General features: G+C 38.5%; 1 protein-coding gene across 1 annotated transcript; it reads right to left on the reverse strand.

The window, feature by feature from the left end:
* Positions 1–135105: 135105 nt before the first annotated feature.
* On the reverse strand, positions 135106–139317 carry LOC145089460 (uncharacterized). The gene is made up of 11 exons (XM_079027896.1): positions 139048–139317; positions 138522–138755; positions 138325–138434; positions 138168–138261; positions 137912–138053; positions 137627–137791; positions 136736–137177; positions 136488–136631; positions 135431–136412; positions 135292–135319; positions 135106–135215 (listed from the first exon to the last, which is right to left on the reverse strand). The coding sequence occupies exons 1-11, from the start codon at positions 139315–139317 to the stop codon at positions 135106–135108; spliced, it is 2721 nt and encodes a 906-aa protein (XP_078884022.1).
* Between the last annotated feature and the right edge of the window lie 4862 nt (positions 139318–144179).

A 144179-nucleotide genomic window follows, 5' to 3' on the forward strand; every position in this document is an offset into this window, starting at 1 on the left:
TCATAAGCCCTCGACCATCCGTAACGAACTCTGAAACCAACCCAACGACCCGTTCCTTCTTCTGCATCTCAGGTTGCACAGCCTCGACCTGTGCCCCACGAATGGCATCCAGTACCGGAGCTATCACGGTTAATCTCAAACATACATCCCGCAGTGGAGTGCTCTCCGCCCTACGGCTCAACGCATCGGCTACCACATTAGCCTTGCCTGGGTGGTACAGGATCTCACAATCATAATCCTTGACCACATCCAACCACCTCCTCTGCCGCATATTTAGGTTGGGTTGATCCATCAAGTACCTCAAACTCTTATGGTCCGTGTATATCGTACACCGAACCCCATATAAGTAGTGACGCCAAATCTTGAGGGTGAACACTACTGCCCCCAACTCTAGATCATGGGTGGGATATCTCGTCTCGTGAGGCTTCAGCTGCCTCGATGCATATGCTATCACATGCCCCCTCTGCATCAGCATCGCTCCTAGCCCCAAAATCGATGCATCACAATATACTACAAAATCCTCCATCCCTTCTGGGAGAGCTAATATCGGGGCTTCGCACAACCTTTGGCGAAGTGTCTCAAAGGAGGCCTGCTGCTCGGGACCCCATGAAAAAGCAACACCCTTCCGGGTCAATCTGGTGAGTGGCACTGCGATCTTGGAGAAATCCTTGATAAATCTTCGATAATACCCTGCCAACCCAAGGAAACTCCTGATCTTAGAGGGTGACTTTGGCACCTCCCAACTCATCACCGCCTCAACCTTGGCCGGATCGACCAGTATCCCTTCCTGGTTAACAAGATGTACTAAGAACTGGATCTCCCACAACCATATATCACACTTGGAGAACTTTGCATAAAGCTTCTCCGATCTCAGGACCCTAAGGACCTCCCTCAAATGCTCCTCATGCTGCTCTCTAGATCTCGAATATATCAGAATGTCATCGATAAATACAATCACTGACCGATCCAACATCGGCCTACATACTCGGTTCATGAGATCCATGAATACAGCTGGGGCATTGGTGGGCACAAAAGGCATCACCACAAACTCATAATGCCCATAATGCGTCCTGAACGCTGTCTTCTGGACGTCCTCATCCCGCACTCTCACCTGATGATATCCAAACCTCAAATCGATCTTGGAGAACCAAGATGCTCCCTGCAACTGATTGAACAAATCGTCGATCCTCGGTAATGGGTAACGGTTCTTGACCGTCAGTTTGTTCAACTCCCGGTAATCAATGCACATCCGGTGTGAACCATCCTTCTTCTTGACGAACAGGATAGGCGCTCCCCACGGTGAGCTGCTCGGCCGAATAAACCCCTTCCCAAGCAGCTCCTGAAGCTGCAAGGATAACTGTTGCATCTCTGGAGGTGCAAGACGATAAGGCACCTTAGCGATAGGCACGGCCCCCGGAACCAAGTCGATACTGAACTCCACTTGCCTCACAGGAGGCACACCCGACAACTCCTCGGGAAAAACATCTAGAAACTCACGCACCACCGGAACCTCCTCAACTGAACTCGGCCTCTCGGGAGCCACCCGCGTATCCATCACATACGCCACAAAACCCTTACAGCCCTGCTGTAGACACTGCCTCGCCCTAGCGGCCGAACAAAAAGCTGATCCCGAACGTGTACCCTCGCCGTACACCGAAAGAACTCCCCCACTAGGGTCTCGTATGGTCACCAACTGACGCTCACAGTCGATAACTGCACCGAATCTGCTCAACCAGTCCATGCCCACAATGACACAGACATCACCCATCGCAATAGGAACCAGATCAATCAGAAACTCAACCCCGAAAATCTCTAACACACATCCCCGGAGAACCTCCATGGCACAAATCACTCTCTCGTCAGCTATGGAAACTCTCAGAGGCCGACTCAACGCCTCATGACTAACACTGATATGCTGACTAAAGGCCAGAGATACGAAAGACCGACTCGTACCCGAGTCAAATAATACTAAAGCAGGTACAGAATTCACAAGAAAAGTACCTACACATATACATAAAATAAGCATAACATCCCATAAAAGAAGAATAATTACATGGAAGAATACATACCAACCACAGCATCAGGCGCCGCGCGAACCTCCTCCGTGGTCAACTGGAAAGCTCTCCCACAAGCCCTCGGAGCCTCGGCCTTCACTGGTCGAGTCTCAGTAGCCCTGGCAGCAGGTGCAGATCCCTGGTGAAGCTGAGGGCACTCGGCCTTCTGATGGCCGGTCTGGATGCAATGAAAGCAAACCATAAACCCCTTGGGGCAATCCCTAGCAATGTGCCCCTCCTTGCCACACTAGTAGCAAGCACCTGATCGACATGTCCCCTCGTGACCCTTGCCGCACTTTCCGTAAGTGCGGCCCTTCGGACCTCCCGTCCTCGAATCGGCGGATTTAGTCTGCTTGGCTGCCAGCTGAGATTGAGCCGGCCGCCGATCCACCTGTTGAGACTCGGCCTCCTCCCTGGCCTGGGTCTCCAACTCGATCTCGCGCTTCCTGACATTCGCCTGAAGCTCAGCAAAGGTATGATATGTCGAGTTCGATATGAACTCCCGGATATCCCTCCTCAACACACCCAAATACCGGCTCATCCGAGCCTGCTCCGTGGACACCTGCTCGGGGCAGAACATCGCCCTCTCATGAAACTTCCGCATGATCACCGTGACAGAATCATTACCCTGCTTGAGGGTCAAGAACTCCTGAACCAACCGTTCCCTCTCCATCGGGGGAACGTACTCGTCTCTGAACATAGAGGTAAACCTCTCCCATGTCACAGCTGAAACCTCTGCCAAAGTGAAGTTCGCCGTCACGAACTTCCACCAATCCTTTGCTCCCAGACGGAGCTGGTTCAAGGCGAACCGTACCCTCAGATGCTCCGGACATGAACAAGTGTAGAAGCATCCCTCGATATCAGTAATCCATCTCATCGCAGCGATCGGATCTTGCGTCCCGTCAAACTCAGGTGGCTTCGTGTTGCTGAACTCCCGAAATAGCAATGAGTCACCTCCCTGTGGTCTGGCAGCGGCCATAGCTGCGGGAGCTGCAGCGGATGCAGCCTCAGTCAACCTGGCGTACCGCTCGTCAAAGGTCTCCATCAAAGTGGTCTTAATAGACCCAAACATCTCTGGAATCTCAGCCCGGATCGCTGCAACCACCTCCTCATGAATCATCTGACGAATCCCCTCGTCACTCACACTGCTCGTACTAGGTCTGTGGCGTGGTCCAACCATGATGCCTCTGAAATACAACATAGAACTATCAGAGACTCTATCGAGCATATTCGCACTTGATAACGCAATCCTACTCAGTCTCCGATACCCAGGGATTCTTACTTGGGTCGCCCACTGACCCGGTGTCTTCGGTAGTACGGGCCCAATACTACCGACTACACCGCATCAGCATTCATCCCAAGTCCTCCTCCCCAAACCCCGGATCCTGAGTACTCTACTCTTGCCATGCACTAACTACCCGCTCGCTCTCAAAGCATCTCATAGCAACAGATTTCCCTAGACTAAGGCATCAAAAATCAGGCCACTCTAGTCCTATTATGAATACCTAGTCTTCTAGCATGCATATCATATCATATCATATCATATCATATCATATCTCATAACACAACATTGTAAGGGTATTTTGGGGATCTTTACCGTTTGGGCGCTGGCTGATTGTACACACTGCTTCATTCTTGTTTACCACAAAATCCTTTATAAAAATTTTATGCCTTTGTTTTTAAAAGTTTTCCTCAAATCCTCGGTTTGAGTTTAGTTACGCCCGAAGGTGTACCCGAATCCCTCAAACCAAGGCTCTGATACCAACTTGTAACAACGGAAAGTTTAAAACAAATATTTCATTTCTTAAAAATGTATTTCCATCCAAAGTAAGGCATAAAGATCCAATGTATCATGTCATAATACAAATCATATAAAATCCCAAGATCATAAATCCTCCATCAGTGTGTACAGATCACGCCGGCGCCTTCCCACGGTCCTCGCTAGTACCTGAAACACATACATAACAACTGTAAGCATAAATGCTTAGTGAGTTCCCCAAAATACAACCTACGCACATACGCCTTTCTAGGCCCTGACCTTCCGGTCCATGTGTCTCAGGGGACTTCCGTCCCTACTGGGTTAACCTTCCGGTCCTATCCACGCCAACCTTACGGTCCACATTACAACGCCTTCCGACCCATAACATATTCGCCTTCCGGCCCATAACATCATGCCTGCCGGCCCATATCAAGCATATCATACATAGCACATATAACAATTAACTTATCACATATAGCACATATGTCTCATACCATATCCGACCTTCTGGTCACACAGTCGAACCCTTCCGGGTATAGTATAGTGAGAAGACTCACCTCGCGTATCCGGTAACTCACGAATCCTGGAAATCCCTCGTGCTCGATCCTCCGAGCTCTAATCCTCCTATAACATCATATGTCTCTAATTAACACTTTTATCACTAAGGCTGACTATCCTTAAGAAGTCAACACAGGTCAACTCTGGTCAACGGTCAACAGTCAACGGTCAACTGTCAACTTTGACCGGACTCGGCGAGTGTACTAGAGCGACTCGGCGAGTCTCGATGTTTTCACCAACTCTCTAGGATTCCCTTTTTTGACACGTCGAGTACTCCCCTGACTCGACGAGTTCCACCTGGAAGAATCGCGGGGCCACCCAGACTCAACTCGCCGAGTCTCAAGAACAACTCGGCGAGTCCCAGTTCGACTCAGTCCACCTGTCAACCCTCTCTAACTCCCCCTGACTCACTGTGTCAACCTATAACTCGGCAGGACCACTTACTGAGCGATCTAAGGGCAATCTTCAAGCTACTCGCCGAGTCTGTTCGTCGGACTCGGCAAGTCCATGCCATGCAACAACTCAAACTTGCTTCTGAGGTCAGATCCGCTCCAACAATTCATAGATCTGGCCTTCCTAAGCTGATTCATCACATAAAGCCCTTATCTTGGTGTTCATAACACACCCCATGGCTCATAAATGGTGTTTTGACCTTTAGGCATAAGGATTCCAATCCAAAACCCCCATGGATTCACAAAAGCTTGGCAAAAGGGACACTCTGGACCTCCAAGGGTCCAGATCTATAATCTAAATCACTTAAGGGACCAAGGAAGCACTAGATCTAGCCACAAAAGGGCTCAATAAGCCCTAAATCAATATAACATCAACATAGCAGAGAATAGCTCGAAGATAGTACCTCAAATGTGATGTTCTGGACCCCAAACCTTCAGGAAGTGGCTCCTCTTGCTTCCCCTTAGCTGATTCTCCCTTTCCCTTGCAAGATGACACCTCCAAGATCAATAATGGCTTCCTACTTTGCTCCGAACGCTGACACTCGCTAGGGTTTCACTCAAGGGACTGGTGAGCACAAATGACGGCCATAAGGCACTTTAAATAGGTCCCAAACCCGAGAAATTAGGGTTTCATTAAACAGCACGGACTCGCCGAGTCCATACCTTGGACTCGCCGAGTCTAGGCGCAAACCCGCGTCCAGAATCGCGATCCTACTCGGCGAGTCTGAGCTCCAACTCGCCGAGTCCCCTCACAAAACATCAAAATTGAAAGCATAAAAGATACCTGGAAATCCGGGCTATTACACCACTTACCCATAGGCACAGGCAATGGTTCTAAACTCCCGTACGGTTTCTGATGTTGTGTCTTTACTCTCGCGCAAGTCACACACTCAGCCACATACTTTGCAACATCAAGCTTCATCGTCGGCCACCAGTAGTAGGGTTTCATGTCCCTATACATTATAGTGCTACCTGGATGAATCGAGTACATGGTCTTGTGAGCTTCTTCCATTAGAAGATCTATAATTCCTCCGGACATAGGTACCCAAATCCGATCTTGGAACACCTTCAGTCTGTGACTGTTTACACCGAATACCAACGTTTTGCCCAAACGTTCCTCCTTTCGGTCATTCTTCTCAAAAGCTTCCTCTTGAGCTTTCTTTATACTTTCCACAATGGTCGAGACAACTTCAATTCTCAATGCTCTTGGCCTTTTCCTTTCAAGATTGACCTTCCGACTGAGAGCATCAGCAACAACATTAGCTTTACCGGGGTGGTAAAGTATCTCACAGTCGTAGTCTTTAAGTAATTCTAGCTAGCGTCGTTGCCTCATATTCAATTCTTTCTGATTAAAGAGATATTGGAGACTCCTATGATCAGTAAAAAGTTTGCACTTCGTGCCATAGAGGTAATGCCTCCATATTTTCAGAGCGAAAACTACCGCTGCCAACTCCAAATCATGAGTCGGGTAATTCTTTTCGTGCTCTTTCAGTTGTCGAGACGCATATGCTATCACCTTTTCTCTTTGGGTCAAAACACAACCCAATCCAACCACAGACGCATCGCTATAAACAACGAAGTCTTCAACTCCATCGGGTAGAGAGTATCGGTGCCTCGCATAGTTTCTTCTTTAGCTCCTCGAATGGTTCTTTATGCTTCTCACTCCAAGCATAAGTAGCTCCTTTGTGGGTCAAAGCTGTTAAGGGAGTAGCAATCGAAGAAAAGCCCTGGATAAACCTGCGGTAATATCCGGCTAATCCTAAAAAGCTTCGAATCTCCGTGGGAATTTTCGGTTGTTCCCACTTCATTACAGCTTCAATCTTTGCTGGATCAACCATTATCCCTTCTTAGTTGACCACGTGACCCAAGAATTGGACTTCATGAATCCAAAAATCATATCTGGAGAACTTTGCATACAGCTTCTCCTTCTTCAAAACTTCCAACACTTCTCGCAAGTGTCTGCCATGCTCCTCCTGGCTTTTCGAGTAAATCAGAATGTCATCTATGAACACTATCATAGATTTATCTAGGAACGGATTACAAACCCTATTCATTAAATCCATGAATGCTGCCGAAGCATTGGTTAGTCAAAACGACATAACCAAGAACTCGTAGTGTCCATATCTAATTCTGAATGCAGTCTTCTCTATATCCTGCTCTCTTACTTTTAGCTGATGATATCCTGACCTTAGGTCGATCTTTGAAAAATAACTTGAACCTTGTAGTTGATCGAACAGATCATCAATCCTCGGCAACGGATATCTATTCTTTATTGTTGCCTTATTCAGCTCTCGGTAATCAATGCACATTCTCATACTTCCATCTTTCTTCTTCACGAATAACACCGGAGCTCCCCAGGGTGATGAACTATGTCTAATGAAACCTTTGTCCAATAACTCCTGAAGTTGCATCATCAACTCCTTGATCTCCGTCGGTGCTAATCGATAAGGTGCCTTTGCAATTGGCGTTGTTCCTGGTAACAAGTCAATTCTGAACTCCACTTGTCTATCAGGTGGTAATCTAGGAAGATCTTCAGGAAATACTTCCGGGTAATCACACACAACTGGAATACTCTGCATCACTTTCTTTTCCTTCTTAGCATCATTCACGAATGCTAAATATGATGTACATCCCTTGGTCAAACACTTTTTGGCTTTCAATAGGGAAATGATTCCAGAATTCACTCTGCGTTTGTCCCCATACACCATAAACGAATCTTTGCCAGGCGGGTTTACTTTAACTAATTTCTTCTTGCATAAAATTGCGGCATCATTGGCGCTAAGCCAATCCATTCCCAACACGATGTCGAAACCATTTAGTTCGATAGACAATAATTCCTCGAGAAACTTATTCCTGTTAAGGTCAATTAAGATGTTTTTCATACGATGGCTAATAGGTACAAACTTGCCACTAGCAACTTCGACTAATAAGGCATTATCTAGTCTAACAACAGGCAAAGCTAGTTTTCTACCAAATTCATGCGATATAAAGGAGTAGTTGGCTCCAGAATCAAATAAAATTTCGGCAGGCAATGTGTTTACGAGAAAGGTACCTGAAGCGACATCAACTTCATCTTTAGCAGCTTCCAGTGTCATCTGGAATGCTCTCGCCTTTGGCTTTGGCGGAATGTTGGGTCTAGCTGCCTCCTTCTTCTTCGGGCAGTCCCTCGACATGTGTCCCTCCTCACCACAACCATAGCAAACTTTCTTAGAGAGGGTACACTCATTGGCATAGTGCCCTGGCTTTCCACATTTGTAGCATGTGTTCGCTACCTCACATTTTCCATGATGCTTCTTCTTACATTTGTCGCACCATTTCGCTTCGCCTCTACTTCCCCTCGAACCAGACTTCGAGAACTTGTTTTTCTTGTTGGACCCTGAAGTTCCATCGAACTTCCTCTTTTCGCCAACATCTATCCTTTCCAGACCCTTTTCCTTCTGTTGGGCCTCCACATTCTTAGCTCCACGAACAACAGTTTTTAGAGTAGTTTCCATCTTGACTGTCTGACCAAAGTTGGCAGGCAGTCCATTAGCAAACCTCTCAATCTTGGAGAGTTCCATTGGCACTAGGTACGGAAATAACTTCATTTTCTTGGTGAATGCAGTAGCATAGTCATCTATGCTCATCCTCTCCTTCTTCAAGTTTTGGAACTCATTGTTCAGATAAATCAGATCTATCTCTGAACAATACTGCACCCTTAGTTGTTCCAAGAACTTCTCCCATGACATTTTTAGGGCTTCTCCTCGTGGCATAGTATCTGCCAACAACTTCCACCAACTCAAGACTCCGGTCTTCAGTTGTCTAACTGGAAAGACAGTCTTCTGTTTGTTGCTACAGTCGCAACTTTCAAATACCATCTCCATTTCGGAGATCCAATCCATTATCTCAACAGGCTTTGGGCTTCCAGAAAGACTTGGTGGCTTGGCGCCCAAGAAGTTCTTGTACATTCGCCCATCCTTGTTGTTTCTCCTCTCCGGATCGTTCCTTCGTTCTCCTTGAGTCCCAACTTGACTCATAATGCGACTATTGTTCCCTTCCTCCGATTGTTCGGGAATCAATTCGGGTTCCTCAATAGGCATGATAGGTTCATCCCTATTATCATGCAACATCTGTCGCATCTCATCCCTTTGTTCGGCTAACATAGTCCGAATCATGGCTTGCACCCCAGCCATTGTTATTGGTTCTGGTGTTGCTGCTACAACAGGTATTTGCTCAATCACTAGCGGTTGATTCCTGTTTTCATCCGCGTTTCCAACGCCACTCCTTGTTCTCACCATTTTTGATCTACACACCGAATAAGGTGAAATTTAAATCTTCATTCACAATAAATTTCAAATCATCCTTATCACTCCGAAACGATTACATGCTAGTTCTAATATCGTATACATACGCTTAGAATCCTAAACACGTAAACCTTCAGATCCGGTTGGCAACAAACCGTAGATCCGAACAAATAATATGATATATGGCAACATATATCATTTAGCACATAAAAGCATTTTAGGCAACTTTCCTAAAATAAACTAGTGCTCGTGTCTATAATATATCAGACACACATCTTACAATCTCCACTTAGCATTCTAAGTTTAAGTCTAGAAACCCTACAAATTCCTAGTTCGCTTAAACTAATGCTCTGATACCAACTGTGACATCCCCAAAATCACGGCCAGAAAAGACCGATTTCATTTATGCTTTTTAAAATAACTTCAGAGTAAATCCTTTTGATTTAAAAGTGTTGCGGAATTTATTCCCAAAACAAAACATGATAAAATAATATTTATCAAAGCATTTCATCAAGAGATGCATTTTCATTATATAATCAAGACTCGGGATATCATGTTCCGATACAGACCATAAAGCATAAACGATAACATTACAAGTCATTCAACAAATATATACATATACAGACTTGTAAACAAAACAACTCGATGATTCATCCATCTTACGCCCTTGCGCCACTTCCTGTAATACAAATAAAACTGAGTGGGTCAGGCTTGGGAGCCTGGTGAGCATATAGGGTTTTCAACCCACAATAAATAAATTATATTTAATTTCACCAACCAATCACTATCCCGATTACCCATTCCCATTATCGTCACTTTACGTCCCTAAAACAACATCTATCTCAAGGGACCTAATCTAGGATTTTCATCGGGACGGACATTACTGCTAAGGGGTTTCCTCAACAATAGATATCCTAAAGGCAACCATGAGGGGGATAGAGTACACCGGTGAACACATCGTTCACAACACCTACATGTTATGAACTTGCTACCGTTCCACAAGACTGTCTAGAAGGAGTCTGTGGTCGTTATCCATACTCCGCTGAATAACTAGATCAACAACAACAACATCGAGGCCTCTCATCTGTTTATTAGACACCAACTATCTACCCATGTTCTACCCAACATATTAGTAGATAAAAATATATATTTTTATACATAGTTTAAAACCTATATTGCATTTTCATTCAATATATATTCCACATAACAGATGAGGCACACCCACATAACACATATTTCATAGAAAACAAATCAGATCTATGAGATTGAAGAGAGTGAACATACATTCACACACATAACAACAAAATTATACACATAACACGTATTCCGTATAAAATACTTCATAATTATGCATTAGAAGAAAGTAACTACACACTCACACATATAAACCATAATATACTTAATACACTCAAACCATACTTGTATTATTAGTGTGTTTATGAAAGGTAGTATACACTCACTTGATCAGAAGATGATCAGACAGCACTATGACTTGCAGAAGTAGTAATCCTCAGCAGATCTGGAAGATCTGTACAAAAATCGAACTTCTCGCGGGCAGAGCTTCGGCTCGGGAATCGTACTTCTCGGGATCTTCAGGATCTCGGGACTTGCTTCGGGGCTCGAGAATATTACCGGGGCTTCGGGGTATTTCTGGCACACAAATCGATGCAAAACGGGAGAGAGAAGAGAGAAAAATAGCAATTGAGTCGGCTGCCCTCACATCCTATTTATAGGAGGCTGGAGTACGCGGGACGTACTATAGTATGCGGGGCGTACTACTCCGAAATCGTCAATGCGTTCGTCATCCGAAGTCCTCGAGTGCAAGTGTCGACATCCCTCGGTGTACGCGGGGCGTACTTCGGATGAGTCCGATGACTCGTCCTCGGATAATACCGGAATTAAAGATTAAATTCAAATATAAATTATTTAATAAACTTCGGAAATTCATATCTTCTTCATACGAACTCCGTTTTCGACGTTCCTTATATCCACGCGAAGGTGAGACTATGCTCTACAACTTTCGTTTAGACTCCGTCGGCTAATTTTGATTTTATTTTTATTATTTATTTTTAATAGGCCGGGACAGAAAATTTCGTTATAAATTCATAACTTGTTCGTTTGACGTCCGTTATCGCCTAACTTTTTATCGCTTCGATACCAACAACGAGATCTTCGATTCTCGTTTAGCTTACTTTGGCTAAAAACCGCTCGATCTTAAATCGAGTATTTCGAGCTGCATACCGCTAAGTCGAAACTTCGATAAATCGTAACTTCTCATACGAAGTTAGATTTGGGCGTTCTATATATATTCGGAAACCTCGTTTCAACTACTACAACATTAACCAAAGATATTAAGTTTATTTTACACTTAAATTTTGACGCTTATTTTTATTCTTAATTAATCAAACCACATAATTAAGCAATTAAGCATAAAACACATAATACTCAAATAATACACTCTTATTATTTCAAAATGGGTTACAAAGGTTAACCTAGACTATTACATTGCTAAAAACGGCAAGCCTGGAAACACAGGCGTTACATATGCCTTAGAGACTGCCGCCCATATTCTTAATCTAGTACCTACAAAGAAAGTTGCCAAAACTCCTCACGAGATGTGGACTGGTAAAGTACCTAAACTAGACCACATAAAGATTTGGGGTTGTGAGGCTTTTGTGAAGCGCGAGACTCATGAAAAGCTAGAACCCCAAAGCGAGAGGTGTATTTTCATCGGCTACCCACAAAGATCCTTTGGTTACCTCTTCTACAGACCTAGTGATAATGTGGTCTTTGTAGCAAGAAGAGGAGTCTTTTGAGAGAGAGAATTTATAAGCCAAGGAAACAGTGGAAGGCAAATTGACCTTGAAGAACTTCAAGAGTCAAGCGGTGAAGGAACTTCAAACACTAGCCCTCAACTTGAGGAGGAAACTCCTGTTGAGCCAGTTGACGAGTCTGTACCTCTGAGGCGTTCCACGAGAGTTTGGAATGACCTGAGCATTACTATGGTTTCCATATTACTGCGGAAGGTGAGACACTTATTAGTGATGAGACACTAGTAGGTCTGGATGAACCTAACAGCTACACGGAAGCCATGGCAGGCCCTGAGGCTACTAAATGGAAAGAGGCTATGGATAGCGAGATACAATCCATGTATGACAATCAAGTTTGGAACTTGGTTGAGAATGTACCAGGTCGTAAGACTGTAGGGTGCAAATGGATCTTCAAGAAGAAGACCAACATGGATGGTAATGTACACACTTATAAGGCACGACTGGTTGCAAAAGGTTATTCTCAAACTCCGGGAGTTGATTATGATGAAACCTTTTCACCAGTGGCCAAGATAAAATCTATTAGGGTTCTGTTAGCCATTGCTGCATTTCATGACTATGAAATATGGCAAATGGATGTCAAAGCCACTTTGCTTAATGGAAAGTTGATTGAAGATGTTTACATGGTTTAGCCAGAGGGTTTTGTCAGTACAGAGTACCCCAATAGAGTGTGTAAACTCGAGAAATCCATTTATGGATTGAAACAGGCACCTTGCAGATGGAATCTTTGCTTTGAGGAGAAAGTCATGGAATTTGGCTTTTCAAGGAGTGAAGATGAATCTTGTGTCTATATCAAGGCTAGTGGGAGCATAGTCAGTTTTTTGGTACTGTATGTGGATGACATACTACTCATAGGAAATGACATCCCAACCCTGCAGGAAGTAAAGTCCTGTGTAGTGGAGTTGATTATGATGGCATGTGCGGAATTAGAAAGATTTAGTGAATCATCATACAAATTCAAGAACACAAGGAGTAAATAATTCTTTGTAAGCTCATATTAGATCTAGAAAGAATATACACATGGGTTTGTACAAAATTTCTCTCTCTAGTCTAACACTCCAAATGAATCCTTTTCATAATGGGAGTCACTCACTTCCTATTTATAGGAAAGACTCAACCCATTTACACATACAAAGAGGAAAGCCTAAAATATTACATCCAAGCATGACTTTGCACCCTAACATTCTCCACCTCAAAGTTAGGATTGGATGTCCGACTTTAATCTCCAACGAGCTAGCGCGATCAAGACCAAACTCCCCCTCGAAGTAACACCGGTCTTCAAATCCGCAAATGAATATTCGACAAACCCGAGAAGCTTCGAATACCCATCATTCTCCCCCTTTTAATAATCAAAAAATGATTATAAAACCCACTAAGGATGAGAAGCGCCCGAGGAATAGTCTTCACGATACTCCCCCTTGATGTGTACCAAAAATGAATCACCAAAAATCTTCCACGGAAAAACAATCACGAAAAAGCCACAAAAAATTTCCAATTTATGAAAATTTTTGACTTTTCGGGTGAAAGTTGCAAGATTTTTCAAAATCCAGGTAGAAATTGTCACTTCTTGAAACTTGCAGGGACCTGTTGCATCAAAAACAGCCAAATATGCAAAACTCTCCCCCTTTTTCAAATATGGGTAGAAAGTGTCAATTTGCATAAATTGTAGGGACCAGAAATGAACATTCTTCAATTTCTCAGAAAATTTGCCCAATTTCGAAGTTGGGTATTTTCTGTTAGTATTTCAAAACTGCAGGGGCTAATAGAAAAATTCTGTCATTTTTCACAACTTTTGTCACCATTTCGAAATTGGACCATTTGTGCCATGTCTTCGAAACTTCAGGGACTAATTTCGAAAGTTGTGTGGTTTCTTCCCCAATTCTCTTTATACAGGGACGAAGAGACGAACCCTTCATAGCATCATATTTAACAAAAAAATTTCCTTCCCCTTCGTTAGTTTTAATCACCCTTCGAATCTAAATCCAAACACCTTTGTTTTTCAACTCATCCATATACCCTTCGAATTTTTTATCCAAAATTTCCCATTCTTCGTAAATCAACATTACTGAAAATCTATTCCCAAATCTTCTTCAACCCTTGGTTAATTGTGGCCATCGACTTTGAGATATCGACTCCAAAATCAAAAATTTTCTTTCTTGCTGTCTTCGTTTTTCGTTCGTTCCTTACAGCTCTTCCCAAACCCAAATCATGTACCCTTCGAATCTTCATCTCAAATCTTCGAATACAAACCTGATGTCGATTCCCAAAATCTCAGCCTTCGAAATTACCCAGTAAACCAAAATCGACCATTAACGTTCCCATTCAGAGTGCTTAAACCTCATATTCCAAATTGATTCTAAATCTTCAATTTTGAACATACGACCTTCAGTTCCAATAGAACCAGCATCGATTTCTTACTCCATCAAAATTAAAGGTGACCATCGACATTAACGATTGTACACATCGATGAATCTTATGCTTTGAAATCAAAAGCATCAATCATCGTCACAGTTCGTCCTTCAAACTTTATCAATTTCGACTGTGTAAAGTGGAAACCAAATAAACCCAACAATCGACTCCAAATGTTCGAAATTAGACTAACATCGATTTCAAATCTTCGAATCTTAACCCAAATTGATCATTAATCCTTCGCCCTTCGCTTTTCATGACTGAGACGTGACATTTAAACAAAGTTGAGTTTCCGACTCCAACAAACCCATTCCTTCTCTTTTTGTAACCAAAAACTTGCTTGCAACATAGTATTCCAAAATCGAGTTCCAAGCCTTCGTTTTCAACACATAACGTCAACTATAAAAACCGAATGTCTACCCTTTGTTATCGATCTGTTCTTTGACAATGAAATTGAACAATCGTTCACAGTCAAAATCAGATTTTCTTCAATCAAGTGCCCTTTGCCATCATCAAACCAAGAACAACAATATTCATAATCAGATCCAACCATCCCTTTGTTACTTGCCATCGATCATTAGAAACATTGAAAAGAAATCGAAACTCAAGAATAAAACGATGATGATCCCAATGGTACAACTCAGTGAAGCGTGCGTACTAGTTGAATCAAGAACAACAATTTTGACTTTTTGTTTTGACTCTTCAATTCATCAGTCGACAAATACAAATCGATATCACATTCGATTTCCAGTGAAAAACCAAATTACGACTTTATGTGTGAATCGATTTTGACTTCCAATTTCAATCAACGTCAAGAAAAATTAATTGCGACTCGAAACAAAATTGAACAACACGAGACAATTATTAGAGATAATGAGATGAATCGAAGAAATAAAGTCGATTTTCATGAGTCTGTTAAATCAATAAAATCGATACCAACAACGATGCAGAACATATGACTCAAGAATCGAACTATTTTGAATGAGTAGTTCATTGGATCGAACTTATTAGTTTAAATTTGGGCTCAATGATACGATATGAACAGTACCGATCTTTAGTTTGGGTTTCATGAACAGTAATTCTCGAATTTAAATTCATTTGGGCTAATGTAATTTGAATTGGGCTGAATCAAAGACAATATGAGTTTGATCAACAAGAATTAGGCACGAAATGAATACGATTGATCATTAAAAAAAATATTGGATCAACAATGGGGTTTAAACGGATTAGATCCAACGAAACAAATTGATCAAAATTTGAAAAACGCAAAGCACGAATCGAAATCATGGATGTTTTGGAATCCATTTGAGAATTTGAGATACCTTTTTGACGAATCGAGTTCCATTTTCAACGAACGAATCAAATTTGGAAGATCTTGGTTCTTTTGTCGGAATGAGAAAATCTCCAAATCGAACATTGTACTACCCACTATGCGAGATTTACAACTCGTTTTCGTGTTCTTCGTGTTCTTCAATGATCCAAGAACATCTTCAAAAGAGCCACCAACACTTTTGGGTTTTGACTTCAAATTCAATTCAACACTTGGAGATTGTTGCTTTGGAACCCAAATTTGCTTCACGGATTTTGGCTTCACAACATATGACGATTTTTGTGAGTAAACCCGCTTGTTCTTCCGATTCATCTTCTTCTTCTTTTTCTTTCTCATCTTTTTGCATCTTGAAGACTTGACTCCATTAACAAACCCACTTTCAATAACATGAATATTTTGAGTTTGAATCAAATCTTTTGGAGTTTGATATTTGTGAATTTCTTGAACCACCAGCTTCCGATAAGGAATCATTCCTTCAAACGAATCACAAGAACACAAAATATCATCGGTTTGAACTCCAATTGAGCAAAAAACTTTTTCATCTTGAGAATCAACTTGAACTCCTTTTTCTTGAACATCTAGAACATCACATTGAACTCCTTTTTCTTGAACATCATCGTCATCAAGAACACCATCCCGAGCTTCACGACAATCTGCATAATATTCAAGTTTATTGCTTCCATATTTGCATTCGGCACGAGAAATTCCTTTTATGACTTCTCCATCTCTTCTATTTCTTCGTCTCTTTTGATATGTTGTAATCAAACGATTAAACAAATGTTTGGTTTGAAAAATTGGACAACTAATTAATTTTCCTACTTCATTCTTTTCTCCATTTACAACAATATCACATTCACTTATCAATCCAATAGTTAAGCTATAAAGAAGATATTCAAATGAGCATTCACTTTGAAAATCATCCCTATGTATCATCCATTTCTCCATGATTACAAGAACTTGAAATTTTCTAGAGAGAGAAAGTGATTATGAATGGGTTTTCTAGAGAGATAAAGTGATACAAACAAGTATTCTAGAGAGAGAAAGTCGAATTATGGATCAAATCAAAGAAAAATTCGACTTCTAGAACACAACAAGACTCTCTAAAAACGAAGATCAATAAACAAAAAGAATCACCAAATAAAAATAGCCATCAAGGATCAATTCTTGATGAGATTCAAGAACACCCGCTCTGATACCAATTGTAGTGGAGTTGATTATGATGGCATGTGCGAAATTAGAAAGATTTAGTGAATCATCATACAAATTCAAGAACACAAGGAGTAAATAATTCTTTGTAAGCTCATATTAGATCTAGAAAGAATATACAAATGGGTTTGTACAGAATTTCTCTCTCTAGTCTAACACTCCAAATGAATCCTTTTCATAATGGGAGTCACTCACTTCCTATTTATAGGAAAGACTCAACCCATTTACACATACAAAGAGGAAAGCCTAAAATATTACATCCAAGCATGACTTTGCACCCTAACATCCTTGCTTGGGAAGTGTTTCGCTATGAAGGACCTTGGTGAAGCTGCCTATATCCTAGGGATAAGGATTTTGAGAAACAGGAGTAAAAGACTAATTGGACTTAGTCAAAGCACCTATGTGGACAAAGTGTTGAAAAGATTCAACATGCATAACTCCAAGAAAGGTGAGTTACCCATTCAGAGTAATGCCAGATTGAGTAAGACACAAAGCCCTAGTACTAAGGCTGAGATAGCAGAAATGAGTCGACTACCTTATGCTTCCGCTGTAGGATCGATCATGTATGCTATGACGTGTACTCGACCTGATGTAGCCTTTGCTTTGAGCATGGTTAGCAGGTATCCGGGGAACCCTGGCAAGGAACACTGGACTGCGGTAAAGAATATCCTCAAGTACCTGCGAAGGACTAAGGACTGGGTCCTTACCTTCGGTGGGAGTGATGACTTGAGAGTTGTAGGGTATAGTGATGCTAGCTTCTAGACTGATAGGGATAATTTCCGCTCTCAGTCGGGCTGGGTCTTTACCTTAAACGGAGGAGCAATCACTTGGAAGAGTTCCAAGCAGGAGACAGTGGCTGATTCCACTTGTGAATCAGAGTATATAGCAGCAAGCGAGGCAGCAAAGGAGGCTATATGGCTAAAGAACTTCATCGGAGACCTTAGAGTTGTACCAGATATAAAAGAGCCAATGGATATTTTCTGTGACAGCAATAGTGCGGTTGCCTTATCCAAGGAACCAAGAGATCATGGGAGATCCAGACACATTGACAGAAAATATCACTTCATCAGACATCGAATAGAAGAAGGAATCCTCATGGCAAAGAGGGTATCATCGGATGAGAACCCAGCAGATCCCCTCACGAAGGGACTGAGTAGGGTTAAGCATCTCCAGCATGCTAGGAGCAGAGGGTTGAAGGATGATATAAGTTTTAGTAGTTAGATAAATTATGAAATTTGTAAAGTGTAATTGACATTAGATGATAATTAAAAGGTGTTTTATTTATTAGTAAAGTGTTGCTATCTCTTGTCGATCGTTTACTTATTTTCTTTTGCATGTTTTGATTTCCAGAATAATTATGTTTGGTATATAATATTATTCAAACCTCCACAGTCGGTCATATGTTGGAAGTAGGTATGAATCAAGACTGTCATGATTGGTTGCAGATGTCTAAGGTGTTGGACATGGCTACAACAATCATGAGTGCTCATAAGTTCTGAGCATTGGACTCAACCCACGCTCACTGGAATCACTTCATGGAATTTTATCTCGAGTGATCGTGAGACGGTAATATCATATAAGTCTTCAAACCTAGAGATATGATTTGTTACTTACGAGTTGGTTATGCATTGATTGTACGAAAATGCATTGGTAACTCGATGTTATAAAACGTGCTTTTGTGTGTAATTCAATGAGTGGTAGAACAAACATATGAGTCGAAGTTTATCTGTTCCTTCTAGGATTAGAAGCGATATCTGGGCCCCTCGATGATTTTGTTTTGACCTATGTATCGGGCCCGGTCAGAACTAAATTGATGTGTTCAGTTAAGTTCTATGTCAAACAAATCGGAAATCGGGAAATAAATGTTGGACAATAAGTAAGACCATGTTCCATGTATTTGTCCGGCTGATATCTAGAACAGAGGATTATATGATCACTTATCTAAAATGGCGCGTTCTAGTTCAACAGAGTTTAAAGAGCTACGATTGCTGATCGGTTCCTGAAGTCATACTTGCAACTATAGTTATTAGACTTATCCAAGTGGGAGACTGTTGGATATAGTATCTAAGTCCATAACTATATTTGGTATGTACTTGACTCGACCCGGCATGGTCCATTTGGGTTGCACTTCACCCGAACAATATATGGATAGTATTTGAGAATAGTACAAGTTATGATTTATTAATATATTATAAGTTCTAATATATTAATATAAGATCATATTATTTAATTAGTATTGATCTATAATTAATCTAGGATTAATTTAGATATCAAAGATATTACTAATTAAATATGGGCTTCTATATTTATAATGGGCTAGGCTTGCATGGAAAAGTCCATGGATACTCCATGGAGCTTTAACCCATGGATCTCATGGAAATGAAGAGACATGGGTATTAGGGTTTACATGGATGTAACCCTAATCCACCACACTATATAAAGGAGGTTTTGGTTCTTGAAATCACACTGGTTGACACTTGTTGAGGTGAGGGTCGATTTCAAGATAGTAGTGACTATTCTCTCAAAGTTTCAAGTTTGTGGTGATTTGTGATTTCCATTTGAGGCATCCACACTATTGGTGCTAGGCTCTAAAACTCCAAGCAATCAACTACTACTACAAGGTAAGTGTTTCTACTAGCTTTATTTGATTCATATTCCCCATGCCATGCTAGTTAGGATATGAACCTTGGAAAAATAATTATTTGCATGTATCATAGACAAACATAGATCCAAGGTTTATTAGGGTTGCATGTACACTTAGGAAGTGTTAGAATGCTCAAAACCCATCAGTAACTTGTATTCTCCCCCATAAAACTAGATGAAAACATGAAAAGAAGGGGGTATGAACTCACCTTGAGTGTTTTCCTGAGATGGATGGTTGTAGAAAAGGGGTTTCCACGTCAAGAACACTTGGAGAATGCTTAAAGATTTGAAGGCCCTAAAAACAAATATGACGATATTTGTGTAAGAAATCCATGATTTGAGTGAAGGAATGTAGAATATTATGGTTAATAATGAAGAACTTACCAAGAGTGAAGGAGATCTCGTGACTTACTAGAAGGTTTGAGTTCCAGAGAGAAGGAAAATGAAGAGAGAGAGAGAGAGAGAGAGAGAGAGAGAGAGAGAGTTTGTTTTTTGGATTAAGTAAATGAGACTTTTGGGAAATAGATAGAGTATATAGTTTTATGTTGACTTGATGAATGAAATATGGTGCAGTATTGGGTAGTGCATAAAAGGAAAATGATTTGACTAGGTAAGATGTGAATAGTGACATAAAGTGGATATGGGAATGGCTTGGTGTTATAACTACTTGGAAAAGTCAACAACCCATAGATAATATCTTGTACAAAAGATATGATTCATAATAAGAATTTGCCCCAAAATAGAAATAAAATATGAGCTTATGGGGTCTAATATCTCAAAATATGAATTTGGGTTAAAATTCCCCGTCAAAATCATCAAAAACGGGCTTAAAACGTGAAAGCGGTCAAAAACTAGGATTAAGAAGCGAACCTGCGAGGCTGAGAGGTTTAGACGCAAAGGGAGGGTTCGTGGCCGATAGGTTCATGGCAGGAGGAAAGTTTCAGTCGGATATGATTCGTAGGCGAAGGAGAGGTCTCGTTTTGGGAGGACTCGCAGTCGAAGTTTGTCGAGGCGAAGCGAATCTCGATGTTAGGAGCGAACCTTCTCGGTTTTTTCCAAGCAAAAGCGTCCGGAGAGAGTGGGGGCTTCATTCCGGGACCAGGGAGAAATTTCTCGGCTAGGCACTATGGTCCTCATCAGGAGGATGCGCTTCCTTAGGAGGGTTCGCCTCAGGAGAGTTCGCCTCTTGAGAGGGTCTCACTCCTATTGTGTTGTTTTTTGTATTTTCTTCCCGTTTCAAGGAGTTTTCAAGTAATTTAAGTGTCGGGATGGCACAAATGTTTATGAAAAAGTTGAGAGAGATTTGGGAGAGAGAGAGAGAGATAGAGTGAGAGAGATTAGAGAGACTTTGCTTGTGGCCTTTATTAGTGTTTGGCCCCATAAGGCAAAGTTTGTAAGCCTCATTATGCCTTATTATGAGTGTTTTAAACCTACAAAGGGTATGTAATAGTGTTTTAAAGAGTCGTTACATCACTCACCTTGGTTAGGGTTTAGAATTTCTGAACATGTGAAACTTTCGAGTGATACTTTGTATTATGATAGAGAGTTGTACATAGGAAAACATAGAATATACCTTATCATACAAGCACTAAATGAGTTTATTAGTTTGACCTGCTGAATTTTGTTGACTTTGACTTGACCAGAATTTGATGGTTGTCACAAGATGGGACATCACAGGCTCGTACTTAACTTTCTATCGCAACAACATGTTGTACAGAACGATCCAGTCATTAGGATTCAAACAAGGCAAGTCTGCGAGGGTGAATTTGTAGGCTTGACAAGATAATCTTCTCACAACTTTAAACTTCACATTTAGGAAGCTTTCAGTCTCGATTGGCCTAGTGACCTTCACAACAATGATTTTGTGTGTACTCCAAGTTTCGTATTGGGGCTTCATGTGCTTTAAGTAGAAAGAGAACATTAGTTGATTAACACTACTGTCTGTGATAGGAGCATTCGCAACTTTCACAAAAGCACGGAACCTAAATACTTTTGGTGTGATTGGAAGATCAAGTTGTGAGTCCTGAGAATTTTGACAATCAAAAGACGCAACAGGATCTAAGCAATATTGACTAGGCCGCTCCACACCATCATACCCATACAACTATGTTTTCAAATACTTTATAAATGCTGTTATACACTTTCAAAGGGGGGGGGGGGAATACAAGTAAACACACGGTTACTCTCATGTGGAAAACATTAAGCTTTTACTACACTTATCTTTATATATCAAATCATATGTGATTCATGTTTATCATATGAAAACGTTTGCATACAACACCTATTCAATAACATTTTGTCCTTTAAGAGTAAAAACATGTTGTTATTACAAATGTTATATTTATATACCAAGCTGATACTACACTAGGGTTTATCATACAACGATTCATACATTTGAGAAAATCTATAATAGGTATAGTTTACTAGATATTCAAGAGATTTTACATACTATAAGTACTATATCAAGGAAATACTTTCATGTACAATAACAAATGAACTTTTCATACATAAATCTACTTGATACTAAGTTTTGTGAGACATTCAGCTTCACGTACTTTCAAGTATGCAGTTAAAGTCCTGTATTATATACCTTAATATCTTGTAGGGAGAGCGTAATAATTGTGTATAGATCTATACGGGATTGACAATCCCGCACCTAAATTGTTAGCTACAGTTAGACTGGCAGGTCTGGGATGACAAACGTCATAACATTCCAATGCCTGAAGAACGTTGTTACAGATAGTCTAGGTCAATAGCATGGAAATAAAACTCACGTGGATTATTAAAAACACGATGATTTACGGTTTTATCAAATGTCTTAGTAATTTTATACATACTTAAATATGTTATTCTATACATGAAAAACTACTAATGCATTACTGTGTTGGAACTTTAAACTACCACACACTCATGGAAAAATATTGGATTTTTTAGAAATAAACTCAATGATTTTATACCAAACTTACAAATTTTATACATAAACGCTTATGAACTCACCAATTTAATTGTTGACACTCTTTCAAAACTACTTGTATTTCTCAGGGATTCAGTAATACAGGTAAACTTCAGCTTTTGGAAAAGTGATCCTAAGGCGTTAGTTTTAAACTCATTTTGTCATCATATTGTAATTTATTTTTGAAAAAAGTATCATCCAACAATGTAACTCTTAAATTACATATATGATGGTTGTGTTTACTTTCTTTACTATGTATTCAACTGTTACGATACTACATGAAGTCATCCACCCTCGAACGATTCCGCCGTTCTGGTTTGGGGGTGTGACAGATTGGTATCAGAGCATTGTTTATAGTGAACTAAGTATATCGAACCACATAAGATATACAAACTATAAATGCATAGGGATTTAAAAAAAATTATCTGACAAAACGTTTTTACACCTGAACCACGTTTCATTTAGCTTAAATTATTTGGTCGTGAATGCACAAATACATGCATACAACGAGTCATTTTCATAGTTAGAACTATACAAGAAGTTTGAAGACAAGTTGAACACTACGACTAGGCCTCGGAATATGTAATCAGATTTGGGACGGATATAGCCTGATCAACTATATTCATCCGAGATCGGACTAATGTATGTCGAGGAATGGTCATAGTGGGCAACAAGTCCAAACTTACCAAATTAACACTGGTATCAAACATATAAAACTTAAATACTATAGGAGTGTTTGATAAATACAATAGTTTAACTTATGTGTCTAGATTTACATGTATTAATTTCTAGAGAATTCTCATATCTCTATTCTCGTACAGACACAATAGCTGGATTCCACCCACTAGGGGATCCCTACTACCCGAATCATGGCAATGGAGGATGGGTAGAGGAGGACCACGAAGAGGATGAACAACCTATAGAGTTGGAGGAAGGGGATGACTCTGGGACAGACTCAAAACCAGAAGTAATCAACCTACCAGTCGCTCGATCTCCCGCGGTTAGGAGAAACTTTCAGGGACCAACTCCTATTTGGGGAAGTCACCTTCACCATTAGAGCCAACAACAAGGAGTACGTCCTCCCTACAGTATGTGTCAGGACTTCTATGACGTCAGGGTTGGAGGTTCAGCCGACCGAGCACTCCCAGTCATGGTGGGCAAACTAGCCAATCAGTCCTATCAATCGGGGGTTCAAGCTAACCAGATTCGTGAAGTCAACATTGAGGTACAAGTCCACACTTCCGACATCCGTCGACTGGACAGGGCACATGATAATGCCCAACTCCAAACCAACACATTCCAAGCACAACTGATTGCAGCCTTGTCTGAGATAAGGGAACAGCAAGCCGCCTTCGATAGGCATCTTATGGAAGCAAAGCAATCAGACACGGAGTCAAGCTCCAAGCGCAACCTACGTTGCAAGTACTACTTGCCAAATCCCAAAATTTTGTTATAGAATAGGAACTCGACTAAAAGTATTACTTTTCTTTAACTTCTGTATCGGAGATCCTTAGAAGGGTCGAAATTTTCCTAACTTAAAATGTAACTCAGCATGTGTTTAATATATATGAAGAAATTCCTTTGTGTGTAAATTCTTTGACTACCACTCAGATTCATAAGTTTATCTATCACTATGCAAACTTTTATTATGAGTCAAGCTCTAAACCTTGGGTAGGTCAGTCGGATTTATAAATTGATAAAACTAACAAATTTATTAACACACAACTTCCAATCATTAAAAACTTATGTTCTTCATTCTATTTCCTTAGCAGCACGATGCCACCCCGTAGATCTACACGCCGTGTCAACAACACAACACCTCCACCACCACCACCTCCATCGACGGAAAATGTCGCATTGATAGCTGTTGTAACAGCCGCAGTGATAGCAGCAATGGCACGGATGAGTAATAATGGGTCCGGAAGTGGAGTAAATAGCTCTACGAATGACCAACACCAGGGTCGTTCAGGGGATTGCACTTTCAAGGACTTCACCAACAACTAGCCCATGACTATTAATGGATTCAAAGGGATAATGGCTCTATCACAATGGATAGAGAAAATAGAATCGGTTTTTGAGATCTGTGCATGTTTGGAAGTGAGCAAGGTAAAATTTGCCGCTTGTACATTCTCCGAGAGAGCTCTGACGTGGTGGAATGGACACGTCAAGTCACTAACTCTGGTAGTGGCAAATTCTATGGGCTGGGAGAATCTAAAGCAAATGTTAATGCACGAGTACTATCCAAGGGGTGAAGTACAAAAACTAGAGCAGGAACTTTGGGGCCTTACTTGTTGGATTAGTGTCTAAGTCCATAACTATTTTGGTATGTACTTGACCCGATGGTGCATGGTCCTTTTGGGTTGCCTTCACCAAAGCAACTTGATAGGATGAATTCTGGAGAGATAGGATTAATTATGATTTATATGAGAATAATATATTAAAGGAGAAGTCATACTGTTTAATTAATATTAGTCAAGAATTAATAAGAATTAAGTTTGTGGCTAAAAGAGATTAATTAAACTTAAGGGACTGGAATTGTAATTATAAGATAATTGCAATTGGGCTATGGATTACCTTATAATATAAGGTTGGACGAATTCTATGGGGAAACCCATTAGAAATCGTCCAAGGCTTATTAAAGAAGGGTCCATGGGCTGCTTAGGGCTTAAGCAGTCACTTTAGGGTTTCCTAGTTCAAAACCCTAATAGCCTACATGTATATAAAGGACCCTTAAGCCCCAAAAACGTGATGAAACTATTCCTTAGGGTTTCCACACGTTTTTGGCAGCCTCCTCTCTCCTTACTCTTCATCCTCTTGCTCTTGGTGTTTGTGAACCATTAGAGGAGTGACATTTGTGACTCTAAGCTTTCTAAAGTCATTACAAGGAGGATTTGAGATTGTTATTGCTACATAACAATCAAGGTAATATCTTAAACCCATTCTTCAGTTAATTAGATTAATTGTATGCTAGATCTAGGGTTTAAAGTCTTGGATGAATTGCATGTACAATAGAGAAACCTAGATCCATGCATTAGGGTTTGTATGAGCACATAGGATGTTCTTATGGCTAAAACCCATCAGTGGTATCAGAGCCTTGATTGGTTTCTATTGTATTGATGCCTTGCATGTTCATTCTTGTTGCAAAATCGAAATTTTGGCTTTCTGACTGCTGAACTCGGCGAGTTCCAATGTGGACTCAGCGAGTTGGCTCCTACTCGGCGAGTCCATAGAGGAACTCGGCGAGTTCGAGCGTCAGAAGGAGGCAGTTTCGGGATTTCTTGCTGTTTTACTCATGGATACTTGCGTTATCTGTTTTGGGTCATTAAAATCCGATTTTAAACATATTTTTGAGTATATCCTTGATTAAACAAAAGATAATTACCAATTGATTAGATAATAACTTCCTTATTTGATTAAAGTATGATTATTTGTATTAATTGGGTAACTTATCTTTCAAGAAATTGATTTTAGGCCAAATTAGATAATAATTAGATTAATTGTTTAATTTAAGTTATTTTCTATTTGATCCTTGTGTTTTGAAAAGTTTCAAGACTTGCCCTCATGTTTTGGAATTTAAAAGTTGATTAAAAGTTTAATTTAGGAATGGTAAATTCTAAAACCCTAGTATTGTTTTGAAAAGTTCAAATCACACCCTTATGGTTTTATTGATTAATTAAAGTGTATAATTAAAAGAAATTTAATAAATCCATAAGGTTTTGGTTCACAATTTAATTGAATTAAAAGTATAATTGTTAAAATTGACCACCTAGTATTTTAAAAGTATAAAATACGCCTTATACTATATATAACATTAAAAGTCTAACATTATATATATTTATGAGTAAAAGTTAGTCTTACCGTTAGTAGGCCTCATTCACGAAGCTGGTCTATAAGGGGTGTTTAAGGAAATTGCCTATAAAATGGCGATTGAATGGGTATCCACTCTTACCCATCGCACTCTTGACTAGTACAGGGTCGTTAGCCGAATGAGTAGGATAGGACAGAAGCCTTCCATTATAAGTATAATGAAGTACAAAAGTAACTAAATGCTTTGATAAAATTCCCAATCTTAGTTACTTTAGGCAAAAGTGAATTGATGCGATTCCATGAAATTACACTTTGTGCCCTTGTGAAGACGTTAGTGGAGCGTGTGTGGTTAACTGGCACAGTAAATGGTTATAAGAAAAGGTAGCAAAGGGTGAGTCAATGTTTGTCATAGTTTGGTGGAGTGTGTGTGGTTAACCGACACATCGAATAGGTGACTGTAACATGTGGGGGCACCATGTAAGTTTGCATGGTTATTCACACCCGCTTTGTGATCCTCGGTATCCCAGTCACAAACTAGAGGGGCATATCGAGATTTAGACATGCCATTGAAAAGTTCAATGAATCTCAAAAGATCTAGGAATTTTCAATAGATTTAAAACTTAAATTTCTTTTTCGTTTTTCATGGTGGAAATTGGTAAATCGTCATTTACCTACCTTCAGATATTTTGCAACTAGATTACGACATCCCTTTTCTAAGTTGTAGTGTATTGTGTTGGATCCTAGCCTCGATGTTTCATTTGGGTGTCACATCAAGGATTCTTATAAACTAACTTGAATTTGTTTTCTCCCGTTTTGTAGATGTCAAGGTATGACAACTATGGTATTCCCAAATCCTGTGGAACAAGCTTTCCACATGAAGATGATATTCCACGATTCGATCGAGGAACAAGAGATCATGCTTCACTTCCTCCACCTCCTCCAATTATTCTCCCTAACCCACAAGTTCGAAGGCTTGAAAAGTTCAAGCTCACTAAAGCCCTTTTGGCAAGTAAACATGAAGAAGGAAAGTCGGTGTGTGCACACGTCCTAGAGATGAAGTCACACATTGATAGGTTAAGAATGTTGGGATCTGTTGTCTGTGAGGAGCTGGCTATTAACTGGGTTCTTCAGTCACTTCCTAACTCATATAGTGAGTTCGTAAGAAAGTACTATATGATGAACCACGACATGACCCTTATAGATCTCACCTACATGCTTATTGCTGCTGAATCAGCAATGATTTGGCGCACTGGAAAAGAAAAGTTGATTGGTGAATCTGGCTTCCAGACCTCTATGGATATAGGCAATGGCAACGAAAGACATGTCATGATCGAAAAGTTTGATCATAAGAGAGAGGCAAAGTCAGAAGTAGTTCCGTGTGCTATTCCAAAGAAGTCAATTTGCTTTTATTCCCAAGAGAAGGGGCATTGGAGACAAAGATGCCCTATTTACCTAAGAGATTTAAGAGATGGGAGAGTCAAAACGTATGGCTCTGCTTTAGGTAAAATCCATTAACTAACTCTTTTAAGTTCCTGTTCTGGATTCTTAATACACGATGTGATAAGATTACATTTCGATGTCTTGTAGGATCGAAGAAAAGAGAGGAAGCTTAAGGGAAGAAGTGAGCGGAATCTAATCAGGAAGAAATGGATTTCGATCACATTACCTGAATATTAGGATCTTGAGCTACTACTTAGAGTTGGAATAAGATTGCTAAGAAATATGTATTAGCATAGTTTTTCAATGAATTGCATTGTAAGGACAAATTTTTCCGCAATAAAATAAATTTTGATTTTATATTATTTATTTATCCTTGCAATACCGTGAATGAAAAATTGATGTTTGAATGTTTCTATTATTAGTAATAATGGATTTGATTCTTAATTATGTTTTTTTGTGGAAATGTCGAGAATTTACCAAATAAGGCGAGTTTCTCATCGACCAAATTTCAATTGGACAGAAACTTGGAATCATGCAACTTGGTTGCACGATGAATGAGAAATTTCATATTTGGAAATTAGACTAATTCGTTGACAAAGTGTTGAGTGAAGGACTAGGAGATCAAGTACACAAGGTTGTGTGTTGATCAAGTCCACCACAAGAGTGACAAAGATATTCGTCATGATTTACTAAAGGTTTAGTGGATATGATTATACTTATAAGATTAAGTGTAATTCCGAGTTGATTGAAAGAGTTTAAATCAATAGCAGAACGAATAAGAAGAATCAAGTAGGTAGAAAGATAAAAGTTTCTCTATTCTAAGAAGAAGGGAGAGTACTTTTATCATGTTTTCTGATAGGTCTTAATGATTAAGAACCATATCTCAATTGATCCTCTAAGTGAGTCTTAGTGCAATTGTATGTCTGAGAAGAGGAATCAAGAATTGAAGAAATGGTTAAATCAAGAAGTCAATCATACTTCATTCCAAAACCAAGTCTTAAAGTAAGATTGCGAAAATGAGTGACAAGTCTTAAGAAGGTTTATAACATTCATCAAATGTGGAATTTGAAAAGGTTTTCTTATTCTTGTACATTTGAAATTGGAAAGTTGTGATGTCTTGGATAAGACAAAGACCAATTAGGACCAATTTTGTGAAGTGTTTTTCTCTTGATAAAAGCTACACTAACTCTTGAATATTTGTTTGTCAATAAATGTTTATTGACAAAAGAATCTTATATGTCAAGGAGTCAGTGGGAGTCTTAATGGTCTTGAAAAGTTTCAATAACTAATCAATAATAAACCTTATCGATCATCACTAGCACACGACTTGAGGCTTGCAACCTATTGTGTTGACACTATCTTGCTTCTGTGCGGTTCCAATTGAGTTAATTATGCATGTGAGTCCTATGAGTTCTCATTTGAATACATAAAAGGCAAGGACCTTGATCAATGAAAAGTAAATTGATAGGAAAGGGTGAGCTGCTTAACTACTTGGAAGACATAGTGGGCACTCGTGTTACCATAAGGCAAGAAATCAAGATTGAGAAAGTTCAGTCCATATGAGTTTGGATTTGTCGCAAACATTGGTTTTGACAAATTCGCATGGGTAGGAACACATAAACCATTAAAATCCAAGTGTCATAAGATTCCCTCCTTCATGAAAATGACTGTGAGGAAATACTTTCACTAAGAGAGATTTTAAGAAGATAGTAATTGTGAAAATTGGATTCTCGAATTCAACTATGGTTACGGTATCCCTTTCCATGATTCGAATTGTAAGACTTGTCAATTAGTCTAAATTGTTTAGACACGCATATGAGCTATCTAAGGCAAAGTTGTATAAGCTTAGATAAAGGATTATCAAAGCATTAGGTATTAGAAACATGAACTTAAGAAATTCAATAGGTATTATTTTTCTGGAAGTTAAGTTGTTTCTGAATACATGTCAAAGCTAGTGGGAGCATAAGAGTTACGCTTATGTGATAATAATCATCATAGTGGGAGCATAAATGTTGTGCTTGTTTGATTATTAAGGCAAGTATTGCAAGTTAGCAATATTAATTATAGAAAACAAGAGTTATACTTTGCAAAGTCGTAAGGGTTGAAGAGTTATTTTCTATAATTAAGGGAGAGAATATTATGCTTCATTTCAAATATAAAGGCTTAGGTTGTGGAATGTTAATAAATTTAGTCAAGGATACATAGTGCGCTCTCAATTTTCGATTATGATCATGGCATCCCTCTTCATAGTTCGAATTTGAGAATGTGACACATAAAATATTATGGAAAAAGATTGATAAAGTATCATATCTTTATGTAAGACATTATGCATCGTGTACCATACGCTTCGGGTATAGGATTGATTGCAAATGCTATAATATTTGACCATTCTAAAATTTTCCAAATGTCTAGTGCATTACGAGGGAAAAAGGACAAGAATTGGTTTTGACTAAGATAATTAAACAACTATCAAAGGACAATCCAAAGCTCGCTGAGGATTGGTCGTTTGTGAGTAGTTGGAAGTATGGTACTGGATGGACCATATCAACATTATTATGAATAGATAAGATTCTATTAAGAATGAGTTGTCATATGGCAAATATGGAAATGCTTCCATATTGGGATTTGGATAATGAGAGTCTATGTCCATATTAGAAATTTTATGCAAAAGGATGTTCAAAGGAATGTACTTTGAGTGAGAGACATCACGTCTATGGAATTGTATTGTAACAATCTCAAATAGAGGACTTTGTAATTTCATTGGCAATAGTCATTGTGATTTTTGTTCTATGACATTACGAAAGGATCATTGCATAAAATGTTAGAATCTAGCATATTCTATAAGTGGCAAGAATTTGATATTCTTTCACTTTTGAAAAGGATTGGGAGTTGTGAAATGAGTATGATTGGAAATGTGTTTGTTTGATCTATTTCACAAAGTAAGAACCATAGGTAAACATTGTGTGCATGCTAAGAGCATGGGACAAATGTAGTAATAATTCAAGTAAGAAGTTGATTACCCGAAACAACAAATAATGAGTAATCGATTTGGTGATAAATAAAAGGTGTTTTATTTATACTCAAAGGTTTGAGGCCATATGGGATTATTATTATTCTTGTGTTTCACTTTGCGTGTTTTTACTTCCTGAATAATTTAATTGGTTCAGAACAGTCAAATTATTCGAACGGGCCACAGTCGTTCATATGTTGGAAGTAGGTATGAATGAAGACTGTCGTCAATTGGTGTGTGGATTGTCTAAAGTGTATTAGACATAAGCAATTGTTTTCTGCAACGTTCATGAGTGCTTATGAATAGGATTTGAGCATTGGATTAAACCCACGCTCACTTGGATCACTCCATGTATTGTATCATGAGTGATTGGTGAGATGATAACATCTTGTATTCTTGAAACCGAGATGTGTGAGTTTTATCTTGCAAATCGGTTGGACATTGATAATATGTAAACGCACCAGTAACTTGGTGTCATAAAACATATTGTTGTGTGTGATTCGGTGAGTGAGTGCAAGCGAGCATTGAATCAAGGTTTATCCATTACTTTTATCCAAAGTAGGATAAAAGCGATATCTTTGGGCCCCTCGATGATTTAGTGATGGCACCTAAAGCGCTTGTCCAAGCCGAGACTAATTTGATGTGATCAATTGTGGTCAATTGTCAGTCATCATAAATCGGAAGTCGGGAAATAGTATAGAGAGAATGATTAGAATTCATGTCTCATATCTATACTATATCTAGAATGGAGGAATATATGATCCCTTATCTAAAGGACATGCGTATCTGATAAGATCAGAGTTGACAACAGCTTTGGAAAGCTACGATTGCAGATTGGGATTTGAAGTCATACGCAGAATAGTTATTAGACTTATCCAAGTGGGAGACTGTTGGATTAGTGTCTAAGTACATAACTATTTTGGTATGTACTTGACCCGATGGTGCATGGTCCTTTTGGGTTGCCTTCACCAAAGCAACTTGATGGGATGAATTATGGAGAGAGAGGATTAATTATGATTTATATAAGAATAATATATTAAAGGAGAAATCATATTTGATGAGTTATACAAACTCTTTGATCGATTAGATCTTCGTAACAGGTAAGTAAAGAACGTAAAAACAGTGAAACAAAATACAAGTATGGATATGAATGAGTCGAATGATTAGATTACTCAATCCTCAGCAGAGCTCGACTAAGAACTTCCGCTGTAGAGGATTCTAGGGTTACAAAACAAAACAACGTTGAATATACTTGAAAATACTTCTCTAATCGTTACTAATCATCCCGTTCTAGGATGCATGCAAGCATCTATTTATAATAAACCCTACAAAACTCACGGATGGATAGGCCCATACTGGAGATAAACATGGACTAGCTAACGAGCCCAATAGACGCAACACAATACTGGACCTAACAATCTCCCCTTTTGCATCAATTTGGAGCGAGACTATTATTTCTTCTTGCTTGGACCAGCTGCTGGAACCTTCTTGGTTGTATCAAACAGATGCGAGATAAGCGCAAGGATGGTCTGTCTGAAGCGAATGTACCATTGAATCATATCATCAAAGTACTTTTTATCATCCGATGTGTTCTGCTTGCACCGATGGATAATCCCTAAAACATGTTCCAGACATGCAGTGGTATAGAGATGTTTGTCTGCCAAAGCGAAAAGACATTTCTGGCCTTTGTTTCTGGTAAACATAATGGAGTTTCTCTTTGGGTCTATCTTTCCCATCTGCATCATGTTTAGGTCACTTTCTGAGCCAACAGGAGATATGGTAGGCTTTTTCTTGAATACGCTCGCTACCTCCTGATCCATCTTTGCGACTTCCATTATATAGCATACAAGCATCCTCTTAAAGTGGTCAATGATCGGACCATATTCTGCTTCGTTTGTAAGAAGGACGTTGTGCAAGATGATCCAGTCGTGTGGATTCAAGTTGGGAAGATCTGCAAGCGAGAGGGCATGTTCGGTCTTGGCAGATCCTCTCAGAACCTGAAACCGAACGTTGGTGAAGTTTCCTTCCCTGTACGACTTTAGAACCCGAACATTGATAATCTTCTGTGCGCTCCATGTTTGGTACTATGGTTGAGCGGCCCTCAGATAGAAATCGACCAAGTCCCGATCAACCTTTGGATGAGGATGAGGGAACTCAGCAGTGTTGTCAAAGGCATGGAATACAAACGCCTTTCGGGTTAGTGGCATGTCGAACTGAGAATCGATAGTGTTAGAACGATCTAAAGAGATCACCGGTTCTAGCCACAAGATGTTGGGTGTTTCGATGGCTTCTTTCAGCTGCTTCTCAAGAGTCCAAGGAGGAAAAAGAGTTTTCCTACTCTCGAGAAGGTCGTGAGCTTCTTTTTGTCTTCTTTCGGCTTCTTCAGCCTCTCTAGCTACACGAGCGCTGATGTCTACATCTTTGTCTCGACCCTGTTTCTTCAAAAGGTCGGCAATGGTCTCCTTATCTTCATCTTCGCTCTCCTCAGCAGTTTTCTTGCCCTTGTCTTTTACACCCGAACCTGAGGCTTGGCCTATAGGTGGAGGTTCGGTTGTGTGTGTTGCTGTTGAAGTGGGAGGCGGTTGAGACGCATTCTCTTTTTCTCCCCCTTGTTTCGGAATGGACACGAAATCAAGGAGCCCTTCAATCTTGCTCAGTAGAGAGAGGGCAGGAGCAAGCTTTTCCGCAAGGTCACGCCTCACAGAATAGTTGAGGATCGGGTCATGTGCTTCCAAGATGTTTGAAATAGATGCGTGGACATCCGAAACACACGATAAGATAATCTCTATTTCAGATCGAAGAGACTCAATCTCCTGTTCAGAGTTGGAGAGTTGAATACTCTTGACCTTCAGAGCGGTGGTCCTCCTTGCAAGAGTGTCCATGAGGGAGTTCTCAACAGCTAGATCTTCTTGAAGCTTAGCAAGACGCTCCTCAATGGTCGTTTTGAAAGCTGAGTTGTCGTCAAAGAGAGTTTGACGAAGAGAAGTGAACGACTTCAGCTCTTATGCAACTGATGTGGCCAGGTGGTTGACAATTGGTTCCAGCGTTGTTTTGGTGGCTGCAGCAGTTTCCTGTAAAGATTGTAACAGGGAATAAGCATCAGTAAATAGTTTATCGACTTTTTCGGTCACTGCCTCACAAGCTTTGGTTGAGGCATCAATGGCTGTAGTGGCGGAGTAAAGAGAAACTTGATGAGCTTTGGAAAAAGCATCAACAATTTTCTGAATGGCAGCTTCAGAGATGGAGGACTGGGATGTAGTAGATGAGGCGATGAGCGAATCGATTTTATCTTGAAGCTCCTTGAGATGCCTCTTTGTGACAGGAGCATCGTCATCGTCGGCACTTTGAACCTGAAACGGGCTGTAATAGACCGAATCGAAGGTCATGTCCTCCCCGCCGAGGAATTGTTCTTCACTCTCTGCTGGGTGAACAGGAGAGGAAGGGGGTGGTGGAGCTAGAGGTTCGGTAGTAAAGGTAGGTTCGGGTTGGGTGGTATGTTCGGTAGTTGGTGTGGGTTCGGGTGATGAGGTGGCTTCGAGTGCGTCAGTATGAACCCCCGTATCAGATACGTTGGTTCTTACTTCTGCGGTGGTGGTGGTTGATTCGGTAAAGATGGGAGGTGGTACTGGGATGGAGGTGGCTGGTATTTCAGTGGTGGAAGTTATGGGGGGAATAGAAAAAGGAATAGTAACTAGTGGAGAAGGGATTGGAGAAGTGGAAAAGTGAACTTCTGGTGTAGGCGAGCGTGGTGGAGTGTTACCACGAGGAGATCCGTTAGAATCCGAACCCTCTTCCTCAGATTCGCTTGAGGACGAAGCGATGATCAGCTTTCGCCTTGGTTGGATTTTTCTCTTCTTCATCGGAGGGGATTGGACAACCTTAGTGGTTTTTCTTTTCTTGGGAGATGGTCCTTTCGCGCCCTTTGCAACCTGCTTGCCCTTATCAGTCTTCTTTCCTCTTAGGGCAGGCTTGTCAGCCTTGTGAATAGACTTGAGCATCTCATGAGTAAGCTCTCTCGGACCAGAGCGTCGAAACTCCTTGTAGGTTTTAATGATCCGGCTGTCGGCTGGGACGTCGCCATACATCGATTCAGGGATTGAACCGTTGAAGGGAAATTTTGAGGCGTCGGAGACAATGATCTTCGTGGTATGGAAAGTACCAATCGAAGACATTGGAGAACCAGCAACAATGGGGATGTGGTACTTGTCCATCACCCATTTAGTAATAAGAGTCCAGAAACGGGCGTATGAAATCTCGGAATGCCGAGATGTTGAAGATAGACTCTAAATGAGCTGTTGCGAAAGGACCGACCCGTAATCCATATTGATACCATTATAGATCCCGTACAGAATTGAGATAAACAAACGACTTGCCCCGTCCGATCCAGCACTGCGTTCAGACAGCCCCTTGAACAGTACTATAAATAACCCATTCCACTGAGGAGGCAGGCACGATTTCTTGAATTTTGTGACCGTTGTGAGCACCTCAGTGTAGCCCATGTTGTAGAACATATTGAAAAGATGACCCATTGGAATCGTTTCAGGGTTAACCCTAGATGAATCAGGTTCAAACCCTAACAGTGAGCAGAATCTCTGCTTGGAAATTGACGCCTTGTGATTGACTACGTCAAAGAAAATCCGATCGACGACCTTGTCGTAGTGAGCAGTGGCAAATATCTGAGACAAGAACTCCATGGGAACTGCTTCAACTCTGGTGAGAGCAGGAGCAATCGGCAAGTACATCAGGCATTCGATTATCGGGAACATGAAAGCATCGTATGCATGAGGAGTAAGATCAATGATCAAACAATACTGGGGACGAATCGGCAAGATGTGTGAAGTAGCGTGAACTGATGAAGAATCCGCCATTGTTGTGAAGAAGATGGGAGAGATGATGAACAGTAGAATGCTTGAAGGTTTTCTTGCTCTCTGAAAATTGGGTGCGGTAAAGAGGTAAACAATGGTTTACGTTACCTTTTATACTGTGGGTAGAGGAGAGAGAAGAATCTGTCTAAAAATCTTCGAGTGAAATACGAAGAGTTTTTCGGAGGCGATTGACGCGTGACAGTTGTTATTGCCGATGATTACGCATGAGAGAGAGTGTCAGTCCCAATTTACACGACTTCCCATCAGGTGCCATTTTTAGATGAAACGGTTCCAATTCGCACACCTGTCCTTCTAGCGCCGTTTGAAATCAAATCGATTGGACTCCCGCTTGAGTCAGCATTTTATCATCTTATCCTTTTAACGACATCTATAAAGCAAAATCGCCCATGTGGATCAATATTAACCACAATCCTTTTATAACTGCCAATCCCATTAAAATACCTTGTAACTAATGAAACCAGAATTTTCGAAAATCAAAAAGATTTTCGTGCTTAGTGTGTAAAAGAAAAGAAATAAAGCAATACTTATGAGGGAATTTGTGATGTCATTAAAGACACAAAACAATAGATCCCGGGCACGAATCTCTTCCTTCAAAGTCAAGAGAGACCTTAAAGTGTTTGTGTGGTTTCACGTTGAATAACGATCAGACACATATTAAGAAGTGTTGAAAGGCTTCTTTTAATTAGGCTTATTTGGGTGGCTTTCGCTTCATTCAGAATTCCTGATCTTGATATAAGACAGAAATCGAATGAAGTACTTGTGAGACCAGTGTAGTCTGTTGAACAAGTAGGCTGGAGATAATTTAAGTGGCAAGGTAAAATAATGTATATAAAATCTCAAAAAAAAATTAAAACTGGATTCCAAGTGAAGAAATGTTATGAGATTTAACAATTTCATAGGAATCACTCAAAAGAAAATTAAAGAGTTCACCGTCAATGCACAGTAGGTATTGAATTGTGGGTTTCACTTAGCACGTAGTGACACGAAGCTAAGATCATAAACATAGAAATTGCGTAACCATAAACCTCAGTGGTAATTTCTGAGAGTCTCAAGGGTTACGTTTGTGAAGCGAATGAGATGGAGAAATGTAGTGTAGATGGTGTAAAGAAACCAAAGTACCTCTGCTGTTAAACTAGGGACCAAGCAAAAAACTCTTATCTCATGTGAGAAGAGAGTTAGGTAGCTCATGATTAGAATAAATATGAGAGCCTAATTGGGAAGACAAGGTTTGTTTGTACCAAGTCAGTAAGGCTATTATTCAGAATCAAGTGAGGCTTTGGACACATACAACAACATGCTTCTAGAGACACTTAACTAGTGAAATGATTTCCCCACAAATAGACATACAAAAAGATAAGACACAAAACAAAATAAAATAATAGAAAAATTAGTAAAAAAATAAAAAAAAAAAATATTTTTGGAGTTTTTGAATTTACGAAAAGAAAATAAAAAAAATATTTTTGGAATTTTTGATTTTAAAAAGATAAAAAAAATGAGACGCAAAAAAAAATTTGGATACAAAAAAAAATTTAGAACCGAACCCGAGCGTTCGGTCTATTTCGGGTGCCAAAAAAAATAAGTTTGAAAAAGAAAAGAACTTTGAAAATAAGATAAATGAATTTGAGAAAATAATACAAAAGGTTTACAACCAAAGAAACTACCTTTGAGAGATAAGCGAACTTCAGATAATACGACCGAACCCGAGCGGTTGGTTCATTTCGGTATACCAAAACATGACCCGAACCCGAGCGTTCGGTTCATTTCGGCATACATGAGACCCGAACCCGAACGTTCGGTCTATTTCGCTTCCAACTTTTGATCTTGAGAAGTAGTCTTTGGTACTGACTCCGATTCCATCATTCCTAGCCCTTGTAGAATTTTGTTGAAAGATGCTTCAGGAAGAGCTTTGGTGAAGATGTCAGCTAGTGGATCAGTGGTTCGAACAAAGTGAATTTCGACGTTCCCATCTTCCACATGATCCTTAATGAAGTGATACCTCAGTGCTATATGCTTGGTCTTGGAATGTTGCACTAGGTTATGACGGATCCTAATTGCACTTTCTGAGTCGCAATATAGTGGGATCTTTTTCATATTGAGTCCATAGTCCCGGAGCTGGCTTTGGATCCAAATCACTTGAGATGTACAGGAGGCAGTTGCGATGTATTCAGCTTCAGCTGTAGACAGAGATACACAAGTCTATTTCTTTGATTGCCAGCTAACCAACTTCTCGTCTAGGAATTGGTAGCCTCCAATGGTGCTTTTCCTGTCTAGTCCACAACCTCCAAGGTCTGCATCTGAGTAGGCTTGAACGAAGAAACCTGAGTTTGATGGATACCATAAACCGAGAGAGGTGCTTTGTTTCAGATACCGGAGTATGTTTTTCACTGCAAGCATATGGGGTTCACGAGGATTCGCCTGAAATCTAGCACAGTAACAGACAGAAAACATTACATCAGGCCTGCTAGCAGTAAGGTACATTAAAGAACCAATCATCTGGCGATATAGCATAATATCGACTGCTGGCTTATCCAAGGATGGAGTGAGCTTGGTGCCGAATGCCATTGGAACTTTAACCTTTGAGTCTCCCATCATGCCAATTTTAGCAAGAAGAGTCTTGGTGTAAGCTTCCTGGTTGATAAAGATGCCTTCGGGTCCCTGTCTAATATTTAAACCAAGGAAAAAGTTAATCGGACCCATTGAGCTCATTTCAAATTTAGTCTCCACCAGCTTTCTGAATTCAGCTGTTAAGCTAGGATTCGTTGAGCCAAAGATGATATCATCGACATAGATTTGAACAATCATAAGGTGGTTACCTTCCTTTTTACGAAAGAAGGTTGGGTCAACCAAACCTTGTTTGAATTTTGACATCTTTAAAAATTTGGTTAGCGTTTCATACCATGCCCTAGGTGCTTGTTTCAGACCATAAACCGCCTTGTCTAGAATATAGCAGTGATTGGGGTACCTTTCATTGACAAATCCCGTAGGTTGCTCCACATATACCATTTCTTCAAGTTCTCCATTCAGAAATGCGCACTTCCATTTGGTAGACCTCGAAGTTTTTGTGTGCAGCGTAGGCAAGAAATATTCGAACAGATTCCAGCCTAGCTATCGGAGCAAAAGTTTCTTCATAATCAATTCCTTCCTCCTGGCAGTATCCTTTCACCACGAGACGAGCTTTGTTTCTAATCACATTGCCTTCCTTGTCCATTTTATTTCTGAAGACCCATTTGAGACCAACAACTAAGGCGTATTTAGGAGTGGGAATGAGGCGCCAAACCTTATTTCTTTCGAACTCGTTGAGTTCATCTTGCATAGCTTAAACCCAGTCATAATGATCAAGAGACATATTTACTGTTTTCGGTTCAACTTTTGAGACGAAAGAATTATACATGCAAAACTCAACTTTTGAGAATAGAGATGCTTGCTTTGCCTTCAGTTGAGATCGGGTCAGGACCTTTTCAGAGACATTACCCACAACCTGGGATACAGGATGATCTCTGGTCCACTTAACAAGAGGAGGGAAATTTGGATCATAGGATGGATCCAATTTAACATTCACCATTTCTTCCAATTCAGATTGGCTATCGTCATCATAAAACATATCAACATTCTCCCCCTCGGTTGATGAGCTTTCAGGTGTAGCTGGACTTTCTGGAGCTACAGGACTTTCGGGTGGTGTTGAGCTTTTGGGTAGTGTTAAGCTTTCGGGTGCTACAGTACCTTCGGGTGTAGTAGAGCTTTCGGGTGCAGCTGGAGTAGAGTTCTCCCCCTCAACTTGTGAGCTCGGCTGTTTTGAAGAAGATGGATTCTCCCCCTCAACTGAAGCGCTTTGCTGAAGAGGTTTGTTTGGAACTTGTTCTCCTTCACTGTGACAACCCGATATTTCGAGTCAATGTAATGTAAAACCGATCAAATTTAGGTCTAAATGTAACCTTCCTAAAATCTTATTCGGACTAAATAAAGTAGTAGGAATCATATCAAGGTTTGCGTACATAAAAAGAACATCCAAATCTGACTTCGTATGAGGAAGTTATGAATTTTTGAAGAAATTCCTTAATCACGTCATTTTAATAAATAAATAATAAAAATAATTTCGGAATTTGCCAACGGAATCTAAACGAAAGTTGTAGATCATGGTCTCACCTTCGCGTGGATATAAAGAACGTCAAAAACGGAGTTTGTATGAGGGAGATATGAATTTTTGAAGTTTATTTAAAATAAATATGAATTTAATTATAAATTCCCGGTAATATCCAAAGGGGAGTCATCGGATTGGACCGAAGTACGCCCTACGTACCTTCGTACGCCCCGCGTACGGAGATCGAGGGTCTCGGATCGTCCACGTCGCACTATTCGAAGAATTCTAAACCGTCCGACCCGTCCGAAGCTCCGACCCGTCCGACCCGCTGTCCCGTCCGACCCGCCGTCCCATCCGACCCGCGTACCCAGCAACCCGTCCCATCCGAACCGAGGCAGTCGAGGCTTCGGCCATGCATGACGTACGCGTACGCGCTGCGTACGAGCGTACGCCCCGCGTTCGGAGGCGGTTCAGCCTTCCTATAAATAGGATGCGACGCTTTCCGAAAATGTTGCTCATTTCTCTCCTCTCTCTCACAACCTTGCCTCGTTTTCCGTGCCTGTTATAACCCGAAGCTCTGGTCTTTTTGCTCATGTCCCGAGGGTCGATTTTACTCCCGAGATTCCCGAGAATCCCGAGAGAAATCCGTTTTCCGAGACGAAACTCTGCCCGGTTTTCCATCTCGCTTTCTTCAATCAATCAAGTGAGTTTCATACCCCTTAATCAACCTTTTTAAATATTTTAAATGCTTTTATATGCTTTCAAGGGGGGGAATACAAGTTAAATACTTATAGTTATTGTTTAAATCACATGTGATTGCATTAAGCACATGTGATTAATAACTAGGGAAACCATGATTTTATCACTATTCAAACTACCTATCAAACTGTTTTACTTCTAAATGTTTTCCAAACCCATTTACTTTTCGAATTTACACTGCAACTGTGATTTAAACAAATGTTCCTTATACTTAATCTGTTTTAATCAAATCTACGCCTTCAAATTGTTTTATAGATTGACATCAAGTCAATCTTTCTTTAAAAATAATACTTATGTTTCAAATGTCTTATAAATACTTATTTATGTTTTTATATTATAAATTGCATGCCCATATATGTATAGACGTATAAATAATGTTTAAAGGGCTTAGGAAGGCCATCCACCCTATTTCCTTTTCCTCGATTTGGATGTGGTCTGGTGGGATTTTGGGTGACCATCCGAAGGTCGTTTCCATGTTAATTGCATATCAAATATACATATATAGACATAAAAGTACTTCCATAATCATACGTACTAGACGCACCGTTAACAAGTTACCATCGGGGTAACACAAAACTATACTATTACAACTGCTAGATCAATGAGTCAGTTCATTCATGAGTCTATACTCGGAAGAGAATATATACAACTATACTATGAGAACATATACAACTATACTAGAACAAGAAACATTTCATCACATATGCAAGAATACGATAACAAATGTGATCCACTGTATCGGAGCATGCCTTAAATGTCATGGCCCGAGTTGTAGCCAGAATTCTCTTGGAGGGAGAGCGTTGAGTTTGCGTATAGATCTATACTAGATTGACTATCCTACACCTTGCTGCTAGCTACAGCCGGACCTGCAGGTCTGCGGGTGCCAAACGTCATTCCGTTATTACGACCGTTCTTTATGTCGTTGTTATCAGTCGATAGTATGGTGCAATTATCACATTATACCTTAATATAAATCCGGTTTAAGGTAGTAGTAATTAGTACAACAGTAGTTCTTATTATACAAAGCTACAGTACTACAATGAGTTACCCATTACATATTTTGGTGATAATCTCACTTAAGCATTAATGTACAAACTATATTTTATCAAATGATAGTTATACTTGGGTAATTACACACTTTTACAACAGACGAGTTTACAAAACAGTTAAGCCTTGGTAGAAGGCTACTTTTATACTGGTAGAAAATATAGGATTTTCTGAGAGATTCAAACTTTTACAAACTTATACATTGAGACAGGTTCAAACGTTTTTGACAACGAACATTGACACTAAAATACTCTTGAACTCACCAGCTTAATGCTGATCTACTCTTTCAAAATAACTTGTATTCTCAGGTCATCAGTAGACAGATACCGATGCCAGCTTTTGAGATGATGGAGCATACTCAAGCCTCATCATTTTATTATTTTGATTTACGTTATATTTTTGGTGTCTAAAACTGTACAGAACACGCATGTATTAAAATTATATATTTAATGCAATGGATGATGTTGTTTGCCTATTTACATTTACTGTGTGATGATTACCTTACATGACGTCCTCCGCCCCAGAACGTTTCCGCCGTTCTTGGTTTTGGGGTGTGACATTCACCCATTCGTTTGGCGGCATCTTCGACGATTTGCTTCAGATGGTTGACTTTGTTGTCTGCTGCCTTGGCTTCCGATAGAGTAGCTTTCTCAGGCTCATCGAATAATTCTACAAACTGCTCAAATAAATTAGCAATCGAGGCCGTGACTTGACATGTTTGAGAGAAAATCCCCCCAACTGTTTCTTCAGTGGTCTTCAGCTTCTTGACGTAGATGTCATCGAAAGTCACATAATACGTTTCTTCAATCTTCCTCGAATGCTTATTTAAAACCCGGTATGCTTTTGAAGTCAGTGAGTATCCCAGAAAAATTCCTTCATCAGCTTTAACGTCGAACTTGTTACGATGTTCTTTAGAGTTGAAGATAAAGCATCGTGAGCCGAATACATGGAAGAATTTAACGTTCGGCTTCCTGTTATTGATGATCTCATAAGGAGTAAGAGTGAAAAGCTTATTGAGATAGGACCTGTTCTGCGTAAAACATGCTGCAGCAATAGCATCAGCCCAGAAATATAAAGGTAGAGAAGCGAAACTTAGCATGGTGTGGACCGCCTCACACAAAGATCGGTTTCGTCTTTCGACAATTCCGTTCTGTTGAGGGGTGTAGGGGGCTGAGAAGTTGTGACTGGTTCCTTTTTCTGCCAAAAAGTCTTCAAATTCTTTAGTCTTGAACTCCAGTCCATTGTCGCTCCTGATGTTGCGAATGACTTTTCTCAGTTGCACTTTAACCTGCTTAATAAACATTTTTAGCTTGAGAGTGGCCTCAGATTTGTGCTTTAGAAAGAACACCCATGTAAAACGTGAAAAGTCATCAACAATAACAAGAATATACTTGCTACCGCCAATGCTTTCGATAGATGATGGACCACACAAATCAATGTGAAGTAACTCAAGTGGTTCGACAACTATAGTGTTTATAATGGATGGGTGACTTTGACGACTCTGCTTCCCCATTTCACACGCAACACACAAATGTTCTCTATCAAACTTGAGCAATGGAGACCTTGAACATGACCTCCGGTGACAAGCTTGTTGATGTCTTTGAAGTTGAGATATGAGAGCCTTTGGTGCCACAACCAGCTTTCGTCAGAATGAGCTTTGGATAACAGACAGATAGCTGGATTTCCTTTGATAGATTTGAGATTGAGAGGAAACATTTCGCCTTTACGTTCAGATTTGAGAATCACCCTTTTTGTTTTCTTTTCTATGATTTCTGAACCCTCATCGTTAAATGAAACTTTGAGACCGGTACCTCCTACCAGTTGAGATACACTGATGAGGTTATGTTGTAGCCCTTCAACGTACGCCACCTTTCTTATAGTGAAGTCACCATTGGTTATCATCCCATAACCCTTTATTGTTCCATATGAGTTGTTCCTGAACTTGACATTCCCACCATTTTGAAGAGATCGAAATTCCCTTAGCTCTTCCTATCTTCCTGTCATGTGACGTGAGCAGCCAATGTCAATGTACCATTCTTCGTCAAACTGCTCGTCACTTATTACCTGCAAAAATTAAGCAGATTTAGGAACCTAAAGTTTCTTGGGTCCACGTGAGCCTTTCATAGGAACGGGTATAGTAAGAGAAACATCAACAAGATATGTTCTTTTTATTAAAGTTGTTTCATCTTTCTTCTTAATGGTGTATACTTTGAGTTTGTTAGGATTAGTTACAGTCGTTTTGGTTTTAGGTTTCGGCGTTTGGGCCTTGGACTGCTTTCGATCATCCTTAACTGAGGAAACCTTCGATTTTCCTTTCAAGTTCGTTGATGATGTTGGATTTTGAGCTGGAACAGGATTAGGTTTAGAATGAGAATGAGAAGTATCAGAATAAGAGAATTTGGACTGAGAATTTTTCCTGACGTGAGATTCTAAGTGACCCTTTTGTTTTTGGTCATTAGAGGGACCGAACCTATGCTTTCGGTTGCTAGTGCTCTCTGAACCGAACCTGTCCTTTCGGTTGTTATTGCTCTCAAAACCGAACATGTCCTTTCGGTTGTTATTACTCCCTAAACCGAACCTGTCCTTTCGGTTGTTATTGCTCTCTTGTGGCCTGACAGCACTTTTCTCTGACTTTGAATTTTTGTCATGATAAGAGAAATGGGCGTTTTGAGATCGCCAAAACTGCTTTCGCTCTGAGAGATTCTTTTTGTATCTCAGATTCCTTTGCTGCTTTTGATCCTTCACTTGTTTCGGCTGTTTGTGAATGTTAGCCTTTTGCTTCTGCTTCTTGTCAGCCGGTTCACTTTTCACAGATGATATTTCGCTTGTGGAAGTGACTTCTTCTACAGGAGCTTCTTTTGTACCACTAGTGCTTGGCACATCGAAGTTGTCAGGCTTGTTCAGTGGTTCTGGCACATATCTGCCTTTGGTTTTCCAGGATGTTCGCTCAGATAGACCAACAGTTTCGTCGGCATTATCTATAGGAGCAGACCAGAAAAACTCATCACAGCCATCTGCGTTATCTTCGTTCACTATGGCAGTGAGTTCGGCTGTTTGATGTTCGGTTACTCCTGTGACCTTATATACTTGATTTGGTGTTGTTCTCACCTTTTGGTACACAACAGCCTTTTCTTCTAGAATCGGGGACTTCTTTTGGGACAATTGAGCAAACTCCACAGAATTTTCAGAAATAAGATTTTTGTGGTTTTCGGGTTCGCTCTTGACAAACTCGGAACAGTCAACTTCATCCTCTACAGAAATTACAATCATATCAACATCCTCATTAAGCTCAGACGCGTTTTCAACATCATTTTTATTTTCTGAGCTCAAATTGGCATTCAATGAGTCAAACTTTTGTATGGTTTCGGTCCTTAGTTTCAGTTTATCGTTTTCATCCAAAAGGTTTTTCAGCATGTCCTTATGGTCCTTGGACTTTATAAAAGATTCGATTTTGTCCGGACCATACATATAGGTGGGATTCACATCATCAGATGATACAACGCTTTCGCAGTTATATGCTTCAGCATCGATTTCATCCTCCTTAAACTCTAGGAAGGGTAAAATCATGCGATGAATTTTCTGCCCTATTTCACAGTTTAGATGCAGTTGAGTGATGTTAGCATAAAGACGTTTAGCAATCAAACAAAAAACATTTCTCTGTTTCAAAAGTTTTAAATTGTCTCTTTGTAAATAAATGTTTTCGTCTTTAGATTTAATCAGCTCTGACTCCTTCAGCTCTATCCACATCCTCCGTTCCTCACTCTTGGATGACACCCTGCTTATTTGGTCAGTTAGGTTAGAATTGGTGACCCATGTTTGAGTTAAACAACTATCCAGATTTGAGATTCTTGAATTTAAGCTATTTAATTCTTTTTCATATGATTTATGTGGGACTTTGAATGAAACAAAGAGAGATTGTACCTTCTTGATCAATTCATCAAGCTCATTGATCTGCACACTGAGAGGTTTTGCTGTGAAGCATAAGTCCTCTCGCTCCTTGGTGTCCTCTTTTCCACCATCAGTATTGTATCCCCTTATTTAAGATACATCAGTCACCATCAAATATTTCCCACTGTTTTCGTCACCTCTCGCAAAATATGCCTTTCCATGTGAAGGCTTTCTCACTTCATCATCCTCTGATTCGGTTGACCATACCTGCACTCCACCGAAGTCGTCATCCTCTGCCGAACCCTGTACAATAAGAGCATTCATAGAAGGGTTAGCAGCAGCTTTCTTCCTCTTGATCTCTTCCAGCTTTTTCATCAACACAGCCTCTTCATCTTTTTCCTCATCCTTCTCTACCATTTTCTTCAGAACGCAATCTTTGGCATAATGGTTCTTTCCTCCATAGTAGTAACAGTTGATGCTAGAATCTCCTTCAACCTTCGACTCTTTCTCTGGTTCTTCTGTCTTCGACTCCTCCCTAACTTTTTCAGAACTGTAGCTTCCCTGCCAATTTCGGTTCTTATTGGTAGGGAACCTTTTCTTGATGAACCTCTTTGGATTAGACACCATCATTGCATAATCTTCAGAAGTAAGATCATAGTCTTCTAGGTTCAGATCTTCATCTTCTACCACATTTTTGCTTTTAGACAGGAGGGCCAAGGACCCCAAACTAGAGAACACATTCTTCTCTTGCATGACAATCTTTTCTTGGGATTTCAAAATTCCCACCAGCTTTGCCAGCGAACAAGACTTGAACTGCTCATGAGCTTTGACTGTGGACACGACAGCTCTCCACTCGGATCTTAGGCCATTCAAAAAGGTGACCTTCTGTTCAATCAGCTTCCTTTCTATATCATGTTTGATCATCTTGCTAAGAAGATGATTGAAGCGATGGAACATCTGAGTAACTGTTTCATCAGAATTCTGCTTAAATTCACCAAACTCAGACAAGAGCCATGTCTGAATAGAATGCTCCAAATCTTCATCTGTGGAGTATAGTTCTCGCAACCTATCCCTGATTTCTTTAGCGGTACTACAGGAACTCACCAACCTAAATGTATCAGATTGAAGAGCGAATCGGATCAGTCTCAATGCTTTAATGTTGCACTGAAACATTTCTTTTTCGTCTTGAGCAACGTCTTTTACATCCTTCAACAGATCATTATACCCTTTCTGAGTTTTAATGATTTTAGATGTTCCTGAGTGAGCAAATGGTCCAGATACGATTGCTTCTCAAATAAGATATGCATTATCTTCAGATCCGATGACATAATCTTCAAAATGATACGCCCATACTTTGTAATCCTGGGTGTAAAGAATAGGAATCTTTGTCGTTGATCCAATGATGTTTGAGATGTTGATAGGATTAGATTGTCACTCGTCAATGCTTGATCGTTTAACCTGTTTGAAAGATCAGACTTGTAATATGTAATATTAGGGAAAAACAAATAAATGCTGAGTTACGTCAATTATGGAATGACGGCTCAATAAATATCAGTGAATGTGGAATAACCCTAATTGTAAACTCTTTCACGGAAGAGATGTGTATGAATTACACAGCCTCCTGCTCTGATACCAATTGATGAGTTATACAAACTCTTTGATCGATTAGATCTTCGTAACAGGTAAGTAAAGAACGTAAAAACAGTGAAACAAAATACAAGTATGGATCTGAATGAGTCGAATGATTAAATTACTCAATCCTCAGCAGAGCTCGACTAAGAACTTCCGCTGTAGAGGAATCTAGGGTTACAAAACAAAACAACGATGAATATACTTGAAAATACTTCTCTAATCGTTACTAATCATCCCGTTCTAGGATGCATGCAAGCATCTATTGATAATAAACCCTACAAAACTCACGGATGGACAGGCCCATACCAGAGATAAACATGGACTAGCTAACAAGCCCAATAGACGCAACACAATACTAGACCTAACAATATTGTTTAATTAATATTAGTCAAGAATTAATAAGAATTAAGTTTGTGGCTAAAAGAGATTAATTAAACTTAAGGGACTGGAATTGTAATTATAAGATAATTGCAATTAGGCTGTGGATTACCTTATAATATAAGGTTGGACAAATTCTATGGGGAAACCCATTAGAAATCGTCCAAGGCTTATTAAAGAAGGGTACATGGGCTGCTTAGGGCTTAAGCGGTCAGTTTAGGGTTTCCTAGTTCAAAACCCTAATAGCCTACATGTATATAAAGGACCCTTATGCCCCAAAAACGTGATGAAATTATTCCTTAGGGTTTCCACATGTTTTGGGCAGCCTCCTCTCTCCTTATTATTCATCCTCTTGCTCTTGGTGTTTGTGAACCATTAGAGGAGTGACGTTTGTGACTCTAAGCTTTCTAAAGTCATTACAAGGAGGATTTGAGATAGTTATTGCTACATAACAATCAAGGTAATATCTTAAACCCATTCTTAAGTTAATTAGGTTAATTGTATGCTAGATATAGGGCTTAAAGTCTTGGATGAATTGCATGTACTATAGAGAAACCTAGATCCAAGCATTAGGGTTTGTATGAGCACATAGGATGTTCTTATGGCTAAAACCCATCATTACTATGATAGGCTCGGACATCACAACCTATACCAATAGGTTTAGTGATTTGGAAATTATTTGCCCAGGGATGGTTGCTCTAGAGAGCAAGAAGATCGAAAGATACATCTGGGGACTGTCACCTCAGATTCGAGGAAGTGTACTAGATTCCAAACCAGTCACTTTCGATAGTGCCAAACAGTTGGCACAAGCCCTCGTTGACCATGGAATTTGTCAAGGCTTCGCAACTGCTGTCCCGGAGCAAACCATAGGAAACAACAACAACATCAGTACCAACACCAACAGCAAGAAGAAGTTTTGGAACAAGAGGAAGAGTCAGTTTTCATAGGAACCTTCCAAGAAGCATTAAATAGTGGCAGTCTATGCCACTACTACCCCCACTGCTGCTCCTGTTACCTCTGCACCAGCAAGGCAATATGCTGGGAACCTACTGAAGTGCAACAAATGCAATTTCCATCACAACGGAAATTGTCGGGAGATGCACCGCAACAACTGCAACAAGAAGGGGCACACTGCCCGTTTCTGTAAGGCACTGGCACGACCAATCACTCAAGTCCCTACAGTCGGTGTGGGCCAGGCGTTTTTAGGGTATGGTGAGGCTGGATACTACAAGAGGGACTACCCTAAGACAAGGAATGCTGGTGGCATAGGAAGAGTGCTGGCAATAGGGCAGAACGAAGCAATAGCTGACCCCACAGTGGTTACGGGTATGTTTCTCCTCAATAACGCTTATGCATGCATACTCTTTGATTGTGGTGCGGAGAGGAGTTTCGTGAGTCATAAATTTAAGCACATACTAAAACAGAACCCTGAATCACTCAATAAGATATTTATAATAGAAATGGAAAACGGTAGAGTAAAAAGCACAAACGATATGTACATAAACTGCACACTAACTCTAAACGAACATTCATTTCAAATCGATCTAATGTCGATCACTATAAAGAGCTTTGATGTCATCATCGGTATGGATTGGTTAAGCCTACACCATGCCGATATACTTTGTCATGAAAGGGCCGCTCGCCTAAATTTGCCAAACGGCAAAACTCTTGCCATTTATGGTGACAAGCCCGGTACCAATTTACAGATCATCTCTTGCGTTAAAACCCAAAAATATCTGCGTAAGGAGTACCATGCTTTCTTAGCCTACGTAGTAGATAAGGAAAAGGAACCGAAAGACCTCAAAGACATTCCAGAAGTCTGCAATTTTCCTGATGTCTTCCCTAAAGATCTTCCAGGTGTCCCACGAGAACGACAAGTCGAGTTCGGGATCGATTTAATTCCCGAAGCTACCCCAGTAGCTAAGTCGCTGTATCGTTTAGCGCCCGCTGAGATGCAAAAATTATCCAGCCAGTTAAACGAACTACTCAACAAAGGATTCATCAGACCGAGTTTCTCACCTTGGGGAGCGCCAGTCCAGTTCATAAAGAAGAAGGATGGATCTTTCCGCATGTGCATCGACTACTGGGAACTCAACAAGCTCACTATCAATAACCGATATCCATTACCACGCATTGACGACTTGTTCAACCAACTCCAAGGAGCGAGTTATTTCTTAAAGATCGATTTGAGATCTGGGTATCATCAGCTGCGAGTCTTGGAAGGAGATGTTCCCAAAATAGCCTTTCGAACTCGTTACGGTCACTACGAATTTGTAGTGATGCCCTTTGGATTAACAAATGCACCGGCGGTGTTCATGGACTTAATGAACCAAGTGTGTCCTTCATTCCTGGACAAATTTGTGATCGTGTTCATAGACGATATACTCATTTATTCGAAGAATAAAGAAGAACACGGTCAACACCTCCGACAAATCTTGGAAACTCTAAGAAAAGAAAAGCTATACGCAAAATTCTCAAAGTGCGAATTTTGGATTCGGAAAGTAGATTTCCCGGATGACGTGGTCAGCAAGGATGTGATACATGTGGACCCTTCCAAAATAAAGGCAATCGAGAATTGGCCAGCCCCAAGGACCCCAACGGAAATCCGACAATTCTTGGGCCTTGCTGGCTACTATCGAAGGTTTATGCATAAATTCTCGAAGATTGCTAAACCATTTACCACCTTGACCCAAATGGGAGTAATTTTCAAATGGGAAGAAAGACAAGATGCTGCATACCAAACACTGAAGCAAGCCCTATGCAGCGCACCTATATTGTCCCTACCAGAAGGAACAGAAGACTTCGTGGTCTACTGTGATGCATCTAATCAAGGTCTTCGATGTGTTCTAATGCAACTAGGAAAAGTCATCGCCTATGCCTCGAGACAACTCAAGACACACGAGGACAACTACACTACACACGACCTCGAACAGGGAGCAGTCATTTTTGGCTTCGCCTTAATGATTTGGAGACACTATCTCTATGGGACGAAATGCACAATCTTTACCGATCACAAGATCCTTCAACACATCCTCAATCAAAAGTAACTCAACATGAGGCAAAGATGATGGGTTGAACTGCTAAATGACTACGAATGTAAAATTCGTGATCACCCAGGAAAAGCGAATGTGGTAGCTGATGCCCTTAGTCGAAAGGAATACTCGGGCCGTCGAGTGAAACCCTTAACCATGACGATCCATTCCTACCTAAGAGGCTTAGAGGGAAGCCTTGAAGACAGAGAATGTGACAGGTGAGGCTTTAAGGGGAATGGATAAGAATCTTGAAGTCAAGAGTGACGAAGTTCGTTACTTCGTGGATCAGATCTGGACACCGAAATTTGGTGGATTCAGAGACGAGGTCATGAATGAAGCTCATAAGACATGATACTCCATGCATCCAGGTTCAAACAAGATGTACCTAGACCTCAAGAGATTGTATTGGTGGCCGAACATGAAAGAAGAGATCGCTACCTATGTAGGCAAGTGTCTGACTTGCGCCAAAGTCAAGATAGAGTACCAAAAACCTTCAGGATTACTACAACAACCTGAAATACGTGAGTGGAAGTGGGAGCGGATAACCATGGATTTCATAACCAAATTACCCAAGACAGCAGGTGGGCTAGACACCATCTGGGTGATCATCGATAGGTTAACAAAATCCTCACACTTCGTACCCATAAAGGAAACCGACAAGATAGAGAAGCTAGCTCGAACATACATCAGAGAGATTTTATGACTACATGGTGTACCAATATCCATTATCTATGACAGAGATAGTAGGTTCACCTCATGATTCTGGCAATCGCTACAAAAATCTCTTGGAACGAAACTAGACATGAGTACCGCTTACCATCCACAAACTGACGGTCAAAGTGAGAGGACCATACAAACCTTAGAAGATATGCTAAGAGCTTGGGTAATCGATTTTGGTAAAGCATGGTGTCACACGCCAAAACCAAGAACGACGGAAACGTTTAGGGGGGAGGACGTCATGTGAAGTATAATAACAGTGTAAAGTATTAAACAAGCAACAACATCGTCCATTGCATTAAAAGTAAAGTTTTAATACATGTATGTTCTTTGTTTATAATAAGACACCAAAATATGTAATCAAAATAAAAGACGAGTCTTGTCTGTGCTCCGTCTTCTCAAAACCTGCTCATCGTACCTGTCTACTGGTGACCTGAGAATACAAGTTATTTTGAAAGAGTAGATCAGCATAAAGCTGGTGAATTCATAAGTATTTAAGTGTCATTAGTCTATTTTGGAAAGCTGTTATTAATGTCATGTAAAGTTTTGAATGAAACATTTGATATAAGTGTGAAAACCCTAGAAAATCGCATATTTCCTACTTGTATAAAAGTAGTCTTCTACCAAGACCTGAATGTTTTGAATGTAGTCTTCTACCAAGACCTGAATGTTTTGAATGTAGTCTTCTACCAAGACCTGAATGTTTTGAATGTAACAAAGATGGTTTTTCCCTCGTATGACTACTCTTAACAATATATATAGTCTACCTCATCTTTTATGTGAATGTATCACAAAATAAAAGTAATAGGAAAAATATAGCCATATAAGTATTATCCTTTTGTGTTAGGATAAACCTGACATCGTGACTGCCGAAAAGTATTAACCTTGAACCTCCATAGATGTTCATTTTCCTCTGTAGCTAACAGCAGGTCGTAGGAATGGTTAGTCCTGTAAAGGTACCCCTAATATAAGTATTAACCGTAGGCATCTGTAGATGTTCATCATCCTCTGTATCCAATAGCAGGGTGTAGGAATGGTTAGTCCCGTAAAGGTACTCCTAGTATAAGTATTAACCGTAGGCATCCGTAAATGTTCATTATCCTCTATATCCAACAGCAGGGTGTAGGAATGGTTAGTCCCGTAAAGGTACTCCTAGTATAAGTATTAACCGTAGGCATCCATAGATGTTCATTATCCTTTGCATCCAACAGCAGGGTGTACGAATGGTAAGTCTCGTAAAGGTACTCCTGGTATAAGTATTAACCATAGGCATCCATAGATGTTCATTACCTCTGTTGCTAACAGGTGGGTTCTGGAATGGTTAGTCCCGTTTAGTATCCTTTTGTACTAGGATAGACATAACTAATCTACACGTATAGTATGTAATACTAACTCATCATATAGTTTCTAGGTACAAGTATCCATGTAAGTGTATCCATGTAAGAGGATCCATGTAAGTGTATCTCATCATATAGATGTGACAACCCGAAATTTCCATTTGTACGAACATCATCTATTCAATAGAAGCTAGTTCAGTTTCAGTGATTTTCAAGCTTTTCCGAACAAGTTTGTGTACATTAGGGTTTATGTTTTAGATGATATCAGGAGAGTGGATACTCCTGGTTTTGTGAAACTTGGGCATTTCAAGTTTCATAATGTTACAGTCCAACATCAGGAATAAAAATATTTTCTGCCAAAATATTCCAGGACTATAAATAGTTTTCTGAATTAAATTAATTCATTATTCACAATTCCAAATAGAGAAAAGCCATATTCTGTCTGACGGATCTTCGGGTTTTCATCCCATATTGTGAGTCTACTTTTCTATATGTGATTCAATACTTGTTAGGTGGTTATTAACATCAATTGCATGCTTAGATTACAAGATCCGGGAGTTTACCGCCCAAGAACGTTCTTGGGGAGTAAACTCCAAAATGGAACATTATGGCTTCCTAGTCCCGATTCCTTGTTAGACAACTTGTTTAGGAGTTAGGGTATGACCTTTATGGATCAAAAGGCAACCAAGAAACACAAGTTCTTGGAGTTTACGGCCAAGGAACTCCCTTGGGCCGTAAACCCCTTTTCAAGGGCAATTAGTGCCCTAAACTCCCCCAAATGCTTAAGGACTTTAATCCTCAATTGCTTGTGCTTATTTAGAACATCAAAAACCTTTCAAAACCATAAATTAGTAGGAGTTTACGGCCAAGAACTCCTCTTGGGCCGTAAACCCCTTTTTGTAGGGCAAAAATCATTCCAAGCACACCTAAGGCCTTAAGACAATTTACCTTGAACCCTTGGGACTAGAATGGAGAGTAGAACACAAAATAATCACTCCTTGAAAGGAGTTTACGGCCAAGGAACATGTCTTGGGCCGTAAACTCCAAGTGAAGGCACCAAAGTGTGCCTCTTGTCCCCATTAGCCTTAGATAAATTCATGGAAGCCATCCTTGATGTTTAAGTGCTTCAAAACAATTAAAATCCAAGAGTTTACGGCCGTAAAATCTAGGGTGAATGACTTTAGGCCGTAAACTCCCATATGGAGTGTTCTAGAGCCTTAAACTACTTCATGTGTTATTCCAACAAAGCTAGGAGTGTTCTAGGATCAAGATAGCACCACAAAACACCCAAAACTACCCTTTAAGGAGTTCACGGCCATAAAACTATGAGTTTACGGCCGTAAACTCCAAGGTGTGGGGTTTGTTGGGTGGTGAACTCCTATACAAGGCCCTTTGATGTTTCAAACCCTTTTGCCTTGTCCCGTAGCAACTTAGATGCAACCATTTGAACCCTAAACACTCATAAAAGTGTTTAAATGTTTTCTAAGCGTCTTAACTTATTTATTTAAGTTATTATATGTCTAATTAGTTATATATATGCTTATTATATGATAACTAGGCTCGTGCGTGTAAACCAGTCTCTGTTTGCCACCTAGCACGGTAGCCGACACTGCAATTCAAACGACTCACCACAAGTGAGTTCATACCCCTTGAATCAACCTTTGAAATGATTTTAAGTGTTTTAAATACTTTATGGGGGGGGGGGAATACAAGTCAAATACTCATAGTTATTACTTCAATCACATGTGATTGCATTTAATCACATGTGATTAATAACTAGGAAAACAACGATTTTTACCACTGTTCAAACTGTTTTTCAAACTACTTCACATTGAAATGTTTTACAAACTGTTTTACTATCCAAACTTATTTATAGACTGTGATTCAACAAATGCTTCTTATACTTAAACTGTTTTATCAACTTATGCCTTCAAATTGTTTTATAGATCGACATCAAGTCGATCTCCTCTTGAAATCATATTTATGCTTCAAATGTTTTATGAAAACTTATTTATGCTTTTATATATCCAATTGCATGCCCATATATGTATAGATATATAAATAATGTTTAAAGGGCTTAGGAAGGCCATCCGCCCTATTTCCTTTTCCTCGATTTGGATGTGGTCTGGTGGGATTTCGGGTGACCATCCGAAGGTCGTTTCCATATTACTTATATATCATATATACATGTATAGACATAAAAGTACTTCCATATTCATACTCATCAGTACATCATTAGCTGGTTACCATCGGGGTAACGCAGGATCATACATATACAGATATACTAGAAACAATACATATACAGATATACTAGAAACAATACATATACAGATATACGAGAAACAATACATATACAGATATATGAGAAACAATACATATACAGATATACGAGAAACAATACATATACAGATATACGAGAAACAATACATATACAGATATACGAGAAACAATACATATACATAAATACGTAACAATTGTGATCCACTGTATCGGGCATGCCTTAAATGTCATGGCCCGAGTTGTAGCCAGAATTCACTTGGAGGGAGAGCGTGAGTTTGCGTATAGATCTATACTGGATTGACTATCCTACACCTTGCTGCTAGCTACAGCTGGACCTGCAGGTCTGCGGGTGCCAAACGTCATTTCTTTATTACGACCATTCATTATGTCGTTGATTACCAGTCGATAGCATGGTGCAATTAATCACAATATACCTTAATATAAATCCGGTTTAAGGTAGTAGTATTTAGTACAGCAGTAGTCTTATTATACAAAGCTACAGTACTACAATGATTTACCCATTACATATTTTAGTGATAACCTCACTTAAGCATTAATGTACAAACTATATTTTTAACAAATGATAGTTATATTTGGGTAATCACACACTTTTACAACAGAAAAGTTTACAAAACAGTCTAGCCTTGGTAGAAGGTTACTTTTATAGAAAATATAGGATTTTCTGAGAGATTCAAACTTTTACAAACACTTTCAAACATTTACTTACATTTTTACAACTTATACATTGAGACAGGTTCAAACGTTTTTACAAGAAACATTGACACTAAAATACTTATGAACTCACCAGCTTAATGCTGATAAACTCTTTCAAAATAACTTGTATTCTCAGGTCATCAGTAAACAGGTACCGAGGCCAGCTTTTGAGAAGATGGAGTGCATTCAAGACTCATCTCATATTATTTTGTGTTTCATTATTTTTGGTGTCTATAACTGTACAGAACACACTTGTATTAAAATTATATATTTAATGCAATGGCTGATGTTGTTTGCTTATTTACATTTACTGTGTTCTGATACTATACATGACGTCCTCCGCCCCGGAACGTTTCCACCGTTCTTGGTTTTGAGGTGTGACAGATTGGTATCAGAGCATTGTTTATAGTGAATCAAGTATATCAACCCATAAAAGATATACTAATCTATAAACCCAAAAGGGACTAAAACACTCTGACAACGAGTCTATACTTTAAATAATAAAATATTTAATTAAGTATACTAGTCTGCATTCATACTAAAATCAGTGTCACAATGACAAGAACAAAAGTATTACGATTGTTGAATATCACAGGTGAGCTCGGGGATGTATGGTCAGTCCTGGGAATGGCATAGCCTGATCAACTATGCTGGTCCTAGGAGTGATTAGCATATGCCCTAGAATGGTTGTGATATATTAACAAGTCTAAAAACTTACCAACAATACCACAAGAAGATCAGTAGAACTTAAAACTTACAATACTATAGGAGTATTTTGTGCTACTAGTTACACGTATACTATATTCTTATACCTCTCTTCTCGCGTAGATCTAAATGGTTAGATTCCATCATGGCGACCCGTACTTTCCCAATGAAGACAATGCCGGGTGGATCAATGAAGAGCCCGAAGATGACCATCCAATCCCTTTGGATGATCACCTCGCAGAAGGCTTTTCAGATAGATCTGACTCCGAGCCTGAAGTCAACAACCTACCGTTTGTAGGTCAAGCACCGAACAACAACCCTCGACCAGCGTTTCCAGGTCCTACTCCCATGTGGGCAAACAATCTGAATCGCTGGAGTGATGAGCAGGGTCAGCCCTTACCATACTTTGGGGACCGAACCTTTTACAACATCAGCGATGGTGGCTCTGCTGATAGAGCTCTGCCGATAATCATCCGCAGAATAGCTCGTAATGTCGAGAAACCATCGACCGGGTCATGGAGATTGATGCCAATTCAGGCGTCAATACAGTCCGCATCCGCCGTCTTGAAGAAGACATGGAACAGACCCGGAGAGCCAACAAAACTCTGCAGCAACAGCTGGCTGCCTCACGTGCTGAAGTCTTAGAACTTCGAGCTCGTCAGAGAACTCAGGATCGACACCTTCAAGAGGTGTTTCGCCAAATGACCGACCTCAGGGCTCGCCCGAGGAATTCCCATCGCCATTAGATGATGTCTAGTACATCTCTATCTTTTGATTTAGGGATAGCCTTGAACTTATGTGCTCTAAGTAGCACTTGTCTGTAAAATATTCCTAACTTTCGATACTCTGATTAGGAATCGAGGACTGTCAGTCTTGTCCTCATGGTATGATGTAAGACCTGCTGTTAGGTCGATTTTCCTTGAACTTATTACATCAGTAATACCCGTACTATTGAAATCTATCTAATCTGTGGGAAAAATGTGTACACTTGTGTATTCCTACTAATATTTCTTATATGATTTCAAACACTCATTCGAACTGTTGGGCTATGGTTAGTTAGTCCATGGGTCACTCTCACGTTGCTTACAAATTGATTCTTATCATCCTTCTTGTATTTATAAACTTATAGCTGAAGGATGCCTCCTCGCAAATCTCCCAGGACTAGGAATAATCCTGCATCTCCACCGCCTCCTCCACCTGCGGTCATCGATACTGCAGCTCTGAATGCTGTCGTAGCTGCAGTAGTGGCAACTGCCATGGCTCAGTATCACTCATCCGATGCTAGCAGAGGTGGAACCCCTGTTGAATCTATCCCAGTTGAAATCCCTGTGCGCTCGAGAGAGTGCTCCTACAAGGATTTTACAAACTGCAAGCCGAAGCCTTTCTATGGCACCGGCAGAGTCATTGCTCTCTCTCAATGGTTCGAGAAGACTGAATCAGTCTTCGAAATCTGTTCGTGCCCTGCAGCATTCAAAGTGAAATATGCCGCATGCACCTACGAGGATAAAGCCCTAACGTGGTGGAACGGCCACGTCAAAGCCCTAACTCTTGTTGTGGCTAACAGCATGGGCTGGGAAACGATGAAGGACCTCATGACTGAGGAGTATTGCCCGAGGGGAGAAATCCAGAAGTTAGAGCATGAACTCTGGAATCTGACCATGAAGGGCACCAACGTGATCGCTTACACTACCCGATTTAGCGAACTGGTGGCCCTATGCCCCAATATGGTTCCCACTGAAGGGAAAAAGATCGAACGGTATGTATGGGGGCTAGTGCCTCCGTACCAGGGGAATGTCTTAGCATCCAACCCTGCTACCTTCGACAGTGCCAAGCGATTGGCACAAAGACTCATTGACCATGGAGTCAAGACCCCTACAACCACCCTAGCCATCCCAGAACCCTCTAAACCCGCTGGCAACAAGCGGAAGTTTTGGGATGAGAAGAAGAAGCATCGAGCTTCAAAGAAACAGCACATCGTGGCAGTACATGCTGCGGTATCCCCTACTGCTGTTACTGCTCCGGGGAAGCAGTATTCTGGAAGTTTGCCGAAGTGCAACAAATGCAACTTCCACCACAACGGCGCCTGCCGTGAAATGCAATGTGCTAACTGCCACAGAAAAGGACACATCGTCCGATTCTGTAAGTTCCCGGCACAACCGATCTCCCAAGTTCCTGGCTCAGGCGCGAGCCCAACTTGCTATGGATGTGGCGAAGCAGGCCACTTTAAAAGGGACTGCCCGAAGGCGAGGAATACTGGAGGAGCAGGGAGGGTACTAGCAATAGGCCACGGGGAAGCAGTCGCTGACCCGACAGTGGTGACTGGTATGTTCCTCCTTGATAACTCCTATGCATGCATTCTATTCGATAGTGGAGCGGAGCGAAGCTTCGTAAACCACAAATTTGCTTGCATGCTTAAGCAACAACCACACGCACTTAATGAACAATTCACAGTATAGATGGCCAATGGGAAAACTGAAAGTACTAATAGCATATACTTAGGTTGTCTTCTAACCTTAGATAACCATTCATTCCCAATCGACCTTATGTCGGTCTCAATAAAAAGTTTTGACGTTATTATCGGCATGGATTGGTTAAGTCTTCATCGCGCCGACATCATGTGCTACGAGAAAGCAGTCCGACTAAACCTCCCGTCTAACGAGACTCTTATAGTCTACGGCGACAAACCAGGTGCGAGTCTTCGCATAATATCTAGTATTCAGGAACAGAAATATCTGCGCAAAGAATACCATGCATTCCTTGCTCACATCGTCGACACGAACCTAGAAACGAAAGAACTAAAGAACCTCCCAGTAGTGAGCGACTTCCCCAACATTTTCCCAGAGGAGCTACCCGGATTACCTCCGCAACGACAAGTCGAGTTCAGAATCGACTTAGTCCCAGGAGCTACCCCAGTAGCCAAGTCGCCCTACCGTTTAGCACCAGCCGAGATGCAAGAACTCTCTGGTCAACTTAACGAACTACTCAGTAAGGGTTTTATAAGACCAAGTTTCTCACCTTGGGGAGCACCGGTCTTGTTCGTTAAGAAGAAAGACGGATCATTCCGTATGTGTATTGACTACAGAGAACTCAACAAATTGACGATCAAAAATCGTTACCCTCTGCCGCGCATAGATGATCTATTCAACCAACTGCAAGGGGCGAGCTATTTTTCCAAGATTGATCTGAGATCCGGATATCACCAGTTACGAGTGCTCAAGGAGGATGTGCCAAAGACAGCCTTCCGAACTCGTTACGGACACTACGAGTTCGTGGTCATGCCATTCGGATTGACCAATGCGCCCGCAGTCTTCATGGATCTGATGAATAGAGTATGCCAACCTTAATTAGATCAGTTCGTCATCGTTTTCATTGACGACATCCTGATCTACTCCCGAAGTAAGAAAGAGCATAGTGATCATCTGCGACAAGTTCTAGAGACATTACGAAAGGAGAAACTATATGCGAAGTTCTCGAAATGTGAATTTTGGATCCGAAGAGTCGAATTCTTAGGACACGTGGTAAGCAAAGAGGGAATCCACGTGGACCCATCCAAAATAAAAGCCATTGAGAACTGGTCAGCACCAAAGACGCCTACAGAAATTCGTCAATTTCTAGGTCTCGCTGGCTACTATCGCAGGTTCATTCAGAACTTCTCACGAATAGCAAAACCTCTTACAACCCTGATCCAGAAAGGTGTGGCCTTTGACTGGGAAGAGAAACAAGAAAGAGCGTTCCAAACGCTCAAACGAGCCTTGTGCACCGCACCGATACTATCCCTTCCCGAAGGAATAGAAGAATTTGTAGTCTACTGCGATGCATCCAACCAAGGACTCGGATGTGTTCTGATGCAGCGAGGTAAGGTCATCGCCTACGCCTCGAGGCAGTTAAAGACACATGAGGTTAACTACACGACCCACGATCTTGAACTAGGAGCAGTAGTGTTTGCTCTGAAGATCTGGAGACATTACTTGTATGGAACGAAGAGCACTATCTTTACCGACCACAAGAGTTTACAACACATTTTCGATCAAAAGGAGCTCAACATGAGACAACGACGGTGGGTCGAGCTACTCAGTGACTACGAATGCGATATTCGTTATCATCCGGGTAAAGCCAATGTAGTAGCAGACGCCCTAAGTCGGAAGGAATATTCTGGTCGCAAAGTCAAGTCATTATCGATAACCATCCATTCACACCTGACTAAGCAAATTCAGGCGGCTCAACTTGAGGCCAGGAAACCTGAAAATGTGTCGAGTGAATCCCTTAGTGAATGGACAAGAACTTTGAAGCCAAGGGTGACGAAGTGTTATATTTCATGAACCGGATCTGGACACCTAAACACGGTGGTTTCCGAGACTTGGTCATGACCGAGGCGCACAACACTCGGTATTCCGTCCACCCAGGTTCAGATAAGATGTATCTAGACCTTAAAAAGCTATACTGGTGGCCTAATACGAAAGCAGAGATTGCTACCTTCGTAAGTAAATGCCTTACTTGCGCGAAGGTTAAGGTCGAGTACCAGAAGCCCTCTGGTTTACTGCAACAACCAGAGATCCCGGAATGGAAGTGGGAGCGGATCACTATGGATTTCATAACCAAGTTGCCCAAGACAACGGGTGGACTTGACACCATATGGGTCATCGTTGATAGATTGACCAAGTCTGCACACTTCCTGCCTATCAAAGAAACCGACAAAATGGAGAAACTTACGAGAACATACATCAGGGAAATTGTACGGTTGCATGGTGTACCTATTTCCATTATCTCCGATAGAGATAGTAGGTTCACCTCAAGATTTTGGCAATCCCTACAACATTCCCTAGGAACAAGGCTGGACATGAGCACAGCCTACCATCCACAGACCGACGGACAGAGTGAGAGGACCATCCAAACACTGAAAGATATGTTGCGAGCCTGTATGATTGATTTTGGGAAGGCATGGGATACTCATTTAGCCCTTGTCGAATTTTCCTATAATAACAGTTATCACACAAGCATCAAGGCTGCTCCATTCGAAGCTCTCTACGGCCGCAAGTGCAGATCCCCTCTGTGTTGGGCTTAGGTTGGTGATACCCAATTAGCGAGACGGCAAGCTTCCGACAGTACTCTCACTGGTCCAGAAATCATCAGGGAAACGACAGAGAAAATCGTTCAAATCCGTGAACGATTGAAAGCCTCTAGAGACCGACAGAAGAGCTACGTCGATAAACGAAGAAACCCTTTGGAATTTCAGGTGGGAGACCGAGGCCTTCTCAAAGTCTCACCCTGGAAAGGCTTGATACGCTTCGGAAAGCATGGGAAGCTTAATCCGAGGTACATAGGGCCTTTCGAGATTCTTGCCAGAGTCAGCCCCGTAGCTTACAAACTTGATCTACCCGACACACTGCGTAACATACATTCTACATTCCATGTATCTAACTTGAAAAAGTGTCTGTCCAACGAGACTCTCGTAGTCCCACTCGACGAGATCGAGATCAACGAGAGCCTCAACTTCGTGGAAGAACCTGTAGAGATCATGGACCGTGAGGTCAAGCAGACGAAACAAAGCCGTATCCCTATCGTGAAGGTTCGCTGGAACGCCAAGCGAGGACCAGAATTCACTTGGGAACGCGAGGATCAGATGAAGTTGAAATACCCTCATCTTTTCGCTTAATTGTTTGTAACTTTTATTTGCTTAAATTCTAATTTCGGGACAAAATTCCCTCTAACAGGGGGATGATGTGACAACCCGAAATTTCCATTTGTACGAACATCATCTATTCAATAGAAGCTAGTTCAGTTTCAGTGATTTTCAAGCTTTTCCGAACAAGTTTGTGTACATTAGGGTTTATGTTTTAGATGATATCAGGAGAATGGATACTCCTGGTTTTGTGAAACTTGGGCATTTCAAGTTTCATAATGTTACAGTCCAACATCAGGAATAAAAATATTTTCTGCCAAAATATTCCAGGACTATAAATAGTTTTCTGAATTAAATTAATTCATTATTCACAATTCCAAATAAAGAAAAGCCATATTCTCTCTGACGGATCTTCAGGTTTTCATCCCATATTGTGAGTCTACTTTTCTATATGTGATTCAATACTTGTTAGGTGTTTATTAACATCAATTGCATGCTTAGATTACAAGATCCGGGAGTTTACCGCCCAAGAACGTTCTTGGGGAGTAAACTCCAAAATGGAACATTATGGCTTCCTAGTCCTGATTCCTTGTTAGACAACTTGTTTAGGAGTTAGGGTATGACCTTTATGGATCAAAAGGCAACCAAGAAACACAAGTTCTTGGAGTTTACGGCCAAGGAACTCCCTTGGGCCGTAAACCCCTTTTCAAGGGCAATTAGTGCCCTAAACTCCCCCAAATGCTTAAGGACTTTAATCCTCAATTGCTTGTGCTTATTTAGAACATCAAAAACCCTTCAAAACCATAAATTAGTAGGAGTTTACGGCCAAGAACTCCTCTTGGGCCGTAAACCCCTTTTTGTAGGGCAAAAATCATTCCAAGCACACCTAAGGCCTTAAGACAATTTACCTTGAACCCTTGGGACTAGAATGGAGAGTAGAACACAAAATAATCACTCCTTGAAAGGAGTTTATGGCCAAGGAACATGTCTTGGGCCATAAACTCCAAGTGAAGGCACCAAAGTGTGCCTCTTGTCCCCATTAGCCTTAGATAAATTCATGGAAGCCATCCTTGATGTTTAAGTGCTTCAAAACAATTAAAATCCAAGAGTTTACGGCCATAAACTCTAGGGTGAATGACTTTAGGCCGTAAACTCCCATATGGAGTGTTCTAGAGCCTTAAACTACTTCATGTGTTATTCCAACAAAGCTAGGAGTGTTCTAGGATCAAGATAGCACCACAAAACACCCAAAACTACCCTTTGAGGAGTTCAGGGCCATAAACCTATGAGTTTACGGCCGTAAACTCCAAGGTGTGGGGTTTGTTGGGTGGTGAACTCCTATACAAGGCCCTGTGATGTTTCAAACCCTTTTGCCTTGTCCCGTAGCAACTTAGATGCAACCATTTGAACCCTAAACACTCATAAAAGTGTTTAAATGTTTTCTAAGCATCTTAACTTATTTATTTAAGTTATTATATGTCTAATTAGTTATATATATGCTTATTATATGATAACTAGGCTCGTGCGTGTAAACCAGTCTCCGTTTGCCACCTAGCACGGTAGCCGACACTGCAATTCAAACGACTCACCACAAGTGAGTTCATACCCCTTGAATCAACCTTTGAAATGATTTTAAGTGTTTTAAATACTTTATGGGGGGGAATACAAGTCAAATACTCATAGTTATTACTTCAATCACATGTGATTGCATTTAATCACATGTGATTAATAACTAGGAAAACAACGATTTTTACCACTGTTCAAACTGTTTTTCAAACTACTTCACTTTGAAATGTTTTACAAGCTGTTTTACTATCCAAACTTATTTATAGACTGTGATTCAACAAATGCTTCTTATACTTAAACTGTTTTATCAACTTATGCCTTCAAATTGTTTTATAGATCGACATCAAGTCGATCTCCTCTTGAAATCATATTTATGCTTCAAATGTTTTATGAAAACTTATTTATGCTTTTATATATCCAATTGCATGCCCATATATGTATAGATATATAAATAATGTTTAAAGGGCTTAGGAAGGCCATCCGCCCTATTTCCTTTTCCTCGATTTGGATGTGGTCTGGTGGGATTTCGGGTGACCATCCGAAGGTCGTTTCCATATTACTTATATATCATATATACATGTATAGACATAAAATTACTTCCATATTCATACTCATCAGTACATCATTAGCTGGTTACCATCGGGGTAACGCAGGATCATACATATACAGATATACTAGAAACAATACATATACAGATATACTAGAAACAATACATATACAGATATACTAGAAACAATACATATACAGATATACGAGAAACAATACATATACAGATATATGAGAAACAATACATATACAGATATACGAGAAACAATACATATACAGATATACGAGAAACAATACATATACAGATATACAAGAAACAATACATATACATAAATACGTAACAATTATGATCCAATGTATCGGGCATGCCTTAAATGTCATGGCCCGAGTTGTAGCCAGAATTCTCTTGGAGGGAGAGCGTGAGTTTGCGTATAGATCTATACTGGATTGACTATCCTACACCTTGCTGCTAGCTACAGCCGGACCTGCAGGTCTGCGGGTGCCAAACGCCATTTCTTTATTACGACCATTCATTATGTCGTTGATTACCAGTCGATAGCATGGTGCAATTAATCACAATATACCTTAATATAAATCCGGTTTAAGGTAGTAGTATTTAGTACAGTAGTAGTCTTATTATACAAAGCTACAGTACTACAATGATTTACCCATTACATATTTTAGTGATAACCTCACTTAAGCATTAATGTACAAACTATATTTTTAACAAATGATAGTTATATTTGGGTAATCACACACTTTTACAACATAAAAGTTTACAAAATAGTCTAGCCTTGGTAGAAGGTTACTTTTATAGAAAATATAGGATTTTCTGAGAGATTCAAACTTTTACAAACACTTTCAAACATTTACTTACATTTTTACAACTTATACATTGAGACAGGTTCAAACGTTTTTACAAGAAACATTGACACTAAAATACTTATGAACTCACCAGCTTAATGCTGATAAACTCTTTCAAAATAACTTGTATTCTCAGGTCATCAGTAGACAGGTACCGAGGCCAGCTTTTGAGAAGATGGAGTGCATTCAAGACTCATCTCATATTATTTTGTGTTTCATTATTTTTGGTGTCTATAACTGTACAGAACACACTTGTATTAAAATTATATATTTAATGCAATGGATGATGTTGTTTGCTTATTTACATTTACTGTGTTGTGATACTGTACATGACGTCCTCCGCCCCGGAACGTTTCCGCCGTTCTTGGTTTTGGGGTGTGACAGTATTTAGTATAGACTCATGAATGAACTGACTCTGGTGTGATTCCTTGTAATAGGAATAATGTTTTGTATCCCCTAAATTATCCCTATAATAGTTTACTATAATGTATTTGTGGTCTAAGAAGGTTTATACACCCGTGCTACTCAAGAGTGTGGGAAATTGAAAGAAGAATGAAAGCTGTCATATCAATACACACACACACACACACATATATATATATATATATATATATATATATATATATATATATGAACATAAGTGTATAGATATAGATATGACCAAGGACATGCAAGAGGTTTTGTAAAACATTTAAGAGTTTTGAACAATAAATAACAATGACTAGATGTCATTGTATAAACATTTCAAAAGTAATTCATTTGATAACTAAACATTTTAAGACAGAAAACCATTTCATGTATGACATTTTGAAGCATGTGAAATCAGTTGGATGAAAACACAGTTATGAATCACATATGATTGATTCTATAGCATGCTATTTTGTACTTGTATTCCCCCCCCATTAATGCATTTAAAATCATTTAAAACATTGATTAAGGGGTATGAACTCACCTGTAGATGGTGGTTTGGATGAACTGAACAACGTAGGATTGCTAAGGGTCAAGTTAAGACTTGTACACACTCAAAGATCCTAGTTAACATATAATCACACATATATGTATCCAATTAGTCTTTAAACTACTAATTGAAAATGTTAAGACATCCTAGAACATGCTAAACACCTTATATAAGTGTTATAATCCCTAAGGATTGCATCTAAGTTGTTGTAGGACAAAGCTATTGGGTTTAGGGTTCCAAAGAACCCCTTTCTTGATTTTATTCCCCAAGGACCATAACATAATGAGTTTACGGTCGTAAACCCTTTAGTTTACAGCTGTAATCTCCTAAGCTTTTGTTCCTTTGATGTTTTGAAGCCTTACATGTCCCTTAGAAGTATTTCTACTAGATGGTTTAGTCCTTGGAAGAGATTAGGGCACCTTTTACCTCCATTGAGGAGTTCACGGCCCTAAGTCCAATTCCATTAGGGATTGCGGCCGTAATCTCTCATGGACATGGTATTTTGTGCTTTCAAGTCCTATAGACATTAAGGTATGAGTCTACGCTAGTTTCACAACGAAGGGAAGGGACTAGGGTACTCTTTTAGCCCTTAAAGAAGGGTTTACGGTCCAAGGTGTTCTTGGGCCGTAAACTCTTTGATCTTGATGTTTCCTTTTGATTTCTTGATGTTAAGACACATTACAAGCCCTATAACACTCTTAGATAGAAGGACTTACGATTTGGGATGAAAAGCTGAAGATCCTTGAGAGAGAATCGGGTTTTTCTCTAATTGGAAATGGAACAAATGAATAAATATGGCTAAGGACCATATATATACCCCTTGGGGTTTTGGACCGCAAACTCCATGTTTGGGTCGTAAATTTCCAATTTCTTGAAGTATGAAATGTTATTGTTACAAAGAAAACCCTAGGACATCCCCTCTCCTGGCATCTCCTAAAGTGTTGATCACAGAATATTCAAACTTATCCCAAATAGTCTGAAAATTAACAGTAACTGTTCTGACTTCTATTGACTTGGTATAGGGTACAAAATGGAAATTTTGGGTTGTCACACATGGGATACCCATTTACCACTAGTTGAATTCTCATACAACAATAGCTATCACTCCAGCATTAAAGTTGCTCCATTCGAAGCCCTCTATGGCCGCAAGTGCAGATCACCACTGTGCTGGACTAAAGTGGGTGACACGCAACTAGCCAAGGGACAAGTACCCGACAACGCTCTCATAGGCCCAAAAGTTATAAGAGAAACAACTGAGAAGATAGTACAAATTCGGGAACAACTAAAGGCTTCAAGAGACAGACAAAAGAGTTATGCGGACAAAAGACGGAAGCCCTTAGAATTTTAGGTTAGGGACCAAGTGCTGTTGAAGGTCTCGCCCTGGAAGGGGTTAATATGTTTCGGAAAACGTGGGAAACTAAACCCAATATATATCGGACCATTCGATATCCTTGCAATGATCGTCCCGGTAGCATACAAACTTCGCCTACCGCAGGAACTCAATAACGTACATCCTACCTTTCATGTGTTAAACTTGAAGAAATGTTTGTCCGATGAGACCCTCGTCGTCCCTTTAGACGAAATCGAAATCAATATGATTCTCTAATATATAGAAGAACCAATTGAAGTCATGGATAGGGAAATTAAATGAACAAATCAAACTCGCATACCCATTGTGAAGGTCCCCGGATCAGCCCGGTAGCATACAAACTTCGCCTATCGCAAGAACTCAATAACGTACATCCTACCTTTCATGTGTCAAACTTGAAGAAATGTTTATCCGATGAGACCCTCGTCGTCCCTCTAGACGAAACCGAAATCAATATGAGTCTCCACTTTATAGAAGAATCAATTGAAGTCATGGATAGGGAAATTAAAAGAACAAAACAAAGTCGCATACCCATTGTGAAGGTCCGCTGGAATGTAAAGTGGGGACCTGAATTTACATGGGAACAGGAAGATCAGATGAAACAAATGTACCCGCATCTCTTTCCCTAATCCACAAATGTTAACTTTATTTTTAATTTTGGGACGAAATTCCCTCTAACGGGGGGATGATGTGACAACCCGATATTTTTGAATCAATGTAATGACCTAAAAAGTCAAGAATTGTAATCTCTTTCAATGTAATGAAATTTGCATCAAAATTTGAATGTTCAAAAGTTTCTATTGGGTTACATAAAATGATAAACATCGTATCAAGGGTTTCAAAAATATAAAGAACCCTAAAATCCGAGTTATAACGAAGAAGTTATGACCAATCTAAGAGTCTCAGTAAAAACCAGCAATACTGATAAACGTATAACGCGAAGTTTCAATACAATTATATTTAGCCTTAAGTATCTAAATGAAAGTTGTAGATATCATTAAACCGTATGCGTATATAAAAAGAACGCCCAAATCTGACTTCGTATGAGAAAATTATGATTTTTCCAAGTTCCAAATATAGCAAAGACAGCTAAAATACTCGAAATAGAGATCGAGAGATTTTTAGGCGACACAACCTAAATGAGAATCAAATATCTTAACAATAGTAGCACAACAGTATAAAGTCTGATGAGAACGGACCTCACATGAGGAAGTTATGGATTTTTAACGGACTTTTCGTGTCCCGGCCCGTTAGAAATAAATAAAAATAAAAATAAAGTCAAATTTTGTCATACCCCGGCCGTCAGCGGAAACACCGGGTAGTGTAACGTCATTCTTCATATCACAGTTATATAACATACATTGATCAATACTAAAGAAAATACTTACATTTATTGATGATTGAAAGTTCCATTATTGTTTTCCTAGTATTTATTACATAATATCCGACTATGGCATACTTCTTAATGAACAGAAAGATAATACTAAAACTTCTCCTATTCGAATACATACCAGCTTTTCAAGTTCCTGAAAACACATGCATTTTAAAAATACGTCAACATAAAGTTGGTGAGTCCACAGGTTTTGTCTCCATAAAATAATTCATTTTCACACATTCAAAAGTATAGTTTTGAAAGTATCATTTTGACTCTCCAACATTTAGTATGCATATTAGGTATAATAGTATACTTATCAATTAAGTATTATACCTCAACATTTCTTAATCCTAAGGTATAAGTAGGGGAAAACTTATACATAACATTAATGCTTGTATACGACAAGGTATAATGTTTCTAACAATTTGCTACCATGAGCCTATAACCGCTGCTATGACATAATACCTCTGATAGAGCACACTCATGATTTACCATGAGGAGCAAACACACTCATGATTTACCATGAGAAACAACACCGTATGCTTCATCGATGCTGAAACAATAACAAATAAAAGGATAGTTCATCACTTGCTTTTGGTTGACTATAGCTAACAGTCACAAGTGGGGTGGTCAACCCGTATACTAATTACACATGACTTCCTCGCTCACACGGGATTAACGGTTACAGTTCAGAGGATTTCCGCTAAGATCCCCAATCTTAGTTGATGAATACAATTACTCATGTAGACTTTGACGGCTTCTAATAGCTCTAACAACAAAAGCATCTTCATGTCTAAAACTCTAAGTTACTAGACTATGCTTTTAGACATTACTCCTAACTTCATAATATTTAGGCAGTATAACAGCTATATCTTGAAGTATAACTAGGTTTTATCTTGACCTAAAACCAATAATAGCAACATATAACGTTCCTAGTTTTATCTTGACATAAAACTATCAATAACAATACCAAGTTATATCTTGACATAAAACTAACAATAATAATATATTAGGGCTGGAAATTCTCAACGTGACACGCGACACGACCCGCGACACGACACGGAATAAATGGGTTTGGGTTGAGTTTTTCAACCTGCTAAACCGCCAACCCGCCAACCCGTTTATTAAACGTGTCATATATGGGTTTCTCAAAAAATAAACGGGTTGACCCGCCAACCCGTTTATATTCTTAATAAAAAAATTATTTTATTTTTAAATATATTTATGTATCAAGTATTAATATTTAATAAGTATTATATAATATATACCATTGATTCATAGACCATTTTGACTGTTTTGATATTTTGACTCGTGGTGGATGGTCTAAGGTCGTAAGTCGTGACCTATAAGGCTAAGTCTGTAACATGTTTCTATGAATGTTTTTAATTTTTATTTGGATGTTTAAGACTTAAATGTCTAAAATTTGGACCCACGAACCCAAATCTGACCCACGAACCCGCCAACCTGTAAACCCGTATAAATAAATGGGTTGGCGGGTCATATATGGGTTTATGTTCCAAACCCGCCAACCCGTGACCTGTATATTTAAATGGGTCGTGTTTGGGTTGACATATTTTGACCCACCAACCCGCCAACCCGCGACACGCCAACCCGAACACGACACGATTGTCAGGCCTACAATATATAACATATCCAGTTTTATCTTGACATAAAACTATTAATAGCAACATACTTCATAAGTTAACCTATAGAACTTCCAAATATAACATCGGAACTATATCGCACACAACATATATATAGAATCCTACGTATAACTCAAGATCTACATTAGTAAATTAACATACTAATAAGTTGATATTAGTTGTATATATTTAAAATATTGTATTTAGAACAACCATACCCTGACTATTATAACTATATACTATCATATAGACATAATAATAACATATATATAATATCTAGCATGCGTTTTGCCTCGAAATATTAGAAAGTGGGGCCGTGAAACTCACCCTAGTAGCGTGATTTTATGTTATCTAAGCAGAAACGGTCACCGTACGAGATCGTCGGGGCTCGGGATGCAAAATGGCCTCAGCAAAGGAGAGAAAGGGAAGAAGTTTAGGTGTAAGAATGGATGAAGTCGGACCTGCTATTTATAGTAAGGATTTTAGAAACTCACGTCGTGAGTTTCATAAGGCTCACGTCGTGAGTCTTGCATGTTCATCCCGTAGACTTGCCATTTGCGTCCCTAGCTTCGAAAGGTGGCCATGTGACTCCTCACATCGTGAAAAACTCCTTGTTCATGTCGTGAGTTTGGATCTTATCCCATCGCATCCTCGTTACACCTTCTAGATCCAAAATGTGGCGGTTTGAGTCCTCACCTCGTGAACATTTATTTTCACCTTGTGAGTTCAGTCAAATTAGGGTTTCTGACAGCGATATCTTCGGAAGGCCATAACTTTTGCATACGAACTCCGTTTTTGACATTCTTTATATCCACACGTAGGTATTTACGAGTACTACAACTCTCTTTTAGACTTAAATAGCTAATTATAATTCTATTTTAAGTTCCTCTTATTACAGAGATTTATAGTGTTCGGTTTATACTAACTTCTTCATGCGAAGTCAGATTCAAACATTCTCTATATTTTTGGGATCGTATGGATGTATAGTTTGAGTTGTATTATAAATAAGATTCATATTTGTATTAGAATTTATCATGAACTACATAACATTCTTACCACATTGCTAAGTTAACATAATCACATTACATGATTGGCATAATCACATATGATTGTCTATTGACCTATTTTGACTAGTGTTACAAAATTTGCCTACAGAGTCTAAACGAGAGTTGTAGAGCATAATCTCACCTATGCGTGGATATAAAGAATGTTAAAAACAGATATCGTACGCAAAAGTTACAAATTTTACAAGTTTTCGACACAAAATCTGAAGCTGTCAGGCCTACCATGACGTGGTGAAGAAGCCCACGACATGGTATTGTGACTGATGGGTGCCAGGTTCGTTAGAAAACGACTCATCAACAGAAGAGGATAGAATCCCTCACCACGACGTGGTGAGGTGTACCACGACGTGGCACCCAATATAGGGCTATAAATAGCAGCCGAAGGTGTTGGGTTCCATTTTTCATTTCTTCTCTCTCTCTCTCTCGTGTCGAAGCTCTGCGTTTAAACCCCTTGAAGAAATCCCGAAGCCCTGGTCTTCATACCCAAGTTCCGAAGGAAGGTTTTTCACTCCTGAGACTCTCGAGATTCCTGAGAATCCCAAGAGATTCAAATTTCCCTAGTCGAAGTTCTGCTTAGTTTTCATTTCACTTTCTTCTATCTATCAAGTGAGTTCATACCCCTACAACTACGTTTTCAAATACTTTATAAATGCTTTTATACACTTTCAAAGGGGGGGAGGGGGGGAATACAAGTAAACACACGGTTACTCCCGTGTGGAAAACATTAAGCTTTACTACACTTATCTTTATATAACAAATCATATGTGATTCATATTTATCATATGAAAACGTTCGCATACAACACCTATTCAATAATATTTTGTCCTTTAAGAGTAAAAACATGTTGTTATTACAAATGTTATATTTATATACCAAGCTGATACTGCACTAGGGTGTATCATACAATGATTCATACATTTGAGAAAAACTATAATAGGTATAGTTTACTAGATATTCAAGAGATTTTACATACTATAAGTACTATATCAAGCAAATACTTTCATGTACAAGAACAAATGAACTCTTCATACATAAATCTATTTGATACTAAGTTTTGTGAGACATTCAACTTCACGTACTTTCAAGTATGCAGTTAAAGTCCTGTATTATATACCTTAATCTCTTATAGGGAGAGCATGATAATTGTGTATAGATCTATATGGGATTGACAATCCCGCACCTAAACTGTTAGCTACAGTTAGACCGGCAGGTCTGGGGTGACAAACGTCAATAACATTCCAACGCCTGAAGAACGTTGTTATAGGCAGTCTAGGTCAATAACATGGAAATAAAACTCACATGGAGTATTAAAAACACGATGATTTACGGGTTTGTCAGATGTCTTAGTAATTTTATACATACTTAAATCTGTTATTCAATACATGAAAAACTACTAATGCATTACAGTTTTGGAACTTTTAAACTAGCACACACTCATGGAAAAATATTGGATTTTTTGGAAATAAACTCAGTGATTTTATACCAAACTTACAAAATTTATACATAAAAGCTTATGAAATCACCAACTTAATTGTTGACACTCTTTCAAAACTACTTGTATTTCTCAAGGATTCAGTAATACATGTAAACTTTAGCTTTTGAAGAAGTGATGCTAAGGCATCAGTTTTAAACTCATTTTGCCATTATATTGTAATTTGTTTTTGAAACAAGTATTATCCAACAATGTAACTCTTAAATTATATATATGATGGGTTTGTTTACTTTCTTTACTATGTATTCAACTGTTACGATACTACAAGAAGTCATCCACCCTCAAACGATTCTGCCCTTCTGGTTTGGGGGTGTGACAAGTTTCTCATGAATGGATTTAAGCTGTTGTTTTGAAACTGAGGCATCATCTTTACTGTCAGTCCTAATCTAAAATGGACTATAAGTGAATCCGCCAAGATCGTCATCATCACCAATATCTCCAAAGATCATATCTAGATCATCATGGTGAATAGGAGAGATGGATGAAGAAACATAGGTAGAGAAGAATGAAGTTGCTGCCCCCGTACCAGATATGTTGACCGTGACTTCAGGGTTCATTGTAGTGATGGGTGTTATGGTTAAATCAATCAAGATTGGTGTGGAGGAAGAAATAGTTGTAGGTTGAGATGAAGTAACAAGAGGGGGACATGGAGCAATAGTGATCGGGGTTGAGGTTGTTTTTGGTGAAGGAGGAGGAGAAGGAATAGACTCATTGATAGATGGATTTACCTCTAGGTTTGGAGTAACCTCTTCATTGCGAACTGGAGGGTATGGGTTCACAGTTTCTTCCTGATTATGAACTGGCTGATTTGCTTCAATCCGAACATCCAACTTAGTCTCAGAGTCTGACTCTTCGCTTACCGATGGTGTAGGATTTTTTCATTTGCGAGCTGGATGTTTTCTTCTTTAGGAGTAGAAGCAGAAGAGGTTGCTAGTGGCTTTCGCTTTTTAGGCGAAGATTTTGTAGCACCTGATGGACCTTCTGTTGTAGCAGCCTTTTTTACTCCTTTCTTTGATCCCTTGCCTCCTTTCTTTGGTTTATCAGCAGCAACAAGGACTGTTTGCATTTCCGAAGTAAGTGGCCTAAACCCCAAAGGTGTAAGTTGGCGAAACCCTTCTAGAATTTTGCTTGATGATGGAACGTCCAGAAACATGACCTCGGGAATAGATCCAATGAATGAGAATTTTGTAGCAGCACAAAAATCCGATCTTCGAACCATGCGATCGAAATTCATTTCTTCGTGATCAGACTCTGCTCACTCTTCCTTTTAAGCTTCCCTTCTTTTCTTTGATCCTACAAAACATCAAAATGCAATCTTATCACATCGTGTATTAAGAATCTACATATAGGAACATGATAGAGGTAGATAGTGGATTTACCTGAAGCAGACTCATACATCTTGACTCTCCCATCTTCACGATCCTTCAGGTAGATACGGAAGCTTCGCATCCGATACCCCTTCTGTTGGTAGTAGAAACAAATGGACTCTTTTGGAGCAGCACATGGGACAATCTCAGATTTAGCCTTTCTCTTTACCATCTGGTCAAACGGTTTGACCATGGCCAATCCCTTTCCATTGGAAAGAGAAGACTTTTCTAGACTTCATATGTTGCCATTTTCAATGTCCATGGAAGTTTGGGAGGTTGATCTACCAGTCAAATTTGCTTTACCAGTGCGCCAAATCATTGTTGATTCAACAGCAATAAGCAAATAGTAAGATCAATGAGGGTCACGTCGTGGTCCATCATATAGTAATCTTTAATGAACTCACTATATGATTCAGGAAGTGATGGAAGAACCAAGTCAAAAGCCAACTTCCTCGGGAAAACAACACCCAACATCCCCAGTCTATCAATGTGTAACTTCATCTCCAATATGTGTGCAAACACACACCTTCCATCTTCGTGTTTGCTTCCTAATACGGCTTGAATGATCTTGAACTTTTCAAGTCGACAAACACGTGGGTCAGGGAGAATTATTGGAGGAGGTGGAGGAAGTGAAGCATGATTTCCATTTCCATGATCCAATCACAGAACATCATCTTCATATGGAAAGATTTTTCCAAAGAATTTGGGAAGACAATAATTGTTAGATTTTGACGTCTACAAAACGGGAGAAATTCAAGTTAGTTGATTCAACCCCTAATATAACACCCAAAGAAAATATTAAGGCTATGACCCAACACAATATTCTACAACTCGGAAGAGGGATGCCGTAATCCAGCTGCAAAATATTTTAAGGTTGGTAAATGACGATTTACCAATTTCCTTCATGAAAAACGAAAATTGAAAAATCAGGTTTTAAATAAATTGAAAAATTAGGTTTTAAATGAATTGAAACTAACGGTAAGACTAATTTTTCTTATTCATATATAATATTAAACTTTTAATTATATATATATATATATATATATATATATATATATATATATATATATATATAGTATAAGGGTGTATTTTAAGCTTTTAAAATACTAAGGTTTTTTAATTTTATTAAAATTTTCAAAAATTAAAACCATTTAATTGAAAATCTTAAAATTTAAAAAACTTTTGATTTAATAATTATTCAAAAATGAAAACAATTAATTAAATTATTAAATCAAATAAGGGTTACCAATTTAAATTAAACATATTAACTTAATTTAATCCATTATCCATGGATTTCAAAATTTAGGTAGGGATATCAATAATTATCCAATTAAACAATTAACAAGATAATTACCAAAAATAACAACCTACTTACTAATTCCTTAGATTTCGAAATCTTCTACTTGGAGTGGAAGATAAGGCTTTCAACCTTGCCTAAAATCAAAAACCCTAGGGTTAGGAAACCCTATATTTCGACTCCAAGGTGCCCAAAGGAAAGGGTTTGAAGACCCTTACGGATTTTCGAAAAATAGGGTCCTTAAACCCTAATTTGTGAAAAATTAAAGGCCTTAGAGTTTAATAGCCATAAACCATAATTTTGTCTAGTTCAATCAATTGTACTAAATATAATTGAAAACAAAAATCATACGCTCTGATACCACTGATAGGTTTTATACATAGCAAACAATCCTATGTGTGCATGTAACCCTAATATGAGGATCTATGTTTTCACTATTAGACATACAAGCATTGAACACAAAAACTAGAAACCCTAGGAGGCACATGTAATTTTCGAAATTAACATATAATTAGGGTTAGGATACATACCTTTATTTTTATATTGTAATAACAATCAAATCCTTGAAGATCTTGAACTTTGGTAGTAAGCACCACATGTGTCGCACCTCTAATGACTCACAAACAAACCTAGCAACCAAGGATTACTATGGAAAGAGAGAGAAGGGAAGTGAAATTTTGGCTCTAAGCCTTTCTTCGAGTGCATGGGACGAAATCCAACCCTATAGGGGTTTATATAGGTGATAAGGAGGGTTTAGGATAAGGCAGGTGTGTCTTAGATAACCCTAATCCCATAACTTTCTCCCGAAGGCTTCCAATGCACCATTAGAGCCCGAGGAAACCCTAGGAAACTCTAGATTTCATTCCCCACCTCTAAGGGAGGTTATAGAATGCTCAATGCTCAACTTTTGAACATTGTCACCTTTAGTCCCTGCAGTTTCAATTAATTCATTTAGTCTTAAAATTAGTTCCAAATTAATTTCTGATTAAATATTAATTAAATAATATGATTTCAAATTAAAATGTTATATCCATAATACATTAATAAATCATTTATCTTGATTTCAAATTAATTTATCAACCAAGTAATAAAATAATAAATCTTTCTTCTATCTACAACAATTATCCTATTTAATTGTCAGGCTTGAAGGCAACCCAAAAGGACATTGCTACTATCAATTCAAGTGCATACCAATTATAATTATGGGCTTAGACACCTAATCCAACACTACCCTACAATGGTTGGACTCAGACAAGAGTTGCAAAATAAGGCTAAACCTAACCTTCTGAAATTATTCAGCCCTCGTAATATGTAACTTAGCGTGTTCGTTTACTAGTTAGTTAAATATAACTAGACTCCTAAAAGGACAAAGCAAGAAACCTTCAAGCATTGAGTAAACATAATCAAGCATTTCCTACTCAGGCTATCAAATTATTGGCTAATTAGTACTAGCATACAGTTTAATAAGCTCATATAGATGGCATATAAGGCATCCTTCCTAGATCCTTAGCCCTAAACTAGCACGCAATTCTCATACTGATATATTAGGCACACAAGGCATCATTCCTAGATCCTTAGCCCTAATCTAGCATGCAATTCTCATAATCATAACATTATAACTTGTATAGGTAATTTAAGAGAACATACTTGAGCTCGGATGATTGCATGCACCACACCCTTTTCTCTTTTCAAAATCCTTTTTGTAAAAATGATCTTTCTTTTAAAAAATTTATACTAAGTCCTTATTTTGAGTTCAGACACACCCGAGAGTGAGCCTGAATGCCTCAAACCAAGGCTCTGATACCAACTTGAAACATCCCAAAAATCATGACCAAAAAACTTCATTTTTATTTATTTAAATATCCATATCTATCAAAATCATTCCATCCAAAACATAAGTCAAAGTATCAAATCGGGAGTATCTCATCAAAACTCATATCAATATATCAGAGTAGAAACAACCTAGGCTAAACAAAATGGTGTGAGCACAGCAATCATCCCGAGCTCTTCCCCTTGCAAGTGGAAGTACCTAAAACCAAAATTGAAAAATGTAAACACGAAGCTTAGCGAGTCTCCCCAAAGTACCACATACCATACACATAATCATGCTACTAGGAGATACGGGCCCTACCCACACCTGACTAACTATGAGATACGGGCCCCACCCACACTCAGCTACCAAGCATACATACAAGTATCACATAGATAACAAGTATACTCAAATATATAAATCAATCCTATATTGATACTCAAATAATGTTATGAGATATGGGTCTTGCCCACACTCAACTATCAATGAGATCTGGTCCCCACCCACACTCGACTACTAATCAATACACATAACATATACATGCCAGCTTTGGTGCCTTCGACCAATTCAACCAGGAGGAAACTCACCTCGCAAAACTGACTATCGAATCTCACGGGAAGGAATCTCTAACGGCTGCTCCAACGACTCCTCGACTATCATTATCACAATAACACTTAGTTAAAATCCAATTATCCTTCTTAGGCTAAAATGACCATTTTATGCCTGGTCAAAGACAAAATTCTGGTCAAAGTCAAGATTTTGGGTTGACTCAACTTACCGAGTTGACCCATCAACTCGCCGGGTTCCATAAATCAGAAGAACCCTAAAATCGCGATCCAACTCATCGAGTTCTTCACAAACTCGTCGAGTTTCTCCTATCAATAGAATCGAGACTTTCCAACTCCGGTTGTCGAGTCCATCCTTGAACTCGTCCTGTCTTACCTTCTACAAAGCCGGGGCATTTCGACCCAAATTGTCGAGTCCCTTTATGAACTTGTCGAGTTCTTCATTCTTTTAGGTTGTCTTAATGGATTAAGTCACTAATCTTCAGATTTAAGCTACATACTTCAGATATAGACTGGAAATGTCCTTAGAAGGGTAAAGTTTCTAACTTTACCCGTTAATACCCTTCCTCAAGTTATCTAGCTCAAACCCTAACTCTAAAAGATCTAGATCTTGGTCTAAAAGCCATCAATACTTCAAGATAGGGTGTACAAACAAAGATCTGGACCTTAGAGACTAGATGAAACTTGTAAAGCCTCCAACTATCTATTTATATATGGCCTTTGGAGCTTAAAAGACCAAAATGGTAGTCTAAAGGTTGCATGGCACTTTTATGGCCATAAAGTTTGCACCTTTATGCCATGAAAGCCCTTTAAGACCCTAGATCTGAAGGGTATTAACTTGGGACGTCTGTTTCCCAAGGATCAAGACATTTGGACCAAAAACCCAATAAAAGTGTTAGGAAAATGATCTAAGCAATCATTTGGCAAGTTTGAGATTTTCTTACCAAAAAGTGACGAGGATGGGGTGAAGTTTCTAGATCTTCAAACTTCTTCTTGATTCCTCAAGCTTCTTCTTCTTCCACAAGCTTCAAACATACAAAACTCTCTCAAGGATGGCTCATAAACTCACACAATGCATTAGGGTTTGGGACTTAGAGGCTGGAAATGAAGGCAACATGGAGGGTTTAAGATACATAAATAGGGCGCAAACCTCAAAAATTAGGGTTTCACCTCTGCCAGCCTACTAATTGAATTGAGGCCTCTCAACTCGTCCGGTAGGTTCCTAAAATCATGCGGCCTAAACAGTCTCTACTCCACGAGTTTGGGGCTCCCAACTCATCGAGTTGCTCATATAATATGAATAATTATTAAATGAAATATGTACTAGGAACTAGACATTACAGTCTATAAGATCTAGTGTTATGTATGATTTACATACATGAGTACTGTAGAGTTGGTGTAAGTTTCATGAGTAGGGTGCAGTGCATAGTGGGTCAACACAAGGAATGATTAGCCACTTTGAGAGAGTAAAGGAAGGTCGAAGGTGCATCTGATATCTTAGGAGATGGAGATCGAGAATTTTGTATGGGGATCTGTTCGATTTTATTGTGTCTTAGTGCCAATCGACTCCACGGCTTGAATGTTTCTTGTTTTGTGCTTGGTGGGACTCATATTGATGTGAGCTGACTATCAAATGAATACACCAAGTTACATGCTATGAAGGTTAAATAATCTTAATTTAACCATTATTGTGTAGCTATTGCGTAGCTCTCATTTGAGTGTAACCATTATTGTGTTGCATCCTTTAGCCAAAAGATTATTTAAGTTTTGTTGCATGTAATTGTATTTATGAAGTAGTCGGATGACATTGATTGGAGTTCTTTAGTAGATGATGGCAGGGGAGGTGGGGGAAACCTCGGAGAACCTAGGAAGTATTTTAGTGTGATTCTTTCGCTGTTGAGCGGTTATTCAAATGATTACTGTGAAGAGGTATTGGAGGACGCGAGGGGATCCGTGAGGAAAGTATGGATAATTGTGGAAGGTAGTATTGGGCCTGTAATACTATAAGCACAGGATCCATACTCGAATTGAGGAATGTTTCGGGGATTCTAAGGGCTGGTCGGGAGGGATATCATGGTTTCATACCATGATACGCTATAGTATCCTTGTATTTGTTGATCTTTGGTTATGGTTGCTCAGACATAAGGATGGGTCTGGTAATTGTTCGGCCTAGTGGCGAAATCGAATTAGATTGATTGGTGCAGACCTAGATGAGCTCGTTGGTTTCGATGCCTCGAGGGTGTTGGTTTAAGGTCGTGCATTCAAGTTGCGGGACTCAAGAATGGAACAATTGTTACGACTGGCCTGGGAATTACAGTTGGAGTAGATTGGTTGATTAATGCTTTTGTATATTGCTATCTATGGTGGGGATTTTGTCTTTTCAGTTTTCTAAGTTCGGAGAAGGAGTAAGTAGGCTTGTGACCTTCAAAGATAGGATATGAGAAAAATTGGGGTCTGTTGGTCGTAGGGTTTGGCGACAGTATGACAGTACAGGAGTACGCGGGTGGATTGATGTATTATTGATGCTTTGTAATATTACTAAGGGTCCGTGTTCTTGGGTTTTAGCAGTCAGGTACAGATGGGCAACAAGGATTTCAGGCTAGGAGGTTATTTTTTTGGCTTATGCTCTAGCAAGGAACCCTTAATGACTAAAGTGGTCATGATTGGAAAATTTCAGAGGTTTTAGCTTAAACTCAGGATTCTCTTTGGATTTGTTTGATTCTTATCTATAAGATCATCCTGCATGTGTTATGTATTCTAGGGTCAGGGATGGTTGTACCTGGTTGTACCGGTTTGAGTTATGGTTTGTTTTCAACACAAGTGGGTGGTAGTTCGAAACCTAAGTAGGGGAGAATTGGGTATTCTGCTTGGAGGATCATCGATATGTTTAGATTCGTGGTATTGAGGAATGGTTTTTAGGGATCTGCGGTGCAATTATATGGCATCTCGGTTCAGGGTTTGGCCAAGGAAAGGGGTATATAGTAGGTGGTGATTGTATGCATGTGTTTAGGAGACACATGGGTCATCACTTAGTAAGAAGTGGGTGGTTAAGGAGCTCATTGCAGCTATTGGTTCCTCTTGGGTGTACCAATGATTATATAAGGAGTCGCTGGGTTTACTCAGGTTGATAATTGGTAGCAGAGGGAAATTGTTAGCTAGTGGTATGGATTTATAATTATAATCTAGCTTGGGTAGAGATCAATAAAGGAACCACTTTCAGAATTTGGTATATTCATCCCTGGGAGGGTTTTGATGCATTATATTGAATGACAATGTATCCTCGATTATTGGTCGCACCGTTTGTCATTCAGCAAAGGTTCTCTGAAGGTTTTGAGTTGGGGCAGTTGAAGTTCAATGGATGTGTCAACTTATCATCAAGTTTTGTATGTTTTATGTTCCTTGGGTCTCTAGGTATGCTTACCCTAAATGGTGGTGTGGAATTTTGGTTCAGAGCAGGCTTAGGTTTTGGTAGCATTTAGGATTATCTTGGAAGTCTTCTTGAGCTAGTTGCGTATTGGTAGAATCTGCTAAGTCTCAATCATGATATGGGGTCATGTTCTGCTCGTTCATGAGGATATCTTCTGTTAATGATTGAGGTTTGTCGTCTTGATAGAACTCTAGCATTTCTACTCTTTTTGGATGAGGTTATGGGTTCCCGAAGGATGTGCATTGTGGTAATTCATTGCGTGTATTGCCGAGAGGGGTGTATGTGGGCTGGAAAAGATAACATTAGGGTGCCTATTTCGAATTATTCACATGGTTCTTTTAGGTTATATCCTTTGAATTGGATCAAGGGCGTGACAGTTAATCCTATTATCGGGTCCTGTGCGGTCATGATTTTATGGGGTTTTGCATCGGTAGCAGCTTGTTCTATGAAAGGAATTGGGTGTGGTATAGTTATGGCTTGTTGCTTGGTTAGCGTTGAGAGAGACGCTGATTAGGTCCCTGCAAGGTGGTGGAATGAGGTTAAGAACCTTTAGGCCCGTGGTGGGGGTCGCGAATTCTCAGTGAAAAATGTAATGTCGACAAATCAGCATAATAGCGGGAGCATTCCAGGCATAGGATGTGGGCCCAATGATCATAATTGTTGATTTCTTCTGATTATACTACTTTCAGAATGTTTACATTATAATCTTGTTTGCTCTCAAGCTGTAATGAGGGGTTGCTTAGCAAGGTTGGGAACCGGTTATGAAGCCTCACATCAAAAGTTCTTCATTAGCGTATCAGGAGTTTTGCTAGATGGTGCTATACCTGAGTTGTTAAGGATTGGAGGTAAATGTGGAATTCTTGGAATTCTCGTCTTGGCTTGTAGGAGCAGTGGTTGGAATGGGGTGTCAGGGAGTGACAGGTTATGTGTCTATGTTCTTTTCTCGCATGGTTGGTAGTGATCATTCTCTCAGGAAAAAAGGCAGATTCAATGAATGGGTAAATGTTAGTCATGGATTATGGGTTCCGGTCTCGGGAAGCATATTGATAAAGTTGATTCGGTGTTGTAACCTTGAGGGAGTTCCCATATTTTGTGGATCTCTCTCTAGTATTCGGTCTTAGCAAAGAGGTTATGGTTTGGATGGCATTATTGTGCCTCGTTGCAGAGGTTTTCCAGCTAGGGCTCGAGTTTGGGACCGCCTTGTTTCCGGATGGAGGGTTAAACATCAATCGATGGTTAAGGGTCTAGAATCCCCAATGGATTCAACAAGGGAAGTTAGGATCGGAAGGGTTCTGTGTGGTTCAGATCGTGAGGGATATCCTCTCATCTGCGCTCCAAGATGGTTATTCTGGCTTAAGAATCAGTTGAGGTAGTGGATATCCGAATTGTGTGAAGGAGATGATGGTTTATCCAATAACGAAAGTTAGCAAGTCAAAGTTGGTATGGGTAGGCAACCGCCCAAATGAATCGACTTTTAGTTCTGATCGGTCCTGGGGAAGACCATCTGAGCAATCCAAGCTGGAGATGGGGAAACACTACCTGGGCTAGTTACTGCAGCAGACTCCGAGGACGAAATTATTTCCACACTGTGCATGATTCCTTTTTGGCCATGGTGTGGTGAAGCGACACCACAAAGTGGCGATAAGCCTTTAGGTCGTGGAGTTTAATGGACCACCACGGTGTGGTGGTGTTGTAACATGGCGTGGTGGTGGCCGATAGGGAAAACCTTATAGTTCAAGGAGTTAAGCCCTATTTAAAGATCCTTAACCCCTCATAGTGTCACACCCCGAAACCGATGGCGGAAACGTTCCGGGGTGGAGGACGTCATGTATATCGCAACTAATGTACATAGTAAGTGTAGTAAACACAAAACATTACATTACATAGAATTATTACATTGGTTTGAAATCAAAGTGTTACAAGTGTTATACATATATATCATATGAACAAAAGTTAAGACGAGTCTTTTATACACTCCGTCTTCTCTAAAAGATCGTAGGGTACCTGTCTAATGTGTGATGAGAATTGTTATCGAGAATTTAGAAAAGAAAAGATAGATTTGAACGATTAAAGATGACGAACACAAAGAGTAAACATTAATCAGATCTCATATTGATTAAGACTGATTACAGAATAAGCTGAAGAGAGATTTTGTGTTTCGCTATTGTATCCTCTACTTCTAGCCTCAGTCCCTATTTATAGGGAACATACAAAAAATATACTAAGTCTATACATTTTCACTTCGCATATAAAATGACTTAGTAAAATAACATAAAAATGCAAAACATTACAATACACAATATTCGACTTTTTACAATATACATCTACATTCTCCCCCTTTGTAAACAGTCGATGAAATTCAACTCAAAAGCTTTTGAATTGCAGAGTGAATTGTTCTTCGCACTTCTCCATACCAGGAGATCACCTTCTTCAAATCTTTCTTGTCTCCTTCGTTATTCTTCTTGCAATTGTTCATACGTACAATGAAGTGCGTATATTGCGAAGAATTATATCTTTCAATCTCTGAAGCTTTGAATATAAATTTCTTCGGTTTTCCTTTAGTATCTCTTCCCGAAAACACCATGCCAAAAGGTTTCAGGCATATCTCACCCACAACATACTTCGACAGAGCAGATTGTGTCAAAGTATCCTGCCATGGAACTTTAACTTCTCTTCCTAGCACATTCGCTAATTCTTCATCAGTAAGATCCAGACAATCGAAATAGTTATCGATAAATGTCTTCACATGTGCGAATCCAACTTTAAACACATCTATCTCAGAGCCTTTAAGATTGTTTTCTTCCATATGCTTCAGGATTAGAGCTACTTGAATTAGATCGTTGCAGTTCATCAATGGAAAATCAGCAACTGTGAAGTCATATTGTTTGTTGTTAGCTCTGATGACAAAATATCGAAAATTTTGAAGCATGTCTTCAAACAAAACATCTTTCTTTATTGTAAGCACCTTTTTGATCTTCATCAAGGACCAAACTTCATGTGGATTCTTCCCCAGAACAGCATGAAATCTGATTTTCATATGAGTATAATCATCCGGATTATCAAATTTCTCACTGATCTTGTATTGAGCTCTGATGAACAACATTTCATTAATTGGGAAGTCCAATTGACAATGATCTGAGTTCGCAAAATCGTAACTTCTTTTACGCTTCTTCTCGAACTCATACATCTCCCTACCCACAACTTTCGACTCTATTGTTTGGTAAGAGTAAAGTTTCACAGGATCTCCTTTGTTCATGGAGGGAGGATCACTTGCCCTTTGTCTCATGATGCTCTTAACTTGTCTCATCCTCTCCAATTCAGCATCAGCATCAGCTTTTAACTCCTCCTTCGACTTTTCGTACAAAATTCCTTTTCCTTTTCCTATTACATCTTTCTGAGGTTTAGAGCTTGAACCTCCTTCGTTTTCTCCAATAACAATTCCCTTGGAAACTGTTTTTGTGGTGATTGTAGTCGAAGAAATCGGTTTTGTAGGAATGGGAAGTGTAGCTACAAGTTGAGTCGAACTCACTCTTCCAACTGTTTTAGCCTCTTCTTCTTTACTTCGATTTTTCTCTCCCCCTTGCACCCCTGTGAAAACAGGTGGAGCACTCTTCGGAAGTAAAGAAGTGAAATTTGTAAGTGGAGCAAGAGCTTTTTGAATAGCTTGTTCTAAAGTATTAATCTTTAGAGACAAGAATTCAGGAGTAAGGATTTGCGATGATGAAGAATGCGAAATGGCTGATTTAAGCTCAGTGACTAATTTTATCAGGTGATCAAACTTCTCCATTGTGTCAGCTTTATGATCTTCAATAACAGGAATATTATTGAGCTTTTGGAGTTGAGAAGAAATTTCCACAATTTGCTTTTGAAGATCTGCTTGTCTCGTATGCACATCCTGAAGATCCTTCGCAAGTTCAGACTTTAATTCCTGAATCTTGAAGTTGACATCCTCACGAACTTTCTTGACGTCTTGTCCAAAAAGAATGTGTCGTTCTTTTGTAGCAGCTTTAAGATCTTGAACGGCAGAAGTAAAATTGTTCCCTTGTGCTTTAACTTTGAGCTCATTATTTTTATCGGATTGATCAACCTTCTCCATGATCCTTTTCTCATCACCTTTAATCATGACATCAACCTCCATTGCTGATATCGAAGACATTCTACCAGAATCGGCTTGCGATTGGATAATGGCCTTTAACTTTTGATTCAGGATTTTAAACTGCTTTCCTGTCATCAGCATATGATCAGGAATATCTTCTTCGTCTGAATCAAAAGGAATGTCATCTAGTATTCCTCCAAAAGCACCTCCTTCGACTTCAGTATCAGACATTTGTTGCGAAGGTTGAGGATTTTCGGGTGATTGGGATGGAAAAAGTGTTGTGAATGGGTTTTGAAGGGCATGATCAAAGATGGATGAAGTGGTGGATAAAGTGGTAATAGGGAAAGATGTTTGTATTGTGGATGCAACACTCGGGATAGGTGCCCTCGTATCAGATACGTTGACAACCATAACGGAAATAGGTACCTCCTCATAAACTGATTTGGTAAGAACTATTTCGAGTGGTTTGGTTTGTGAAATGGTAGTAGAAATTTGCGAAGTTTGAGTTATTGGTAAAGAAACATTTAGCATAGAGGTGACAGGTGGAGTTTTTGGAACGAATTCTTCATCTGATGATTCATTGTGAATCACCATCTTTCTTCGTTTTACAAGCGTACGTTGCATGTTTTTCGCAACATCTTCAGCCCGTTGTCGTTTCTTTCCTGGAGACACCGGTGCTGGAATACTGCGAATAGTAACTCCTTTACTACTCACTTCCGCTTTGCGAATTTGCTTCAGAACTCCAGACTTGGAAGGTAAAAGTTCCTTCTTCGATTTGGATAAAGTTTCTTCTGTTGGAATAACTTCATCTTGTACAGTCGGTGAGGATGAACCCTTCGCACTTTTCTTGCTAACCTTCTTCTTCTTCGATGGAGTAGCAACATTTGGTAATATGCCAGTCTGATCAGCTGTATCTATGTTTCGCAAATATCTCACCAAAACTTTGTGAGTGGGAGAAACTTTGCGAAGCATCGCATCCGGAATACGAGCCACACGAGTAAAAATAGCTTCATCATCTTCGACAACTTTTGGAAATTGGTAGAAGGAAAATTCAGCAATTTCTACATCTGTCATTATTGGAATTGCATCTTTCTCGTAGACTTTCTCCAGAATTAAACTCAAGTATCTTGCACAAGAGATCCCCTTCTCCGAATTTGTGTTTTCCAGGCTTTTAACAAATTCTTTCCACAGCTGAGTTGCGTAATCGACATTGATATCATAGTATATGCCCATTACCATAGCATAGACTTCGACTCTTCCTCTATCCAATCCGACTGATCTTCCGATAAGACACCGTAGAAAAATACCAAAAAGAAAATTCCAGATACATGGCAATCCCGACTTCCTGAAGTCACTGATCTTCTCCAACTCCGGTTGATGTCCCATCTCATTGAACATATGAATGATCTGTGAGTTTACAGGTTTGACAAACGGAGGGTTGTTTGGAATCTGCAAGAACTCCACAAACAAGTTCTTTGACAGTTAAACCTTTTGTTGTTGATGAGATTGAAAGTAATCACATCCGCCGTGTGATTGTATGAAGCCGTTGAAGCAGCACGAGATAGCCACACCATTGGAACGGGGAATGATCTGAACATGGCGGTTGATAACGGTGATCGTTTCAAAGCAACGATAAGCATCTTCAAGTCTTCTGGATACGCAGAAACGTTTGGATCAACTTGGTAATTTGTGGCTGCCATTGTTAGGGTTTGAAAGAAATTTGAATTTTGGATCAAGGTGTAATCTTTGAATTTTTGTGAGAGTTCATGTTTGCGTAACCGTACATAGTGTTCTTGATCCCCCTTTTATAGGTTACTCAAAACTGATTTGAAATTAAAGCGGGATACATTTAATGTTATCCGATGTGGCACCTTGAAACTCGGATCATGACTGTACAAGATAACTATGCTTCAAAAAGTAACTGTCACATCTCCTCGAAAACCGGATAGAATACCAACCATTTTGAGTATACAGCCTATCAAGTATCCGTTATAGAATCTGAACCGGTAAAACCCTTCGCATGGAAGCAAGGCTCTTTCACTTTTGGGATTTAAAGTGAAGTCATATGCCAGACTTGCAAAATCATCAGTCTGAGTTGGTTTTACTCAGAACCTCAAGGATTTCGTGTGTGCATTGTGCCAATGGAATAAGATAAGAATCAAGAAAATTTGGAATGTTGTGATGTCAAAAAGTTAATTTGACATGAATGCAGTAAATGTTGGATAAGGTGTCTAAGTCCATAACTATTTCGGGCTTGTACTTGACCCGACCCGGCATGGTCCATTTGGGTTGCATGGCACCATGCAATTGGATAGACTAAATGAGAGAAATAACACTTGGAGATTATTAATATATTATAAGTTCTAATATATTAATAATATTATTTAATTAGTTGATCAAAGAATTAATTTGGAATTAATTAAGTGATCAAAGGATAACTAATTAAATATATGGGTTGATTATGTAAATCATCCATATCTTGTATAGTGGGCTAAGAGGCTCCATGGATTATCAAGTTGGGTTCTACCCATAGGATGCTCCATGGATACTCCATGGGAGTTACAAACCCATGGGTCATGGAAATGAAGAGTCATGACACATTAGGGTTTACATGGTGTAACCCTAGATGTGCCAACACTATATAAAGATCCCATTCTCCACCAAAATCGGCTAGACATAAGAAACTAGAGGGCTTCGCCGATTTTGAGAAGTGTGTGTTATCTCAAGAGTCTTTCCAAGAGCATTTGGTGTTGTGTGAAGCATTTGAGGCATCACACTTCGGGTGCTAGGCTCACAAGGTTTCAAGGAACACAAGCAACAACAAGGTAAGTTATTCTATCTATGATTCAAGTTAAAATTGTTCCCCATGTATGCTACATAGGAATATAACCTTGGAATTCAACTTTGCATGATAATTAGACAAACATAGATCCAAGGTTATTAGGGTTGCATGCACACTTAGGAAGTGTTAGAATGCTCAAAACCCATCAGTGGTATCAGAGCCTAGGCTTGTTTGTTTGTTATTTGTGCTTAAAAGTTGAAGAAAGTCGAAAATCTTGCTGTCTGACTGATGGACTCGATGAGTCCATGGGGAGGACTCGTCGAGTTCATGTGTATCTTCAACCTACTCGGCGAGTAGGTTTATGCACTCGGCAAGTAGGGTCGATAGAGTGCAGAATTTCGACTTGAGTTGCTAGAAATGGATTAGAATCATTACCCTAAAATGTTTTGGTACTTGAAAACTTATTTTAGAAGGTGTAATGTCTTTCTAACTCATTTACAACAACTAGTTATCAAAATTACAAAGATTAAATGTGATTTTGATTCTTGAAAGTGTTCATATTCATATTCTTGTTCTTATGATGTTTAGATGATCATAGGAATTATTTGTAACCTATGTGGTAGATTAATTCATGATCATAATGTGTTTTAATGGAGTCCATAACTTGTCCTCAAGTTATGGAAAACCAAAAGTCTCTTGGGTTAAAAACCATTAAAAGAACACAAGAGTTAGGAAAAATGAAAAGTCCTCATTTTATTACTCTATTAAACTCATAAGTTACAAGAAATGAAAAGTTTTGAAAGTTTACAAAACTTGCCCTCAAGTTTTGGAACAAGTAAAGTTAAGTTAAAACTTTAGTTCCAACCCCTAGAATTTTAAAAGTTAAAATTCAACCCTTATACTTATATTATTATGATTTAATAATTATATATATATGTATAAGAACAAAGTCGTCTTACCGCTAGTACGCCTCATTCACGAAGCCGGTCTATAAGGTGGGTATAAGGTTGTTGCCTATAAAATGGTGACTTAATGGGTGTCCACTCTCACCCACCGCTTGCTTGATCGGTGGAGGGTCGTTAGCCGAACGGGTAAGACAAGGACTTATTAATTCTCATTCAAAGTATGATGAATATTATAAAGTAACTAAATGTTTTATTAAATTCCCAATCTTAGTTACTTTAGGAAAAATGTGATTAAGGTGCTATTCCATGAAATTACACTTTACACTTTGATTAAGTCGTTGGTGGAGCGTGTGTGGTTAACCGGCACACTAACTTGGACTTAACAAGGTAGGTAAAGGGTGACTTAGGGTTTATTATAGTATCGATGGAGCGTGTGTGGTTAACCGGCACATCGATTGAGTGATAAACTTTAAGGGTACCAAGTGATTTGCATGGTTACTTCACACCTCGTTTTGTGATCCTCGGTATCCCAGTCACAAAACTTGGAGGGCACACTCGAGATTGAAACATGCCTTTGAAAAGTTCATTGAATCTCAAAGAATCTAGGAATTTCTAAGAACCATTCAAAAAACCTAATACTAAAATATTGCGGTTTTCGTGGTGGAAATTGGTGAATCGTCATTCACCTACCTTTCAAATATGATATAGCTTAGATTATGGCATACCTCTTCTAAGTTATATTATATTGTGATTGGATCCTAGCCTTAATACTACATTTGGGTGTTTTATTAAGGACTCTCTTATATCTAAACTAATCTTGTCCTCTTTCCTTCAGATGTCTTTCAACAATGCTTCTGGCTCTAATCCTAATGGCTCCTTTACCCTTATGAACTTCTGTGGGAAAGTCACCTTTGATGGATCCAACTTCAATGAGTGGATCAGAAACATCAGGATGATTACCCGCTACGAGGACAAAGAATATGTCCTTGACAAGGAGCTTAACGAGATTGATGAGTCCACTGCAACTCCTCAGGAGATCGCTGAATTTCGGGCACATGAAAGGGATGCTACGAAAGTGGCTTGCATCATGATGGCCACGATGACAGCGGAACTCCAAAAGTCTTATGAGGATTTCTACCCTTATGACATGAACCAAGATTTGATGGAAAGATACCATCAAAGTGCAAGACAAGAGAGGTATGAAATCATCTGCTCCATGATAACAACCATGATGAAGGACGGGGAATCCGTCACGAGCCACATGCAGAAAATGCAAAGGTATGTGGATCGTTTGCTGAAGCTTAATGTGAACTTCCTGGAGGATCTTGCAATAGATATTATTTTGCATTCCTTACCATCGTGCTATGATCAATTCCGCATGACATATCACATGAACAAGGAAGAAGTCACCCTCAGCAAACTTCAGGGACTTCTCAAGACCACAGAATCAGGTCTTAAGGGGAAGTCGGTTGCTATCACTCCTACTCAAAACTCTACTCCGGTTTTGGCAATTGGGAAGAATCGATGGAGGAAGAGAAAGAGATCTTCGAAGGGTACCAAGGCTCGGACCCTTGATGCCTCTTCTTCAAGTGGAACCAAGAAAGGTTTCATTACTCCTTCTTCTGACCCAAAAGAGGCTGAATGCTTCTATTGCCATGAAAAAGCTCATTGGAAGCGGAACTGCTCAAAATACCAGCAAGATGTGAAGGATGGGAAAGTTAAACCCAACCATGCAGGTATTTACACTATCATTTCTAATAACTCACCCCATTCTAATTCTTGGGTCCTTGATACCGGGTGTGGTATTCACATTTGTTGTGACTTGCAGCGACTAAGAAGAAGTGAGGATGTGGAGCAAGGAAGGATAAACTTGATCATGGGGAATAGGAAAGCTTTACCTGTTACCAAGATTGGAGTTTATACTTTATCGCTAAGTAGTGGGTTTAGTTTAGATCTGAATAAGTGTTGTTATTCGCCAGGAATGGCAAGAAATATTATTTCCTTCCATGCTTTGTACAAACAAGGGTTTACCTTTTCATTTAATAATGAAGTTGGTTCTATTGATGCTTTCTTTAATAATATTCTTTATTTTAAAGCATTACCTTGTCATGGTGTGTATGAAGTTGTATCTGTTGTTGATAACTTAAGAAATAATGTTTTGTGTATTGATTCTACTAATAATAACTTGGATAAAGCATCATTATGGCATTGCCGTCTTGGACATATAAGCAAGAAACGCATAGGCCAACTCCAAAAGGATGGAGTCTTGGAGTCGTTTGACCTAAAGTCAGATGATAGTTGCGAATCATGCTTACTTGGAAAAATGACAAAGTCACCCTTCACAGGTTCGTGTGAGAGGGGTGAAGGTTTGTTGGACCTTATACACACGGATGTGTGTGGACCATTCAAACATGCCACAAGGGATGCTAATCGTTATTATTTGACTTTTACTGACGATTATAGTAGATATGGATATGTCTACTTGATCAAGCATAAGTCAGAGACTTTCGAGAGGTTTAAGGAATTTAAACAGGAAGTTGAGAATCAATTGGGCAGGAACATTAAGATGCTTCGATCCGATCGTGGTGGTGAGTATCTTAGTTCAGAGTTCCTCGACTATCTAAGGGAATGTGGGATAGTCTCACAATTGACACCTCCCAGGACACCACAGTTGAATGGTGTGGCTGAGAGGCATAATCGAACCTTGTTAGATATGGTTCGTTCCATGATGAGTCGAGCTACGCTACCAATCTCATTCTGGGGGTATGCCTTAGAGACTGCCGCCCATATTCTTAATCTAGTCCCTACAAAGAAAGTTGCCAAAACTCCTCACGAGATGTGGACTGGTAAAGTACCTAAACTAGACCACATCAAGATTTGGGGTTGCGAGGCTTTCGTGAGACGCAAGACTCATGATAAGCTCGAACCTCGAAGCGAGAGGTGTATTTTCATCGGTTACCCACAGCGATCCTTTGGTTACCTCTTCTACAGACCTAGTGACAATGTGGTCTTTGTAGCAAGAAGAGGAGTCTTTCGAGAAAGAGAGTTTATAAGCCAAGGAGACAGTGGGAGGCAAATTGATCTTGAAGAAATTCAAGAATCAAGCGGTGAAGGAACTTCAAACTCTAGCCCTCAACTTGAGGAGGAAACTCCTGTTGAGCCAATTGACAAATCTGTACCTCTGAGACGTTCCACGAGAGTTAGGAGTGCACCTGAGCATTACTATGGATTCCATATTACTGCAGAAGGTGAGACACTTATTAGTGATGAGACACTAGTAAGTCAAGATGACCCTAACAGCTACGAGGAAGCCATGGTAGGCCCCGAGTCTGCTAAATGGAAAGAGGCTATGGATAGCGAGATACAATCCATGTATGACAATCAAGTTTGGAACTTGGTTGAAAATGTACCAGGTCGTAAGACATTAGGGTGCAAATGGGTCTTCAAGAAGAAGACCGACATGGACGGTAAAGTACACACTTATAAGGCTAGACTGGTTGCAAAGGGCTTCTCTCAAATTCCTGGAGTGGATTATGATGAGACCTTTTCTCCGGTAGCCAAGATTAAGTCTATTCGGGTTCTGTTAGCCATAGCTGCATTTCATGACTATGAAATATGGCGGATGGATGTCAAAACCGCTTTCCTTAATGGAAAGTTGGCTAAAGATGTTTACATGAGTCAGCCAGAGGGTTTTGTCAGCAACGAGTACCCTAATAGAGTGTGTAAGCTTGAGAAATCCATTTATGGGTTGAAGCAAGCACCTCGCAGATGGAATCTTTGCTTTGATGAAAAGGTCAAGGAATTTGGCTTTTCTAGGAGTGAAGATGAATCTTGTGTGTATGTCAAGGCTAGTGGGAGTATAGTTAGCTTTTTGGTATTGTATGTGGATGACATACTACTCATAGGAAACGACATTCCAACCCTGCAGGAAGTAAAGTCCTAGCTTGGTAAGTGTTTCGCTATGAAGGACCTTGGTGAAGCTGCCTATATTCTAGGGATAAGAATCTTGAGAGATCGGAGTAAAAGACTAATTGGACTTAGTCAGAGTACCTACTTGGATAAGGTGCTGAAGAGATTCAGCATGCAGGATTCCAAGAAAGGAGAGTTACCCATCCAGAGTAACACCAGATTGAGTAAGACACAAAGCCCTAGCACTGAGGCTGAGATAGCAGAAATGAGTCGAACACCTTACGCTTCGGCTGTAGGATCGATCATGTATGCTATGACGTGTACTCGACCCGATGTAGCTTTTGCCTTGAGCATGGTTAGCAGGTATCAGGCGAAACCTGGCAAGGCACACTGGACTGCGGTAAAGAATATCCTCAAGTACCTACGGAGGACTAAGGACTGGGTTCTTACCCTCGGTGGGAGTGATGACTTGAGAGTTGTAGGGTATAGTGATGCTAGCTTCCAGACTGATAGGGATAATTTCCGCTCTCAGTCGGGCTAGGTCTTTACCTTAAACGGAGGAGCAATTTCTTGGAAGAGTTCCAAGCAAGAGACAGTGGCAGATTCTACTTGTGAATCAGAGTATATTGCAGCTAGTGAAGCAGCAAAGGAGGCGATATGGCTGAAGAACTTCATTGGAGACCTTGGAGTTGTACCAGCTATTAAACAGCCAATGGAAATTTTCTGTGATAGTGAAAGTGTTGTTGCCTTAGCCAAGGAACCAAGGGATTATGGGCGATCCAGACACATCGACAGAAAATACCATTTCATTAGACATCGGATCGAAGAAGGACACCTCGTGGCAAAGAGGGTATCATCGGATGAGAACCCAGCAGATCCCCTCACGAAGGGACTGAGTAGGGTTAAGCATCTTCAGCATGCTCGGAGCATAGGGCTGAAGGATGATATAAGTTTTAGTAGTTAGATAACCCGGAAATTTGTAAAGTGTAATTGACATTTGATGATGAATAAAAGGTGTTTTATTTATGAGTAAAGTGTTGCTATCTCTTGTCAATCGTTTACTATATTTCTTTTGCATGTTTTGACTTCCAGAATAATTTTGTTTGGTATAACATATTATTCAAATCTCCACAGTCGGTCATATGTTGGAAGTAGATATGAATCAAGACTGTCATGTTTGGTTGTAGAGGTCTTGGACAAGGCTACAACAATCATGAGTGCTCATAAGTTCTGAGCATTGGACACAACCCATGCTCACTAGAATCACTTCATGGAATTTTATCTCGAGTGATCGTGAGACGGTAATATCATATAAGTCTTCAAACCTAGAGATATGATTTGTTACTTACAAGTTGGTTATGCATTGACTGTACGAAACCGCATTGGTAACTCGATGTTATAAAACGTACTTTTGTGTGTAATTCAATGAGTGGTAGAACAAACATATGAGTCGAAGTTTATCTGTTCCTTCTTGGATTAGAAGCTGATATCTGGGCCCCTCGATGATTTTGTTTTGACCCATGTACCGGGCCCGGTCAGAACTAAGTTGATGTGTTCAATTAAGTTCTATGTCAAACAAATCGGAAATCGGGAAACAAATGTTGGACAATAAGCAAGACATGTTCCATGTATTTGTCTGGCTGATATCTAGAACAGAGGATTATATGATCACTTATCTTAAATGGCGTATCATCGTCTTCTCAGTTCCGAGAGACCTTGAAAGAGCTACGATTGTTGGTCGGTTCCTGAAGTACTAGAGATATAGTTATTAGACTTATCCAAGTGGGAGACTGTTGGATAAGGTGTCTAAGTCCATAACTATTTCGGGCTTGTACTTGACCCGACCCGGCATGGTCCATTTGGGTTGCATGGCACCATGCAATTGGATAGACTAAATGAGAGAAATAACACTTGGAGATTATTAATATATTATAAGTTCTAATATATTAATAATATTATTTAATTAGTTGATTAAAGAATTAATTTGGAATTAATTAAGTGATCAAAGGATAACTAATTAAATATATGGGTTGATTATGTAAATCATCCATATCTTGTATAGTGGGCTAAGAGGCTCCATGGATTATCAAGTTGGGTTCTACCCATAGGATGCTCCATGGATGCTCCATGGGAGTTACAAACCCATGGGTCATGGAAATGAAGAGTCATGACACATTAGGGTTTACATGGTGTAACCCTAGATGTGCCAACACTATATAAAGATCCCATTCTCCACCAAAATCGGCTAGACATAAGAAACTAGAGGGCTTCGCCGATTTTGAGAAGTGTGTGTTATCTCAAGAGTCTTTCCAAGAGCATTTGGTGTTGTGTGAAGCATTTGAGGCATCACACTTGGGGTGCTAGGCTCACAAGGTTTCAAGGAACACAAGCAACAACAAGGTAAGTTATTCTATCTATGATTCAAGTTAAAATTGTTCCCCATGTATGCTAGATAGGAATATAACCTTGGAATTCAACTTTGCATGATAATTAGACAAACACAGATCCAAGGTTATTAGGGTTGCATGCACACTTAGGAAGTGTTAGAATGCTCAAAACCCATCAGTAAAACCCCAGGCAAAGGTTGCTTCGTTAATCATCAAGAGAGATAATCAACAGCTTGTGTAGTTTCCCGTGAATTACAATCAAATACTTGTAAAGAAGTATCAAAGGGCTTCTTTTAAAAGTCATTTTAGGTTGGTTTGAAATTTCATTACATATCAGCCTTAACATAAGATGAGAAATTGTAAATGAAATTACTTGTTTGACCAGTGTAGTCAGTGACAAGTTGGCTTGTGAAAATATTTATCATGACAAGAATTTGCAAATGAAACTTACACTGAAATCATATTCAAAAGAAATTTTGTTTTGGATCTTGTTGGGTAACAAACATTCTTGGTTGTCAATATTTGATCAAGACCACACATGCGAATTGAATATGATTTGAAGTTTCGAAATTTTTGATACTGAAACAAAGGTTTCGTAAAAATCTGGAACAAAGTTCCCCGTCAATTCCTTAAGGTGTATGATTTTTGGGTTTCACTTTCATCACGGACTCATGATGTTAGATCTTAAACACAGAGTTGTGATTTGTCTAGGTTTTGATTGGTTTGATCAAAGACCTCAAGGACAAATCTCTTCAAAAAAAATTTTGGATTTTAAGAACTGTTTGGTTTAAAAAGATTGGATAAGAATCGAAGTGTATCTCTGTTATAATGACCAAGACAGAAAACTCTTAACTCATTTGAGAAGAGTAAGGTAGCTCGTTTTGACTTATGCGAATATAAGCCTTTTTGGGAAGAAATTTTCATGAGAGAATTTCATTAAGGCTTTCTTTTCACACATAGAGTCGTGTTGAGGCTTTTGGTCTACATACAGCAGCATGCTTCTAGGGACATCCTAACTAGTTTGTAAAAAAAAAATTAATACCTTCCCACAGAAACACAAATGTATGACCTCTTCGCATTGTAGCCCTGTATTAAATTCTCAACACACACAATATAAAGAATAAAGAAAACAAAAATATTTTTGTGATTTTTGAATTTTTCAAAAAAAATAAAATCTTTTTGTATTTTTGATTTTTCAAAATTAAAGAACAAAAATAAAATCTTTTTGGATTTTTTCTTTTTGTTTTTTGATTTTTCAAAATTAAAGAACAAAAATAAAATCTTTTTGGATTTTTGATTTTTCAAAAATAAAAAAAATTATGCGTAAACCTTACTGTAGTAATTATGAGCTCAGATGCGAAAAAATGTGGTTGCGAAGCCATGCGAAGCCTCTGAATGAACAGTAACCTCTGAATGATGTTGACTCTTAGCTGCTGAACAAAACTTTTATTCTTGTGTTGATGGAATGGAATTCGCATTAATCATCCCCAAACCTACTAAAATTCGAACAAATGATTTTTCATCAAGAGGTTTTGTAAAATTTCAGCAAGTTGTTCAGTTGTTTTGACAAAATGAATTTCAATATTCCCATCTTCCACATGATCTTTAATAAAATGATATCGAAGAGCAATGTGTTTTGTCTTCGAATGTTGCACTAGATTGTCACAAATGCGAATTGCACTTTGTGAATCACAATACAAAGGAATCTTTTTCATGTTTATTGCATAATCACAAAGTTGACTCTGAATCCAAATAATTTGCGAAGTACAAGCAGCCGCAGATATGTATTCTGCCTCAGCGGTTGATATAGCCACACTAGTCTGTTTCTTTGATTGCCAGCTCACTAACTTTCCATCCAATAGTTGACATCCACCAGTCGTACTTTTTCTATCCAAAGTACATCCTCCTAGATCTGAATCTGAAAAAGCTTGAATGAAAAATCTTGTTTTCGCAGGATACCAAAGTCCTAAAGAAACGGTTCCCTTTAGATAGCGAAAAATATTTTTCACTGCAGTCAAATGAGGTTCTCTTGGATTAGCTTGATATCTAGCACAACAACAAACCGAAAACATAATATCAGGTCTACTTGCAGTTAAGTACAATAAAGACCCTATCATGCTACGATACAGTGTTAGATCAACAGCAGGAGCATCTAACGAAGGAGTTAGTCTTGTTCCTACTGCTATAGGTACTCTGAGCTTTGTGCTATTAAGCATTCCAAACTTTTCAAGCAAGTTCTTCGTATATTTTCTTGATTGATTAAGATTCCTTCCCTGTTCTGTCTCATATTTAAACCAAGAAAATTATTAATTTTTCCCATCATGCTCATTTCAAACTGACTTTTCATTAAATTTTCAAATTCAATTGACAATGTTGGATCAGTTGAACCAAAGATAATATCATCAACATAAATTTGAACAAGCATTAGATGACACCCAACTTTCTTGCGAAATAATGTGGGGTCAACTGATCCTTGTTTAAATTTAGATTGTTTCAAGAAATTTGTAAGTGTTGCGTACCAGGCCCTTGGTGCTTGTTTTAACCCATATACAGCTTTGTCTAGGACATACACATGATCAGGATGCTCATTGTTAACAAATCCTGGTGGTTGTTCAACATACAATGTTTCTTCGAGTTTTCCATTTAAGAATGCACATTTAACATCCATTTGATAAACATCAAAGTCTTTGTGGGCTGCATAGGCTAAAAATATGCGAACTGCTTCAAGTCTTGCAACAGGTGCAAATGTTTCTTCATAGTCAATGCCTTCTTGTTGCGAATAACCTTTAACCACTAGTCTTGCTTTATTTCGAATAATATTGCCATCTTTGTCGGTTTTGTTTTTAAAAATCCATTTTAATCCAACAATTGAAACATCAGAAGGTTTAGAAACTAACCTCCAAACCTTGTTTCATTCAAATTCAGCCAATTCAGATTGCATAGCAACAACCCAATCTGAGTGTTCCATAGCATTCTTTACAGTTTTTGGCTCTATTTTCGAAATAAAAACATTAAACATACAAAGTTCTTGGTTTGCATTCAATACCTCATTTTTCGCACGAATTTGAGCTCTAGTCAACACACCTTCTTGTGGATTACCAATTACCTGTTCTTTTGGATGATTTCATGTCCATTTCTCGAGTGGTGGAAAATTTGGATCAAATTCTAATGGTGCATCTTCATACATATCTTCATTTTCAGATCCTGCAACAGAAAAGTTATCATTAACTTCATGAAATTCTTCATTTTTATCAAGATTAATTGTCTCTGTTTCATCATGCTCCCCCTCAACATGATCGTGTTGTTGATTTTGCGAATGCTCCCCCTCAACTTGATGTTCTTGTTGATTTTGCGAATGCTCCCCCTCAACTTGATGTTCTTCCTCCCTACAAACATCTGGTGTGCTTTCACAAGTTATCGTTGATTCATCAGTATGTTTTGAGGATCTGATGTTTGATTATCAGGAGCATTATTTTCTGCATCAATTGCCCTGTCAGGAATTCCAAAAATTAAATCATAATCAAAATCATTGATTTTAGAATTATCAATTGGAGTATTTGAATCCACAAGTATTGGTTTATTATCGAATTTACTATCAATTTGTTTAAGATAGTAATCATCAAATGTTAAATTGAAAGTTTCTTCAATTTTTCTTGTTCGTTTATTTAGCACTCTGTATGCAACTGAATTCTGTGAATATCCTAAGAAGATGCCTTCATCAGCTTTAGCTTGAAACTTGGACAAATTATCTTTGAGATTCATGATAAAGCACCTGCAACCAAAAACATGAAAGAATTTTACATTAGGTTTCCGATTATTGATTATTTCATATGGAGTAACATTGAATCTTCGATGAATGTATGATCGATTCTGAGTAAAACATGCTGTGGACACAGCTTCTGCCCAAAGATATTGAGGTAGATTCGCATATGTTAACATGGTTCTGGCAGCTTCGCATAGAGATCGATTTCTTCTTTCAACTACATCATTTTGTTGTGGCGTATATGGTGATGAAAAATTATGCGAAATGCCTTTGCTTGTGAGAAAAATGTCAAGCGTTTGATTTTTAAACTCAGAACCATTATCACTTTTAATTTTTCGTACATTCTTCTTTAGACTAATTTCAATCTTTTTGATAAAATCAATCATCGTCTGAGCAACTTCAGATTTCAACCGGAGAAAAAACACCCACGTAAATCTAGAGAAATCATCTACAACAACTAAAATATACCGTTTTTTGTTTATTGTTGCAACAGTTGATGGTCCACATAGATCAATGTGAAGTAGTTCCAATGGATCTACTATTTTTGAATCTATCACAATCGGATGACCCTTTCGATGTTGTTTTCCTTGTTCGCAAGCTGCACACAAAGAATCATTGTCAAATTTTAGTATTGGTAACCCTCGAACTAAATCTTCAGTTACAAGTTTATTTATATTTCGAAAGTTCAAATGTGACAATCTTCTATGCCAAAGCCAACTAAGATCATTAGATGCTTTTGATAGTAAACACACAGCTGGTTTTCCCACAATTGGTTTGATGTCCAGTGTAAACATATCACCATATCTTTTGGATTTGAGAAGTATTTCATTTGTTTTTGCATTTGAAATAATACTTCCTCCCTCATTAAATATAACTTGATATCCAGTACCCACAACAAGTTGTGATACACTTATCAAATTATGTTGAAGTCCTTCAACATAGGCCACTCTGTTTACTGTGAAGTTTCCATTTGTGACTTTCCCATATCCTTTCACTTGACACTTGTGATTATTTACAAATTTGACTACTCCATCATTTTCCAAGCTTCTGTAATCTCGCAAATTTTCCTTTCTTCCAGTCATATGACGAGGGCAACCACTATCAATATACCATTTCATATCTTATTGCTCGTCACATATCACCTGCATTTATTGAAAAAATTTAGGAACCCAAGACTTATTGGGTCCATCATTAGTAGAATGAAACAAATTTTTGGAATTTAAAAACCATGTTTTCACTTTGTTTGTAACAGAATCCATTATATCAACATCATCAGTTCTAGATATCGAGATATAATCATTCAATAATTTTGGATTCCCATTGATTGTAATCTTATCCTTCACAACATTCACATTTTTGATAACTGGCTTCCATTTTTGAACTGGAACTTGCGAATTATGAGATGATGCACTAGCAATTGAAAAATTATTTGTGAACTTATCAAATGCACTTTTGATTTGTTCTTCTGAAAACTTCCCACTTTGATATTTTTTTCCTATCCCTTCAAACCAATGATTGATCGTACTTACATCAAATTTTCCTTTTGTGTATGAAACTTTGGTTGATTTTGATATTGAAGGATTTGGAAAATTTGGTTGTTTTGGTGAAAATTTCATTTTGACTTGAGTTGAGTTCTTCAAACTTGATGAAGTATTCGTGAATTTGCCAACATTTTGAAACTTTTGATTATTTGCAAATTTTTGCGAATTCTCAAATTTTCAATTGTTGTCATATTTGCGAATATATGGAACCTTGTCAACAGAGTTTATTTGTTTATGAAAACTTGAATATGTTTTTGTTTTTTTATTTGAAATTTTGATGATGTTTTTGAAATTTGTTCTTTTTCATCTCTTGATTTTTCATTAGACACAACTTGCCAGAATATTGCTTTTCTTGCTTTTCTTTTTGAAACATTATTTTCTGTTGAATAATTTCCAACCATCAATTTGAATTCATGAGAATTTAGTTTCACTTCAACCTTTGGGTTTTCAACTTTTTCAAAAATTTTGTTTGATTTTTCACCTTTAACCACCCATTTTTGTGCTGATTTTTGTTTTTAAAACACATAAGGTTTTTTGGTTAAATTGTTTTCTTCTGTGTTTTGATTTGCAAAAAAACCTTCAATCGTGGACTTTTGATTATCTTTTTCAATCATTTTATTGAACTCAGGATGAACTTTCTCAGCATTTCTAGTAGTGACAAAAACTTGATTTGGAAAAATGGTTTTATCAGTACATACAAAATTTGGATATACGACAGTGTTGGTTTCCAAATAATGTGCGCCTTTATCATTTAAAGTTTTGTCAAATTCTTTTGTATTTTCAAACACTTGATCAACTACAACCCTTTGAGGTGTTTCAGTTGAAACTTCGTTTTCTTCTTTATTTATATCTGTGTCATCAGATTTCCAGCTTTCAACTTCCACATTATCAAACATACAATGTTGCGAAGTTGAAGGTTTATCAATTTCATCCTCTACTATTGAATCAACTATTATTTCTTTACCTTTGATCTTAGATGTGATATTAATGATTGACAATTGAGAACAATCAACCTCTTCTTCCTCTTCTATCTCACTGATTTCACTTACATTATCAGAATTTTCATCAATATCAGCATAATTCAACTGTGAGACAAGAGTTGAATTTTCAGTTTTCTCTATGATTTTCACTTGTTCACTCTTTGTCAAACTTTCATTGACAATGTTAACCAACTCATCAGCATTCAGAAATTCATCAATTTTGACAATACCATATGAATATCTATCATCAGGTATTTTGTCAAATTGAGCAATTGTGCTTTCGCAATCATAAGAAACAACATCAACTTTTTCACGTTCATACTCAAGAAAAGGTAAAAGTTTCCTTTGTTGTTCTTTGCTAATATCAGAAGAATGATGTAAAGCTGTTAATTTTGCATACAATCGTTTTGCAGAATTACGATATATGTTTCTTTGTGCTAGTAATAACCTAACATCGTTAGTAAGATTATTCCTATCACAATCTATATTTTTGACATGAATTTCCAATTTTCAACTCTTCTCTTCTTTATTTCTAAATCTCTTCGTGTCTCACTAAGTTGCACATTTAATTTCTTAGCTTCATTACTAGCAGACACAATAACATAATCAAAATAAGCCACAGTATCATCAAATGAAACAATTTCAGCATCATAAGCAGCTAAAGGAATATTAAAAGATTCAAGAATTGCACGTACCCTGGTTGTCATGGGTGACTTGTCAGTGGATTTAGACACAAAACATCTCCCTGAAATGTTCTCTTCGCAATCCTCAAAACTTGTGAACATTGCTCCATGTGTGGGATGCCTCATTTCCTCATCATCAGATCCTGAAGACCAGATCTGATAAGTTCCACTTTCTTCTTCAGCAGCTTCTCCCTTAGCAACTAATGACACTCCTTTGGTCTTAGCATGTAATTCTTCAATCTTTTCTGAGTAGTAAGCTTCATCTTTAACTTTTTCTTTATTCTCTTCTTCCTTTCGCAACATGCAATCAGCTGCGAAATGATTCGCACCATTGCAATAGTGACAATATATTCCTGAATCACCCTTCAACTTTTTCTCTTCATTCGCATTTTTCTCTTTTTCATCTTTTTTCTCCATTTTCTTCCTCTCCTCCCCTCCAATTCTTGTGACAGCATTTTTCGCATCACTATTCTTTCCTTTTGGATTAAAAGGCTTTTTGAAAAAATTCTTAACTCTGTTGTTTGAATAGAATGCTATGGTTTCATCATCGGAGTTCATCAAAAATCCTTCTTCATCTGAATCATCTTTTGCATCAGTTTCTGATACCTTTGAAACAAGATCCAAAGGACCACCAATAGCTAGTTTTGATTCTTCATACATTTCTGAGACCTCACATTCATGTGTTTTCAGTTGATTATAGAGATCATTCAATTTAGTTGTATCAAAACTTTGTTGATTCTTAATCATCATGCTCACACTTCGCCATTCCTTGCGAAGACCCATAATGAAAGTTAAATTGAATTCCATGAGAGATCTAGTGATACCATACCTGTTGCAGCGAAACATAAGCTCATTCAGATGATCATAGTAATTTTCGAGAGTTTCTGCATCCTTTTGTCTGAATTCCTTCAGTTCAACTAGACATTGCTTCACAGAGTTGATCTTCGTTTTTTCGCTACCTTGATACTTTTCTTTTAAAGTATTCCAGATGTCTTTGGTTGTTTTACAACTACGAATGTAATTGTAAACTACAGGAGGTAGAGCACCTCTTAGTTCCCTCATGCACCTCTTTTCATTATCCTTCAGTCGTTTTCGTTGATCTTCAACATCAGGAGATCCAGTGGATGATCCAATTTGTTGAACATTAGCAGGAGCTTGTACTGTCCCATCGATACAATTCCAAAGTTCTTCATCAATTCCATTTAAGTAATCTTCCATTCTATCAGCCCACTGATCATAGTATTCTGGAATCAACATCGGAATTTTGGTTGAGGAACCAAGCAAGTGAGAGAAAGAAGTCATTGTATTCATGTTGAAGTTCGCCATTGATGAACATAGAAAATATCTGAAAACTTGAAAACTTGATGAAATTCAGAATTTGATCAAATGAATTGATCACAAATCACTAATCGATTACTCGACTTCACAATTCAAATACAGAATCAATTCAAAACTAAAGATCAAAAATGATTTTCAAAACCAAAAATGCGCGGAAAATTTTGAGTAAATTTTGTAACTCAAAAAGCAAATGATTCTTATACGAAAATCAGATCTAAGCAGTTTGAATCCTGCTCTGATACCAATTGATGAGAATTGTTATCGAGAATTTAGAAAAGAAAAGATAGATTTGAACGATTAAAGATGACGAACACAAAGAGTAAATATTAATCAGATCTCATATTGATTAAGACTGATTACAGAATAAGCTGAAGAGAGATTTTGTGTTTCGCTATTGTATTCTCTACTTCTAGCCTCAGTCCCTATTTATAGGGAACATACAAAAAATATACTAAGTCTATACATTTTCACTTCGCATATAAAATGACTTAGTAAAATAACATAAAAATGCGAAACATTACAATACACAATATTCGACTTTTTACAATATACATCTACAATGTGGACCTGAGAATACAGGCAGTTTGAAAATCAGCATAAAGTTGGTGAGTTCATAAGCGGTTTGTTTCTGAAAATAAACAAGTTTCCTCTAATTTTCTATAAAAAGTTATGAATCCAAGAAAATCCCATATTTTCTTAAAAGTAATGTTTAGTTATCCATTTGTTACACAGTTTGGTTAAGAGTAGTTATGTTATCCCAAGAAAAACCCTTATTTTCCTAAAAGTTTGTGGTCGGTTATTGATTCAGAACGCAGAGTACAAGTATCTACCATACTTAAAGTGTTTGTGTAAAGTTTCCTGAAAGTCTGGTTATCCTTAAAAGTACACTAGTTCTAACACGTATATAAAACTAATAAGTAAATAAAAAAGTTTTCATAATCTTGATTGCAAGTTCCATAACCATACTATAGATTAGATAAGGCTCGTAACGGGGCCAGTATCGCTTTATGACTTTTTTCACCCTTGAACCTTTCGGTTCTACAGTAGCTAGCAACCAGGTGCGGGGTAGTCAATCCCGTATAGATCTGTACACTCAAGTCACACTCTCCCTCCAGGAGATTCTGGTTATGGGGATAGTCCTACGCTCTCGTAACTAGGGGGAGTGTTACCAAGGACGTGTCTCCAATCTTAAAATTAATGAATTTCAAAAGTAGTCCTTCACTCTCGAATCTAGGAGGAGTGTTACCAAGGACATTTAAAAAGGTATTTATACGGAAAACTCTATATATTAGTTCTTCACTCTCGTATCTAAAGGGAGTGTTACCAAGGACGGGTCTAAAGTTCTGAAGTCCTTCACTCTCGTAACTAAGGGGAGTATTATTAAGAACGTATCAAAAGTACTAAGCTAATGCTTTTAACAGTAATGGTATGGAAATCATTTGTGAAATATAAAATATAACATTTAATAACGAGTTTCACAAATAGTTTGACAGTTTACTATGCAAGTTGAACGATTTGTTAATACAATTTCCAGTGTTAAAAGCATACGATATATGAAACATTTCAAATGAAATCATAAGTTTGAGTACAATATTTTCTTGTACTTTTTCTTGTAATCCCCCCCCCCCTGAAAACATTGAAAACACGGAAAAAGGTGTAGGGGTATGAACTCACCGGTCGAGAAATGTGTCGGTTTGGATGCTAAACATCAGTTCAGGGCTTTAAAACGCGCGAGGTTCCTATGTAATATGAAGAGATACACATTTGTATCTAATTAGACCCTGAACCACTAATCAAATATGAATAAACACTTCGAGACGCGAAAACACTTCTATTCAAGTGTTTGGAGTGACCCGGGTGGCATCTATGGATGTGTATGGCTTGAATATGGAGTTTTCTCTTCAAGAGTAAACTCCTAATGGATTTTTCGGCCTAATGACCAACTCCCCATGAGTTTATGGCGATAAACTCATGGTGGGGGTGTTTTTGGGTGCTAAATGGTCTTACAACTCTTAAGGGATGGTGATAGGCTTAGTTTTAAGGCATTGGAAGGGGACTAGATCAACTTATGGACCATTTGAGGAGTTTATGGCAGTAAACTAGGAGTTTACGGCCGTAAGCTCCTTCATACCCATTCCTATGGTGTTTTGGTGGTCCTAGGTCAATCACATGTGATTCTAAGTCATCATACAAGCCATGAAATGAATTTAGGGCATCATTTGACTAAGATATAGGAGTTTACGGCCCAGGAACCTATCCTTGGGGGGTTTACGGTCGTGAACTCCAAAGGGAGTGGTTTCTTGCATTTTTAAGGTCCTTAACACATTTATGGTTGCTTCTAGACTTTATTTCAAGGCTTAGGAGGTGTTTAAGCGGCATCTTAACACCTTAAAATGTGTTTACTGCCCATGAAATGGTGTTTACGTTCCAACCATGTGCTTGGGCTATAAACTCATATTTACCTCCTAAATGTTGAGTTTATGGTGTTCCTGGTCCATTCAAATATGTCTTTAAGCCATTTCCAAGCTCCATAAGTGATTTGGGAGGGTTTTGGGGTTCAAAAACCCCTTTTATTTGTGTTTGTGGCCCAACATTGTTCTAGGGCCATAAACACATGATTATGGTCCTATTCCATGATTTGAACACGAAATTGAAGGCTAAGGATGCTAATCTATGAGTTAGGATAGTTACCTTATCGATTTGGAGCTTGAATTGAGTGATTTTGGGACCTAGAACTTGGATTTGAGGAGAGAGAGTAGAGAGAGTGTGGAAAAGGCTTCAAATGAGGTCCTTTCAACCTTAAATATGGTTTGAATTTAAGGCTTGGTGGAATTCTACCCGATACTGGCGTTAAACGGGGCTTTTGGTCGCACCCGATTAAGTTGTCGTAACCCGACATGGTCGAAATTAAAAATTTTCCAATTACTAAATTGGGGCGTTTTCATGTTTTTCTAACGGGTTTGGATACTTACGAGGTCATAATAAAAGTCTTAAATTAATGACCTAATCCAAAAGTCAACGGAAAATCGGAAATACTAACGGTTTTATTAACAGAAACGGAATTTCGTGACGGAATAAATTTCGGGTTGTCACATTATCCCCCCGCTAGAGGCAATTTCGTCCCGAAATTCAAAATTAAGATACAACTCATGGATTCGAAGATAAAAACGGATGCTTCTGCTTCATCGGATTTTTGCGCTCTCAAGTGAATTCGGGTCCTCGCATGGCATTCCAGCGAACCTTCGCTATTGGGATACGGCTTTGTTTTGTATGTTTAATCTCTCGATCTATGATTTCAATTGGTTCCTCCATGAGGTTCATACTTTCGTTGGTTTCGGTCTCATCAAAGGGATTACTAGGGTTTCATTGGATAGTCACTACTTAAGAATGGAGGCGTGGAATACCGAATGGATGTTGCTAAGTTCTGAAGGTAGTCGGAGTTTGTAAGATACGGGATCGATTCTAACGTGGATTTCGAAAGGTCCTACGTTCTTCGGGCTAAGTTTTACGTGCTTTCCAAAACGTATCATGACTTTCCGGAGTAAAACTTTCAACATGACACAATCTCCAACAAAAGGGTACACCTTTCTATGTTGGAGTGATTAGGGGTTTGGCGATCTTGGAAAAGTTTTGAGTGAATCTACGATAGTAGTCGACGAGACCCAATAATTGAAAGATTTCTGTGGGTGTCTTCAGTGTCGACTAATTCTCTATCACCTGGATCTTGGACGGGTCCACATGTATGCCTTCCTCGCTTACCACGTGAACAGGGAAAATGGTTAGACCGAAGGGCATCACTATGATCTCGTAGTGATCATATCGAGTCCTGAATGTCGTCTTGGAAACGTCATTCTCATGAACTCGTGTCTGATGGTACCCTGACCTGAGGTCTATCTTCGCGAAGTATTTGGCTCCCGGAAGTTGATCGAAAAGGTCATCTATTCGAGGAAGAGGATATCGGTTCTTGATGGTCAATTTGTTCAACTCACGGTAGTCGATACACATTTGAAAGAAACAAACAATATTGGGGTCCCTCAAGGTGAGGAACTCGGTCTAATGAACCCTTTACGGAGTAGCTTATTAAGCTGAATGGATAACTCTTGCATTTCTACTGGAGCTAAGTGATATGGGGACTTGGCTACGGGGGTAGCTCCAGGGATTAGGTCAAAAGGCATCGGGAAAATTGCAGACTTCGGGGATGCTCTCGAGGTCTTTAACTTCCTGTTTCTCATTGATCACATGGGCTAGGAATACAATGCACTCCTATCACAGAAGCTTTTGGGCTTTGATGCACGAAATGAGGCGAATGTTGGAATTAAGTTTATCGTCGTAGATTATGAGGGTTTGACCAGGGGAAAGGTTGAGATGGATAGATTTCTCGTAACAAAGGATATCAACACGATCGAGGTTAAACAATTCCATGCCAATGATAACTTCAAAGCTCTTTATGGAATACCGGCATAAGATCGATGGGAAAAGAATGATCGCCAAGGGTAAGGGTACAACCTAAGAATATATCGCTAATGTCCTCTTTCTCATTGTTATTCATCTCGACGGTAGACATTTCGGTTACTAATGGAGGACTAAGATTAAGATGATGTTTGAATGAATAGATAACATATTCTCTTTCAACAATATAATCGAAAAGGATTTCAAGTATAAGGCTTGTCGAGTAGGAATATACTGTTGGATAAGGTGTCTAAGTCCATAACTATTTCTGGTATGTACTTGACCCGACCCGGCATGGTCCATTTGGGTTGCATGGCACCATGCAATTGGATAAACAAAATGAGAGAAATAACACATATGGTTTATTAATGTATTATAAGTTCTAATATATTAATAATATTATTTAATTAGTTTGATCAAGAATTAATTTTAGAATTAATTAAGTGATCAAAAAGATAACTAATTAAATATATGGGTTGATTATGTAAATCATCCATAACTTATATAGTGGGCTAAGAGGCTCCATGGATAATCAAGTTGGGTTCGACCCATTGGATGCTCCATGGAGGCTCCATGGGAGTTACAAACCCATGGGTCATGGAAATGAAGAGTCATGACACATTAGGGTTTACATGGTGTAACCCTAAATGTGTCAACACTATATAAAGACCATGTATCTCCCAAAATCGGCTACACTTGAAAAAGACAAGAAACAAGAGGGCTAGAGCCGACTTTAGTGTGTTATACATTCTCTCCAAGTTTACTCCATAGCATTTGGTGTTGTGTGAAGCATTTGAGGCATCACACTTGGGGTGCTAGGCTCACAAGGTATCAAGGAACACTTACAACAACAAGGTATGTAGTTCTATCTATTACTCAAGTTAAAATTGTTCGCCATGTATGCTAGATAGGATCATAGCCATGGAAATCAACTTTGCATGATAATTAGACAAACATAGATCCAAGGTTATTAGGGTTGCATGTACACTTAGGAAGTGTTAGAATGCTCAAAACCCATCAGTGGTATCAGAGCCTAGGCTTGTTTGTTTGTTATTTGTGCTAGAAAATTGAAAAAAGTCGATATTTTTGCAATCTGCCTGATGAACTCGCCGAGTCCATGGGGGGACTCGCCGAGTTCATGTGTATCTTCATCCTACTCGCCGAGTAGGTTCGTGCACTCGGCGAGTAGAAGCCTCAGAATGCAGATTTTCAACTTTAGTTGCTGGAAATGGACTAGAAACATTACCCTAAACTGTTTTGGTACTTGAAAACTTGTTTTAGATGATGTAATGTCTCTGCTAATCCATTTACAACAACAAGTTATCAAAATTACAAAGTTTTAAATGTAATTTTTGGTTCATGAAAGTGTTCATATTCATGTTCTTGATCTTATGATGTTTAGATGATCATAGGAATTATTTGTAACCTATGTGGTAGATTAATTCATGATTAGTATGTGTTTTAATGGAGTCCATAACTTGTCCTCAAGTTATGGAAAACCAAAAGTCACTTTGCTTTAAAACCATTAAAAGAACACATGGGTTATAAAAATGAAGAGTCTTCATTTTTAATACCCTAATAAACTCGTAAGTTACCAGAAATGAAAATTTTGAAAGTTTACAAAACTTGCCCTCAAGTTTTGGAACAAGTATTATGATTTTATATATATATATATATATATATATATATATATATATATATATATATATGTATATATATATATATATGTATGTATGTATAAGAACAAAGTCGTCTTACCGCTAGTATGCGTCATTCACGAAGCCGGTCTATAAGGTGGGTATAAGGTTGTTGCCTACAAAATGGCAACTTAATGGGTGTCCACTCTCACCCACCGCTTGCTTGACTGGTGGAGGGTCGTTAGCCGAACGGGTAAGACAAGGACTTATAAATTCTCATTAAAAGTATAATGATTATTATAAAGTAACTAAATGTTTTATAAATTCCCAATCTTAGTTACTTTAGGAAAAATGTGAATAAGGTGCTAATCCATGAAATTACACTTTGCACCTTGTTTAAGTCGTTGGTGGAGCGTGTGTGGTTTACCGGCACACTAACTTGGACTTAACAAGGAAGGCAAAGGGTGACTTAAGGTTTTTCATGAGGTTGGAAGGAGCGCGTGTGGTTTACTGGCACAACGATTAAGTGATAAACATTAAGGGTACCAAGTAATTTGCATGGTTACTTCACACCTTGTTTTGTGATCCTCTGTATCCCAGTCACAAAACATGAAGGGCGCACTCGATATTGAAACATGTCATTGAAAAGTTCAATGAATCTCAAAGAATCTAGGAATTTCTAAAAGCCAAATAAAACCTAATTATTCATATTTCATTTTCATGGTGGAAATTGGTGAATCGTCATTAACCTACCTTTCAAATATGTTATAACTTGGATTACGACATCCCTCTTCTAGGTTATAATATATTGTGATTGGATCCTAGCCTTAATATTACATTTGGGTGTTTTATTAAGGACTATCCCTATATCTAAACTAAACTTACTTTCTTCTTTTCAGATGTCTTCCAACAATGTTACTCCTGGCTCAAACCCTACAGGCTCCTTCTCTCTCATGAACCTTTATGGGAGAGTCATCTTTGATGGATCCAACTTTACTGACTGGATCAGAAACATCAGGATGGTCACTCGTTACGAGAACAAGGAATATGTTCTTGACATGGAGCTCAAGGTGCCTGAGCCAACTGCTACTCCTGAGGAGTTTGCTAAATATGAGGCACATGAAAGAGATGCAACCAAAGTGGCATGCATCATGATGGCCACCATGATAGCCGAGCTCCAAAAGTCCTATGAGGACTACTATCCTTTTGAGATGCACCAGGATTTGATGGACCGCTACCATCAGAGTGCTCGTCAAGAGCGATATGAAATCATCTCCTCTATGATCACAACCCGAATGAAAGATGGAGAACCCATTACCAACCACATGCAGAAAATGCAAAGGTATGTGGATAGATTGATGAAGTTGAATGTGAACTTCCCTGAGCAGTTAGCAATAGATATTATTTTGCACTCCTTACCTTCGTGTTATGATCAATTCCGCATGAAATACCACATGAATAAGGAGCAAGTTACACTTAGCAAACTTCAGGGACTCCTAAAGACCGTATAATCAGGTCTTAAAGGTTAGTCGGTTGTGACCACTCCTGCAACTACTCCTAACTCAGCACCTGTCCTGGCAATCGGGAAAGGTAGAGGGAAGAAGAGAAAGAACCCTTCGAAGGGTACCAAGGGTAAGACCCTTGATGGCTCCTCTTCTAGCGGAACCAAGAAAGGTTTCGTTACACCTTCTTCTGATCCCAAAGAGACCGAATGCTTCTATTGCCACGAAAAGGCGCACTGGAAGCGTAACTGCCCAAAGTACCAGCAAGACTTGAAGGATGGGAAGGTTAAACCCAACCATGCAGGTATTTACACTATTTCATCTAATAATTCACTCTATTCTAACTCTTGGGTCCTTGATACCGGTTGCGGTATTCATATTTGTTCTAAATTGCAAGGACTAAGAAGAAGTGAGAATGTGGAGCATGGAAAGATAAACTTGATCATGGCGAATAGGAAAGTTTCACCTGTCACCAAGATTGGAGTTTATACTTTGTTGCTTAGTAGTGGATTTACTTTAGAATTGAATAACTATTTTTATTCGCCAGAAATGGCAAGAAATGTTATTTCCTTTCATGCATTGTATAAACAAGGTTTTACCTTTTCTTTTGATAATGAAACTGGTGGAATAAATGCTTTCTTTAATAATGTGTTTTATTTTAAAGCATTACCTTGTGATGGTGTGTATGAAGCTGTGTCTGTTGTAGATAACTTAGGAAATAATGTATTGCGTATTGATTCTACTAATGATAATAACTTGGATAAAGCATCATTATGGCATTGTCGTCTTGGACATATAAGCAAGAAACGCATAGGCCAACTCCAAAAGGATGGAGTCTTAGAGTCATTTGACCTAAAGTCAGATGATAGTTGTCAATCATGCTTACTTGGAAAAATGACAAAGTTACCCTTCACAGGTTCTTGTGAGAGGGGTGAAGGTTTGTTGGATCTTGTACACACGGATGTGTGTGGACCCTTCAAACATGCCACAACGGATGCTAATCATTATTATGTGACTTTTACAGATGATTATAGTAGATATGGATATGTCTACTTAATCAAGCATAAGTCAGAGACTTTTGAAAGGTTTAAAGAGTTTAAACAAGAAGTCGAGAATCAAGTGGGTAGGAACATTAAGATGCTTCGATCCGATCATGGTGGTAAGTATCTTAGTACTGAGTTCCTCGACTATCTAAGGGAATGTGGGATTGTCTCACAATTGACACCTCCCAGGACACCACAGTTGACTGGTGTAGCTGAGAGGCGTAATCGAACCTTGTTGGATATGGTTCGTTCCATGATGAGTCGAGCTACGCTACCAATCTCATTTTGGGGGTATGCCTTAGAGACTTCCACCCATATCCTTAATCTGGTCCCTACAAAGAAGGTTGCCAAAACACCTCACGAGATGTGGACTGGAAAAGTTCCTAGTCTAGCCCACATCAAGGTTTGGGGTTGCGAGGCTTTTGTGAGACGCGAGACTCATGACAAGCTCGAACCTCGAAGCGAGAAGTGTATTTTCATCGGCTACCCACAAAAATCTGTTGGTTACCTCTTCTACAGACCTAGTGAGAATGTGGTCTTTGTAGCAAGGAGGGCTGTCTTTCGAGAGAGAGAGAGAGTTCATAAGCCAAGGAGACAGTGGGAGGCTAATTGACCTTGAAGAACTTCAAGAGTCAAGTGGTGAAGGAACCTCAAACCCTAGCAGTCAACTTGAGGAGGAATCTCCTGTTGATCCAATTATACCTCCATTTGTACCTCTGAGGCATTCCACAAGGGTTAGGAATGTACCTGAGCATTACTATGGTTTCCATATTACTGCGGAAGGTGAGACACTTATTAGTGATGAGACACTAGTAGGTATGGATGAACCTAACAGCTATGCGGAAGCCATGGCAGGCCCTGAGTCTGCTAAATGGAAAGAGGAAATGGATAGCGAGATACAATCCATGTATGACAATCAAGTTTGGAACTTGGTTGAGAATGTACCAGGTCGTAATATTGTAGGGTGAAAATGGATCTTCAAGAAGAAGACCGACATGGATGGTAATGTACACACTTATAAGGCTCGACTGGTAGCAAAGGGCTTCTCTCAAACTCCTGGAGTGGATTATGATGAGACCTTATCTCCGGTAGCCAAGATTAAGTCTATTAGGGTATTATTATCCATAACTGCATTTCATGACTATGAAATATGGCAAATGGATGTCAAAACCGCTTTCCTTAATGGAAAGTTGGCTGAGGATGTTTACATGAATTAGCCAGAGGGTTTTGTCAGCACAGAGTACCCTAATAGAGTGTGTAAGCTTGACAAATCCATCTATGGATTAAATCAAGCACCTCGCAGATGGAATCTTTGCTTTGATGAGAAGGTCAAAGAGTTTGGCTTCTCTAGGATTGAAGATGAATCTTGTGTATATATCAAGGCTAGTGGGAGTATAGTTAGCTTTTTGGTACTGTATGTGGATGACATACTACTCATAGGAAATGACATCCCAACTCTGCAGGAAGTTAAGTCCTGGCTTGGGAAGTGTTTTGCTATGAAGGACCTAGGAGAAGCTGCCTATATTCTAGGGATAAGGATCTTGAGAAACCGGAGTAAAAGACTAATTGGACTTAGTCAGAGTACCTACTTGGACAAGATGTTGAAGAGATTTAGCATGCAAGAGTCCAAGAAAGGAGAGTTACCCATCCAAAGTAACACTAGACTGAGTAAGACTCAGAGCCCGAGTACTGAGGATGAGATAGCAGAAATGAGTCGGGTACCCTATGCTTCGGCAGTAGGCCCGATCATGTATGCTATGACCTGTACTCGTCCTGATGTAGCCTTTGCATTAAGCATGGTTAGCAGGTATCAGGGGAATCCTGGTAAGGCTCACTTGACAGCGGTAAAGAAGATTCTCAAGTACCTGCGAAGGACTAAGGACTGGGTCCTTACCCTTGGTGGGAGTGATGACTTGAGAGTTGTAGGGTATAGTGATGCTAGCTTCCAGACTGATAGCGATAATTTCTGCTCTCAGTCGGGCTGGGTCTTTACCTAAAATAGAGGAGCAACTCTTGGAAAAGTTCCAAGCAGGAGACAGTGGCTAATTCAACTTGCAAATCAAAGTATATAGCGGCAAGCGAGGCGGCCAAAGAGGCTATGCGGCTAAAGAACTTCATTGGAGATCTTGGGGTTGTACCAGCTATATTGAAGCCTACAGAGATTTTTTGTGATAGTGAAAGTGCAGTTGCCTTAGCAAAGGAACCAAGGGATCATGGGAGACCCAAACACATCGACAGAAAATATCACTTCATTAGACATCGTATAGAAGAAGGACTTCTCGTGGCAATGAGAGTATCATCGGATGAGAACCCGGCAGATCCCCTCACGAAGGGACTGGGTAGGGTTAAGCATCTTCAGCATGCTAGGAGCATAGGGCTGAAGGATGATACTAGTTTTAGTAGTTAGATAATTTTGAAATTTGTAAAATGTAATTAACATTTGATGATGAAAAAAAGTTGTGTTTATTTATGAGTAAAGTGTTGCTATCTCTTGTCAATTGTTTACTATTATTTCTTTTGCATGTTTTGACTTCCAGAATATTTATGTTGTTTTACATATTATTTAAATTATCCACAGTCAATCATATGTTGGAAGTAGATATGAAGTAAGACTGTCATGAGTTGGTTGTAGAGGTCTAAGATGTTGGACATGGCCTCAACACTCATGAGTGCTCATAAGTTCTGAGTATTGGATTCAACCCACGCTCGGTGGTATCACTTCATGGAATTTATCTCGAGTGATCTCGAGACGGTAATATCATATAAGTCTTCAAACCTAGAGATATGACTTGTTAACTATGAGTTATTTATACATTGAACGTGCGAAACCGCATTGGTAACTCGATGTTATAAAATGTGCGTTTGTGTGTAATTTAACAAGTAGTAGAACAAGCATATGAGTCGAAGTTTATCTGTTCCTTCTTGGATTAGAAGCTGATATATGGGCCCCTCGATGATTTTGTTTTGAACTATGCACCGGGCCCGGTCAGAACTAAGTTGATGTGTTCAATTAAGTTCTTTGTCAAACAAATCGGAAATCAGGTAACAAACTGCTGGACAATAAGCAAGACTAATGTTCCATGTGTTTGTCTGGCTGATATCTAGAACAGAGGATTATATGATCCCTTATCTGAAATGGCGTACCATCATCTTCTCAGTTCCGAGAAACCTTGAAAAGAGCTACGATTGACGAACGGTTCCTGAAGTCATACTTGTAGTTATAGTTATTAGACTTATCCAAGTGGGAGACTGTTGGATAAGGTGTCTAAGCCCATAACTATTTCTGATATGTACTTGACCCGACCCGACATGGTCCATTTGGGTTGCATGGCACCATGCAATTGGATAAACAAAATTAGAGAAATAACACATATGGTTTACTAATATTATAAGTTCTAATATATTAATAATATTATTTAATTAGTTTGATCAAGAATTAATTTTAGAATTTATTAAGTGATCAAAAAGATAACTAATTAAGTATATGGGTTGATTATGTAAATCATCCATAACTTATATAGTGGGCTAAGAGGCTCCATGGATAATCAAGTTGGGTTAGACCCATTGGACGCTCCATGGAGGCTCCATGGGAGTTACAAACCCATGGGTCATGGAAATGAAGAGTCATGACGCATTAGGGTTTACATGGTGTAACCCTAAATGTGTCAACACTATATAAAGACCATGTATCTCCCAAAATCGGCTACACTTGAAAAAGACAAGAAACAAGAGGGCTAGAGCAGACTTTAGTGTGTTATACATTCTCTTCAAGTTTACTCCATAGCATTTGGTGTCGTGAGAAGCATTTGAGGCATCACACTTGGGGTGCTAGGCTCACAAGGTTTCAAGGAACACTTACAATAACAAGGTATGTAGTTCTATCTATTATTCAAGTTAAAATTGTTCCCCATGTATGCTAGATAGGATCATAGCCATGGAAATCAACTTTGCATGATAATTAGACAAACATAGATCCAAGGTTATTAGGGTTGCATGTACATTTAGGAAGTGTTAGAATGCTCAAAACCCATCATATACTTGTGGCAACGGTGGGATCGGCGGCTGCCTCATCTTGTCCCATAGCCAGGCCTCTTCCAGTGTTGCCAGTTGTTGCTGCCTTGGGGCAGTTTTGCTTGAAATGCCTAAATTCGCCGCAACCGTAGTAGGTTGGACTGATACCCGCTCCGGAAGCTTGATTGGTTGATTAGGTTGGTGTCTTGCAGTTTTTCGTTGTGTGACCCTTTTTGCCACAGGTGTTGCAAAACACCTCTCGACATGGGATGGAAGTGAGGTGATGATAGTTCCACTTGTTGCACATAGGAAGGGTACCATCATACCTACTAGAAGGGGTTTGAGTTGTGGATCCGACGGTAGAGACAGCAGCAGGGGCAGTAGCAACGCGGACTGCCACCATTTGCTGCTTCTTCGAGGACTCCTGAGAAGGCTGACTTTTCTTCTTCTTCCAAAATTTTCTTTTCTCACCACTCCTCTCTGTCAGCTCAGGAGTGGTGGCTGATTCCTCTAGGTCATCACTATGGTCGATCAGGGTTTGTGCTAGGCATTTGGCGCTGTCGTAGGTGTCTGGCTTTGCAGCCAAGACATTACCCTTGGTTTCGTGGGTCAACCCCCAGATAAATATCTTAATCTTTTTACTCTTCGGGGTAACCATTCCCAGACAGAGTAGCGCCAAATCATCAAATCTTGAAGTGTAAGCGGCGATATCGGAACCCTTCATCTTCAGGTTCCAGAGTTCATGCTCCAGCTTCTGCATTTCGCCCCGAGGGCAGTACTACGCAAGCAGAAGTTCCTTCATGGCCTCCCAACCCATAGCATTGGCTACAGGTAGGGTTAAGGATTTGACTCGGCCATTCCACCAAGTCATGGCTTTATCGGTGAAAGTGCAAGCGGCGAACTTCACCTTATCCGGTTCAGAGCAGGCACAGATTTCGAAAATAGATTCGATTTTCTCGAACCATTGGGTTAGGGCAATGACACCTACAGTGCCATTGAAAGATGTGGGTTTCGCGTTCATAAAGTCCTTATAGGAACACTCCTTCCGGTGTCCCTGGCCACCGCCCTGGTTTTGAGATTGGATACCACCTCCTGGACCACTGGGGCCATCGGGGTTCATTTGAGACATGGCGGCTGCCACTGCGGCAGTAACAGCTGCCTGGAATATTACGGGATCAAATTGGGGAGGAGGTGGTGGCAGAGGGTTGTTGTTCTTTGAGCTGGGTCTCTTTCGTAGAGGCATCTTGATCTAAAAAGATCAGGAAAGAGAGGATGGTAAGTCCTCTGAATTGAATCAAGAGATATGATACAAGGGATATCTCATTATGACAGATATAGAATTCTATTAAGCGATAAAGCAGGAAAGAGTTATCAAAGCAGATAAACTATCGCTAAAGGAGTGATTGAGGAGTAACGCTGGAATGAGGATTTCTATATCGAAGTTGGCTCTAGAAATACTCCCATAGTATTTCATGTTTCGTTGCAAGGACGGCTAGTTGTTTGGGTATTGGGTAATTTTTAGGCATGCTGAACACCACAGTCACTCCCAAGCACATGTTCGCCGTGTCTCGAATGAATATAGTTGATCAGGATATATTGACCCTAGACACGACTACATAATTGCCCAGGTTTAACTGCAGCATACAACACCCATTTACTTATGTTTTGCTCTACTCGAAGTTACGGATTCCGGCGGTTAGGTATACTTGTATACTTTTGAAAAATACTTATATTTTAAAGTATACTTTTAGTTCAGAGCAATTTGGCCCCTTAGTGTTTATAGTCTTATACCATGTAAGGTTAGGTATACTAGTTCACTATAAACAAGGGCTCGGATACCAATCTGTCACACCCCGAAATCGATGATGGAAACGTTTCGGGGCGGAGGACGTCATGTATATCGCAACCAATGTACATAGTAAGCGTAGTAAACACAAAACATTACATTACATAGAATTATTACATCTGTTTGAAATCAAAGTGTTACAAGTGTTATACATATATATCATATGAACAAAAGTTAAGACAAGTCTTTTATACACTCCGTCTTCTCCAAAAGATCGTATGGTACCTGTCTAATGTGGCCCTGAGAATACAAGCAGTTTGAAAATCAGCATAAAGTTTGTGAGTTCATAAGCGGTTTGTTTCTGAAAATGAACAAGTTTCCTCTGATTTTCTGTAAAAGTTATGAATCCAAGAAAATCCCATATTTTCTTAAAAGTAAAGTTTAGTTATCCATTTGTTACACAGTTTGGTTAAGAGTAGTTATGTTATCCCAGGAAAAACCCTTATTTTCCTAAAAGTTTGTGGTCGGTTATTGATTCAAAACGCAGAGTACAAGTATCCACCATACTTAAAGTGTTTGTGTAAAGTTTCCTGAAAGTCTGGTTATCCTTAAAAGTACATTAGTTCTAACACGTATATAAAACTAATAAGTAAATAGAAAAGTTTTCATAATCTTGATTGCGAGTTCCATAACCATACTATAGACTAGATAAGGCTCGAAACGGGGCCAGTATCGCTTTATGACTTTTGTCACCCTTGAAGCTTTCGATTCGACTGTAGCTAGCAGCCAGGTGCGGGGTAGTCAATCCCGTATAGATCTATACACTCAAGTCAAGCTCTCCCTCCAGGAGATTCTGGTTACGGGGGTAGTCCTACACTCTCGTAACTAGGGGGAGTGTTACCAAGGACGTGTCTCCAATATTAAAATTAATGAATTTCAAAACTAGTCCTTCACTCTCGAATCTAGGAGGAGTATTACCAAGGACATTTAAAAATGTATTTATACGGAAAACTCTGTATATTAGTCCTTCACTCTCGTATCTAAAGGGAGTGTTACCAAGGACGGGTCTAAAGTTCTGAAGTCCTTCACTCTCGTAACTAAGGGGAGTATTATTAAGAACGTATCAAAAGTACTAAGCTAATGCTTTTAACAGTAATGGTATGGAAATCATTTGTGAAATATAAAATATAACATTTAATAACGAGTTTCACAAATAGTTTGACAGTTTACTATGCAAGTTGAACGATTTGTTAATACAATTTCCAGTGTTAAAAGCATACGATATATGAAACATTTCAAATGAAATCATAAGTTTGAGTACAATATTTTCTTGTACTTTTTCTTGTAATCCCCCCCCCCTGAAAACATTGAAAACACGGAAAAAGGTGTAGGGGTATGAACTCACCGGTCGAGAAATGTGTCGGTTTGGATGCTAAACGTCAGTTCAGGGCTTTAAAACGCGCGAGGTTCCTATGTAATATGAAGAGATACACATTTGTATCTAATTAGACCCTGAACCACTAATCAAATATGAATAAACACTTCGAGACGCGAAAACACTTCTATTCAAGTGTTTGGAGTGACCCGGGTGGCATCTATGGATGTGTATGGCTTGAATATGGAGTTTTCTCTTCAAGAGTAAACTCCTAATGGATTTTTCGGCCTAATGACCAACTCCCCATGAGTTTATGGCGATAAACTCATGGTGGGGGTGTTTTTGGGTGCTAAATGGTCTTACAACTCTTAAGGGATGGTGATAGGCTTAGTTTTAAGGCATTGGAAGGGGACTAGATCAACTTATGGACCATTTGAGGAGTTTATGGCAGTAAACTAGGCGTTTACGGCCGTAAGCTCCCTCATACCCATTCCTATGGTGTTTTGGTGGTCCTAGGTCAATCACATGTGATTCTAAGTCATCATATAAGCCATGAAATGAATTTACGGCATCATTTGACTAAGATATAGCAGTTTACGGCCCAGGAACCTATCCTTGGGGGGTTTACGGCTGTGAACTCCAAAGGTAGTGGTTTCTTGCATTTTTAAGGTCCTTAACACATTTGTGGTTGCTTCTAGACTTTATTCCAAGGCTTAGGAGGTGTTTAAGCGGCATCTTAACACCTTAAAATGTGTTTACTACCCATGAAATGGTGTTTACGGTCCAAGCATGTGCTTGGGCCATAAACTCATGTTTACCTCCTAAATGTTGATTTTATGGTGTTCCTAGTCCATTCAAATAAGTCTTTAAGCCATTTCCAAGCTCCATAAGTGATTTGGGAGGGTTTTGGGGCTCAAAAACCCCTTTTATTTGTGTTTGTGACCCAATACTATTCTAGGGCCGTAAAAACATGATTATGGTCCTATTCCATGATTTGAACACGAAATTGAAGGCTAAGGATGCTAATCTATGAGTTAGGATAGTTACCTTATCGATTTGGAGCTTGAATTGAGTGATTTTGGGACCTAGAACTTGGATTTGAGGAGAGAGAGTAGAGAGAGTGGAAAAGGCTTCAAATGAGGTCCTTTCAACCTTAAATATGGTTTGAATTTGAGGCTCGGTGGAATTCTACCTGATAATGACGTTAAACGGGGCTTTTGGTCGCACCCGATTAAGTTGTCGTAAACCAACATGATCGAAACTAAAAGTTTTCAAATTACTAAATTGGGGCGTTTTCATGTTTTTCTAACGGGTTTGGATACTTATGAGGTCATAATAAAAGTCTTAAATTAATGACCTAATCCAAAAGTCAACGGAAAAATCGGAAATACTAACGGTTTTATTAACAGAAACGAAATATCGTGACGGAATAAATTTCGAGTTGTCACACATAGCCTCCCTCACATCAACCTCCATTCCTCCAAATCATTCATGCAAACCCTAATCATATTCCTCTATTTTTTAGCTAGTTTTGTACTCTTGAAGCTAGAAAAAGAAGAAGGAGGAGGAAGGGAGAAAAGATCAAGAAAGTAAGTCCCCATTCTTTATCTTGGCACTCTTATGGACCTTTGTAAGTGTCCAAGACTCGGTTTTTATCATTTTAAGTTTTTAGATCTTGAGTTTTGTCCCTTTAGTTTCTTGTTCTTGAATGTTGGAATGGTTAGACCTCATAAAGTTTGCAAACTTATGAATCTCCATGTCAAGGTGATCTAGTAGTATCTTTGATCTGGACTATAATCAAGTTTTGATGTCATGCATAGAGATTAGGTCATAAATTCTCATTTTGACCTCATATGGGTTCATGACATGCATTGGGCATGTATGTCTATAAAGCACCAAACTTTGTGATGGTTTAGGTGTTAGAATCACTTCCGGAAAGGATGGACTTTGGACTTTAAGGATTAAGTGCTTATTGGTTAAGCCCTTGCATTATTAAGCTTTATGGTTTGGGTTTTGGACCTTTTTAGGTAGTCCCGATGGATAAAGTTGGAGACTTTATCCTTCTAGATCACATTTTGGTCTAGATCTGAACTTTGGAGCTCTTGGAGTCGAAGAAAGCAATTGGATGTATTAAGCTGTTGAAACTCAGGCAACTGCAGTATGGTTGCAAGTCAACACGACGTGGTTGCAAGTCAACACGACATGTTGGCTGGGGTTTTTTCCCAACTGATTGGAAGCTAGCAGAACACGACGTGGTGGGTCAACATTGACTGTTGACTTTGAATTTTGACTTTGACCAAGTTTGACCTCAATGATATTTTGGGATTTTGGTTGTGATCGGTCACTTGGATCGATATGTGTTGGTTAGAGGTAAGATTCGGAGTCGGGACCTCATCAGCTATGGATCAGAACGAGATGTGATTTTTCCTCATTGTACTTTTGGGTTGAAGGCACCAAGGCCAAACCATTGGATTGTTATCCTGGTTTATCGTATGTTGGTATGTTGTAGTGATTTGTTAGATTTGTATCCTGGTATATAGGATGATGTTATGCTTAGTGATCTGTAAGATCTATTTGATTTTATGTTGACTGGTTATATGTTGAGGTTTTACTGCAATGTTTATGAACCAATAGACCGGGGGCATTCCAACCTGATGGTTGATTAGGCCTGAGGGTATTCCATCCCGAGGATGACTGAAACCTTTGCATATTAGCATTCCAACCCAAGGGTTGATTGGGCATGGGGTATTCCAACCCGATGGTTGATTGGACTCAATATGATTGTATGGTATGTGGTGATATTGGACTGCTTTATGCATCAGTCAATAGGCTTGGGGTATTCCAACCCGATGGTTGATTGGACCCGACATGTTTGGTATTCTAACCCAATAGTTGATTGGATCAAATTGCTTATGATACGGGGGTATTCCATCCTGAGGATGACTGGGCCCATCATAAACATGCCGAGTATTCTAGCCCGAGGCTGATTGGGCCAGACATGAGTATTTGAGCATGCATATTTGTATATGTTATCTGTATGGGTTATATTATTTTGGGGGAACTCGCTAAGCTTCATGCTTACAGTTTTGGTTTATGGTTTCAGGTACTTTAGTGGACTGTGGCAAGGTGAAGGCTTGACCATACACATCCTTGGTTTCAACTGATTTGATCTTGGGAGACTCTGATTTTAAATAATGTTTTGAAAAAAATGGTTTTGTAACACTTCTATTAGTAAAAGGGTTGTTTTGAAAAGTTTTAAATTTGTTGAATTTTGGGATGTTACAAATTAGCTTTAAAATGGTTGAAGTCATTACCTCTTGAGCATTCCATCTACAATCTAATCCATAAATATCCTTGATTAGCTTTTTCTTCTTCTTCATCCTTCTCCAAAGCATTGGAGCTAATCCCTAGAAGGCTTGGGTGGTGTTTATGATGAGAATGAAAGGAGGATCAATAAATCCTCCAATTTTCGGGTATATCAGATTGATCAAAGGAGATATGAGGTGACTGAAAAAATGAAAAATGGTATAGTAAACTTGGAATCATGTTGCTACATGTGTGGGAAATGTAATTTGTATCGTATACCTTGTTCTCATGCTATGTTGATTTTCAAAAAACTAAGATATCAACACTGCAGTACATGGGTGTCATTGTACTTCACAATGGATACATATCGATCAACATATATATATATATATATATATATATATATATATATATATATCTATATATATATATATATATATATATATATATATATAGTTTATGTTTCCTGTTCCAGTTCTAATTGAATACGAACAACCGAATGAGGTCATGGTTGTATTACCACCATTGATGGACAAACGCAATTAGGACGAGCATGAAACCATAACCGTATCCCTTTCCAAGGTGAAGGTCTAATTCAGAAAAAATGTAACCATTGACAAATAAGTGGTCACGCTAGTTGATGCTCATCTTCCCGCAAATTCAACAAAAAATTTATCTTCAAGTAGTACCAAGTCAAGTGTGAAAAGTAAGAGTAAGTCAAAGACTTGATCTAACGTCAAAAATAGTAGCCAACAGTATGATATTGTTGATGTAAAAAAACCTTTAGTCATGTTTGTACGAATTTATAGTATTCTACAAATTGTTGTTCGGGTTGATAAACTTTTTTTTGCTACATCGTGATAAGGAAATTGTTTAAAACATTTTTAAAAAACCACAACTCAAATATCATGGTAATCTACAACAACTTGTTTGGGGGGGGGGGTGCATAGAACAATATATATCCATGATCCAAATCTACATAATTAAGATGTCAAACAACTAATCAAAATAATAATGATACAATACTTGTTTCTTAAAAACTATTATGAAACATAGTGGACATACCTTAAACGCATACACAAATCCTTGCACTACATATGTATGTTTACTACCAACATTTTGCTTGGTGGGGTTCAAATTCTCCCCAATCTTAACAAAGACAGTATACAACTATTTGTAAGTGAAATCCCATATCTCTCTACCCCATGGGTAATTGTGCCATCAATTGGACTTAATAAGTATATGTACCATTAGATATAATATAAATAAATGTATACATGTTAAACTCGTCTAAATTAGACACGATTTCAAGAATTTCTTCAGTAACTCGCTATCAAGGGTATTTCCAACAAAAACCTTGCTCTAGCATATACAACAAAGAGACTCTCACAACGTCTACATCATCTAATTGGTGAAGTAAGTCATTAAACATGTGCATAACGTCAGCCATTCTTACCAAATATGAATGCAATGCAAATGGATATACATGTTGTATGAACTGTACGTAATCAGAACTTAGGCGAAAATAGTCCCCGAACCATAAGTTGGTAATTAGGCAGAAAACATTCCTATCGAAGCAAACCCGATAGTCGTGTACCGGAAGTACAAGCTCATGCATATCAACTCGAGGTAAAGTAGTATATTCCTTGCACATAAGATAATGAAAGAGTAAATGGAGATATTTAACACCCATCGACATGTTAACATAAACACCAAAATGAGATGCGCTAAACATGGCCACACAAATTAGTCGTTTATTATTATTATTATTATTATTATTATTATTATTATTATTTTGTAAACGAGCAATGATTTCTCATCCAAGTTCACGCTTGCAGTTTGTAGTCACAATCACATAGTATGTTTTGTCATTCTATAATCAAAAGAATCATTAATTAGATATTTGTTGTATGTATGTTCCAGAGGACAGTCAAGAACACAAATCCAAAATTGCACATTCCTGGCCAAAAAATCCGGACCAATATCTCCGATAAAAACATTCCGGATCTATATTCCCGAACTGGTCTTTGTATTCCGGACAAGTTCTATATATTCCGCACAAGGTCTACTAATACCAGAATAATTTTAGACAAGGTAAAATTTGGATTATTTCTAAGATTTGTTGATCTAGTGTTACATATAACCACATATAGTCCTATAATCACCTAAAAACCACTAAAAATCATAGAAAAATAAATAATACCTATATAATTGCATATATTATCTTGGTTTAACATATAATCTAAATGAAAGACATATAATTATAAAGATATTAGAAACGTACATATAAAAAATGAGCATTTTCACCGCTAGAAGAAAACATTTACAATTGAAATGGTGCTTCCAATGTTGTCTGAAATGCTATGAAATGGTATTTATAGGGGGATCGCATTACCAGATCGAATCATATACTCATTTAACATTTAACGATTATGAATACGAGTCCAAAATGACATATTCTGGATATAATGTTCATTTAATAATTTTCTGGTTATTTTTTTAAATAATATTATAAAGCAGTTAGATTACCAAATTTCCCTATTTTTTTGTACTCTAGAAATAGAAACTGCATAATACTATTCGGTCTTTCAAAAATCAGTTTTTAGGTGAACCGATATGGTGATTGGTTTCCAGTTTAACCGGTTTCTATAATTTTTATATTTTTTTCTTATTTTTTACTTATACATAGACATCCACAAGTATTAACATAAAAATACAGATAAATACAAGTTGTAAAAATCCAAATACATTAAAAACAAAATAAAAAGAAAATAAAGTATAATATTGAAACAAAATATATTTTTAGATGAATACAAATGCATTAAAGACTTTTATAACATTTAAAATGTGTTTTTATTCAAAAAAAATCTAATTAGATGTGAAAAAACATCAAAATTTTTTATGCAAAATGATACATTTCCATTTATGTTTATTTAATTTGATTGGTTCAGCCGGTTTAATTTAATTGGTTCAATTGAATTTTAGTAAAAATTGACTGGTTTATTTAGGTTAAAGAAAAAACATAAAACCAGTATTGGTTGATCGGTTCCTTCTCCGATTTTCGATCTAACTAACAAATCACATCGATTTTTAAAACATTGTTACTATTAATAAAATATAAAAAAGAAAACATGGGACGAGAAAAAAAAAATGAATGATTAAATTAGAGAGGAGCATCGGAACTGGGTATCCGCTTTCGGAACCGGAACCACCTCGGAACCGCCTTAAGTGGTTCCGGTTCCGGTTTTCATTTTTACGGAACCGCTACCCGTTAGGTACCCGCCGAAACCGATATATATATATATATATATATATATATATATATATATATATATATATATATACATATATATATATATATATATATATAAAAGTTCAATAGAGAACCATTATTATTCAAGAAACCAATCAAAAGTATCAGAATTTAAAACGATCAACTGCAAAAGGAAGGGGTTGTAAATTTTTATAATGGATGCATATGTACCGGATTAAAACAAAACTCACTTCCTTTCTTTCATTTAAAAATTTTTTTAGGCCAAGGTTTTTCTCAAAAAAAAAATCGAATATACCGTTGTTCACGATTTTTCGTCCTCTTTCCATAGAGATCTATGATGATATATAAAAAACGAATTTTTTTTTTTCGAAAAAAAACCCACTTAGTTTCTTATTTTTTTGAATATTTAAGCTTTTTTTTTCTATAAAAAAAAAACTAATTATACCAAAATATTAATTTTTTGTACTCTATTAATAAATATCAATACCGATTAAAAAAAAACCTCGAACAGTGTAGATTTACACTGTGAATCTAAACTGTAAATATTTCAGATTTTAACAAATATGTGAGCATATTGGTCACAAATGAGTCTTAGAATAGTATTTGAATCATGTGTGAAACAAGGAAATTATCAATTGGGTGAAATGTGGTAAGTTGGATAACAATTTCCATTTTTAGTGAATTTGTGAATGTGTGTTGCCTAAAACGAGTTTAAGGCATGGGAGTATGAGATTTTTGGTAAACTAAGCTTTTTTGTAAACTTTAACAAATATGTTGTGATATGATAGAACTCGAAAGACATCATAGTATGACGCTAAATGAGAAAAAGTTGTAATTGGATAAAAGGATGCTTTAGACCTGTATATATGTTTAGTTTACTAATGAGATGTTTTGGATTATCTAGTACTTAATAGAGTTATTCGAAAATGGCCACATTTGGAGCTTATATACATATCAAAAGTCAAAACCATTATTTTTAATTAGGGTAAATTACACCATTCGTCCCTCGGGTAGGTGCCAAAAAGCACGTTTAGTCCCTATTTTTAAAAATTAACTCGGACCATCCCTCGTTTGTTTAAAACTTGCACACTTCGTCCCTAATATTCTTTTTTGTTGCAAATGTAGTCCGCGACACATTTAAAATGACGATAATGCCCTTGGATATTTATTTTTTTTTTTAACTAATATAATATTATTTATTATTATTTATAACTTACAGAAAAGAAATTAAATAAAACAACCCTCTCTTATCTTTATCTCTCTCAGTTACGCTCCACCTTCAACGTCTCTCTCTCTCTCTCTCTCTCTCTCTCTCTCTCTCTCTCTCTCTCTCTCTCTCTCTCTCTCTCTCTCTCTCTCTCTCTCTCTCTCTCTCTCTCTCTCTCTCTCTCTCTCTCTCTCTCTCTCTCTCTCTCTCTCTCGGCATTCATTATCAACACCTACTCTCAGTTTCCCCAACCCATCTGCCCCATTCACTTCCAAACCCTTACGCTGTTGTTATTGATCGAAGATAACAGAGTAACCCAAAACACCCACACCCACACCCACATGTGTTTAGATGCGACATCGAGATAGAATCCAAGTGAGATGGAGATGTAACACGGTATAGAGAGATGGGAGACAGAATTGACGAAAGGGAAAGAGGATACCAGAGGAAATAGGTGAGATGGAGATGTACCACAATATAGAGAGAAATACTTGATTTCAATTTTGATTTTGTGTTTCCTCCTTCTTCATCGTCATCAAATCTAGAAATTGAATCTGATTCCGATTTTGATTTTGATTTTGAGTTTCAGGTCATGTTAGGTTTGATTTTATTTCGATGGATTCATCTTGGACTTAATTTCGATCGGTTACTTGTTTCGACTTTGAAGATGAAGATACGTTGAGACTTTGATTGCAATGAAATGTCGTGAATTCGTGCTTTTGATTGCTTATGGGTTTCATTTGTGTTGATTGAATCTAGTTGGTATTTTAAGGTTTCAAATATTGAATTGTTGTTTCGATGGTGATGGATATGATTCATAGAAATAACTTTCTATAGGAGCAGTTGATGGATCAATATGATCATTAGGATGGTATTAGGTGTTACCAAGAAGGCAGACAGGTTGAAATTGGTGATGGTCTCTAGTGTTCTTAAGGCAGATGGGGAGAACGAAGATACGGGATGGTGGTTTGGGGTCCGATTTTGGTTCACCGATTTGGGGTTTTGGATGGCTGTCAGGAATGGGTGAGAAGAGGGAGACGAAGGTAGAAGAAAACTGGGGAAAAAGAAGGGGAAGGTGTTTGCGGTGATAGGATGTGGTGGCATAGGTGTTGATATTGATAGGCGGTGGTGCCGGAGGAGCTGACGGTGACATGTGGTGGTGCTTTCGGATCTTGTTGCAGAAGCTGGGGAAATGGAAGGGGAGGGGGAGGGGTGAGGATATTTGTTTCATTATTATTATTTTAAATTTAAACAGATAAAGAAATAAAAAAATGTAAAAAGAAATTATTAAGGGCAAAATAGTCATTTCATGTCAATAGGGATGAAGTCTGTAAGTTTAAAACAAACAAGGGACCATCCGAGTTCATTTTTAAAAATAGGGACTAAACGTGCTTTTTGGCACATGCACGAGGGACGAATGGTGTAATTTACCCTTTTACTTATCAAGGAATGACCACTTACCTCACTAACATACTCATTGGTTTTTAAAAGATAAAATGTCTGCAGTTTGTGGACCACAACTATAGAAAAATAAATGGACCAAAGACGAAGAAGACCCTTTATGCCACAAATGAACGTCTTATGACACACTACTTCAATGAGCATGTTGTTTATGGTAGGGAACTTTTTCGTTGACGATTTAGAATGAATAAACATTTATTTCTATGTTTAGTTGATGATTTGGAGAGCAAATCTACGACGTCCTGACACAAGAAGCTATGAAAGTTTTATTCCAATACAAAAATACATAGGTACAGTTCGTCAATTGTCATACAATTTGATATCATATTCATGGGATTAAGATTTTTGAATGTCCGAATGGGCCGCAATAAAAGCCTTGAGGAGTTTTGTAGATGTATTATTTCGATATACGGTCCAAAATATTTGCGTAAGCCAACATTCACTGACGTTCAAAAGTTATATGCTTATCAAGCTAACGTAAATTGTTTTTCTAAATGTTAGAGAATTTGGAATGTCTTTATTAGGGGTGGAGTAGTTATCCTAACACATGACAAAGACGATGAAAAACATTACAACCTTTGCATCAATTTGATGGATATATCTCTCGAATTAATCGTATCAATCTCAATATCGAAGTTTTTTTTAGATTGAACGACCTTTAATTTGAAATTTATTGTTTTGTTATTTGAGTATTTATGTTATTAAAGTTTTAATATCATGTTTCTTTAGCCAAACCTAACACAACACAAGCAACAATCAGAGTAGAATCCCAATTAGTGACGAAAACGGAATGGTCACTAATAGTAGAAGAAGTCATCACTAAATGATTTAGTAACCAATATTTTTGTCTGTCAGTTTTCGTCACAAAAACTGATTAGTGATCAAAATATAAAATGTGACCCGTTTCGTCACTAACTGTTGTCACTAATCAATGAGAGTCGTCACTGTCTTACATAATTAGTGACCATAAAAAGTCGTCACTGTCTTATCCAATTAGTGACAATAGAAAGTCGTCATCGGTTTATCCTATTTGTTACTATAAAAAATCGTCATTGATTTATCCAGCTAATTACCAAAAAAAACTCGTCACTGATTTTTGTTGCTATTTCTTGCATTTAATCCACATGGAACTTGATGAGTGGTTGATATATACTATGAACAATTTAAAAATATATAAATTGTGGGGGAAAATTATTCTCCAATTGGCATCGCCTCGATTATCATACAAACTTGCATTATGACCTTAACAAAACCTTAACACAACTTTCGAGTAAATTACAGAAAAAGAAAAAGAAAAAAAGAAAAAAAAAAGATTCAACTCTTCCGGTTATTCAAACAATATGATTTGCTTCAAGACAACTTTTTTTATGCAATAACTCTCTTATCTGTTTGCAACCTCTATAAACAATCCTCCCAAGTCAATATTGACCATGCCTGCAATCTCTATAAAATAATTAACATGTATTTGATATCCCACCACAAGCTAAAAACATCATCACACATAATTGAAGTCAAAATAATATTCAAATGGAGAATCATGTCCCCATTTCACACTCTCAAATACCCAAATAAGGTTATGATAAAAACAATATTTATTTAGTTTATAAAAAATAAAAAATTATAGTTTAGCTAAATGAATAAATTTTGTTTTACGAAGATTTAAATCACTAAAAATTACACAGTTAAAATTGGGTTATATTGCAATTCTTCATTCCATTCCATTCCATGATGGAATGAAAAGAAATCACCCCTCTGCCACATTCCATTCTATCAGGTAATACAAAAATGCTTTTTCAATAAAATAGAATGACCATTCCATTTTTTCCAACTCATTATACAAAACACTAAGTAAGTAAATTTCTAATCTTACATGATTAAGTGGATTATCCATTCTCAATGTCTTCTTTGATTCATCAAGTGGCTACTATGGATATCAAACAATTCCATAAAAGACATTATTATTCTAAATTGTTATTGAACAGATAAGGTTTTCTAATATGAAAAAACTGAATTTAGAATGCTATAACCAACTATTTTTTTTAAAGTACAACACCTTAATAAGAAAGAAAATAGAAAGTAACGTGATGGTCAATTTCTGAATAGGGGGTAATGGTCAATTTCTGAACAGGGGCAGAATGGTCTATGTGGTTTTTGTTGGTTTAGGTTATAAAAAAATCAGAGTGTAATGCATTTTTACCAAAAAAATATATTTTATAAACTTTTGTTGTGTCAAACTCAAAGCATTTGTAATTGCAAGGAACAAGGTTAACTATAACATCTCATTTTCACCCAAATGAATCTAATCCCCATCAAATTGCATCCAAAATCAAGATTAAGACAATTAAAGGACTAGAATTATAGTTACACCAGGTCTTAGATCCATTAAATTCCAAAAAAAGGACTAAAATACCCCTTAGAATTTTTATCGTACTAGATCTTTAAAGCATCTAACCAACATTTTCTAATCCCCTGCTAACCATAGTCACGATGTTTTATACAGTATTAGATATATCTGTCACATTCAATAGTAACCCAAAAAAGACAATAATGCCCTTTGTTTATTTGTGTATTATAGCTAACAACATTCTGCTTGGTCAAATTTCCCACTCTGGGCATGTCCTTTGCTTTCTTGTGAGTTTTCTGGTAAAGAAATTTCTTGGTTTTTCCTGTAAACTTTCTCCAATTAATGGGAATAAACAAATTCATAAAATTCAATCAAACATAAAATATTTTTACCTTCCAAGGGTCGACCTTAGTTATTTTACTTCAGAATCTCCTAAGCAAAAAATAGAAATTCAAACATGAGAAATCAAGGGAAAAATAGATTCAAATAAAAAATTATATAGATGGCAAATGCTTATAGGTTAAGCTCTTGGTCTTCATTTCAATATGAAACAAAATTATAGGTTCCAAAAGAAACATAATCGAGCTCAACAATGAACATTAAAGATTTTAAACCTGGAAAATAGAAAAACATAATCAGAGTTAATACAACAACAACAACCACCAAAACAGATTTCCAAAAACAGTTTAGTTTACAAAGTTTAGAAATAAATACACAAGTAATGTATCCAATTAAAATGATTGCTAAACAAAAGTGATTGTCCATCAGAGCATGCCCAACTGAGTTTGTTTGCAAAATCCAAAAGAAAATGAGTGAAGCTTTATTTGCTTTTCTTATCTAGGATACTGTAGGTGAAGTCAAAATTAGTGGCATAAGCATTTACACCGGATTTCCTTATCTGAGTGAAGATTAAAATTACAAGAGAAGCTAACATAGAACAAATAAACTCATTGTCAAAATACAAATCATAGAGATTCAGAGCTACTTAGAAAGAAAAAAAAATTGGAATTAAACCTAAAAAAATCGGAATCATAAAAATACAAAGAGAGAGAGAGAGAGAGAGAGAGAGAGACCAGAAACGCAATGACCAGAAATGGTAGATGCGATGAATGGAGAAGGAGAGACGAATGGAGATATGACTTGTTGGGTTAATCTTAATGGGTTAAGTGCATGGAGATGGATCGGGTTATGGGTCACAGATCATGGTCCTTGTTGATTTAGTCTCAGTGGTATTTTAGTTCTTCTTGTAGGGTTTGAATAAGTAAAGGCCATGTAGGCCACGTTTATTCTGAAGATTTTTAGTATAATTTAGATCAATGTTTTAAAAATCGGTTTGAACCGGTCGGTCGAACCGGGAATCGGGAGAGAGTGGTACAACTATCACCGGTTTTATATTGATTTTTAAACCAGATTGAACCAACCGGTTTTTAGGAAAAACTGGTTGAACTGGTCAAAATAAACCGGTTGAACCGGCTAAACCGGATGATAACACATGAAAAAAAACATTTACATGATAAACTTTGGTGAGTTTTTGTTCATATCTATTTTATTTTCTCTAAATAAAAACATATGGTAAATGTTATAAAGTTTTTTTGATGTATTTATATTCATCTAAAATTATATTTCATTACGGTATTATACTTTATTTTCTTTTTGATGTATATGGATTGATGTAAAACACTAGAACTTATCGTTATATGTTATTTTAATGTATTTGAATTCATCAAAAACTTATTTTTATGTATACTTTTAATGTTTGAATTTGTAAACACCAAATTCATGATTTATATATGTATGTATGTGTAGGAAAATAGGAAAAAACATGAAATATATAGAAATCGGTTAACCCGACGGTCGAACCGGTTGAACCGGAAACCGGTCAACATACCAGTTCAACTAAAAAACCGGTTTTTAAAACATTGGTTTAGATAGGTTAAGTTGGGTCCTGTTTTATTGCTTTGACTAGGTAGAGTTTGTTTCCCTTAGAAATGGAATGGGCAGATATATATATATATATATATATATATATATATATATATATATATATATATATATATATATATATATATATATATATATTGTATGTTATGTTACTGAATGAATAAGCAAGAATTTAAAAAGATGTAGCCTACGTATGTTTTGGGTTTGTTCACAGGGGTTGATCCCAACATGACTATGGTCTATGTATCAGTGTGAATCCGTACATATCCGATTAGATCCAAACGAAGATAGAACGTGATGCAATTAGGTCGAAAAAGATTCAATTACCTCCAAACGGCGAGGCGATGCGATTGTGTCTAAACTCCCATACCGACGTAAGGAGGTGCATTGACGGAGGGGGTGGAGCAACGCTGGTGGGCCGGCGAGAGGAGGTGCCGAACTACGAGGGTGGTGGTAGTAAGTATATTTCAATGCAGGGCAAATACCATATGAAGCTGTTATTTTGTTTAAAATTTTCATTATATATTAATTTACTTTTCATTAAATCTAATAACATAAATATATTATTTTATATTTTATCAAAAATAAATTTAACTAATATTTTTATAAACCTGATATAGTAAATGTATAATAGTATCATATGTTAAAAACAAAGTTATAGCGGGTAATATTTGTTTTTATTTGTTTGTAAATTACCCCTATTGTATACATAATAAATTTACATTATTTTCAAATAAATAAATTATAATTTTTCAAACGCAAAAAAAAAAAGTTATAATTTTGAACACCACATAGTATTTATAATTTAATGACCGTTACTTTGGTCATTGAGTCTACAATTTCAGACAACTATTTTTTGGTCATTGCCACAACTTTTTTAGTCACTATAGTTTAGGGTAATTTACGCGTTTGATCCCTAATTTATTTTTTTAACTCGGAAGGTCCTTACTGTTTGTTTTTGTTACGCACTTGGCCCCTGTCTTACCTAAAAAAGACTATTTTGCCCTTGATTTTTTTATTTATTTAAATAAAAACACCTCCAATCCCACCCCTCACCTCACCTTACCTACCCCACTATTTTTCACTATTTAAATAATAGTTTTTTTTAAGTAAGATAGAGACCAAACGTCTAACAAAAACAAACAATAGGGACCAAACACGTAGCAAAAACAAACAGTAGAGACCTTCCGAGTTAAAAAATAATTTAGGGACCAAGCGTGCATATTACCCCAAACCATGGGGACCAATCGTGTAATTTACTCTATTTATTGTTATGAAATTAAATATCATAATTTTTTTTCTATACTTTACTGATAATTCAGTGACAGCTATCAAATATTTGGTCACTAATGTTGGGAAATTTAGGGTTTGTGGTGGAGATCTGGATACCAACTTGAATCGTGATATCACTTTCCAAACTGATATTTCTACCCTATGCTTGGGTTACAAGAACTTCAGCCTACGATAGTCCAAGTAGACACTTACGTTCTAGGCACAGAAAACGTAAGCCAATATGCAAAAGGATTATGTGAATGTGTGATGAAAAACAAGAGCTAAAGAACGTAACCTACTTTTGGAAAGGAAGAGTTGTTTATATATTAAACACGATTAGGGTTTCATTAGGGTTGGGCCGTCATTAGTTGCTTTGGAAGCAAGTAATATTAATCCGGATTAGTGTTACCAAAACTAACGAGTTTCGTTAATTTTACCATAATCACCCTCAAGAAATTGAGTTTTCCATTATGTTCCCACATCGGGACCCCAGCCTGGGGCTCTGCCCCTTGGACCCCGCTAGGGGCGCTGCCCCTTTGGAAACCCTGGACCCGGGGGCGCTGCCCCCAGACCCCCGACTAGTCGTCGAACCGGATTTTGACTCGATCTTATAAATGCGTGCACTCCGCACAACCCCTGTACATATATTAGAGTACAAATCATGAATCCCCTTAACTCACTTGTTAGTTCCAGTTACTTAAAATGACATGGTGACACTAAAATCACCAACAATCCTCCCCCATTTTATTGTAACCCTTGACACAAGCATAACCTTATCAACAATAAACCAAACTAGTACATAATGAAAATATCGAAACGATTGAATTTCCACTTAGTATCATACACTTGCAAATACTCAAGAATCAGGGTGTTCTAAGAATTGAACCCATCAACCCATTTGAATACCATAAAGTAAAATACATACTAGTTTATTGAATTTCTAGCATAATACAACTTGACACTATTATAAAGCCGTGTGTCCCAATCGTCTCATGATCGTATCAAGTTCAAGTCCACAACCTCTTGAAATGCGGCTACACTTCACAATCACGTAGGTATCTCCTTTCCATGTATCTGCACATACATTTATCAAAGGAATTATTAAGAAGTTAAACTTCAACCTGGCTAACTTGCAGAAGCGAACACATACCTGGGATGAATACTGCATGTGTTCCAATCTATAAGTATGAGTTTTCCACATTGAATTCAACTCCTAACATTATATTAGGAGGGAATTGGGATGTCTCATCATTATAGAATTAAACGGACATTAATCCCATCCCGATTACAGACTTGTGCACAAAGTCTCTTGTCAGACCTTTAGTCAAGTGATCTGACAAATTTTGTTGCGATTTCACAAACTCAACCGAAATCACACCATTCATGATTAGTTCTCTAATCATACTATGTCTAACACGTAGGCGTCTAGACTTGCCATTATAAACCTGGCTATATGCCTTAGCCAAAGCGGAAACACTATCACAAAGGATAGAAATAGGTGCTATCGGTTTAGACCACAAAGGAATCTCATAGACCAAATTTCTTAGCCACTCTACTTCTTTACCAGGAGCTGCTAACGCAACAAACTCAGATTCCATTTTCGAGTTTGTAATGCAAGATTGCTTCTTGGAAGCCCAAGAAATGGCACCTCCCCCAAGCAAGAATACCCAACCAGAAGTTGAGGAATGGTCCTCCATGTTGGTAATCCAACTTGCATCTGAATGACCTTCTAAAACCGAAGCACTCCTCAAGTAACACAAATTCATGGTTCCCTTGAGATACTTAAACACTCTATTCACTGCTTGCCAATGTTGAGCACTAGGATTGCTAGTGTACCTACTCAACTTACCTACAGCAAATGCAATATCAGGTCTGGTACTTGTCATGGCATACATCAAGCTACCAATAGCCTTAGAGTATTCCAATTGTGAAATGGGAATACCATTATTTGGCATTAATTTCACACTTTGGTCCATAGGAGTACTCACAGGAGAACACTCGGTAAAATTCAACCGCTTGAGAATTTTCTCAATATAATGACTTTGAGTCATTACCAATCCTTTGTTCATCCTCTTAATTCTTATTCCAAGAATTACATCAGCCTCTCCTAAATCTTTCATGGGAAACTTGGATGAGAACAATTTCTTTGTTTCATCCACTTGATTTTGGTCGGTACCAAAAATCCACATGTCATCTACATATAAGAAAATGATCACTCTAGCTCTAGTAGCATCATTAAATCTACTAAAAACACATTTGTCACATTGGTTTCTTTTGAAACCAAAAGACAAAATCACCTCATCAAATTTTTGATGTCATTGTTTAGGCGCTTGTTTCAGCCCATACAAAGATTTCACAAGTTTACAAACCATATGCTCTTTACCGGGCATAATGAAACCTTCTAGTTGTTTCATGTAAACTTCATCGTCAAGATCACCATTTAAAAAGGCTGTTTTCACATCCATTTGGTGAATAACCAGATTGTGGATACTTGCCAAGGCAACCAACAATCTAATAGTAGAAATACATGCAACTGGGCATACGTATCAAAATAGTCAATACCAGCTTTTTGTCAAAAACCTTAAATGACTAACCAGGCTTTAAATTTGTCAATAGTACCATTAACATTCATTTTCTTTTTGAAAATCCATTTGCAACCAAGAGGTTTAGAACCCATAGGCAAATCAGACAACACCCATGTATTGTTCTCAAGAATTGATGACATTTCATCATCAATTGCTTCCTTCCAAAAGGCACTATCACGGGACTCCATGGCCTCTTGATAAGTCTTAGGATCATCTTCAATACTATAGCAATAAGAGTATTCAAGATTAATTTCATCCCTTGAACCTTTCACCAAGTACAGTTGGAAGTTGGATCTGAAAATTTTCGCAACTTGACCTCTTTTGCTTCTACGAATATCTTGTGGTTCTTGCACGATACCACCATCTTGAATTTCTGAATTTTGCTCTTTATTAGCATCAAAAGTCAAATCCTTAGGCCTTTGAATCGATGAAAACCTCATCTCATTGCGTCCTGTGATTCGATAATAGTGTTAATTGAAACCGAATCATTAGGTTCTATTACATAAAACCTATATGCGTTGGAATGTTCAGCATATCCAATGAATATGCAATCAAATCCACGTTCTCTCAAAATTTTCTTTTTGGGCTCGGTAAGTTTTACAACTGCCCGACATCCCCAAACCCGAAAATAACTCAAATTCGGCTTTTTCTTGAACCAAAGTTCATATGGGACTGTTTTGTTCCTTTTATTTGGAACCCTATTTAATAAATAGCAGGCCGTTAACATGGCCTCTCCCCAGATTCCTTCACTCAATCCCGAGTAAGATAGCATCGAGTTTACCATTTCCTTTAAAACTCGATTTTTGCGTTTAACAATGCCATTCTGTTGAGGCATGTAAGGTGTCGTGGTCTCATGAATGATACCCACTGATTGGAAGTATATGGGATCCATATATTCACCTCCCCTATCAGTCCTGAGACATTTAACCGGAATGCCCAATTGCAATTCCACCTCGGTTTTGTATATTTTGAATTTATCTAAGGCTTCATCCTTAGAGTGCAACAAATACACATAGCAAAACCGAGTGCAGTCATCAATAAAAGTGACTACATACTTTTTATTCCCTAAAGAAGGAGTGGAATGAAAATCACATAGGTCACTGTGTACAAGTTCCAAAACAGCTGAATTTCTAGTGACACTAGGAAAGGGCTATTTTGTCACTTTTGTAAGCATGCATGTTTTACATTTGTCAGATGTCATATCAAAGACTGGAATTAATCCATCTTTTGACATCTCATGCATCCTTCTAAAGTTGACATGACCTAATCTCACATGCCAAAGCATAGATTTATCAACATTAGAAGCAGAAGATACAAACGCAGAATTCTGAACAGGTAATAATTTGTCAACAATATTCAAAAGAAACATTCTATTATTTAAATATCCAAAGCCAACAAACATTCCACCCTTAGACAAAAAAAACTTATCCGACTCAATAACTTGTTTAAAACCATCAGAATTCAAACAACTAGAGCTAACAAGACTCTTGTTAATCTTGGGAACAAACAAAACATCAAATAACCTAATTGTCTTTCTAGAAGTAAATTCAAGACACACGAAACCTAAACCACAAAGAGGAATAAAAGAAATGTCTCACATTTTCAGCACCGAGCCATCTTCAAGCGGAGTTAATGTTTCAAACATCTGTTTATCCTTGCATACATGGTTCATTGCTCCGGAGTCGATCCACCAAGCAACCTCATCATCCTGCACATAGAATGATTTAGGGATAAATGAAACATAATAAACATAATTCTGATTAGAATTATCAAAGTTAGTAAAAAAATGACCTACTTTAACTTGGGCCGAAGACCCATTCACTTTCCCATTGGCTCCACTGTTTCCAGCACCATTGTTTCCCAAATTCACACGACAATCACGCTTGCAATGCCCAACTTGATTGCACCTCCAATAAACCAGATCCTTTCTCTTTTTGTTGGAGTTACTTGGGACATGTTCCTGCTTGCGTTTGCCATGTCCTTTGTGGTTCTGGTTCCTTGGTTTGTTTTCAACCATATGAACCAAGGGCTGTCCAGGTTCAAATTTTCCTTTGGGTTTTTCAGATTTGTCACTCTCCTTTACACGACGAGATTCTTTCATACGAATGTGACTAGCAAGTTAAACCAATGACAGTTCCTCATTTTGATGTTTGAAGTCTTTCCAGCATGGAGGCAGTTTGTCAATGATAGTGGACACAACTATGGATTCATCCATATTCATTTTGTGCAGTTTAAAACTGTCCGTATATTCCAAGGAGTTCATTGTACTGTTTAGTGACAAACCTTGAATCTTCCATTTTCTAATTAATAAATTCACTAACCAGAAACTTCTTGCTAGAAGCATCCTCAGTAATGTATTTCAGTTCAAGGGTATCCCACAACTCCTTGGCACACAAGGCTTCACTATGGATATCAAATAAAGCATCAGACATACCGTTCAAAATGTGACCTTTGCAAATGTAGTCATCATTGTCCCACTTCTGTCTCTTTCTTGTCTCTTCAGCCGTCTCAACAACACCTTCTGCAGGCTCTGCTGGTCTTGGAGTAGTCAGCACATATGCTGCTTTCAAAGTGGTAAGCCTGAAGTGCATCTTTTCTTCAAGCGCCTGAAATCGACGCCTTCAAACTTCTCCATCTTGGCAAACTTAAGGGTCATCTCGCGGATTGAGTCACCCATCTCCAGAAATAGTGAATATCAGTTCGAATGTTGGGAAATTTAGGGTTTGTGGTGGAGATCTGGATACCAACTTGGATCGTGATATCACTTTCCGAACTAATATTTCTACCCTATGCCTGGGTTACAAGAAATTCATCCTAGGATAATCCAAGTGGACACTTACGTTTCTAGGCACAGAAAACGTAAGCCAATATGCTAAAGGATTCTGTGAATGTGTGATGAAAAACGAGAGCTAAAGAACGTAACCTCCTTTTGGAAAGGAAGAGTTGTTTATATAGTAAACACGATTAGGGTTTCATTAGGGTTGGGCCGTCATTAGTTGCTTTGGAAGCAAGTAATATTAATCCGGATTAGGGTTACCAAAACTAACGAGTTTCATTAGTTTTACCATAATCACCCTCAAGAAATTGAGTTTTCCATTATGTTCCCACAACGGGACCCCAGCCAGGGGCTCTGCCCCTTAAACCCTGTAGGGGCGCTGTCACACCCCAAAACCAAGAATGGCGGAAACGTTCTGGGGCGGAGGACGTCATGTATACTATCACAACACAGTAAATGTAAATAAGCAAACAACATCATCCATTGCATTAAATATATAATTTTAATACAAGTGTGTTCTGTATAGTTATAGACACCAAAATAATGTAAGTCAAAATAATAAGATGAGTCTTGAATACGCTCCATCTTCTCAAAAGCTGGCCTCGGTACCTGTCTACTGATGACCTGAGAATACAAGTTATTTTGAAAGAGTTTATCAGCATTAAGCTGGTGAGTTCAGAAGTATTTTAGTGTCAATGTTTGTTGTCAAAAATGTTTGAACCTGTCTCAATTTATAAGTTTGTAAAAATGTAAGTAAGTGTTTGAAAGTGTTTGTAAAAGTTTGAATCTCTCAGAAAAACCTATATTTTCTATTAAAGTAGCCTTCTACCAAGGCCTAACTGTTTTGTATGCTCGTTTGTTGTAAAAGTGTGTAATTTCCTAAGTGTAACTATCATTCAATAAAATATAGTTTGTACGTTAATGTTTAAGTGAGGTTATCACTAAAATATGTAATGGGTAAATCATTGTAGTACTGTAGTTTTGTATAATAGGAACTAGTGTTGTACTAACTACCTTAAACCGGATTTATATTAAGGTATAATGTGATAAATTGCACCATGCTATCGACTGGTAACAATGACATCATGAATGGTCGTAATAACGGAATGACGTTTGGCACCCGCAGACCTGCAGGTCCGGCTGTAGCTAGCAGCAAGGTGTAGGATAGTCAATCCAGTATAGATCTATACACAAACTCACGCTCTCCTTCCAAGAGAATTCTGGCTAAAACTCGGGCCATGACATTTAAGGCATGCTCCGACACAGTGGATCACAATTGTTAACGTGTTCATGTATATGTAATGTTTCTCGTTCTAGTATAGTTGTATATGTTCTGTTTCTAGTATAGTTGTATATGTTCTCCTTCTAGTATAGTTGTATATGTTCTATTTCTAGTATAGTTGTATATGTTCTCCTTCTAGTATAGTTGTATATGTTCTGTTTCTAGTATAGTTGTATATGTTCTGTTTCTAGTATAGTTATATATGTTCCTGTGTTACCCCGATGGTAACTAACTATTGATGTACTGATAAGAATGAATATGGAAGTACTTTTATGTCTATACATGTATATATGATATATAACTAATATTCAAACAACCCTCGGATGGTCACCCGAAATCCCACCAGACCACATCCAAATCGAGAAAAAGGAAATAGGGCGGATGGCCTTCCTCAGCCCTTTAAACATTACTTATATATCTATACATATATGGGCATGCAATTTTATAAGGAATAAACTAAAGTTTAATAAAAGCATTTGATAAGTAAAAGAGTTTGTAAAACATTTTGAAGTCAAACAATTTGATAAACAGTTTGAACAGTGAATAAATCATTGGTTTTCTAGTTATTAATCACATGTGATTAATGCAATCACATGTGATTGATGCAATAACTGTAAGTATTTAACTTGTATTCCCCCCCCCCATAAAGTATTTAGAACATTTAAAAGCATTTCAAAGGTTGATTAAAGGGGTATGAACTCACTTGTGGAGAGTAGATTGGACTGTAGTATCGGATACCGTGCTAGGTGGCAAACGGAGACTTGCTTACACGCACGAGCCTAGTTATCATATAATAAGCATATATATAACTAATTAGCCAAATAATAACTTAACAAAATAAGTTAGGACACTTAGGAACATGAAAACACTTTGCATAAGTGTTAAAGGTCCTAATGGTTGCATCTAAGTTGCTACGGGACAAGGCAAAAGGGTTTGAAGCTTCCAAAGGCCTTGTATAAGAGTTCACCACCCAACAAACCCCACCTTGTATAAGAGTTCACCACCCAACAAACCCCACCTCCCCGAAGTATCACTCGTACAGTACGTCAAGTTCAATCTAAAGACCCATATGGTTGATCTGTCTCCGAAGAATGTATACATGAGGGTGGTATATAATCAAGATTCTACAGGTTTAGAATTGATGATTCCACTTTAACTTCTTTTCCTCGTTGGGATGTGAGCTTAAAGAGGAATCATTTATTCGACTACCTTTTCAATCTTAATTATAAACGACTCGTATACCCGAGATTGTGATGGATGAACCAGGTATGAGTTCTACTATGAACTTCAGGACGAAGACTGCCCAAGACTACGAGTGATCGTGCATCAGCGAGAATAAACTCAGAAATACCTACCCTTTTTCCTAATTCATGAGTAGTTATACGTTCTTTTAGATCTTCACGACAGCTAATCCACCCTAAAGTTTTGACATCATAATCAGTAGGAGTTGGTTAATTCTACATCGAGCCGACATCAGGTGTCTTGATAAAGCAATTTTCCCTAACCTCCCTAAACAACAAATCCCTAGTTATTTACAGCGACAAACCAAGTACGAACCCTCTCATCAATTCGTGTATGCAAGCTCAGAAATGCTTATGAAGGGAATATCATGCATTCCTTGCACACATCGCCAAGACGTGCCAAGAAATGAAGGACATTCAGAACATCCAAGAAGTACACGGCTTTTCCCAACACCTTTCCGAAAGGACAACCGAGACTACCAACACGGCGTCAAGTCAAATTCTGAATCGACTTAGTTCCAGTAGCCAAATCAACTTATTGTCTAGCTCCAACCGAGGTGCAAGAACTTCCTAACGAGCTTAACAAACTCCTCAGAAGGGGATTCTTTAGGACAAGTTTCTCACTTGGAAGAGCACCAGATTCGTCAGTAAACAAGAAAGAGCGTTCCAAACACTAAAGTAAGTCTGATGCATCGCGCCAATATTATCCCTCCCAAAAAGGGGATAGAATGCGATACATATAACCAAGGGCTTAGTTGTGTTATTATGCAAGGGGAAAGATCACTACCTAAACCTCAAGACAGTTTGAGACCCAAGAATTTGATTGTTCAACACATGACCTTGATTCAGGAGCAGCGTTGATTGCTCTGAAGATCTGGAGACACTACTTGTAGGGTACAAGGTGTAACACTCTCACCGAACACGGAAACACACAACACACCTTCGACAAGGAAAGGATATCATACCAGTGAAGTCAAACGAAAGAAGCAAAGTCCTATCCCATTAGTGAAAGATTCACAGGAATGCCAGGCGAAGACAAGTGTTTGCTTAAGAACACGAGTATCAAATAGAACTCCTATCGGTAGCATGATTGTTAATACTACTTAAAACTCGAATTTCGGGACGAAATTCCCTCTAACAGGGGGATGATGTGACAACCCGATATTTTGAGATGATAAAATGTAACGCCAAGCGAGGACCTGAATACACCTGGGAACGCGAAGATCAGATGAAACAAAAGTACCCGCATCTTTTTCCTAAAACTGTAAACACTATCTTAGATTAAATTTCGGGACGAAATTCCCTTAACAGGGGGATGATGTGACAACCCTATATTTTCCAAAAGCATTGTAACACTCGAAAGCTAAGTACAACGAAATTAACCTCGAAAATAAAGCGTTCAAGTATCAAGTTTGGGCTGCATCAAATATTAGATGTCATGCCAAGGTTTCCAAAAACATAAAGAACGCTCAAAACCGAGTTATATTGAAAAAAAATTATAACCACTCATATATTTACGACACGACGTTAAAACATTATTTGACATAAAAAGAAAAATCTCAATAAAATACATTTTAGCCTTAAGTATCTAAACAAAAGTCATAGATCTCGTTGAAAGGTGAGCGTGCATAAAAAGATCGTCCAAATTGGACCTCGTATGAAGAAGTTACGGATTTTCAAAGTTTCGTAACAGTAGTAGAGGGCTAAAAATTCGGATTGAAGATCGAGTGTTATTTAGCTATCGCCACCTAAACGGAAGTTGAAGATCTCCTCAGTGGTAATAAAACAATAAAAAGACAAACGAAAACCGACTTCGAATAAAGAACCTATGAATTTTTAACGAACTTTAGAAGGCCCAGCCTATTAAAAATATATCATTAAAAATAAAGTCAAAACTAGCCGACGGAGTCTAAATGAAAGTTGTAGAGCATAATCTCACCTACGCGTGGATATAAAGAACACGAAAAACGGAGCTCGTACGCGAAAGTTACGGAATTTAGAAGAGGACAGGCCAGATTACGCCCCGCGTTCTCTGGGAGTACGCCCCGCGTACTAGACCCAAAGTCGAGTTCCATCGGCCCGCCCAAGCTACGCTTAGCTAGCCAGGAGTCGTAAGCCATGACGCCATATTACGCCCCGCGTACTCCAAGATTA

This window comes from Lactuca serriola, chromosome 2, assembly GCF_051521515.1.
Source record: "Lactuca serriola cultivar US96UC23 chromosome 2, Lser_US96UC23_V15, whole genome shotgun sequence".
NCBI lineage: Eukaryota > Viridiplantae > Streptophyta > Magnoliopsida > Asterales > Asteraceae > Lactuca > Lactuca serriola.

Bases quoted from the DNA above. Each gene is read 5' to 3' on its own strand.
- LOC145089460 (XM_079027896.1), bottom strand. From the start codon at position 139,317: ATGCACTTCAGGCTTACCACTTTGAAAGCAGCATATGTGCTGACTACT. The intron at 138,435-138,521 runs GTAGGTCATTTT...TTCTATGTGCAG, and splicing joins GGTCTTCGGCCCAAGTTAAA to GATGATGAGGTTGCTTGGTG. The intron at 136,632-136,735 runs GTTAGTCATTTA...TGCCTTGGCAAG, and splicing joins ATTGACAAATTTAAAGCCTG to TATCCACAATCTGGTTATTC.